Source organism: Abramis brama (genome assembly GCF_963993115.1).
Source record: "Abramis brama genome assembly, chromosome: 13".
Classification (NCBI taxonomy): Eukaryota; Metazoa; Chordata; class Actinopteri; order Cypriniformes; family Leuciscidae; genus Abramis; species Abramis brama.
Window position 1 is genome coordinate 35,290,745 of NC_139975.1, and position 144,179 is coordinate 35,434,923.

The 144,179-nt window shown below is 38.1% G+C and overlaps 10 protein-coding genes and 2 long non-coding RNA genes across 12 annotated transcripts in view; 7 read left to right on the forward strand and 5 right to left on the reverse strand.

Moving 5' to 3' along the window:
• LOC311094432 (nuclear factor 7, brain-like) overlaps positions 1–3,234 on the forward strand; it is a 4,382-nt gene extending 1,148 nt beyond the window's left edge. Inside the window, exons 2-6 of the mRNA XM_084132394.1 lie at positions 632–727; positions 840–1,070; positions 1,188–1,210; positions 1,292–1,410; positions 1,780–3,234. Of these exons, the coding sequence (XP_083988520.1) occupies positions 632–727; positions 840–1,070; positions 1,188–1,210; positions 1,292–1,410; positions 1,780–2,324 (1,014 nt within the window). The 3' untranslated portion in view covers positions 2,325–3,234. The remainder of the gene's footprint in view (positions 1–631; positions 728–839; positions 1,071–1,187; positions 1,211–1,291; positions 1,411–1,779) is intronic.
• A 22,138-nt stretch (positions 3,235–25,372) lies between these two features.
• LOC311094434 (nuclear factor 7, brain-like) lies at positions 25,373–30,582 on the forward strand. Its single transcript, XM_084132396.1, has 6 exons — positions 25,373–26,001; positions 27,867–27,962; positions 28,075–28,305; positions 28,423–28,445; positions 28,527–28,645; positions 29,015–30,582. The coding sequence occupies exons 1-6, from the start codon at positions 25,606–25,608 to the stop codon at positions 29,554–29,556; spliced, it is 1,407 nt and encodes a 468-aa protein (XP_083988522.1). The 5' UTR covers positions 25,373–25,605; the 3' UTR covers positions 29,557–30,582.
• Positions 30,583–39,119: 8,537 nt separating this feature from the next.
• LOC311094447 lies at positions 39,120–41,737 on the reverse strand. The gene is made up of 3 exons (XR_014608662.1): positions 40,811–41,737; positions 40,174–40,320; positions 39,120–39,359 (listed from the first exon to the last, which is right to left on the reverse strand). It is a non-coding gene; the product is annotated as an uncharacterized lncRNA (long non-coding RNA).
• Positions 41,738–41,946: 209 nt separating this feature from the next.
• Positions 41,947–46,422, forward strand: LOC311095392 (uncharacterized protein; the record flags this gene model as incomplete). Its single annotated transcript, XM_084133876.1, has 4 exons — positions 41,947–41,951; positions 42,814–42,976; positions 43,161–43,742; positions 43,898–46,422. The coding sequence occupies 3 exons, from the start codon at positions 41,947–41,949 to the stop codon at positions 43,641–43,643; spliced, it is 651 nt and encodes a 216-aa protein (XP_083990002.1). The 3' UTR covers positions 43,644–43,742; positions 43,898–46,422.
• A 4,320-nt stretch (positions 46,423–50,742) lies between these two features.
• On the reverse strand, positions 50,743–52,749 carry LOC311094440 (uncharacterized protein). Its single transcript, XM_084132402.1, has 3 exons — positions 52,252–52,749; positions 51,389–51,493; positions 50,743–50,993 (listed from the first exon to the last, which is right to left on the reverse strand). The coding sequence occupies exons 1-3, from the start codon at positions 52,330–52,332 to the stop codon at positions 50,856–50,858; spliced, it is 324 nt and encodes a 107-aa protein (XP_083988528.1). The 5' UTR covers positions 52,333–52,749; the 3' UTR covers positions 50,743–50,855.
• Positions 52,750–65,861: 13,112 nt separating this feature from the next.
• On the forward strand, positions 65,862–68,644 carry LOC311095393 (uncharacterized protein; the record flags this gene model as incomplete). Its single annotated transcript, XM_084133877.1, has 8 exons — positions 65,862–66,111; positions 67,439–67,498; positions 67,600–67,667; positions 67,765–67,929; positions 68,164–68,225; positions 68,305–68,352; positions 68,430–68,498; positions 68,584–68,644. Exons 3-8 carry the CDS (start codon positions 67,665–67,667, stop codon positions 68,642–68,644), a joined length of 408 nt encoding a protein of 135 aa, XP_083990003.1. The 5' UTR covers positions 65,862–66,111; positions 67,439–67,498; positions 67,600–67,664.
• A 2,584-nt stretch (positions 68,645–71,228) lies between these two features.
• Positions 71,229–87,735, forward strand: LOC311094435 (nuclear factor 7, brain-like). Its single transcript, XM_084132397.1, has 6 exons — positions 71,229–71,852; positions 85,390–85,485; positions 85,598–85,828; positions 85,946–85,968; positions 86,050–86,168; positions 86,546–87,735. Exons 1-6 carry the CDS (start codon positions 71,457–71,459, stop codon positions 87,085–87,087), a joined length of 1,407 nt encoding a protein of 468 aa, XP_083988523.1. The 5' UTR covers positions 71,229–71,456; the 3' UTR covers positions 87,088–87,735.
• Positions 77,304–80,070, forward strand: LOC311094436 (uncharacterized protein). Its single transcript, XM_084132398.1, has 8 exons — positions 77,304–77,917; positions 78,206–78,399; positions 78,568–78,690; positions 78,774–78,821; positions 79,001–79,108; positions 79,203–79,244; positions 79,440–79,511; positions 79,636–80,070. Exons 3-8 carry the CDS (start codon positions 78,612–78,614, stop codon positions 79,842–79,844), a joined length of 558 nt encoding a protein of 185 aa, XP_083988524.1. The 5' UTR covers positions 77,304–77,917; positions 78,206–78,399; positions 78,568–78,611; the 3' UTR covers positions 79,845–80,070.
• Positions 87,736–95,627: 7,892 nt separating the features above from the next.
• LOC311094441 (uncharacterized protein) lies at positions 95,628–96,967 on the reverse strand. The gene is made up of 3 exons (XM_084132403.1): positions 96,711–96,967; positions 96,326–96,430; positions 95,628–95,878 (listed from the first exon to the last, which is right to left on the reverse strand). The coding sequence occupies exons 1-3, from the start codon at positions 96,789–96,791 to the stop codon at positions 95,741–95,743; spliced, it is 324 nt and encodes a 107-aa protein (XP_083988529.1). The 5' UTR covers positions 96,792–96,967; the 3' UTR covers positions 95,628–95,740.
• A 17,110-nt stretch (positions 96,968–114,077) lies between these two features.
• On the reverse strand, positions 114,078–115,091 carry LOC311094444. Its single transcript, XR_014608659.1, has 4 exons — positions 114,955–115,091; positions 114,513–114,538; positions 114,320–114,426; positions 114,078–114,210 (listed from the first exon to the last, which is right to left on the reverse strand). It is a non-coding gene; the product is annotated as an uncharacterized lncRNA (long non-coding RNA).
• Positions 115,092–125,350: 10,259 nt separating this feature from the next.
• Positions 125,351–131,180, forward strand: LOC311094433 (E3 ubiquitin-protein ligase TRIM35-like). The gene is made up of 6 exons (XM_084132395.1): positions 125,351–125,964; positions 127,115–127,210; positions 127,323–127,553; positions 127,671–127,693; positions 127,775–127,893; positions 128,263–131,180. Exons 1-6 carry the CDS (start codon positions 125,569–125,571, stop codon positions 128,805–128,807), a joined length of 1,410 nt encoding a protein of 469 aa, XP_083988521.1. The 5' UTR covers positions 125,351–125,568; the 3' UTR covers positions 128,808–131,180.
• Positions 131,181–133,559: 2,379 nt separating this feature from the next.
• On the reverse strand, positions 133,560–134,745 carry LOC311094439 (uncharacterized protein). The gene is made up of 3 exons (XM_084132401.1): positions 134,617–134,745; positions 134,232–134,336; positions 133,560–133,816 (listed from the first exon to the last, which is right to left on the reverse strand). Exons 1-3 carry the CDS (start codon positions 134,695–134,697, stop codon positions 133,679–133,681), a joined length of 324 nt encoding a protein of 107 aa, XP_083988527.1. The 5' UTR covers positions 134,698–134,745; the 3' UTR covers positions 133,560–133,678.
• Between the last annotated feature and the right edge of the window lie 9,434 nt (positions 134,746–144,179).

The window sequence follows — 144,179 nt, forward strand, 5'->3', positions numbered from 1 at the left end:
TTTCACAAAAAAATAGCATGTTAGGATATAACACTATAAGAATATATAATGTATGCACTGGAGAAACAAGGAAAGAGTTAAACAGAGTGTAACATGGAATGTATAAAAACTACTGTCAATGTTAGGGAGTAGGAGAGTGTTTTGTTTCTTGCTGTTGTCAAGATTCATTAATTTGTCAATTAAAGTTTATAAGTTCTAACAACTTTGTGCCATGAATAAAATCTACATACCTGAGATGGGAAAATGTGTTTTATTAATTTTACCATTTTGTAAAAAAAATTACCCTAAATGCCTGTTGTCGCTAATTTGCAACATACCTAAATTTATATCTATTCTATATGGTATAGACAAATTAACAATCTCAACTTAATCTAGCATCAGTTTGGAGCCAGAAACACACATAATACATTTTTTTATTTAATTGTAAATAAATTCAGGCGTTTATTTGTGTATACAATAGACCAGTATTTATTTTTACTCAAACTAAATCTCATAATATTCAGACACAAATGCTTCCATGAGAATGACCCATTCAACATATAAATAATATAACAATAAAAACATTCAAACATACAATGTTTAAACCTCTTAGAGCTGCACAAGTTTCATAGAGTTTCATCTTAACCTGTAGGAGGAATTTAATACAGCACTGACGTCCTTACAAGACAAGCTCAAACATGGAGAAGAAATGAAGAAAAAGTGTGATGAAACAATTGAACACATCAAGGTGAGGATATAAAGAGTTAAATACTCAACATTCACACACAGAGTTTATCACTGACATTAGTGGAGTGTGTGTTCATACAGAGCTGACTGAAGTGAATGTGATTTGATTTCAGTCTCAAGCTGAGCACACAGAGCGTCAGATTAAAGAAGAGTTTGAGAAGCTTCATCAGTTTCTCAGAGACGAAGAAGAAGCTACAATCACTGCACTGAGAGAGGAAGAGGAGCAGAAGAACCAGAGGATGAAGGAGAAGCTGGAGGAGATGAACACACACATCTCAGCTCTTTCACACACAATCAGAGACATGGAGGAGATGATGAAAGACAATGACGTCTCGTTTCTAAAGGTGACAAATCAATCTGGCTTCATTCTCTGTGCAGAAAACAACTTGTATAGAGAGACTCATTGACACTGAGAGTGTTTGATAAGATATTAAAATGTTTTCAAACTCTATATTTTCCAGAACTTTAAGGCCTCAATGGAAAGGTGAGTGAGCTGCTCGTATCTCTTCTCTCAGTGGATCTGAACTCAAATTCACTGCAGTTCTGACTCCTGAATGTTCCTCAGAGTCCAGATCTCACAGCCGGATCCACGGATGAGTTCTGGAGCTTTGATTCATGTGTCGCGTTATCTGGGTAACCTGCCGTTCAGAGTCTGGAAGAAGATGCTGGAAACTGTCCAACACAGTGAGTCTCAGCAGATTTGACACCAGTGCAGAAGATAGTTCACATATAAACACACACAACATCAACATTTGATAGAAATAGATTTAATAATCACTACAAAGTGAATGTAAACTGTATTTCAGAAAATCATCAGATCATTGAGCGAACTTATAATGAAAAGCCTATTCCTCATGGTTTATGTTTATGTATTAGGAGACAATAGTGTTTATTGAATACTGATATTAAACCTGAAGCCTCAATCCATTCTGACGGTAACTGAGAGACCATTGTTATGATTTATGATCTCTTTCAACAAAAGAAAAATGTTTAACCTTTACATTTCTAATACATCATATCTCATCCTGTAATCTGATGTTATTCTCTTTGCAGCTCCGTTGACTCTGGATCCAAACACAGCACATTCTCATCTCACACTCTCTGCTGATCTGACCAGTGTGTCGTTCAGTGATGGAGATAAAACACTTCCTGATAATCCAGAGAGGTTTGGCAGGTATGCATGTGTCCTGGGATCTGAGGGCTTTAACTCAGGAACACACTGCTGGGATGTGGAGGTTGGAGACAATACACGCTGGGTTCTTGGAATAACAACAGCATCAAACCAAAGGAAGGGAGAGGATTTCTCTAAGTCTAATGTCTGGTGTGTGTGGTACATGTACAGCGAATACATCTCAAGATCCCCAGAGCAACCCGACACTGTCTTAACTGTTAAACAGAAGCTTCAGCGTGTGAGAGTTCAGCTGGACTATGACAGAGGAACAGTGTCATTCTCTGATCCTGTAACTAAAGACTGTCTGCGCAGATTCAGGACATCCTTCACAGAGACTGTCTTTCCATTCTTATATAATCACTGCACAACTCCTCCTCTGAGGATCTTACCAGTTAAACTGTTTATTACAGCAGAAAATCACAGTTAAATCTGATTCTGCTTCTAGATTAATACAGTTTTGCAAATTATGTTTCAATAATAACTCTGTAATCAAAGGGTCTCATTGATCAATCACAATTAAATGCTAAATTTAAAGTCAACCTTTAACCCTTGTGTTTCCTTAAGGACATGTTTGTCTCTTTCAGGTTTCAATTTTTTTTTTTTATCATTCATTGTTAATGCCAACTGCATCAAATTTGGTACAAGTGTGTATTTTTATTGGATTTTTCTTATTTCACCTTCATTTCCTTTCATAAATCACTGGGTACACAAAATATTTACTCTCAGGACCTTAAGGACAAAAATGTCCCCATTGAAACCCATTAAAACTGGCCATTTCTTTTTATCTCAGGGCCATTTAACTATAAAATGATGCAGTCTTTGTTAATAGACTTTTGTTCTGTTGGCAAGGCTTACATGTAATTTTTTTTACTATTTTTTTTTTTTCTTTTTTTTTTTACAAGATAGCGTTTTTTTTTTTTTTACAGGTTTGGTCTATGAAGCAAATACTCGCTTGATTTCTGTAGTTGTTTGGCCGTTCCTCTGTCGGTTTTATTTGTGTAACTTACACTTTTATTTTATGTCACTAAGTCAACGCGTCTGATAATAGGCAATAAACATGTTGCACATATCATGATCGAGCTAGAAAAAACGTTCTGATGTTTTCTTAGACAAGCAAAGGTAAACCGTCATTCTACAGTACCAGATTAACTTATAGACCTTACTAATATAACTTTAGACAAATATTAGCCTCCGAGATATATATATATATTTATGCTCATGCCCATTCTCCCAAATACAAACAAACACCAAAGCAGTAGTTCGCCTCGTTCATATCGTTCGTTCCCGGTAAAAATAATAGTATGCATGACAACACAATAAAAAAATAAAAATAAAAATCGCCATCAGTTGGAAAGAAAATATTGCTTTACTTGCGTCGGTAGACATAACTGGTTTTGAAATAGCCGGTTCCTCTGCTCAGCTGGGTTGCTCGTGGCGAGGGACAACAGTTCGTTTTTACGACAGAGTGTTTGAAAGCATTTACTACCAGACACTAGGGGGAGCTTCGTAGAGAAAAAACACTCAGACTTGCCTGGTGTCCCTTTAATACAGACTTTAGAGAATACATGAAAAGATCATTTCAGTAATCACACTGGTAACTTCTATAACAAAGTACAATCTCATAAGCTTAGAGAAGTCATTCAACTCATGTGATATTTAGAAGGAAAAATATTGATTAATACCTTGATTATAATCACTCATTACATAAGAAGCAGTTTATTTCAAAATCCACACATTCATTCCTGTAGTTTACAAGTAACCCTGAACATCTCGGTTAGGTGTGTTTGATTAGCATGAGGAGCAAAACTCTTCACTACAACACAAAAAAGGATAACAAAATAAACAAATCTGCTGTATAATCTTACAGATGGGCCACAAATCAACTTAATTAAATAATTAATTTAAGTTAAAAATGTATTTATCTGTAATATTATTGTAATGGCGATCTAAGACGTTTTTCGTTCTTCACCATTTCCACAAGGGTGTAGCACAAAGGATTTGACGCGTGAATCCATCATTTGTCTTGTAAACTTTACTTTTTCTTTGTCAGGTTACATTTTAAGAGAAATAAAACACACACACAAAAAAAAACGATTATAAACTTTTTCACGTCCAATAACATGAATTCGATCCTTTTCACGGTCAAAAGACTGTCTAGCACCAACCCTTCCTTCTTCCTTATTCGGTAACACTTTATAATAACGCTCAGTTGTAAGTCATTTATAAGTGGTAATGATGAACTAATCATTTACAAAACATTCATAAATGATTAGCAAGTGATATACTAACATTTTATGTGTTTTGTAAATTCTGTTACAAGTCATTTACAATTGATTAGTAAATGATTAACTAATTATTTACAAAACATGAATATGCGTTTCATAAATGTTTTTTTATTTTTTTATGTATGTAGCAATTAGAGGGTGCAAAAAGTGTTGTAAATGCATTAAATACATGTACAGATCATTTACAGGTAAGTGTAACACATTTACAAGTGATGAATAGTTTACACTTTAGATTAGGGGATGCAGAAAGTGTTGTAAATGATTTATTCATGCGTTTACTCATCTATAACAGGTGTTGAACACCGTAGTGTGTACTGCAGTGTAAGTGCTGACTGGTGAGGGTATAGACAGCTGTCTTCTCTGAAACACATGGAGTCTTTAACCACTGTGCACCTGATGTGAGCAAAACATGAGCGTCTTCACAGAAAGGTAAATGTTTGGAATAACAAGTAGGACTGTGTGCGGCACAGCTTGCCCTTTATATTGTACAACAGACCAATTAAATTAGGCAGAATAACTTTTTATATGTTTGGTTGACTGTGTTTCATTTTGATAATGAGCAGTCTGCGATATGAAGCAACGCCAGAACTGATACTATGTTGTGTGAGAGTGCGATGCGCGAGCGCCATCTCTTGGATTTGTTCCACTGCTGTTATTTATAGTCATACAGATAATATGACATCATTCGAAACAGTAAAATGTATTTTTTTATTTGTGTACATTCAAAATGACTACAAAATATCATGTCATTGAAAAATAAATAAAACAACATGATGAGCTGCTTTAGCGCGTCTCGGTCTCTTTAGATCTTTCTGGCGCTCACCAAAAATGAACCAAAATACAGAGAATAGCCTTCTTGGCGCGCCTACTTTTGAAAGTCAACATTTAGATTATTTAACGTTATAACGTTGCATTATATATGCCTGAGTCACTTTGGAATAAATCACAGCGTGTTTCATGATAAAACGTGACTTAGCCTATATACAGTTCGGAAAATAGGCTTTAGGTTATAGCAAATTCAGACCAACTGCTGGTCTACACAGAGAAAAAGCCCTTTCTAAGCTTTTCTGTTGTACCGAGCCATTCGTTAGTCTAGATGTTTGATGAGAAAATTAAATGTAGCCTATAGTTGCAATACACGCGGTAAGCTCCGTGCAACTGCTGCAGCGGACTATTATTACTAGAATATTAGAAATCTAATACTCAAGCTGTTTTCTCATTTTTCTACTCTTAATATTAAATAAAAAACGACTGAACGAAAGATACACGGATTCTCTTGAACCACCACCGCGTTTGCGGCAGAAAACTATTGCAGTGCAGCCAAAATGCTCTGTTCGACTTATCTGAGATCCTTTACTCTTCCCTGTGGATGACCTGTGACCTACTTTCTGTAAGATCTGAATTTTTGAACTTGAATTTTAGAAAACTGAATTTGAAGTTCCGAATTTCTTTATCTTGAAAACTTGAATCTGTATTTTTTTTAACTGAATATTTGCAGTATACGAATTCAGAACAAAAAAACTAGCTGTTTGAAAATACATGTCTATAAAATTCAGCCATAAAAACATTTCAATTTGTTAAATTTCAAATGTTCAATATTCGTTTAAAAAAAATCAAATTCAGAACTATTTAAACTACCACCTAAAATTCAATTTTGTTAGATTACACTTGCAAATAATTCAAATTTACACAATTCAAATTCAAATCGTTTTGTCATATTATGAGCTCCATATAACTGAACACTGTCTGTGTGTATTAAAACTTCTGAATTATATTCGTATAGACCTGCAACAGTGATAAGGTAAAGCTAAGAGTGGTCCAGACCAACCTTACGAACGTATGACTTACAGAAGGTGTACTTAACTAAGAACGTTTCGGGAAACACGTATTAACGAAAAGGTACAGCTTAAGGTGTAACTTAAGAACGACGTAGAGTTAAGAAGGTTTCGGGAAACCCAGCCCAGCTCAATCTTTTGTAAAACAGAGACTTTAGGCAGGCAAGCTTCTTAATTTCAATTATATATATATTTTTATTAAATACAGGTTAACTAGTTTACATAAACGGTACTAATATATAAAATAAAAATAAAAGTAAATCAAAACCAAATAATTTGCAAGCTTTCATCTTCATGAGGCGCAATGGCAAGGCATCTAACACCGGAGAGGCCGTCCTGGGTGAATCAGCGTCTGACTTTGACATTCCTTACAATACTTTTTATAGTCCACACGCCCTCCGCACAGATTCTTGTCTGTCTTTTACAGACAATCTGTCCAATCCAGAGTCTTGAACTGTCCACAGTTCTGGAAACCCCCTTCTAAACTCCATATATAAAGCTCTTTCCTTTGTTCTCCTTTGCTTGCTGCGCTGGACCCTCTGCCTTTCTCCTGCGCCTCATGCTCCTCATCAAACTGGTAATGCTTGCCAGGGGCGGCGCTAGGGCTGGGCTAAGGGGGCTTAAGCCCCGAATGTTTTTAGTAAAACCCGAATATTTTGTTAAATTGTCTTTCTCATAGAGCAAAACAATTAATCAGAAAAACAAATGTGAATAATATTACAGCGGCCGCGATTACGTAATCATGAAAAGTGCATATTACAGTTTTATTTATATTTCTTCCCTTTGCATTAAATGTACTTACGACGTGCTTTTGCAGCGTTGAGCATTGTAGCCAATCACAGACATGTCTGTTGAACACATCGGCCAATCAGAGGGGTTTAAATGAGTCGCTGTGCTGAAGATTTTTTGCGCGAGCTCACGTCATAGACGAAGTTCATGTCATAGACTGTAAAAAATATGGACAAAGCGTCTGTGACGTCACCCATGGACTTTCTGAAGAACGGTTTTGAAGCCGTTTATGGGGGTATGGGCGGCGCCATCTTGGAAAATCTTGGGAAATCTTAACCCCGCCCACCTTCTGGCCAATCCATATATGGGTAAAGGATGCAGTGCACGTCACTCAGCTCGCTCTGCTACTCCGGTTATCTCTGTGTATATTTTAGGCAACGAAATATGTTATAAAACACCACACTATCTCTTTTCGTTTTCATTTAAAGAAATCTTAAACATTATAGCCACACAAATGTGGTTCAGGCAACGCATATTGATTATATTCATTGCACATAACGTTTGCCTATTTATAACAAAACGAAATATAAAACACAAACCTGCCTCTTTTCGTTTTAAATATAATATAAAAATATTAAACATTTTAATATGGTCCAGGCAATATGTGCATTTGTACTAAACAACAGATGTTGCAGTAAACAACATTACAGATCATCTTCGTATTAAAATTTAAAATTACAAAACTCAACCCAGTCTCTTTTTGTTAAAAGTACAAGTAAAAGGTACAAGAAGCTATACAAATAAAGCAAACAATTCAGTCAAACATACAAAGTCAGCGCTCTAGTCTAACCATACAACGGTAAAGTTAAATAGCTTATAAAGTTATGAAACTTCCCCTCAGCCAAAACGATTGGCCAGGGAACAAATTATAGATTCACAAGACCAAAAATCGCCCATTAGATATAGACAAGACGAATTATATCTCATGTTTAACCACTACAGAGACGCCAGAGTCCGCGGCAAACGCCAGAACGACTAGCCGAGGAAAGGTTGCTCCAGGCGGGGTACATGAGCGCCGAGCGCCCGGTCATCGCTGGATCTCACAACTGGATAAAATTTTCATAAATCTTTATAAATAAACCACAGATTTGAGCTTTAAACAACTACATTCTCACCTGAAAAACTCTTAAAACTATATTTCATGATTCAAAAACAGTAGTATTATATTTCAACTGTGTTAAAAAATGGCGCTTCTTATGTTGTCATTCTCCTTGGCGCAGCCTAAGCTCGTTATCAGCTGTCAATCAAGCTGTCAATCAAAGTTAACCACGCCCTTATTTGTCATACATTTTATATGATAGGCTGAACTGTACCATGATAATATGTCCGTAACATGTAGCCTACCACTCTCGTCTTTTATATAGGCTATAAATAATTTTGAAAATTGAATAGAAATAAAATTTATATTTATAAATGTAAGCATGTGTTCACAGTTCACATGAAAAGAAAGAGACAGAAAAGAGAGAAGCTAGAATCAGTGAACGTACATTAATACTGTTTGGGATTAATTAAAATCATGTAAGTTGAAGAGCACGGCATAGGCTACCTTTAAAATGTTATTAGTTTTATTATAAAACTAATACAATTTTATTACATACTGAGTTTTCTTTATTATGTTGGCTTAAGAAAGCCAGCATATTTGAACATTATTATTATTATTTATTATTATTATGAGAAATTGACTCCGCCTAGAACTTTAATGCTTCACCAAATTCAGCTCAGACCTTCAGACTGGTCTGACTCGCTTATATATTTTCTAACTGGTCAGACTTTCTTTCCCATTGACTTGCGTTATCTGAGCAATGAAGGCCGTAATACTCAATGCTGTCCACTAGAGGGGGCGACAGGATAATAAGTGTTTTCTACTCTCTTTCCCTGTTTGCATCAGTTTAAATGACAAATAAATGCATGAATTTCATTCACAAATAGGCCATATCTGTGTATCCACTCTCTAGTTTATTTTAACATATTGTTATTCACACTGGTTTTTGCATTTAATGTTTGTCCATCTGGAACTTTTATTTGTCATGAGCTCTATATTTTAAGATGTAGCCTACTAAAAACAACAACAAAAAATGATTCAACAACACAAACTCTGTTGTTTTCCTTTCAAGTAGTCTATAGCTACAAGTTATCCTGCTTTTTGCCATGGCTTTGCCACACTGCCCAGAACAAACAATATTTTCTCCACACGAGATGTTTAAAAACCCTGCATGTAGTCTAGTTTTTGTGAAGACGAGCGCATATCTTACAAAGGTGCATCTATCTATCTATCTATCTATCTATCTATCTATCTATCTATCTATCTATCTATCTATCTATCTGACTGACTGACTGACTGAGCTTCCTTTGTGAAAAATAGCAGACCACCTTTTTTAAACTGTTATTTAAAGGCACACTGTGAAACTTTTCAACCTTCATAATATATTTCCAAGACCCTTGTGATGGTACATCGACTTACAATAGGTTGAATGACACGTCTGCCATAGCCTGACGGGGTCTGTATCGCTTTTACTGGCACTATGTAACTTCGGGGTTCGGGTAGTAACCCAAGTACAAAAAGAACTACAAAATTCGACTGCTTTACGGCATACGTCACTTCCCCCACCACTTCCTCAAATTTGGACGTGAGAGGCCAACCAGCGTTTGTTTTAGGCTTTCGTGCGTATGTTTTTGTCATGGGGCTGTTTACACCTGGCCACTTCATGCGTTTTCTCAGATGGGATAGCTATCTGATCGTGAAAAGACCAGGTGTAAATGCCCTCCGAAACGCATTCAAGACGGATTTGAATCCGATCGCTCAAACCACTTCAGGAGGAGGTCTGAGACGCACTCCAGACGAAACTGGACAAGTGTAAATGCATCTGGTTGTTGAAACCACATATGTAAATTGTACTCCTCTCAAAAATGCTAAAAATAAAAACGTGTGAGAGCGTGTTATAGGCTATATGTTATAGACAGATATGATGACGCTACTGGAACACGCATCACCGCAGATGAGCAACTGAGCATAGGCTATTCATCAAGAGAACGTGCAAACTATCGCAAATCAAAGTGAAAGTAAGTCGCAGATGCTTAACACACAATCATCATCATTAAAAGTAAAGAAATGAAATGATCTTACCAGGGCTGTTGCTGCTCTCTCTTATTGCGGTCTTTGATTTAGAAATTTTAGCTGATGATCAATAAAATGCAGCTCATATCTGTTGCTTTCGGTGACGTGCACTCCATTAAATCTGCATATAGCGCGGGGACTGAAGATCGGATTTAAATCCGTTTCGCAAAAACACATTTATGTGACCAGGTGTAAATAGAATCGTTTTGATAAATCTGATAGCTATCCGATCTGAGAAAACGCACGAAGTGGCCAGTAAATAAATCTCTTATTTGTAAACTTGTTTGCATTCTATGTTGTATGTTGTTGCGCTTGCTTGTAGTATGTTTTTTTTATATGCTGTTCATTCATTTATTGCTGATAATTAGACCAGTCCAATAATTTCCACATATGTCTAGCTAGCTTTCGATTATCAGAGCTGTTAACAGACTTGCTAACAAACACTCGTTCTCTTACGTGTTTTTTGCGTTATGTTTTATAGCTTGCCTCACGAACTAGTTTGCCAGCTGAACTCAGGTGTTGTGAGGTGTATTTATCACGTAGTCCTGAGGGATATCAGACGACGCTGTTGACGTTGATTCTTGCGATTATCATGAGAACAGTTTTTAATATCTCACATAATTATCAGGACATAAATAAGCCTAACGTAGAGGTTGTAAATAGTGTAAACAAGTACAATTTGCAAACTATTAAATTGCAATAATCATGTCTTCGGAGTCTATCTGTGCCTATTCCATGCCCGATGCAGGTACCGGTGTACAGGGTGGGAGGTAGGGGGGTGGAGGGGTATTTACGACAGTGCAAGTATTCCATAGCGACTCTAGGGGTCGCTGTTTGACAAAAACACAATTCCTTCACAGTGTGCCTTTAAAACGGTGGTCTGCTATATTTCACAAAGGAAGCCCATTTGTGCGGTCGTTGGCGTTAAACGAGAAAGACATTCTGAATATGAGCCTACTGTATAATTAGCTGGCTTAAAATTGCGGATTGATCAGTGCAGAGTTATTCCAGACGCCTCCCGGTGCTGTTCGTATTGGAAATTGTGTAATCACAGAATATGAACAGATGTTTTCAGAGGTGGACAAAGACAAAGTACACAACTTCCTTACTTGAGTGAAAGTACAGATATACTGGTCAAATATTACTCGGTTACAAGTAAAAGTTGTAAAGACCGATTTTTACTTAAAGGGTTACTTCAGGATTTAGCATTAAGCTTTGTATTAGTAGAAAACCTGTAGTATTTTCGAATTACCATGCTTTCCACCCTCATATCCCTCTGAGACAAGAGATTTATGTATTTTTTGTCTGGAAAAAATCCTCCGATGACGCAAAAATCGTCATTTTGCGTCATCGGAGGATTTTCTGGCCAGAGCCTAAAGACTACAGCCAGTAGGAGGCGTTGTTCCGCATGTTTTCAGCCCGCCCATAGAGGAGGGATCTCACTCACAGAATGTACACACAGTCAGCCGTCTTTCTTTGGAAGCTAAGCTAGCAGGCTCTTGTTCTGTGGAGAAAGCTGAATAGTTGGAGAAAGCTGAGTAAGTAGGGGTTATATCCTCCTTTTCCCGGACTTGTCCGGCGGGCGAGATCGTTCAAAATGTCCGGGATTCGGCTTTTGCTTTCTGCGGTTGCCATTCATTGTTTACATGCACACCTCTTGTTTCAATCTAACTGAATTCATTCCGACCGGTGAGTCTGAATGTAGTGTTTACATGAACGCTAATCAAGTGATCGGTTGATGTGCGTTTTAAACATTGCTAAGAAAATTCCTGCACCTCCGTTGCGAGACCGGCGCGTCTCAGTAATGACGCCACCGGCCTCGCGCCGTTCTCCCGCGGCCGTCAGCCTCGTCCTGCTCGCCACAGTAAACATGATGAATGAATGGCGACTGTAGAACGCAAAAGCCGAATCCCGGACATTTTGGGCGATCCCGAAATCCCAGGCAGACTCGTCACGGAGACTCACTGGTAGCCTCATAGGGTAGCCTAACCTTGTTTTCAACTGCGCTGTCTTACCGGTAGGCGTGGCCTCCTAGGGCAGTGAAGCAAGTGCATTCTGGGAGTTGTTGTCTTTCATCCACATAAGCCAAAAATACATTTTCTGGCTTTTCTCAGTCTAGAAAGCTCCAAATTAAAAAATTACTTCACATTTCTTCTACATAAATGACCTATTTTAAATACACATTCATCTTCCCAGAGGTGAAGTATCCCTTTAAGTAAAAGTAGCCTACAGAAGTAATCGTTTTTAAAAGTAGGCTACTTAAGTATCAAAAGTAAATGTCAATGCATTTTTTTTATTTTATTATTGTTGCATTGTTGTGTGTAATACTTACAGTAGGCTACCTTATGCCTCTGAATCTATGCCTGCCTTTCTACCCTCATATCAATATCAAATTTATTTCTAGAACACAGTTCCAGTAGTGGGATTTAATGTTTTTTGGCTTTTAGTATGAATATGTTTGCCTTACTGTTATCTATAGGCTAGTGTGCACCAAAACAAGGGCAAAATTCTTATTTAGAAGACCAAAGCCAACGTTGAAAATGAAAATCAGTTTCAAGTACAGTAAAATCAAGTAAAGTACAGATACTCAGAAAGTGTACTCAAGTACAGTACTCAAGTAAATGTACTTTGTTACAGTCCACTTCTGGATGTTTTACACAATAAGGATATATTCCCATTGGGCTGTTGGGTTTTCATGTTTAATGGGAACTTTAGACATAATGATTTCTATACTGTACAAACTGTGTGATCCCCTAACTCTAATGTAACAGTTATGGGTATGTCATCTACAGACATCTAATGTTACGTACATATTATCATTGGTACAGTTCAGCCTATTATTGATTTTTATTTCCACTTCCCTTTTATCCAAAGAGATATCTGAACTATTTGCACTGTATTTATCAATGGGAAATAGCCTACATTATGCTAAAATAATCTGTCATAGGCTATACTGTGGCTCACATTATCGGGGTTGCTTGCAGCAGCACGAATTACGTGACCAGCAACATATTTCTGCTTCAAATATTGTGCGTAGTTAACAGTGAGGGTTGGTTTCAGACATTATTTTATTAAAGTGCATTTGTCAGTGCCGCACTCATACTGACTGTTATTCTGCCTGACAGAAAGAAAAGCTCGTCGCTTACTGAAGGCGGAGCGTTTTGACCAATCAGATGAAAGGGGCGTTTCAGCACCGCCCACATGTGCAAATGAAATATTGAACCCATAAACCGATTTGTAAACCACAAACGAAAAATCGAGCCAAAATCTCATTTTTCGTTTTTTGAACTAAACTAAAAAACGAATAAACGAGCTGGTTTTCATTTCTCGTTATTCCATTCCAAACAGGAAATGAAATAAAAAGTACACGGACCGCAAACCTGTCATTATTATTGGCAGATTCACTTGATATTCTTGATGCTGCTCTGATGCACTACATTACGCAACGCTCTGTTTGTTGTTAGGAAGACTAAAAGTTCAGCGGTCTAGCTCATCAATGTCAAAATGATTAAAGAAGTGAACGAATGCCTGGTAAAATGTAAGTAGATAAAAATGTAATATTTGACTGTTTTAGAAATGTTCAACTACAGACAGTATCCGGTGACGCAAATTACTCAACTTTTTTTTTTTTTTTTTTTTCAATTTTGCCTTTTTGAATTGAAAATATGCTATAATTTCCTTGATTCATTTAGAGAGAATGCATGTATAATTAAAAATAAAATATTATATGCAATGTTACAATTATTTCACTAATACAACAAGCCTTTCTTTTTCTTTTTTCCCTTAAATCACTTTTATAATTAATTCCTTTAAATATGAATATACAATTTTAGTTTGGGCTGAAGCTCCGAATATCCACTGACCTGAGAACCGCCCCTGATGCTTGCCATTTCTACTTTGCTAAGATACATGCTTTCTACTACTTAGTGTTATTAACCTACTGTAGTTTATTCTTTCATTTGATTAAATGCTTAAACATCGAATATAGTATCATTTCTTTCATGCATTATAATAAAAAACTTTTACAATACAAGTTGCAGTGTTTTTCTTAATAAACCAGATTCCTAATAAAGACTTTTACAAAACAAGTTGCATTTTTTTCTTAATACAACTCTCTTTTACAAAGTTACAATTGGGGTTATATCACATATAAGCCTATACATATGAGGCATCAGTTATCACAGAATAAATCGCATATATTTCACTTACAAGGTTACAATTGTGGTTAATATCATATCAGCCTATACTGTATATATGAGGCCTTATCCACAACTTTCCTGGGAGTCTTAATGGGCGTCGCCATGACACTCGATACTTCCTGTTGCCGGTATCTCAATTCCGGTTTAGCCTAACGCTTAATGAAGCTAGCACACAGGGGATACTCGCGTCGCGGTACAAATGGGTGAAACTGATTACTGACTCTTAACTAAAAGGCTCAGCTACTGTTCGGACGCTCTCGCTTACTGCTCCGCGCTTTGCTCTATCGCTTTTACATTTTATCTCCTATTTTCTTATATTTTATTTCCTTTATTTTATTTCCTTTTATCACCTAATTTTAACTTCAGCAAATCAGCACAGTGCTCAGACGACAAAGTTTGGATTACTACAAAAACTGAGAATTCTTTTACCCGACCAGCTTACATTCCGGGAAAGGAAAACACAACTGCCTACAAGGATAAGAGAAAATGCCTCTTCTGAAATCTACTTGCTGCACCAACTGCCACAGACTTTTACAAAGGATTGCAGTTCTTGAAACAAAGTTACTTACGGGACCACCAAACCAGACGGAGCACACAACAGAGCTTCATCATGGACACCCTCAGCATACCGGTGAGTCCCATGAAACTAGTGCTCCTCGACAGGTAGAGAAACAAGCCGATCGACTTACTAATCGATGGCACAAACAGGGAGGGAGACCCAAAGACACTCGAGACATCAGATTGTCACGAGCATCACATATTGCCGCAGTAGCATCCTCTACCCCAGATACAGCTCTGACAAGGATTGCAAACACTGGTCTCAAACCACCACCTATACATCTTGAGAACAGATTTGAAGTGCTAATGAATGTAAATGAGGAATCCCCAAATGTGATGAATGTGATCGAACACAGACTGAATGGGCCAGTAGCTAACACTGATGCTAACTGGTGCTCAAGGTCGAGCAGACAGCGGCACTCAGCTCAGAGCGCAGCCGAGCCCAGGACTCTGATAGTGGGGGACTCCATAATCAGAAACATTAGCGGCAGGGATACAACTACATGCTGCCTTCCACAAGCAACAACTTCTGATATAAACAGGGAACTTCAGAACATTCTGATGAAACATAAGACTGCAAATCGACTCATCATTCATGTGGGGAAGAATGATATTCATAAAGAGCAGTCAGAACTCCTTAAAAAGGATTTCAATGAACTTTTTGAAACACTTAAAAGACTGAAAGTGCAAACATTCATCAGTGGACCACTCCCAGCAAGAGGAACAAACCGGTTTTCACGGTTGCTTGGGCTTAATACGTGGCTGCAAAAAACCTGCAATATAAAAGGAGTAAACTTCATTGACAATTTCAATCTTTTCTGGAGTCAGAGACAACTTTTTCATCGGGATGGCCATCACCCAAACAAACTTGGTTCAAGAGTGTTAAAGGACAATATCTACTTCTCCCTCAATCATCCTTCTGCAGTGTGTGCCAATCCACTCAATCTGAACGGCACACACACATCTGGATACAGTATGAATGACCACGGGACTTCACTTCAACAGCAAAATGGACATGATAACACCACTCCGCCACAACAACCTCTGCTCACGGACACAATATCAGCTGAGCCCTGTCCACACAGCTCACCACAGACAGACATATCAGAACTGCTCCAAGATTCACCACCCAAGGACGACTTCCTGGAAAACAGCCAGGGAATCCAGGACAGCATATCACAACCTCCGATAACACCAGAGCAACAGCCCCTTTCACCAGACACTTTCTCCCTCTCCCCAGCAACTCCACTCCTGTGCTTCTCACAGAAAATGGAAGAACTGGTGTATGCTGGAACCAGACTATCCCACTCTTTTGCTGCAAGCCCCCAAATACCAACCAAAAAAAGACAGGCACCATTACCACCCGCACCAAAGCCTGCGGGCCCAGCTCGCCCTCCCCCTCCTGTGAGAGCTCTTCGGCCTCTGCCACAACGCCAGGGCCCACACCCTCCTCCATCTGCTCGAGGTGAACCGAAAACAACTGATACCAGCTCTCAGTGATATGTGTTGGGTCCCCGTTTTGATAACAGTAACTTTCTCAAATGTTTACAGAACAAACGGGAACCCAGTGTGCCTGTATCTTCCTCTATTGCTGTTCTATTACAAGATAGAAAGTCTAAGGCCTTCAATAGCCGTACAGCAAACCTAACTAATCTGGTGCCTCTTACACGTCAAACTAATATTGCTGTGGGGAAAAGTAAGTCTGTTAAGTTAGCAATCCTTAACATTCGCTCACTTAAAAATAAATCACTTCTAGTCAACGACTTAATAACCACAAACAATCTGGATTTTATGCTTCTAAATGAAACCTGGCTAGAAGACAGCTGCAGTGCAACAATCCTCAATGAAGCAGCCCCCCCGAACTTTACTTTTATGAGTGTCTGCAGAGCTGTTAAGAGAGGTGGGGGTCTAGCTGCTCTTTTTAAAGATATCTATCAATGTAAGCAAAAATCATTTGGGAATTACTTGTCTTTCGAATATCTGGGTATTGTGTTAAAAGGTGCTCCACGCATTTTACTTATCATTATTTACAGGCCTCCAAAATACTCTCCAGCCTTTGCTGAGGACTTTACAGAAATGTTATCAACAATTACATCAGAGTTTGACTGTTTTGCCATTGCTGGAGATTTAAACATCCACATAGATAATGCAGAAACCAATATGGCAAAAGAAATCAATACTGTTTTAAAAACTTTTGATCTGACTCAGCATGTTCATGGACCCACACACAATCGTGGACACACTCTAGATTTACTTATCAGTAAGGGTCTAAACATTTCATCGATTGTTATTAAGGATGTAGCACTGTCTGATCATTTCTGTATTTTCTTTGATATATTGATCTCTCCTGCCACTGAAGCTAGATCTGTGTCTGTCAAGAAGAGATGCTTAAATGAGAACACTAGTGTACTATTTATGAAGGCTATATCCTTAACACCAAGCATATCTGCAGACTCTGTTGATTTTCTCCTTGATTCTTTTAACTCAAAAGTTAAAAGTGTAATTGATGATATTGCTCCTGTTAAAGTCAGGAAGAAGAGTGGCAGACAAAAAGCACCTTGGAGAAACTCAACAGCAGTGCAAAATATGAAAAGACAATGCAGAAAAGCAGAGCGCATGTGGCGGAAGACAAAACTTGTAGTCCATTATAACATCTACAAAGACAGCATCCATGCTTTTAATATGGAACTAGGCAAAGCTAGACAGACTTTCTTCTCAAATATTATAAACAGTAATTTAAACAACACACGCACTCTTTTTGCTACTGTAGAGAGACTGACAAACCCCCCAAGCCAGATTCCCAGTGAAATGCTCTCAGACAACAAGTGCAGTGAGTTTGCTTCTTTCTTCTCTGAGAAAATCAATATTATCAGAAAGGCGATCAGCACATCTTTGAGTTGCCCTGGGGTTAGACAGACCATCAAACCACCTGAGAAAGTAGTTACTATGTCTGACTTCAAAGAAATTGATGGCAAAATTTTGGAAGAAACCGTACAGCACCTTAAAACATCAACCTGTGCTCTTGACACACTTCCCACATCATTTTTCAAAAGTGTGTTAAACAGTTTAGAAGCAGATCTTCTAGAAGTGGTAAATGCCTCACTTCTCTCTGGGAGTTTTCCAAACTCCCTGAAAACTGCAGTTGTCAAGCCCCTCCTGAAAAAGAGCAATCTGGATAAGACCATATTAAGCAACTATAGGCCGATCTCAAATCTTCCTTTCATAGGCAAGATCATTGAAAAAGTTGTCTTCAATCAGCTGAACAAATTCCTATGCTCGAATGGATACTTTGACAATTTTCAATCTGGTTTCCGACCGCACCACAGCACAGAGACAGCGCTCATAAAGATAATAAACGATATTCGCTTAAATACTGATTCAGGCAAATTATCAGTGCTGGTACTACTCGACCTCAGTGCTGCATTTGACACTGTCGATCATAACATACTTCTTGACAGGCTGGAAAACTGGGTGGGGCTTTCTGGGAAAGTCCTAAAATGGTTCAGGTCATACTTAGATGGGAGAGGTTATTATGTGAGTATAGGAGATCATAAGTCTGAGTGGACATCCATGACATGCGGAGTCCCTCAAGGCTCAATTCTTGCGCCACTCCTGTTCAACCTGTATATGCTCCCAATGAGCCAAATAATGAGAAAGAACCAAATTGCTTACCACAGCTATGCAGACGACACACAGATCTACTTAGCCCTATCGCCTAACGATTACAGCCCCATTGACTCCCTGTGCCAATGCATTGATGAAGTCAACAGTTGGATGTGTCAAAACTTTCTTCAGTTAAACAAAGACAAAACTGAAGTCATTGCATTTGGAAACAAAGATGAAGTTCTCAAGGTGAACGCATACCTTCACTCTAGGGGTCAAACAACTAAACATCAAGTCAGGAATCTTGGTGTGACACTAGAGTCAGACCTTAGTTTCAGTAATCATGTCAAAGCAATAACTAAATCAGCATACTATCATCTGAAAAATATTGCAAGAATTAGATACTTTGTTTCCAGACAAGACTTAGAGAAACTTGTTCATGCTTTCATCACCAGCAGGGTGGATTATTGTAATGGACTCCTCACTGGCCTTCCCAAAAAGACCATAAGACAGTTGCAGCTCATACAGAACGCTGCCGCCAGGATTCTGAGCAGAACCAGAAAATATGAACATATCACACCAGTCCTCAGGTCTTTACACTGGCTCCCAGTTAAATTTAGGATTGATTTTAAAGTATTATTACTGGTATATAAATCATTTAATGGCCTAGGACCTCAATACATTGCAGATATGCTCACTGAATATAAACCCAACAGATCACTCAGATCACTAGGATCATATCAGCTAGAAATACCAAGGGTTCACTCTAAGCATGGCGAGTCCGCTTTTAGCTATTATGCCAGCCGCAGCTGGAACCAGCTTCCAGAGGAGATCAGATGTGCTCCTACTGTAGTCACTTTCAAATCCAGACTCAAAACACATCTGTTTAGCTATGCATTTAATGAATGAGCACTGTGCCAATGTTCGTCCGACTGTTTGTACTGTACTGTATTTTATTTTTTATTTTTCTAAACTGTTTTAATTATTCTTATTTCTTTTTATTATTTTAATTTCTTCTATGTAAAGCACTTTGAATTGCCACTGTGTATGAAAAGTGCTATATAAATAAACTTGCCTTGCCTTGCCTTGCCTACTGACAAGTAGTAATGCTGACAGATAAGCAATCTTATCTTTCTTTCTTCAGATAAGAAAACTGAAGGATTTTATGAATGGGAGCTGTTTCCAACATAAACGGACCCTCTACGCAGAAACAGTGTTTCTTGTAACGCTACTTAGAAAAAAACTGCAGTACTGTATATATATTTTTAAGTGGTATGTTTATTGTTTTCAATAATTTGAAAATGAATTCGAGAATTAACTTGAATGTGCAGCAATTTGTACAAATAGAGAGTATGTAGGCCTACTATATTTGTTGTAGCCATTAAATAAGAGCATTTAATTTCATATTTGTTCAAATATTATAATGTATTTTTTTCCATCTACAGTACCAGTCAAAAGTTTGGAAACATTACTATTTTTAATGTTTTTGAAGAAGTCTCTTATGCTCATCAAGCCTGCAGTAAAAAAAAAAGAAAAGAAAAAAAGTAATATTATGAAATATTATTACAATTTAAAATAATGGTTCTCTTTTTTAATATATTTTAAAATGTAATTTATTTTTGTGATGCAAAGCTGAATTTTCATCAGCAAGTACTCCAGTCTTTGGTGTCTTATGATCCTTCAGAAATCATTCTAATATGATGATTTGATACTCAGTTATAATCAATGATGGAAACAGTTGTGCTGTTTAATATATTTTTTTGGAATACTTTTTTCAGGATTCATTGATGAGCAAAACGTTAACAGCATTTATTCAAAATAAAAACATTTCTAACAATATAAATCGTTACCATCACCTTTCATCAATTTAACGCATCCTTGTTGAATTAAAGTACTAATTTCTTTCAAAAAAATAGCTATTGTTCCCAAACTTTTGAACGGTAGTGTATATTGTTACAAAAGATTTCTATTCTAAATAAATACAGTTCTTTTTAACTTTTTATTCATCAAATAATCCTGAAAAAAGTATCTCAGGTTATAAAAAAATATTAAGCAGCACAACTGTTTCCAACATTGATCATAAATCAGCATATTAGAATGATTTCTGAAGGATCATAAGACACCAAAGACTGGAGTACTTGCTGATGAAAATTCAGCTTTGCATCACAAAAATAAATTACATTTTAAAGTATATTAAAAAAGAGAACCATTATTTTAAATTGTAATAATATTTCATAATATTACTGTTTTTTGTTTTTTTAACTGCAGGCTTGATGAGCATAAGAGACTTATTTCAAAAACATTAAAAATAGTAACGTTTCCAAACTTTTGACTGGTACTGTATGTTGATTATGAAAAGTGAACACCATGATAGGATGCATCATGAGACAGAGTGGGGTCAGACATGATTTTGTTAATGGGTCAGACATGATTAAACTTAATTTTCTTCATTAAGTTTTTTGTAGAAAGCCTTTCTTTAAAGTGAATTTCGTTTTGAATAAATTGTAGTTTAATTTTAATACATTTTTCATCAACCAATTGCCTGGATTTAATAAATAAGAAGCATAGCAGACAATATAAATCATGACATAGGCACCGGTGCGCCGTGGACACACTTTGGCATTGCACGTGAGCGCATCTCATCATAAATTAACCGAAGCTCAGACATAAGAAATATAGCCTATCTAAAGAAAGCTTTAAATGTCTTTAAATGAAACAATTAAAAATGAAAAGAAATAGGCTACTCTCTGATTATGTAATCCAAGATGTGCATTTCTCTCCAGGCTATAGGCGTGTTCACTACGGAGATGGCGATCGTCAACTTCATCTTTGCAGCAGACACTGCAGAAAACACTATAGTTTATTAATAAAAATCAATGCACGGCACGCGTGTCACTGGATTTACAAATGCACATCTTGCTTATTGCACGCACACTCGGCACACATATGATGTCGAAATAACGAGATATTGTGTTGAAATAACATTATTAATAATAATAAATCTTTAATAATATTTGATTGAATGCCGAATGTTGTGCTTGTTCAATTTAATAAAATTAATACTTTAATTGTGATCATTAAAATGATTGAATATTAAATATTAAGTGGCCAATTTTTGCTCATTTATTAAAAGTATTTATATATAATATATATAGCACCCCCTCAGCACGTTAAAAAATTCTCTGGCGCCGCCCCTGGTTATAACGGCCCACGTATTAAAAATGATTGGGTCTAAATTGGGCCGGGCTCGGACACAATTAACGGGCTCAGGTAGGGTCAGGCTTGATTTTTTGGGCCCGATCTAAGCTCTACTCCTCATTATCCAAGCAAATTGTTTGGGCTTGTTGAGGCTCTCTGATGGGTCAATATCACTATAAAGTGCCTTTGGTGTCCTCATCAGAATCGCTCAGTCATCATGAACATAATGCAAAATAATGAAATTCTGAGGTTTTATTATAAATGGCCAAGCACTTACACACATACAAGAACAATGATACGTCTCTTGAAATGTGTTTTTCTGATTTTATACCATTTTCTTTGATTGGATGTATGTGATTTTGGCATGTCCCACACGCTGCTCAGCTAAATTCAGTGAGTGTAAAAAGTGGTTAAATTACATAAAATTAAAATACTTTTTGAATGTATTTATTGTCCTCAGCAAGCTGTTTAATAAAACAAGTCATTCTGGTTATTTATATTTTATCTTCATAATAATATTAAGCAGTTTGCATGTGTCCCTGAAATTGCTGTCCACCCTGTCATTATGGGGTAAACGCCACTTTAAGAAACCAACTGATGTACTCAGTGACATCATCTCCCCCATTTGTTCTTTCTTCAGTGGAGGTTAAAATATCTGCAACACACACAGTAAGTATCTACACTTATATTTCCTAATTTTCATCATATTGTGTTTGTAGTTGCCTGTTGTCAAGCTTAACATGTCCACCCTGTCATTGTGAAATATTAATTAATATAAAAACTTTTCAGAAATTCTAAATATGTATTTTAAACAGTGCACAGTCAGCTTCAACAGTGAATCACTTTGCTAACTGCTGTACACCATGTGCTCATTAAATACTAACTTTAGCCAAAAAATGTCCACCCTGTTCCTTGACAGGGTGGACATGGTTCATGACAGGGTGGACATTTGCAACTCCTGAAAATCAGCCTGAGCCAGGCCCCTCCTTCTTCTATATTGGTTAAGGGTTTCTTGAAGTTCCTGTTGTTTTTCTAATGTTCCCCCGTTCTAGTTCACCCATTAAAGCATCTGTCCACCCTGTCATGCCAAGTTCCACCCTGTCATTTAAAACTTTTATGATGAAAATAAACTAATTATTTTAACAAGTTAACAAAACCTTGTGTGTGATTTCTTAATAAACAAATGAGGGCAGGTTAGTATTGTTTTAAAGTTTGACTAAATATCTTTGTTGTTAGATTTTATTTAGAATAGAATGTGCAACTATCGCATATTTTATTGGGCAATACATATTTAAGCAGTAACTTCATTATTATCAAAATACTTTTAACATTAACTAAAATGTTTTGTTGGGAAAGGGACACATTATCTTTCCACAGATCTACATTTTATAATCACTATGCAATGAAAATGTATTTAATCTACTATGAATTTGGACATATTTTATGGTTTGCTCGTATATTGTCAGCTTGCAGTTAATTTATAAAAAGTGCTGGAGCTTGACCAATATGCATTTCTAACAGCCTAATGTCTCCTTAATACAACACATATGAAGTTAAATGGAAAATCTCAGATTTTTTGGGGGAAATTGTGAAGTCTCAAAGGCACTTTATGGTGATTTTGACCCTGATAGCGGTATGTTCAGGCAAACGTAAACCGAAAGTTCGTTACCGGCTTGTTCTACGTTGCCATAGCGATCACGGGAAAGGTCAGAGTTCGGGAAAGTCGTGGATAAGAGAATAAATTGCATGTTTACTTAACAATATACACAGTTCAAATATCAAAAGTGCAATTCAAATGAAACACAGTTCAGTCCAATGACCAATTATACAAACACATTCAATTCCCCAAAATTAAAGCTAAGCCGGCAAATTACTAAATGGCCACTCAATGAAATAAAATAAATACACGTTGCAGGCCTGTAGCATGGCTTAAGTTGGGAGCGGAGAGACCTTAAACACAATGGACGCTTCGCGCCGTGGCTCATCAAACAAAACAAAAAACTCACTGCTGTAGTAGTGCTGGTCGTTTTCGCGACGTGCTGGCAATGCTGGTGGTTAAAGACGTCGTCCGACAGCTAAGCAGGGAATGGCTCTGGAGATAAGTGCTTCTTCAGACGATGCACAAAAGGGCAACCGAGCAGGCTACTCGCTGGCAAAGTACTTGTAGCTAAATCGTGCTGACTAGCCGTCAGCCGTCTGACTAGTGATGTACGTCATGTGCCAGAGAACTTCACTACTTTACTTTACTACACTACACTACAGTTCACTACACTACACTATACTACACTATACTACTGAATCCCTTTCCTTGCGATGCGGATTCTTAATAGCCTCATCTGTATGGGGGCTGTTTACACCTGGCCACTCGCATGGTTTTCTCAGATGGGATATCTAGCCGATCGTGAAGAGACCAGGTGTAAATGCCCTCCGAAACGCATTCGAGACGGATTTGAATCCGATCGCTCAAACCACTTCAGGAGGAGGTCTGAGACGCACTCCAGACGAAACTGGACAAGTGTAAATGCATCTGGTTGTTGAAACCACATATGTAAATTGTACTTCTCCCAAAAATGGTAAAAAAAATAAACGTGTGAGAGCGTGTAATAGGCTATATGTAATATTATAGCCAGATATGACGACGCTACTGCAACACGCATCACCGTGACCGCAGATGAGAAGCTGAGCATCTATTCATTAAGCCAACGTGCAAACTATAATCAAAGTGAAAGTGAGAAGCTTAACACACAATCATCATCATTAAAAGTAAAGAAATGAAATGATCTTACCAGGGCTGTTGCCGCTCTCTCTTATTGCGGTCTTTGATTTTGAAATTTTAGCTGATGATCAATAAAATGCAGCTCATATCTGTTGCTTTCGGTGACGTGCACTCCATTAAATCTGCATATAGCGCGGGGATTGAAGATCGGATTTAAATCCGTTTCGCAAAAACACATTTATGTGATGTGTAAATGGAATCGTTTTGATAAATCAGATAGCTATCCGATCTGAGAAAACGCATGAAGTGGCCAGGTGTAAACAACCCCTATAAGATGTATAAGATGTGAAAGTGTGTGTCTTTGTGTGCATGCACCTGCATTTATTTACTCCCTCTATTCATGAGTTTTGTTGGTTTACAAACAGGAAAAATGTCCACATCCAGGATACAAAATGTTATCTTTATTGTTTTGAGTTACTATGAGTATGCAATGGAACAGATTGTTGTCATGTAGGCTATTTAATATATTGATTAATTAATTTATTCATCTATCCATTCATTCATGTTTGCTTTCAAGATTAATGCGTTTGGATGTGAAACATTTTGCCTCACTTTCACCAGCAGAGGTCCTCGTCAAGCTCTGGTTTGAAAAGCTTTGTGTAATGAACTTTTTTCTGATACAATTGTGTTGAAAGCTTCGATGGTTCATAATGCTTCACTTCACCTTCACTACAGAAAACACAGGCAAAAAGGGAAAACCAGGATAACACTTAGAAATGCAGAGTAACAACATCCAAAACTTTTGCAAGGAATGACAGCACATACAGGGGTTATATAGGCAATATTAACAAGGTATTGTGAGACAGCAGAATGTAAGCAAGCATAATGGGTCCAGGCAGTGGGTTATGGGAAATGTAGTCCATGATAAGATGGCGAGAGTCGGGAGGTGTTTCCCCCTAGTGGAGATCATGGGCACTCCAGCTGGTGGATGTGACAGTCTTATATGACCCACTAGAAGGGACAATCAGTCTTATTTTTTTTGGAATCAAATTTTTATATAACTGACTTAAAAAAGTTATGAATCGTTTTAAAGAAAAGAAAAAAAGACTAACTTACTAGTTTCAGTGGTTTATGCAACCAGTCCCAGAAGCTCCAAAAGGTCGTCAGAAACTCCACCCTCTTACAAAACCTTCCAGGAAGTGACTAGTCATTATTATTTCTGCCTTTCACTTTTACTGAAAGCTAAAACGAGTCGTGAAGAACAGAGGAGGACACATTATATTAGGGCTTTTGTGTATTTCTGAATGAACCTAGATTAGATTTTGATTGTAATAGTTGTTTACTCTTTAAACCAAAGTTCAGAAAGTGAAAGTAAATTGTAGATTATTGGATCTTTTACAAGACGAGGAAATGGATTCAAAATCTGTGGAAGAGCTTTCTTGTCCTGTTTGCTTCGAAATCTTCAAGACTCCTGTTCTTCTGTCCTGTAGTCACAGTATTTGTAAAGAGTGTCTACAACAGTTCTGGAAAACTAAGGAAACTCAGGAGTGTCCTGTCTGCAGGAGAAGATCATCTAGAAGTGAACCTCCATGTAATCTAGCGTTAAAAAACTTGTGCGATTCATTGATAAAGGAGGGAAATGAGAAGCGTTCATCAGGATCTGAGGAGATCTGCAGTTTACACAGTGAGAAACTCAAACTCTTCTGTCTGGAGGACAAACAGCCTGTGTGTTTAGTGTGCAGAGACTCAGAGAAACACACCAATCACACATTCAGACCCATCAGTGAAGTGCTTTCATCTTACAAGGTAAGACAAATGTCTCTCATTTCAAATGTTAAATACAGTGATATACATAGAAACAGTATTATCCCCTTAACGCCCACTGTCGCGAATTTGCAACAAACCCCTTCCATTCAGACTGCAGGCGAGATAGCGTGTGTTTTCCCCCAATGCCTGTTTGTGCACATTTGATACATACCTAGGAACCTTTTGCACGCACTGGTTTCTCGTAGGAGCGGTCGGAGTGGGAACTACATCCGGTTCACGGAAGCTAATATTTTGGTTTGCAAAATCCGCATATCAAGGGCGCAAATGTGGAGAAATTGCCCAAAATGAGTTAAGTTGTGCTAAGATAAAAATATGTACCAGCTTATTGATTGCTTCTATAGCTATGTTATTCATATAGACTTCATGTGACGAATATTTTTTACGTACTTTGTAGATTTCTGTTTGTTGCAAATTCGCGACATTGGTCCATAACGGCTGGATTGGGCTATAATCAGGGGCGGCTGGCCAATAGAGGGCGCTAGGGCGCCGCCCGCACTCATTAATGAGCCACACTCATTAAATAAATAAGTAAATACATACATAAATCATACATACAAATTGTCAGTATTTGTGTGTTTAAGATATTAAATGCACCCAGTATATGTGAAAAATATGACAGAAATTAAAAATGTCTGCTTTTTCAACACGTCTCCTCCACCTGCGTGCACGTCTCATCAGCTCTGGGGCGCTGGAGAGAGGCGCCCCAGAGAGGCGGGTCTGTGGAGCAGCTTAGCCAATTGCTGATTTAAGATATACATGTTTGACATAAACTCTAGCCAATCAGCGAGCTCAAATCTAGTCAGCTATGGGCGATTCTGTTAGCGCCCCAAGCTGCGCGCGCCCATCTCCATCACACAGCGGTCTATCGGCCTGGCTAGCTGGATGCGTCATGCTAATGTCTTGTTTTGCTTTCCGTGATTACTTTTTAAAACAACAGGTTACCTTTAGGTCACGTTACCTTTGTAAAAGTAGGGATTTAACACTTACTAGCATGAAGAACAAATATAGACACAGGCTGTGCGTGGAGATCGATATAAGAATCAAACTCTCTTCGATACAAACACATACCCTGTGTGAGTTCCTGTGTTTAATGTTGATCACATTATATGAAGATCCACACGATTACAAATGTGACATTGATTTTATACAACAGTTCAACAAACGAAATATTAATATTAAGTGATGTTCATTTTCAACACAGTTGTCAGTATTTTTACAGTAAATTAATAGCTCCAATAAAAGCCACAGCAGAACTGCAGCACACAGCAATGATTGTGAACGAATCTTTAGAGTAAATGATTCAATGATCAATTCATAAATACAGCCACTTGCTTTATTACTGAATGAATGACTCGATGACTCTCCACCTACTGGCGGTTTTAATTTAATATTTAAACATCACTTCGTTTTTACCATCATTGCATATTTATCTATTTAACATTTTTTTTAATTCAAAGAATTATTTATTTTATAAAGGTATTTGTAAAGGTAAAAATGCACTTGAAAAAATCGATTTAAGGGGGCAAATATTGTCCCTTACTGAAAAAGGTGTGACTGAAGAGTGGGGGTGCGCAGAAGGATATTAAGCCCCTTGGGGTACAGAAACACACATAATACATTTTTTTATTTAATTGTAAATAAATTCAGGCGTTTATTTGTGTATACAATAGACCAGTATTTATTTTTACTCAAACTAAATCTCATAATATTCAGACACAAATGCTTCCATGAGAATGACCCATTCAACAACATATAAATAATATAACAATAAAAACATTCAAACATACAATGTTTAAACCTCTTAGAGCTGCACAAGTTTCACAGATTTTCATCTTAACCTGTAGGAGGAATTTAATACAGCACTGACGTCCTTACAAGACAAGCTCAAACATGGAGAAGAAATTAAGAAAAAGTGTGATGAAACAATTGAGCACATCAAGGTGAGGATATAAAGAGTTAAATACTAAACATTCACACACACAGTTTATTATTGACATTAGTGGAGTGTGTGTTCATACAGCGCTGACTGAAGTGAATGTGATTTGATTTCAGTCTCAAGCTGAGCACACAGAGCGTCAGATTAAAGAAGAGTTTGAGAAGCTTCATCAGTTTCTCAGAGACGAAGAAGAAGCTACAATCACTGCACTGAGAGAGGAAGAGGAGCAGAAGAAGCAGAGGATGAAGGAGAAGCTGGAGGAGATGAACACACACATCTCAGCTCTTTCACACACAATCAGAGACATGGAGGAGATGATGAAAGACAATGACGTCTCGTTTCTAAAGGTGACAAATCAATCTGGCTTCATTCTCTGTGCAGAAAACAACTTGTATAGAGAGACTCATTGACACTGAGAGTGTTTGATAAGATATTAAAATGTTTTCAAACTCTATATTTTCCAGAACTTTAAGGCCTCAATGGAAAGGTGAGTGAGCTGCTCGTATCTCTTCTCTCAGTGGATCTGAACTCAAATTCACTGCAGTTCTGACTCCTGAATGTTCCTCAGAGTCCAGATCTCACAGCCGGATCCACGGATGAGTTCTGGAGCTTTGATTCATGTGTCGCGTTATCTGGGTAACCTGCCGTTCAGAGTCTGGAAGAAGATGCTGGAAACTGTCCAACACAGTGAGTCTCAGCAGATTTGACACCAGTGCAGAAGATAGTTCACATATAAACACACACAACATCAACATTTGATAGAAATATATTTAATAATCACTACAAAGTGAATCTAAACTGTATTTCAGAAAATCATCAGATCATACAGCAAACTTATAATGAAAAGTCTGTTCCTCATGGTTTATGTTTATGTATTAGGAGACAATAGTGTTTATTGAATACTGATATTAAACCTGAAGCCTCAATCCATTCTGACAGTAACTGAGAGACCATTGTTATGATTTATGATCTCTTTCAACAAAAGAAAAATGTTTTACATTTACATTTCTAATACATCATATCTCATCCTGTAATCTGATGTTATTCTCTTTGCAGCTCCGTTGACTCTGGATCCAAACACAGCAGATCCTCGTCTCACACTCTCTGCTGATCTGACCAGTGTGTCGCTCAGTGTTGGAGATAAAACACTTCCTGATAATCCAGAGAGGTTTGACAGGTGTGCATGTGTCCTGGGATCTGAGGGCTTTAACTCAGGAACACACTGCTGGGATGTGGAGGTTGGAGACAATACATGCTGGATTCTTGGAATAACAACAGCATCAAACCAAAGGAAGGGAGAGGATTTCTCTAAGTCTAATGTCTGGGGTGTGTGGTACATGAACAGCGAATACATCTCACAATCCCCAGAGCAACCCGACACTGTCTTTACTGTTGAACAGAAGCTTCAGCGTGTGAGAGTTCAGCTGGACTATGACAGAGGAACAGTGTCATTCTCTGATCCTGTAACTAAAGACTGTCTGTGCACATTCAGCACATCCTTCACAGAGACTGTCTTTCCATTCTTATATAATTACTGCACAACTCCTCTGAGGATCTTACCAGTTAAACTGTTTATTACAGCAGAAAATCACAGTTAAATCTGATTCTGCTTCTAGATTAATACAGTTTTGCAAATTATGTTTCAATAATAACTCTGTAATCAAAGGGTCTCATTGATCAATCACAATTAAATGCTAAATTTAAAGTCAACCTTTAACCCTTGTGTTTCCTTAAGGACATGTTTGTCTCTTTCAGGTTTCAATTTTTTTTTTAATCATTCATTGTTAATGCCAACTGCATCAAATTTGGTACAAGTGTGTATTTTTATTGGATTTTTCTTATTTCACCCTCATTTCCTTTCATAAATCACTGGGTACACAAAATATTTACACTAATATACAATACACAATATACTTTAAACATTACATCGTCACAATGCAGTATTTTAAAAATGTTACCAGAATACTGAAGACTGAATTTCTTGGGGGACTTTTTTTTTTTTACACAATACTGAATGCACTTGTTTTCAAGGCCCTTAGTACAATAAATAACATAACTTTAATAACAGAGACACATGGTATTGACAACACAAACAGTGTTTATTTAAATCTCACACGGTTTTATTATTTTAAAACATAATAAAATGTACCAACCATGTTTTAAATTAAAAGAACACTGAAGAAAAAAAAAGAGAAAAAAAAACATTTTGGAACAGCAGCCACACACAAACTACACATTGTTATTTACTTTTTCTTGCTGAAATGCTCGTTGTTACACTTGCGCCTGATGGCCGCTCGCACATCAGACACACTTGTGTGTGGAAACTCTGCAAGAACAGCATCTGTTAAAGTGAACGAGGTAAGGTCAGAGGGCATGTTCATACAACTTTTTTTCCCCACTACTTCAGTCTGTTAAAATCCTGTATTAAACAAGTATTACTAAATAAAAAGTACACGAGGATTAGCAGTGAGGAATTTTATCAGTATGTCATGTCAATAATGCTTTCAGTATATACGGTAGTCACACATACTGTATGCAACAAAAGCGAGTACACACATGTAAGATCATTTTGATGAACCAATGTCGTTTTAAAATCCCAATAATACATTTTTCAGTCTAGCTTTTTTTATTTGATGAATGAACAAAAAATTGCAGTGTACCTCTTATTAAAAAAAATGGCAATAACAGTTGTGTTTTTTATTATTGTTAAGGAAAAGTCAATTTCATTATGAATTTGACAGATTGCTGTAGTGCCTCAGTTCATGTGGCATGTGAACCAAATCATCTCTTCCTCTTTACTACTAGGTTCATTCTGAAACGCAACAGAAAATGAACTGTAACTTGTCTTAAAGCTTTAAGTCTCTATTTTTAAAATACGTAAATCATATCAAAACCAAATATTCTCTGTTTAAGTAATCCGTATGAAAGCAACGAGAGGTACAGTTTCTCAAACGCATGCTCATTATCTCTAATGTCACCAGACCCACATGCGCACAAGCGATTCACATGCTAATCGTCCACGTGAAGGAACACAAAACCTGTAAACTCCCTCATCAGTTTAAAACAAAGCATGAAGAGAGAAGAGAAACTTCATCATTCCTCTGCTTTTCATCGAGTTTGGAAGACACGCTATGAGTTTACCTTGGATTTACCTCAGACGAAGAAGAATGCGGTTTGAAAATACGATTTTGAAGGTAAGAAATGTATTCTCACATATATTAGCTAGAGTGTTATTGGTGCATAAACTGTACATTGTACTAGTTGAACTGGTGCCAGACTGAACTTTATGAAATCGATGGAAACATTTTAAAATATGAACAATAGACAGGCAGGCAACCTTTCAATGATAAATAAATATACATGTATGATACAAGGATGTTTTTATGTTCGATAATAATTAAACAGCATGATATAAAATTAGGTTGATATGAGTGTTTACTCTAACATGATGAATTTTATAATGTTTAGACCAGTGTTTACTGTTAAATACTGTGTTTGTGGATATCTGCTCAAACGTAGATATGTATAATGTGGTAACAATAATGTTTCATAGTTTGGAGCGGTCGGTCGGTCGCTTCAGTAAATGTTCTCTGCACGCGCTGTGCGTTTCAAAAGCAAAACGCATCACACATTAGGCTTCATGTTTTTACTCCAATCTCATTTTGTAACATCATAACGAATGAAAACATTTGAAGTAACATGATAATCCATATATGTTTCTCTAGTGTAGTGTACTGAAGTGTTCCTTTTTATTGATTTATCACTATAGGCTGCCTGTATTTATGTAAAATTTATATTATTATTATTATTTTATGCAGCCGTATAAGTATATGCCTACAAGGCACAACAAACCGTTTTTTTTTTTTTTTTTTTAAATAGCAATTTTAATCAGAAAAATTAAATTAGATCTAAAATAATTTTCTTCCCCAAATCTGGCAGGTTTCTCTTGATATCAGCATGTTCACATTTGTCTTTTGTTACTTTTGTTTTTTTTTACAGGGACCAGATGGCACTGATGAGCCCTGCTGACTAAAACATTCACACAAATTTTTGTGTTTTTAATCTGAAGCAAATACCTTGGAAATGATAACTAAGATCTGTGACTGTTCACGTCTCTCTGTTTTTTTGTATCTTAGGACTATGTTGTGTTGTAAATAAATCCATTCTGTTAGGGTGCTTTCACACTGGCAGTTTAGTTCGGAACGGGGCACGGTTCGCATGAAAAATCGCTAATGTGAACGCTGTCATGCGGCCCTGGGTGCGCACTGGGGTACCGACCCCGAGACTAACTGGAGGAGGTGGTCTGAGTTTGGTTGCTCCCGAACCGTGCCGCGGCTCGCGTGAATGTGAAAGCAACACGGACTCGGGTGCACACTTGTTCAGGAAGTAAAGTGACCTGCGCATGCGTTTTAGCTGATTATTAAGTATTTAGTTAAATAAAACACATGTAAGGGATGATAATGTTGATGATTTACCTTGGATACGAGCGAGAGTGAGCCTACAGTGTATTCGCGCATATCGCGTAGAACCAGGGCACCAAAATAATGGAAATCCACTGTCTCCTCAAAAGAGTCAGTTTGCAAGCAGCAGAAGGCCACCTTATGTGCATACCTGCAAACTCAGAAGGTCTGAAAAAGGTGACACATTTAGACATAATGTTGTGTGTATTTGTCCATTCAGACACGAAACAGAGCTCAATTCAGTACTCGCGCGCTGTATAGGTATGGCTGCACGCTTCGGGTCGGGTCGGTTGCGCACAAAAAGATGAGAAATGAGACATGCAGCGCATGCCAACTCGTGTCCCGCTGGGTAAGTTACATCAGCACGTTACAGTATCTACCACAAACGCAGGACATCAGTTCTGAATGGATCGCTTCCCAAATGACTCGCGTGATGTACTGAGTGGGCAGGAAGATTTTCACATAGTTTTGAAGCAAAATGTGTAGACTACATGATAATAACGTGACCAATAAGTCAGTATGGGTTTTATGGCCTTATTTTAGTGACTACAATTTTTTGTTTTTTTCAAAAACTATGCATAAACGTAATTTTCTCAAAACTACAAACTTTTACATACATGCTGCTGAGATATTATTGTAGCAGAGTTTGTGGTGAATACAGTGTAATCAGACTTTATCCATGGAAATATTAAAAGTAACAAAAATAAGCACAAATGTCAGAGCATGTCAGAACACCTCCAGGGCCCAGAAAACACCTCAGACCCCAGAGGGTTAACTCAAGAAAATTACAAACCTGTTATAGCCTGCACTTTGGCAACATCAAGCTGACTTTTTTGGGAGTCCACTTTCCCAGATTTCCCTGTCAGGGTGGACTCTGCAAGGATTTCCTTAGTGAAAACCATAACAGCCAGCTCCTGGGCAAAAATGGTCATACGAGATCTGTTCAGCCGCTGAAAGGCCCTCTTTGGGACTATCACTGCAGTTCCAGCCAAGGGGTGCTGTATAGAGAGATGTGTAGGGAGAGAGAAAGAGAGTCCACTGACAAATTAATACATAGTTGGGACATCCATCTCTGAGGAATAAATATTATTCCAATGTGAAAATATGCTTAAATCAAACTTTGTTTTGAAATGTTTTTGTCATGTTTTTTTAACCTTGCCAGTTTAAACTTTCAGTCAACTATAAGCCATTCAAATTCAATTAAATGGGAAAGGGACTCGGTAGGGAATTCGGTACTTGTTTGCTGTTCCGACAGATAAATCACTTTAAGATTGATCCATTTTACCATAAAGTTACATGGTGGAAATTCAACATTCTAAACACCCATGAATTCATGATGGCTGTTAAGTGATAGACACATTAGCCCTTAATTGTAACATACCATATCAATTTCATTGACCACTGTATTAGATGACATTGCCGATGAGGGGGTTCTGTCAGGTGAGCAAATCAATGACCGGACACACTGCACACACTCCTTCATTAATTTAACCATTTCCGGGAGCTCTACGTGAAAGTAAGGGGGAAAGTTAAGTTAGTGTTGTTTGACTAGAAAGGACTCTGCATCTGTAGTACATTACAGATGGATGAAATGTAAAAGCTAGCCAGAATTACAGGGATAATGTTACTAAAGTTAAGCAAAGGTAAATCATGCCCATTGTGGGACTTTGCAATGTAATTGTCAACCCCTCCAATGCCAACCTGAATACCTACCACGAAGGGATGCCATGATTTCTTCATCCATTTGGGGCAGCGTTTTCTGTCCAGTGTTAGCATCCTTTATCTGCTTACAAACAAGCACAATGAAACTTTTGATTACAGTAACATTATACCACATTTACATGTTTGTTACAATACAAATAATACTAATAATAATCATCATGGGAAAGTAACAGAAAAGTAACAATTAATGATGTTCTAATTTTAATTCTGCATTGAAACAGCAGCAGGCCTTAACGCTAAGGACTTTAGCTACTGCATTTAACTTAAAAAACTCTGTCATTTTTTATCATACAGATCAGAGTAATGTAAAGGGTCTACTTTTATTTTCTGTAAACTCACAATAACAACAAATTGTTGAGCTTTTGTAAAAAAAAAAAGAAAGAAAAGAAAACAATCAGGATGCGTTTTCTGCCGTCCCATTCTCAGTGAGCTGAAACTCAGCGTACACTTGCCTTACAGACATGAGAAATAGATATATAGAAAGCTTGAAATGTCTACTTTTAAATGAAGCAATTCAAATGGAAAATAAATATTCTCAGATTATGTAATTCGTAGGGCTGGACCCGTATATTCGGATATTCAAATATTTGTTCGGTGGGTTGGTATTCGATTTTAAAATTGAACATTCAAATATTTGTTTTTTATTTTTTTGCACACCTGGCATCCCCCTCGAAACGGTTCTCATTCGTACTTGAATGTTTTACACTATAAAATCTGGCAAAATACAATACAATTTTTTTTAATTATCTTATATAGCCTAGCCATTTTTAATAGGCTGGACAGTTGAAGGAACCCAACCTCGTTATACTTAATAAATATATTTGCTTCTTAGCCTACTAAAGTGTTCCTCAAACTGGAGTATTCTCTGGCTAGAGCAGAACAGCAGAGTTTGTATGGACAGAAGTGCATGCCTGAGCTTGTATTTTGGGTTAAGCTATTAGAGGGTTAGAATAATAGAAACAAAATGTATTAGCATTTTTACCCGTTATTATCAATCTAAATGAACCTACTGCGAAATATAGGAGCTTTTGAGATTTTACGTCATGTCATTTAATCTGTTTGTGATGCTGATTATGCTACCATGTTCTTTATTTATTACAGTTCGTTCATTTATTTTTCGTTTTTCCTCAATTTTTCCTCAACTACTGGCGGTGGCGCGGTGGTTGTTTTGAAAAATTATTTTTTATAATAATAATAGGCTAAACAAGGCTCAAACATCCATTTTGTAACAGACATACTGTTTATTTGAGCAATTTTGTCAAAGAAACAACACACTAAAGCCTGTAAAGCATTGAAATACATATTAGGGATGGGAATTTCAAGCGATTTTCGAATAATAATCAAATAATACCCAGCGATCTTCGAATATTATTTTTGCTTGAAATTCACACAGTGCAACTACCTAATTGAGGTTTTCTTGAAACTTAATGTTTAAATTGGCAAATCTAAAAAATACACATAAATGATTAAATGTGTGCTATTATTAGGTCCATATTCAAATGTTTGTTTGGAAAGTGCGCTTACTGAATTTGGACCTAATAATAGCACACATTTAATCATTTATGTGTATTTTTTACTGCAGCCAAAAACAGAAAACATTAACAATAAATTATTAAAATGTTTAGACAGTCTCCTTCTGTTTTTTCATGACACATTCATAATCATTACATTTGCTGGTACACTGTAGCAAGCTTTATGCGTGCGTTTGAGCTCTGATTATGCTATGTAATAGGCTATATAGACAATTAAAGGCTTGTTATTAAAATTTATGGATTATTAATAGGGCTGTACTGTCCTAGTCGATTAATTGGTCGATACGTTCTGGTTCGACCAAAATTCTGATTGGTCGATTTTCTGCCGCGTTTATTTCATCAGTTTTGCCGCGCTGAGGCGCGCTCATTTCATCAGGTGGAAAGCACTAACTGCTAATGGGGGTGTTTTCAGAGTACCCTTGTTTTACTGTAACAGTCTGTCTTCAGAACACCCCCCTTGTTTTCACCTTTTTTGGATTAGCCCAACCCAAGAGAGAACGTCGAGCATAGAAGGTTTGATGCTGAATATTATTTATTTAATTGTGAGAGCGTTTAATAGTCAGTCCTCTTCTAACATGTCAACAACAAAGAAATCGACAGTGTGGCAGCATTTTGTTAAAATTGATAACAGGAAAAAGGTCGAATGCAAAGTTTGCAAGCAACAGTTTCCCACAGCTCGACGACAAACATGACATATCAATCATCTAAAAGTGGTAAGCTCACTTGTCTGCGTTAGCTTGCCCTGTCTGATTTGAGTAGGCTATATGAACATATCAGAATTTGCATATTTCAATGTTTTAGTGTGATAACCTAACTTTTTTATTTTTTATTTGGAGCCTAACGTTAATGCGCAATTGCGCTGTGCTGTTGGTTGTGTTTTGAGCCTAGGATGCTTTATTTTTCAGTTATGCACTTTATTTCGTTTCTGCTCTTGATCTGGTTTGTTTAATAAATATTTTTTTTTTATTAAAGTGGACGTGCCTTTTGTGTTTATTAAGAGTAAAAGCTTTAAGTTAATAGTCTATTCGTGTCTCAGCTGCGAAGCTGAGCTCATGTTCAGCCTCGCTCGGTGCGAGGACATGCACGGTGAAACGATAGTGTCTGACAGTTATAACTTATTATTATAACATATGACAAAAATAATTGTCTAAATTATGTTGCATATTCCTCAACAGTTCTTGTGATGATATCACTAGTTGACAACATAGTACTGTCTATTTTCGGAAATCATAAGCTGCTATGATATTGCGCAGGTGCACGTGATGCAGCGCTGTCAGAGCTGACAGACTCGTGTGTCAGACTCATTTCAGTGCAAAATAATTAGGTCAAAAACTATTTAATATACTGCAAATAGCCTACTAGTTGTTTATGTTTATTTATAATTCATTTAGGCGGACAACAAGGCTACCAAGTCCTGCGCACAGTGCGCATCTAATTAATTTAACGTTTTTTTTTATAACGTCATTTTTAGTCGATTTTAGTCGATTTTTAGTCGAAAATTTCAGGACTTCAGTCGACCAAGATTTTCTTTGGTTGAGTACAGCCCTAATTATTAATATTAACGCACAATATTAGTCAACTAATTGCTTAAATGAACGACTACTAATTGACTGCAAAAGTCTTTAGTCGAGGGCATCCCTACAAGGAAACCAAACCCCATCAGGTGACAGAAATGGAGAAATAACCTTTGGAGAAAGTCAACTTGCCTTTGTTTGAGTTGAGGGTAAACCACACTCTTCATCCGAGTCATTGGCCTGAAACTTTGAAAAAACGAAAAGAGATCAGTGAAAATCTGGGGTAAATTCTTTGCGTGACCGGGGGAGCTGCCGCTCAACCTGTCACTCAACCCGTCACCGCTAGAGGCAGCTGTCACTCGACCAGCCACTGTTTTATGCGCCTGCCACTCGACCAGCTACCGTTATATGCGCCTGCCACTCGACCAGTCACGGATATGTGCGCCTGCCACTCGACCAGTCACCGTTATATAAGCCTGCCACTCGACCATTCACCGTTATATGCGCCTGCCACTCGACCAGTCACCGTTATATAAGCCTGCCACTCGACCATTCACCGTTATATGCGCCTGCCACTCGACCAGTCACCGTTATATGCGCCTGCCACTCGACCAGTCACCGTAATATGCGCCTGCCACTCGACCAGTCACCGTTATATAAGCCTGCCACTTGACCAGTCACCGTTATATGCGCCTGCCACTCGACCAGTCACCGTTATATAAGCCTGCCACTCGACCATTCACCGTTATATGCGCCTGCCACTTGACCAGTCACCGTTATATGCGCCTGCCACTCGACCATTCACCGTTATATGCGCCTGCCACTCGACCAGTCACCGTTATATGCGCCTGCCACTCGACCAGTCACCGTAATATGCACCTGCCACTCGACCAGTCACCGTTATATAAGCCTGCCACTTGACCAGTCACCGTTATATGCGCCTGCCAGTCGACCAGTCACCGTTATACGCGCCTGCCACTTGACCAGTCACGGATATCTCTCTCTGTTTAAAGTTACCAGACACTTAACTTGATGCACGTAAAATGCACAGTAAAATACTGCTCTTGTTTGCCATCTTATCTTACGTTTTATTCGCTCTTTTTGTTTATAATGGAGCGAAGCGTTCTCCACCGAAGCGTCGCGCCTGCCACAAGATCTCTCACTGTTTACATGATGTACCAGACACTTGATGGACATGTGCAAACAGACAGTGCAATTCTGTTATTGTTTATCTATTTGTCATCTCATCTTATATTTTATTCCCTCTCTTTGTACATAATGGAGCGCGCGTGTTGGCTCCTATAAGCGCCTGCCTCAAGATCTCTCACGAGTGTAGTAAATGCGGGATGCATGTCTAAATGTCTATTTGATCATATGCATCAGTCGGAGTGTCTGGTAGATGAAAACAGTGAGAGATCTCGTGGCAGGTGCGACGCTTAGGTGCTGAGACACGCTCCATTATGGTCAAACGAGCGAATAAAAAATAAGATAAAATAGCACATAGGAAAATAAGTAAATAGTTGCTCTTTTTGTTTGGAGTGTCTAGATGTAAACAGAGAGATCTTGAGGCAGGCGCAAGGCTTATGTCACGAGACTCGCGCTCCGGAATAAAACAGCAGGGGGCAAATAAGTTGGATAAATAAGAGAAGCGGGATGCATGTCTACTTGATCATATGCAGCAGTCGAAATGTCTGGTAGCGAAGCGCGTTTATTAAATGGTGAATATTGACATATTGTGCGTTCTGTTCTGGCTCCTACTGACTGGGGATACGATTTTGTTCAAAAACACCTTACATATTGTGTAAGAACGCAAGGCAGGCGCCTAAAACGGTGACTGGTCTAGTGGCAGGCGCACATATCCGTGACTGGTCGAGTGGCAGGCGCATAAAACGGTGGCTGGTCGAGTGACAGTTGCCTCTAGCGGTGACGGGTTGAGTGACAGGTCCCCCTGTCACGCAAAGATTTTACCCCCTCTCGAAAATCAATAGAGAAAGAATTTTAAAGAAAAAAACAAAGGACTTACCATTTCAGGACTCCCTATGTTTGTAGCATCATCAGAACTGGTGTGATGATCTGGACAGAGATGGCTCGCTATGTTTGTGGGCTCATCAGATCTAGTATGATGATCAGAAGTGAATGCCAGGGGTCTGGCAGCCTTCTTAATCGTTGCTTGCTTTACATGGACAAAAATGTTAATAAGTGGTGGGTGAGGAGAGACTCCTGATATGATTGTAAAGCTTTGGGTGTAGAATAGTATATTAAAGTGATATGCTATAGAGCTGGTAAGTCCCGCCCCTTCCGCTAACCCCACTGGACCTCCAGGTTGAAAAATCGTCAATGCAAGTGAATGAGAGAAAATAATCATTTTCTGGTCCCGTTTGAATTTTGCCATGAATGTGAACATATGTTGTCTGTGAATTTTTTATATAATTTCTCGTGTAAAGAATGCTACAATTTAGCGGGTAGAATTTTGATACGGTTAGACTTTGTGTGAGAGCACTTTGTGGTCTACAACTCTGCTCTGCTTTCGACGCGTTTCTACGCGTTTGATCTGAAGAAAGAACAGCCTATTTTGTTTGAATGGTGACATTTGGGAACAAAACACACAGGCTTCTCGATCTGTCTCCATAGATTATCGCACCGTGATTTGTGGAGGTAAAATGTGTTATGGGGTGACGTCGTCACATATGCAACATGTAGTCTTTCTCGTTATGTCTTTTCCACAACTGCTAGCCAAAGAATCATACAGTATACTGTCAAACTCGTTACAGTAAAAATTCACAGACAACATATGTTCACATTAATGGCACAATTCAAACGGGACCAGAAAATAATTATTTTCTCTCATTCACTTGCATTGACGATTTTTCAACCTAGAGAGAAATGCTCATAGAAATGCTTCATTGTTTCTAAGTAAATGTCCCCTAGTTCTGTTTATAAAGCATATAAAAATGTAGCCAAATCCTCAAGAAAACAGCATGCATTACTCTATTAAGACATTGTGGAAAATCATCATCAGAGCTAGTGTGTTGATCTTGTGTGGCTAGGGCCAGGGCCCTGTTCTGAGAAAGGGAATTCTTCAGGTTTTGTAATATCTGGTCTCTGACTGCCTCTTTGATATTGGTTTGCTTTCCCTGAAAAAAGTAAGTGAGAAATAAATCAAACAGTTGTTAACATCTTCACAATGTCACATTCATGATAACATACTGAAATTTGATGCAGTATGTCTGATTTAAAAAATAGTTTTGGCAGCCTTCACAAAAAATATTTTTGCTTACATTACAATACTCCAATTTGAGTAAAAAATAGAAAGAAACAAAGTACTAACTTGACTACTTTTTATAAATAAATTTTATATGAAAAAATCTTTCATTTTACTTCAAATTAGCACATTTGTGGACTAAAACACCTGAGGTAGAGAGTTAAGGGACCCTGATGACAAGTGTACAGATTGCATAGAGAGGCTAATATTTAATGTATGGACTCAACTTAGAATAGCATGTGGCAAATTAGGAAATTACTGTCATTATAAAATATTTATTATAATATCCAACTGAATCTTTGACCTTTCTAAAGATGTATAGTTTGTTAATATACAATTAATAATTATGCACATCCACTCACCAGCCTGGCTTTTTTAGCCTTCACCACGTTGTTGGTGTCCAACCTTTTCTTTTTAATGCGAACACCCCTGTTTTCGTCCTTGTTCCATATATCGCTTCCCAAAAGGAATACATTTTTCTTTGAGACGAGATCTTTGAAAGAATCTAATATAAGAGTAAAGAAGTTTAGCCTACAACAGCTACACATAAAGTGACTCAATAACGCAATTAAATAGTTGAAAGTGTTTAAATAAAAACAGGCTTAACGTAAACTTACCTCCAAATAGCAGGACTTTAGCAGGCACCGTTTTCTCTGGTTCTTTACGTGTAGGACATTTTATTTCAAGCCAATCGTCGTCTCCATCAAGGTCAGGTTTTGATGTAATTTGACTTAGCTGGTCTACATTGGATAGAAGAATAGATGTGCTCTCCACTTTTAACGATTTGTCAAACAAGTAATAAATTGCTAATTGAAACGCCATCGTGTCTTCGTAACGTCTCCTGCTATGAAAAACCTCACGTTAGCGCGGGAGCTTCACGAGAAATGAGTAGGCTACACTCTGCAGCTCTGATTGGCTGAATTCAACACTACGAGACATGATTGGTCAAATACCGTGGCGCCAATTTTTCTCAAATTCAAACCCATATACCGGTATTACAGATATAACATTTTCATTTTGGTGTACCCTGAAATAATCATGGCATCAAAACGCAAGTATAAGACACATTTGAATTCCGTTGGGACTCCACCAGATATGTCAAGAACTTCAAAACACAGAAAACTTCAACAGAATCAGGTAAACAAAAAACATTATATTTTTATTACAGTATTACCAATCGTAATGATTAAGGGTATCCTTGTGAGACCCAGACATTTTTTTTTAACATAGTATTTTTGTCATCATTGTTAGCATAAGAAACAAATGTAAAGATGTTGATGTTTTATAGATTTTTTTATTCATATGTATAGCTATGTTTACTTTAGTGTACTTAAGACATGACTTTTTTTTATCACCAATCAATTTTTATGCTTCAGGATATATTATTTTTTAACAAAGTCTGTATAGGCTACTTTTAATTGTCATGTTATAAAATATATAAAGGAATGAATTGATATACCATTTGACTTTATGCAATATGTGGGTAAAATGGCCATAAATGGGGTTTCCCATCTAAAACAATGGATCTATATGCTATATCTAATTTGCATAAATGTGTACATGTACTGTATATTAACGTGATAAAAAATTAAGTTGAATAATGTGAGTAATATTTGGCAAAATTTTCATAATAATATCTAATATTTCATATGAATATTGCTATATAATTTCTTTCCCTATTCACTTGCTGTGTCCTCCCTAAGTGCCTGATAAAAATTATTTAAGTCCTGGTGTCGTTTACAGTCACGACCCTGTTTTGTAACAGAAAGTCATATTTTGATTAGAAACAGCATATGATTGTCCTGAGATGTTGATGAATGACAAACATGTTTAAAATAATTCAGATTTAAATGATAATTACAAAATATTATTGAGTGGTACATTTAATCACCAAATTATTGTCAGCCATTTTTTAAAGACAAATGAGAAGTTGTTGTATTAGTATTATTTAGTATCTCTGAAAAGCCCTGAATGTTATCTTTACTGGACATCCACTTGTCCTGTAAAACTGTGACATGTATGGTCTCAGAAAAATTAACTAAAATATAATGTCCACTACAGTGGACAAAAGTATATTCCTGGGTCCCAGGAGGATATTATTATTTATTACTTTTTTATAACTATTTTACTATTTATAACTTTTATGTAAAAAAATAAATAAAATAAACTTTTGCCCAGACAAAATATGCATGGAGATAAAATGTTTATTCAAACTCATTTGAGCAGTTTTAACTGAAATAAACTTGCACTGACATATCTTAAAATGTGTCATAGCCATTGTTTTGTCTCAAGATGCACACTATTAATGTTTTTTTTTTCTAGGGCATGTTTAAAATTGTTACTTAAATGCTTTAATTTAACTAAGGACTAGTCCTAGCTTAGTCTATAAGCTCTGTTTAACAGAGTCTCTAAGTTACTTAATTTTGTTGGCACTGTATCCACAGAAACAGACGAAATTGTACAAGAGATTTCTTCATGGATCTCCAATTACCCGAACAACTCTGTTTAGAAGAAAAGGTTATAAAAAGGTATGTAAATGAAAAAAACAAATGAATGAGCCTTGCACACCTCTGTGCCCCAGACTGTGTTGGTGGGCTGTTTATACAATGATATTTTGATTGAATTACATTTGGCCTATATCTAAATACTGCTGTTTGGTTTTTGCACTTGTTTTGTGAAGCTGCACTTACCTTTTGTGTACATTTGTTTCAGATTCTTTTTACAAATCCTAATGAAGAGAAGAGCAATCTTGAACGCAAAAAAGATAATGAACAAGAGGACAGACAGGAAGATGATGGAAATGTTCAAGAGTACAGAGAAGAAGATAATGGAAATGGAAATGAGGAAAGTAAGGAGGACGGTGGAAGTGTAAATGAAGAAGAAGAGGAAGATGATGGAAATGGACAAGAGGACAGAGAGGGAAATAATGGAAGTGTAAATGAGGAAGAAGAGGAAGAAAATGGAAGTGTAAATGAGGAAGAAGAGGAAAATAATGGAAGTGTAAATGAGGAAGGTGAGGAGGACGATGGAAGTGTGAATGCGGAAGAAGATGAAGATGATGGAAATGAGCAAGAGGACAGAGAGGAAATTAATGGAAGTGTAAATGAGGAAAGTGAGGAGGATGATGGAATTGAGCAAGAGGACAGAGAGGTAGATGATGAAAGTGAACCAGAACACCTTGAACAAGATGGTTGAAGTGAACAAGAGTCCAGAGAGGAAGAAGATGTAAGTGGACAAGAACAGAGAGCAGGAAAAGAGAGGAACCAAGGAAATGAAGATTCAAACCAAAGGAAGGTACATAATTATAGATTATCTATATGCATGGTGTTAATTTATGTTGACTGTGTAATCCATCTTTCTTCAAAGAACAACACTTTTAGTTATATTTCTTCTTATGTTTTATACAGTTTTGTAGCTGTTAATGTGATCCGCCTTATCTTTTATTACAGAATCAACATGGTGATGATCCTGTATACCCTGGTGCTCCCCTCACAAAGGGACAGAGTCTGCTTTTACTCATGTCATATGTACTGAGGCACAATTTGACAGGAGTAGCTCTTCAGGATCTTCTTACTATGTTCAATGAACATTTCCCTGGCTTGGTGCCAGCAACCTCATATCTTTTTCATAAAGCATATGGACAATTTGGCCAGTATGTGCCACATTTTTATTGTATCAACTGTGAAAACTACATGGGAGCTACTGAGACAGCACCACAAAACTGTTCTTCTTGTAAAGCTGAATTTGACATAGAGAACAACCTAAGGTCTGGATCTTACTTTCTTGTACTTAGTCTATCAGCCCAAATAGTTGATGTTTTGGAAAAGCCGGAGATACATTTGAATAAAAGGGAATCAATTCCAGGCATTGTTTCTGATATTCAGTGTGGGGCAGAATATCAAAAGATCAAACAGAGAGGAGTATTGGGAGCTGATGACATATCCATCTTGTGGAATTGTGATGGAATTCCTGTTTTTAAAAGTAATAATGTTCACTTCGGATATGGCCAATCCAGTGTCAAATTATTGAGCTGTCACCAAAAGATCGTCAAAGGAACATATGCATACCATGCTTATGGGTTGGTAACAGCAAGCCAAATATGGTCACATTTTTAACTGCTTTTGTGTCACAGCTCAAGGAACTAGAACAGGTTGGAATCAAATGGAGGGACTCTGAAAACGTAGAGCATACAGCCAAAGTTCATTGCCTTCTCTGCTCCTCAGATTCAGTTGCCCGCCCCCTCCTGAGAAACACGAAGCAGTTCAATGGAAAATATGGGTGTGACTTCTGCCTCCACCACGGTGGTGGCCCATATATCTGGGAAACACCAGAACCACCTTTAAGGACGGAGACAGATCATTTCCGGCATGCTATGCTGGCAACACCTGCTAAACCAGTAATGGGTGTAAAAGGACCATCCCCTTTGATGGAACTTGAGAGCTTCCACATGATCAATGGATTCGTTCCAGAATACCAGCACAGTGTCTGCCTTGGTGTCACTAAACAAATTACATCCCTGTGGCTAGACAGTAAGCACCATAAGGAAGACTGGTACCTGGGCTCAAAGGTCAATGACATAGACCAGGGACTGATGGCCATTAACCCACCCTTGGAAGTCACAAGGGCTCCAAGATCATTGAAAGATAGAAAATTCTGGAAAGCATCTGAATGGAGGTCTTTTTTGTTGTTTTATGCTTTGCCTGTTTTAAGTGGTGTTTTGAAAAAGAAGTACTGGAGTCATCTTTTTTTATTAGTTTTTTCAATGCACACTCTTCTTCAGGATGCCATCAAATTAAGCCATGTGAATATGGCAGAACAAGCTCTTCGAAAGTTTGTGTGTAACTTTGAGAAACTTTATGGTGCTACTAATGCGCAACTGGGGACCACTCTGGGCAACATCCACATTTCCATTTGAAACATTTAAGCACTTTGCTTAAGTTTTTCAATGGAACAACACATGTGCAAGATCAAATAGTGAAGACATTCCTTAGGTGGAGGGCTCTCTCAACAAAAGCAGGGACTACCATGGCAAACGCCAATGACAACATACGGAAATTATTTGACAAACTCCAAAGTACGTCTGGCTTAACAAAGAAGTCAAAGAAGTTTCAAGATAATGTCAGAGGTTTTGGTTGCCCAAAGAAAGGTACCACATCTGTGCTGCAGAGGATGGCTATTGAAGATTTTACAGGTAACAAAGTTAATTCAGGTTTATTTTATGACCGTTTCATTTGTAGCGGTGTTGTTTATCATTCTTGTAATAACACAGCTCTTAAAAAGAGATATAATTCTGTTGTACAGTTAAGTGATGGAACATTCTGTGAAATTATGACCCTGGTGGCTTTCACGTGCGAGAATGGGGCATCTTCTGCATCCACCACAAACAGATTCTGTGTTTTAGTTAAAGAGCTTGCCAAGAGTGGAGGAAAGTTGTATAGAGATGTTCAGCTCAATATATCCTCAACATTTATAAATGAAGTGTCTCATACCAATTATGCATTTGCTGTCCATCCTCAATCACTCAAACGTAAATGTGTTATGGTTAGGTCTAAGGACAAACTGTATGTCATTCCACTTCCAAACAATATTGAAAGAGACTAAAAACTGATTCCTGGGGAACTACTTCTGCAGCTTTACAGATGTCAATGGCAATTATTTTTCAGCTTTTCTCTCTAAAGTCAATAATGATTTGTTAAATTTTTTTGAACACTGATTATGCTTCTAATGTGTTAATGCAGTGCGAGTGAACTTCCATTTTTGGCCATGCAATATAGCCAGTGTTTACTTGGCTGTAGTGGTTAAACTGCCACTTGTGACATCACAATCCAGTAGCTGCCACTTTCTGTACAGTAGAAAACACATTTTCTTGTGTGTTCCAATGGTGTGATGTTGATGTAAAATTTGTAATGGATTTGTGTTTATTGTACATTGTGCCTATCTTTAACATTGTATAAACTTAAATTAAAAATACTTAAATCACAATTACAAAAGTAGCCATTTGTACACTGCATACTCAAATCTATTTTAAGTAGAGCAACATAAGTATGTTTTCTTTAAATACACAAAAACTTCAAAGTACTTGTAGTGTACTTTTTAGAAATATGTTAAAAGTGTGCTTGTGTTTAGCATATTTCTTAAAAGTGTAATTAAGCATATATTTATTACCAATGTACTTATAGTGCACTTGTTAGAAATATGTTACAAGTATGCTTGCTTTTAAATATATTTTTAGAAAATATACTAAAGTACTATTATTTTAAAGTGTGTTAAAAGTTGTATTATAAAAATAGATAAAAAGCATGATGCTAATATACTTTTAATATATTTAAAGATAGTATATATTTTTTAAATATATTTGCAATGTACTATTGAAAAAGGGAATATATTTCAAATACAATAAAGTATACTTTTTTTTCACTAGGGTGAAGCAGACATTGTGTGTAATGTTGTGCAAATCTGTGGAGGTGTTTTGCTCCTTGGAGTAGAATTTTGCAAATTTTGTGGAAATTTTTATTTTAGTGTGTAAACAATCGTAAAAAAAACTGTAAGAACCAGTTGAACACTGATGTGCTCAGTGTAAAACACTATGATGAATGGAAAAACACTTCTTCTCCATTCATTATAATGACTTAGGCCTTTTTTTTGTTCAGTGTTACACTTTCTACAGACAGTACATACATAAGTGTGTTGTAAAATATTTGAGAATATTGTTTTTGTACTCAGAACACACAAAAACATGGTAACAAATATATTTTATTTTTCCCACAAAAACAATGTACACAGTGTACATCCCAACCAACACAAAGTTGTTCATACAGTGGTCTACATACAAAACAACAGAAGAATTTACTGTATACAGTTACAGTAAAAAAAAAAAAAAATCCAATGTTGGCATCCATTGCTCCATTGAAGAGCTCACCTGTTGCCCTTTTATGCTAAAGCTCTGATTGCTAATTGTAAAACTGTGTGACGGGTGTTTGGCCATGTGATGAGTCAGTGTGCATATCTGAATGGCAGTGTGTTCCTTGTGAAAACAAGAGATTTTCTGCATGAAAATTGTGCTAAAAGCAGAGAATTGTGTGTAGTGTTTTGAAAAAAGTGTGTTTTAGAAGTACAATTTGAGTGTAAAGCAGGAATTGTGCTTGTAGTTTAGCAGAATTGGTTCAGGGGGTTGGTGAATGAGTTACATGTTGTGGTCATTGTGTCTCAAGTACCAGTATATGTGTGTAAACAATTGAGAAAAACTGTAATGATGGAGTTCAATCCTTTATTCAACCGATTCGTTTAAAAATCCTAATTTGTTTAACCTAGCAAACGTCTGTATTTATGAATGGGTAGCCTAATTGAATAATTTTTTCGTTTGATTCTGTCAAAAATGCAGATATTTTGAGGAACAAAACACGTGTTGCTCGGAGGCGCAGCGGTCCTGCTGTTTCTTCAGAATATATCTATAAAAGTTACTCAGAAACTTTATTGAACTGTTGTCACATTTGTGATTGTGCAGATGTTTGGAAAAACAGCACTCTTGCTGGTGTGATAACTTACATTTCATAGGCTTGTGTTATAAATACTAGTGCAAAATGCCCATGCAAAATCAGTTTTTGTGTGTGTTTTAGTAATTGTTGGTTTGGTGCCTGTTGAAGAGACTGTGAACGCATTGAATTCAGGGAGCAGGCTAGGTTACAACAAATGATGGCCGTGAATAAAATATAATATTCAGAAGTAAACAGTGTAGCTGACTGAGTGTTTATGTCAGAATGTTTATTTTTAAACCACAACCTTCTAAGTGCTTCTTTTACCGATATATTTAAGAAAACGCTATGCTTGAGCAAACAGTTTGTGAAAAGGCTACTACAAATGATGCCCGTGAAAAAGACTGTGAACGCATTGAATAGGATATGTTTAGTTGGTGAATAGCATAGGCTACTATTACACAGTACCGATAACATTAAGCACACCAGAATGAAATATAGTATTCAGAAGTAAACAGCATAGCTGACTTACAGATTCAGTTAACATCCACAAATGAATATGAATTACATCCACATCCGTCGAGCCAGGGAGCAGTGCAAAGTGCCCGTGCAAAATCAGTTTTTGTGTGTGTTTTTAGTAATTGTTGGTTTCTTGGTAAAGAAAACTATAATATTCAGAAGGAACCAAACTATAATATTCAGAAGTAAACAGTGTAGCTGACTGAGTGTTTATGTCAGAATGTTTATTTTTAAACCACAACCTTCTAAAAATGATATATTTAACGATATCTTTAGCATTTCTCATCCAAACAACGTCAATCTTGGCACTGCACTTACTCATCCCCGTAGCAAGACACCGGTCGAAGAACTGCTGAAGAAGTCTCTTATTGAATACATTGCGATATTTGGCATCAGTTCACGTGTGCCAGATGTTGGCAAATAGTCGTAAATGTACTGTCCCAATTATGTTTGTTATAATGTACTTTGTTTGTCGGTATTAATCAGATTCATACCGTTTCATTGCTTTCTAATTCAAAACACTTTACTAAACAAAGTTTTATGTAACAAAGTTCGGGAGGAGCATGTTCAGGTAATCAACCAATCAGCACAAGAGGAAGGCGGTATAAATAAAGCCTTTCCTCACCTCTGTCTCATGACAAGTTTCACAGCATCCCTCCACCACCCCATCACCTCATTCTCGGCTGGTTCCTGTCCCAGTAAAAAGGGGGAGTACTCTGGGTTCGGGCCATATTCTGAGCTCGGAGCCGTCCCCCGGACAGCATGCCAAATACACTTAAAATACTACATCTGATTTCATGTACGTGTGAACTCGTGAAACTAGGGTGATTAAACACGTCTGTCACGTGACGTGCTATTGACCTTCAATCAGTTAATCAGATTTATATCAGGTTCAAAGTAGTACAATTAGTTCCAAAGTGGTACTTGTAATAAAAGCACAGTAAAAACAACACTTGTTGTTTAAAAACACATTTTAGAAATGAGACACCACTGCAGGGCCCTCATATACAGCAGGCCAAAAGGTATCACATTGGATGCTGCTGCAAGAAGATGTTTTTATACCAGGGGCTGAGCCAAGGGCGTGGTGAGCTGGTGCCTGCTTACGTCACTCGGCACCACAACTTCCAATAGGAAACTTCAACTGCAGTAGCCACCGTTCAACTTGAAGAGGGCAGCACTCAGACGTTTTTACACCATATATTGTAGAATTAAAACACTTTAAACACAAATGTCAAAAAATGTACTTGAATCAATGAACAGCACTAATAAAGCCCCAGTCTTATAGATCATTAAAGGTGCTGTATGTAGTTTTCAGCGACCTCTAGCGGTGATGTTTCAGATTGCAACCAATAATTTTACAAGCGCGTGCTCTTACGCGTGCTCGAATTTATGAGCGAGCACTGTGCATAGACAGTATATAAACGGCACTGTGGGTACCTTCAGACTGAGACGCAACACACAGGAGAAAGCATCCCACAACATGCTGGAAACTCAGGTAAACTCCCACTGCAACGTTACAATAATAGGCTACTTTTATCAGCTTGACGTTGAACTAATGCTCCATGCTCGTACCATGATAGGTATGGAACCCTATCAACCGTGCCGAATTTTGCCACTGCAAGCACTACTTCACATTTTCTTCATGAAATGTACATTCTAGGTTTGTAGATAAGGTTTCTCCATGATTCAAATGCCCTGCTGATGTTGAGCCGTGTTTTTTTACCCGAAGTTCATCCGATTCACGTCTGGCCTTACGAGCTTCAGCAGAAAAAACTTTTTGGTGGTTTTTTATCAATATGTGGAGTTTGTGTTGGAGTCGGTGTTTTGCTAGGCGCAGGTCGTTTCTTAGTGTTATCAGACATGTCATAAGTTGCATAAGTCATAAGTCCATGTCATAAGTTGCAGTGTCGTCGCTGTTGAGTGCAAAGTCAGTAGGCTAGTCAGGTGACGTCACTGGCGGTAAATCCGACCCGGGACCTTCACATAAAAATAAGAATACTTGCTTTCAGAGGTAATAGCAAAACCCGCAAAGTGGATAATTTTAATGTGAGATTACAACCCCTTCACACACAGGCAATAAAAAAGGATTCATTTTAGTAGAAAAGTTACATACAGCACCTTTAACTAAAAAAAGTTGTTTTAGGGTTTAGTTACCCTTTAAAAATCAGTTTTTTTCTTTTACTATTTTTGACAATTTGGGACAGAGACACATTTATGTTCAGTTCAGTTATTTCAGCAATATTTTTTAGTAAAGTGAAGTGAATTGGTGTTGTTCATAAACTGACACAGACACCGGAGGGTTTGGATATTGAGTTTAATATTGATGAATGAAACAGTTTTCAATAGTTCCTCTGTACAGTATGGCAGCTCATTGTGTGTCTGTTGTTAGATCAGACAGACTATATTCTGCATGCTGTTAGTGTTTAAATTCAAAAGGGATCAGAGGTTCACTGGCGGTTTTAGGGTACTGGACTCCAGACACACTCTTTGGCATTTCAGGGATGATAATTACAGATAAAATCGCATGAACGCACTTATCTGCTCCAACGTACACCTGAGAGAGAGAGAGAGAGAGAGAGAGAGAGAGAGATGAATTTATATGATCTCTTCCATGTAATCTATGTTCACATTAATAGCAACCTGAACACATTTATTTTCCATGACAGCAAGCACATCTCTGCTACAGTGACAGAGATTTGACTGTCCAGCAATGTTACAACGTTGAGACAAGTTTTCTCTTATAGGCTCCAAATGCAGTGAAACTTTATACAGTGACTTGATGCATTTTGACTTTCAGAGAGGACGGAAAAATGATTGGACACTTCGCACCCGTTTAGGACACACTGCCACAGTTGGCGTGATGATAATAGAAACATACAAATTGTGCCTTGGAGTTTCAGTGATGAAATCATAAGCTCAAAATCCATAAAAAATAAAACATCGACTTACCTTGACCAGAGTGTGTGTTCCTCCCATCAGACTCAGACGCCTACAGGTTAAAGGAGTGAAAAAATCTAAGTTGGCTCCAACCTCCTTCTCTATTTCTGGCTTCATCTGAATAAAATAAAAAATCACATTTTATATTCATCTATATTATTTCAAAAAGATTGATTTAATTAGTCTCTATGGAGTTATGTGACGCCTATCCTTCGGATACCAGAAAAATCATGTAAAAAATATTGTGACTTTGAGTGAAAAGTAAAACAGTTCTTTTAAAAATGACAACAAATAAGTTTCCCCACACATTTTACAGCACCAAAATAGATAATTTTACTAGACTGTGTTTTAAAGCAGGGCTCAGTAGTTTCGTGATTTCTTCGCTGTTTTCTCACTTTTTGCTCGCAGGTTTCTCTCTAGAGCTCCCCCCACAGCTTCGGAATAGATATTTGACAACACTGTTGTAAAAACTCTGTGGCGATCAGACACCAGAGGCTAGTAGATCAACGACATCAAAGCAGATGGGACATTCTTTAATACGTCTTCTTCATTCGTGTTCGAACATCGTGAGGGAGCGCAATAATGACAGAATTTTAGCAGATTTCTTTTGGACGTAAAGCAATTGTTTACATCGCGAGACCTGATATCACGCGATACTTCCTGATGCGGCAGCCGCTGGCCCGCTGGCCCGCTGGCTCCAAGTTGCAAGTGCGGATTATCCGCTCACGGGCACCAGGGGGGTAGGAAACTACCACCATTCAACCCGAAATAAGTAATATAACCATCCCAATGACTCCGAAGCTGTTTAGTTAAGGTAAAAAAGTTACTTAGTTCACCTTTAACAAAAACTGCATGAGTGATTTTCTGTCTCCAACCTCAAAGCAGAACTTCTTCACGTCTTCAGTGACGAGCTCCTCTGTGCTCCATTCTCCATGTTCTGGCATTGCTGTAGTCATTGTGCTGGGGATCAAAGCCCGGATGAAATAAACTGTATTATCAGGCAGTTTGTCTCACAGATTGATTCTGGTCCACTATTTATGCTGCCAAAATCACGTGACATCAGTCGTCATTGTAATTCCATGTAATCACATCAAAGGGAGTTTTACTTTGGGATGTTGTAATATTTAGTTCCTGTGAAAAAACTGATTTATTACAGATAAATAAGGACACAACAGAGCAGACAATGAGTGAATAACATATGCCAGTGTAAGAATTGATTTTCCTGCTAAGACAAAAGCTGAGATAAAACTCACCCTGCAATAAAGCAATAAAACGCACCCTGGACAGAAGATCGCAGAGAAAGAGCACAGGACATTGTCTTGTCCAAACTTTTCTCCTTCCTTATCTCTGCATCTCCCTCTCCCTCCTCCCTTCCTTTCCTCCTGATTCAAGTCACTAAAAGTTCACTGAGAATGTCTATATATCACATATGATGTATCTGTTGTTTTTCCTTTTCATGTTTGGTATCATTTTAAATGTCTCAGTGCGATTGGTAAAATGGTCTTAATTTCATTGCAGTCATTGGTATTATGAGAAAGATTGAAAACTTCTGTTCTCCTCTTTGAGTGATGTCTCTTCAAGATATCTGTTGATTCTCTCCTCTCCCCTGAAACCAGGTGTCACCCCCTGGGGTGCATGAATTGACCCAAAACAACTCTAAAAAATATTTGTACAAGCTTTTGTTCTGGTCTGGGTATTTAAGGGTAGGTGACAGCAGTCTGTGGGAACCTGTAACCAGGAAAACCCCCACACAGTGCTGTGTCATGTTCTCCCGAGTCTTACACTTGGAACACACTCACACACCACTGCGTGTCTCTGTCAGGAATGCATTGCTTACGCTTAGAGTCATCTTTGAGTATTTGATGTTGTGTATTTATTATTTCTGAATTGGCTTTTATAATTTACTTGTGTAATTGGCATGATACATTTTTACCTGACAAATAAAATGTGATATTTGTATTATTCTGCATTATTCTGAAATTATTATTCCTAGAAGATCGATGTGTAGTCTGGTGTTCCCGCAAATCTCTTCCAGGATAGATCAAACCGAAGGCACTAATGAATGGAGCATGGGGCACATCATTAAGGAGACCTTCCGATTTCTGACTATCACTGACTTAGCACGCTGCATTTTGCGACTATTAAAAAAGTACACCTTTTGTTATGAGTCAGCAGAAAGCGGCCGCATAGGGTAAAATAGTTTGCACTGCATCCTCTGACTATTTCAGAACTGTCTAAGTTTGTGATTGTGAGTGCACATTCGCGACATGACGTCTCAAAGCAATACCGGGGGCCGGTTTCACAAAGCTATTTTAGACCGGTCTATAGTGTTAGACAAGTCTAAAATTTGCTCATAGACTAGTCTAATGCAAGTTAGACTGTTTCACAAAAATAAAGACTGACTTAATTTAGACCAAAAAAATTAGACACCTAACCCCCAGGCTAACTTAGGTCTAAGACTCTGTTACCTTGGCAACCAGCAGTAACAATCAGTTACATTACAAACTGCCAAAAGAAAAGGGAAAATGGCTCATAATTTAAACATTTCTTCTTGTTACTACATTCCCAAGTAAAATGTCCTTGTAACTGTTAGGGCCGTTACGTCAACGCGAGCAACGATCGACGCGCTCCCTTTCATACGCAAGCGTCACGGGCGATGCGTGAAATGCAATACACCGTGACTGCTCAAACAGGGGGTAGTAGAGTCATAGTGGAGTCATAGCTCTGAATGCCCGTCTATTTTGCTTCAAACGCTCGCTTTATACGCGCGTCTTATTCGCTTTGGACGCGCGAATGGATTCAAAATGTTGAAGCGTCGAACTAGACTCGATAGACGCGAATTTGACACTCTATTCGCGTTTGGTGTGAACGCTGCATAATAACAGGCTGTGATGTCAAGATTGCAATGCTGGAATGTGTGTGTGTGTGTGTGTCAGAGAGAGAGAGGCACGGGCGCGATCGAACAGTGGAAACAAAAACATACTCCGTCATTTATACTCCTCCAACAAACACATATTTTCCACTTGGGTAAACTGCACTGAGCGCTTGAATGCGTTTACTTGATCCGCCATGTTTTTTGTTTTGAAAAGTGTCTTATTTTACCCAGAATGCATTGCAGTGTAGTCCTACTTAAGATAGTCAGAGTCTTAAGTGCTTTGTGCAACGGTCTGATTTAGATCTGTCTATCTGAAGTCTGACTATCTGTGGGGAAATCTAGAATATACATTGATAGAATAGTATAATTGTTATAAGATAATTGTGAGTTAAAAGCTAGACCCCCGCCCCCCATGTAATAGTTTTTTGTCATTTCAGTTATTTTATTAATAATGGTTATTTAAGTATTCAGTACATGCATGTCAATTTGTAGTATACAGCTATGTGAGGGGTGTCCAGTTGGTGGCAGTAAGCCAAAGAAAAACCCCCGGAGAAAAGCCTAGAAAAGAAAAGTTAGTTCACGCGAGGTTTTAACGAGACTATCAGTATTGAGTTATGTTGTACTGTGTGGTACGGAGCTGTTGCGAATGACGCTGGCTGAATAAAAGAACCCAACCAAAACACACGCTTGTTAATTCCTTCAAGTGTGCTACATATCTACTATATCTAAGCCATAGTCAAAGTCTATCTTTGTGAAACCGGCCCCAGGGCCTAATGAATAAATAATTGAAAATATGGGATATTCAGAATAATTAAAGATCTAAATGAAGTCATAATCAAAATTGATGATTATTTTCTAATAAGAAACACAATCTAAATTTGATTATCATTTGAGATTGGAGTCAGATTAAGCGTAGAGCTAAAGTAATATTGAAACTAAATTCTAATAAATAAAGTGAACTTCACTGGAGCACTGAACAGACATACACGCATTATACCTTCGCCCAATGGCTGGTCTTTACACCAGTTTAGGCTAATACAGTTTTTTACTCTTTGATGACTATCACTTTAAAATGGACCCACAAAACCATAACGTTTTTCCTTATTGTATTTAGTTGGCAAAATACAGAGCGATGTTTAACAGTTTAGAGAATCTGAGATAAAGAACTACTGCTTACTTAAATGAACTACGTGTGCGTGTGTGTTCCAAAACAAAATTTATTTTAACTGTTTATGTGAATATGGTAAAAAGTTAGCCTGGGAAAACCCAGACAACTTCCGGCAAATTTAGATTTGCTCTGCAAGTAAGTCTGGCAAAGAGCTCATTCAAGGCCATTTCCCCATGCCGAGAAATCGCGGCACCAATCAGAAACGTTGAGGCGGGCTTTACACATGACGATCGCTCTGATTGGTTTTAGGTCTAGCCTATACAATTGCACCCCATTGCGACGTCCATTGATGAAGTGCATCAACTTTTAAATGCATTATTATATTCAAATTGCAAACACATGAGGACAGTCTCCATGAAAGACCCACTGGCAGATGAACGTGCTACTAGGCTACATTTCTCTCCGAAACGGTAGGAAATTAAATGAGATTTAATAGAGGATTTTAACTGTGACAAGATGATTGACAGGGCAGTTTACATGACGGGATGCACGCGACAGATAAAGTCCGATAAAGATGACGAAGTAGCATGTCCCAAAGTTGCCTACTTTTTTGCTACACATTCAAAAACAAATACATTTTCTTCACAAAAAGAGTAAATACTTTTATGGCGTAGTGTAACAGGCGAATTGGGACGTAGCATATGGCTTTACACATGACGATCGCTCTGATTGATTTTAGGAGTTTTAGGTCTATCCAATTGCGCCCAGAGGCATTTGAGCGACGTCCGTTGGTGACGCCTCTTTGGAAATGAGTTATTAAAGGAGCTTTGCCAGACCCTAACTCAGTTACTACTGAGAATGGTCTGGTTTTAACCAGGCTAGTAAAAAGTAATTTATTTCTGTGATTCAAAGCTGAATTTTCAGCATCATTACTCCAGTCTTCAGTGTCACATGATCCTTCAGAAATCACTCTAATATGATGATCTGATGCTCAAGAAACATTATCAATGTTGAAAACAGTTAAACAGGGAAAAGTAAGTTCCCTCATATGAAGCAATCCGAGCGGCGTGACTGCGGCTGCGGATGCCATATGCCCCAGGAGCCTCTGAAATAGTTTCAGTGGAACCGCACTCTTGCCCTCGAATTGGCGAAGGCAAGTCAGCAGAGACTGCGCGTGCTCGCTCGTAAGCTGCGCGCACATGGCGACCAAGTCGATTTCCATACCGAGAAAAGAGATCCTCTGCACGGGGCAGAGTTAGCTCTTCTCCCAGTTGACCCGAAGGCCCAAATGAGCTAGGTGCCGGAGCACTAGGTCCCTGTGTTCGGAGTTACGCTATGCAAATTCCGCAGCCCCATGGCATTTCATTGCCATTGGCTCGTTTTATATACTCGAAGATGACAGGCTTTCTAAGCGAAACCCCATTCGTCGTCATCCGACGTAACTCGGAGTGACTACGTAAGAGACCGCTTCAGCTTTGGCTTCGCGACCGAGTCCCGTGGTGGGCATGGCAACACAGCACGCTCCGAGTCCCAGTGACTCCGACCTGTCGTCAGACCTTCACCCCGTGGTTGAACCTCAGTTTTATACGGGCCGGAGTGCCCTTAGAACGAGCTTCCAGGCATGTTGTTGTATCAACAGATGCCTCCACCATGGGCTGGGGTGCCATGTGCAATGGACATGCTGCCGCGGGCTCCTGGACAGGACCCCAGCGCCTTTGGCATGTCAATTGCCTCGAGTTGCTGGCTGTACGTCTCGCCCTGCACCGCTTCCGTGCGTTGCTCAGGGGCCAGCACGTACTAGTCCGATCAGACAATACCGCCACAGTAGCGTACATCAACCGTCAAGGTGGTCTACGCTCCCGCTGTATGTCGCAACTCGCTCGCCACCTCCTCATATGGAGTCAGAAGCATCTGAGGTCGCTTCGAGCCATTTATATCCCGGGAGACCTGAACCAGGTGGCCGACGAGCTGTCGCGGCTTCAGCCTCTCGCTGGAGAATGGAGACTCCATCCCCAGTCGGTCCAGCTGATTTGGGATCAGTTCGGGGACGCACAGATAGATCTGTTCGCCTCCCACGACTCGTCCCACTGCGACCTGTTTTATTCCCTGACAGAGGGCACGCTCGGCACGGATGCACTGGTGCACAGCTGGCCGCGGGGCCACAAGTATGCGTTTCCCCCAGTGAGCCTTCTTGCGCAGACTTTGCGCAAGATCAGGGAGGACGAGGAGCAGGTCATATTGGTTGCCCCATATTGGCACAACCGCACCTGATTCCCAGAACTAGTACTCCTCGCGACAGCACCTCCCTGGCCTATCCCCCTGAGGAAGGACCTGCTTTCTCAGGGACGGGGCACCCTTTGGCACCCTCGTCCCGATCTTTGGAACCTCCACGTGTGGCTCCTGGACGGGACGAGGCAGGTTTGAGTATCCTACCACCAGCAGTGGTGGCTACCATCACTTCCGCTAGTGCATTGTCCTCGAGACATGCCTATGCGTTGAAGTGGAACCTCTTCATCACCTGGTGTTCTTCTAAACAACAAGAACCCACGAAATGCCCGATCAGTGTCGTGCTTTCCTTCCTTCAAGAAGGGTTGGAGCGAAGGCTGTCTCCCTCCACCCTGAAAGTGTATGTTGCCGCCATTGCCGCACATCACGACGCAGTTGATGGTAAGTCTCTGGGAAAGCACGACCTGATCATCAGGTTCCTGAGAGGAGCGAGGAGACTAAATCCTTCTCGCCCTCCTCTCGTTCCCTCTTGGGACCTCTCAGTGGTTTTAACTGCCCTGCAGAGTGCTCCCTTTGAGCCTCTGCAATCAGTGGAGCTTAAGTTCCTGTCAATGAAGACAGCGCTCCTGGTTGCATTGGCCTCCATCAAGAGGGTAGGGGACCTGCAGGCATTCTCGGTTGACGAAGTGTGCCTGGAATTCGGGCCGGCTAACTCTCACGTGATCCTGAGACCCCGGCCTGGATATGTGCCCAAGGTTCCCACCACTCCCTTCCAGGACCAGGTGGTGAACCTGCAAGCGCTGCCTTTGGAGGAGGCAGACCCAGCCTTGGCACTGCTCTGTCCAGTACGCGCCCTCCGTCCTTACGTAGACAGAATGCAGTGTTTCAGGACCTCAGACCAGCTCTTGTCTGTCATGGTGGGAAGCTGAAGGGAAAGGCTCTCTGCAAGCAAAGGTTGTCTCACTGGATAGTGGACGCCATTGCTTTGGCTTACCAGCAGGAAGGTCGACCATGCCCCCTTGGTGTGACGGCCCACTCCACCCGGAGTGTGGCATCCTCTTGGGCTCTAGTGCATGGCGCCTCGCTAACAGACATCTGTAGAGCTGCAGGCTGGGCGACACCTAACACATTCGCGAGATTCTACAATCTCCGAGTGGAGCCAGTTTCTTCTCATGTACTCGCTTCAACCAGCCGGTACTAGATTCTGCTCAGGTGTTTTCGCTTGCTCGCCATTCCTCTCCTAGGATGGGATATGTGTGATATTCCTCAGGTGAGCCTCATAAGCCCTGAGTCTCCTCCAGCACTGTTGACGTCAACGCCAGAGTTATGCCCCCGGCAGCTTTCGCGCTTGGCTAGGTGCCTCCATGTGCATGGTTCCCCCTCTGGGCGACCCCCACATGTGTATTCCACTGTAAGCCTCCTTGAGCATGTGTCTTTCCCTCGGCAAGCCACCTTGCCACCCCTGGGGTTGAAATATTCCACCTGCGGCTGGACACCCCAGTGACTCTCCATATGCAGCCCCCCGGGGTCATATGTGTATTCCAAGTCCCCTCCTTCGGGCTGGGCATGATTGCATATTTCCACTGAGATATACAGTGTACCTTGGTATTCCTGTGTTAAGTAGGAGTCCTTCGTCCATGCCAGTCTCACGACAGGGAGCTCAGACTTACGCAGGGCACTGGAAGACAGTCGAGAGGTGGCGTGATTACACTGGGAACCCCATTCGTCGTCATCCGACGTAACTCGGAGTGACTACGAAAGGGAACGTCTCGGTTACGTATGTAACCCTCGTTCCCTGAGTAGGGATTACGTCTCCCTGCCACTTCCGCTGTACCGCTGGGAAACGCCTGAGTTCAGTCTCGGCTCCTCAGCGAAGACATATCTGTATGTTGCCAGCGTACTTCCTTATATACCCCCTGGGTGGGGCGGAGTTCCGCTATGCAAATTCCGCAGACCCATGGCATTTCATTGCCATTGGCTCATTTTATATACTCGAAGATGACAGGCTTTCTAAGCGAAACCCCATCCGTCGTCATCCGAAGTAACGTCTCCGTTCCCTACTCAGGGAACGAGGGTTACATACGTAACCGAGACGTTTTTACTGTAAAACAGTGTTTTAAAAGCAGAGCTCTTCTCAAAGCTGTAAGTGTTTGAGTCTCACCATCATAATGATGTGCGGGAAAGACACACTGGACCTTATAGCTCCGTTTAACTTCAATGTCAGCACTTCATTTTATGGAAATTGTTTACACACTGATGACTTGGTTGTTACCATAGAATAAATAATGTAAAAATTAAACAAACTGCCACAGTATTATCAGTGTGAATCATGGATGGTAACACACACAGCATTCATAGAAATAAAATAAAAACATTATGCTATATGTATTTTTAACAATAAGCATTACAAATTATATATAAACAACATGATTGTCAGGTTTAGTGAAGACTCAGGGAGGGGAGTAAGATCAACGATTTATTGAGAACAGAAGCACGGAACCAGCAGATGTTAAGGTAAGTAGGTAATGCAGTACTGAGATGATAAATGAACTGAGTTGAATGAGTAATATGAATGTCTTTGCAGGTAGAGATACTGATGTTACATATGACACTGAAGCTTTGATGTGCGTATCGCACATGCAACACAATTTCTAGTGAAGCCCCGTATCAGGGTGTGTATTGGTTTACTAGAGTCATGTGATCGACGACAAATAAAGCCTGACTTTCTGTCCAGTCACGTGCGCGTTTCACTTTGGGTGTCAGAAGTCTTATTTAGCCAGTCATTGTTGGCTCAGTCTGGTTGATGGGTTTGTGAGGAGAGAAAATGAATTAAATTAATGAACAAATCAAACACAAACATGTAAGGCTTTTATTTGTAAACATACAATTTTAAACTATGGAGTGTGTTGTGGTTGCTTCATCTGCCAGAGCTTCTAACACAGGCTTCTGGCTGCTTTATTTTAAATAAGCACCAGATGGCGCTGTTCTCGACACTCTCAAAGCTTAAATCTTTTCCCGGAACAGTCAGGGGAAAGCCTCAGTGATTCACAAGGCTTCATTTCCCCATCCCTACGTAGAGATGAAACCACAGCGGAGAACGGACGATGATGGTAGACAGGAATAGGAGACTGAAGAGGATGATCGCAGGTTCTTTTGCAGTTTCGTTTTATTTCCAGCCTATTAGTACTATTTTATGGCCCTTACGTGGCCTCACACACTGCAGTGCTGTAACCTGTAATGAAAGTTTTGGGTAAGTTACTACTGTGCGTTTTGCAGACACGCAATAGAGTTCTGATGTTCCAGCAAACAGTTGAGACAATCAAACTTACAGTTCAGAGAATAAGAAGAAAAATGTGCCAAAGCAACTGAGAAAAACGTCTCGGGTTACGACTGTGTAAAATAATGTGACTGACACAGAGCTTCAGTACCGAGTAGGGCTGGGTATTGACACAAATTTCACAATTCGATTCGATTCGATTTCGATTCTGATTTCGATTCGATTCAATATTGATTATTTTGGATATCAGGTACAATACATGGCAAATTTTCTCAAGGAAAACAAATCTTTTAACTAATGCTGTAAACTATGGGAGTCAGTTGTAGCCTACTAGGCTTCATTAGCCAACTATAATATTGAAGGTAAAAATTAACTGATTTGTATACAAACACTTTTATTTATTTTTATAATAATAAAGTTATATGAAATATAAACATTTAAATGATGGCTGTCATAAAAACCTGCCAGATTTATTCAAAGTAACATGCATTCAAAATTGAAGAACATTAAAAATTATAATGAACATGTAGCCTAATATGGTGCATATATTTAGCAAAATGCTCCACTCTCGGGTTAATTTTTCTAGCTGACTAACAAGTTTGGTCACTGAATATGTTTTTTCTGAGGTAAATGTGACGTTACATGACATTGTTTACAAGCTGATTTACTGACGTCTTTCCACGGTTGAAACACTGATTGAGCGATTCCATGTCACATGATACGGACTTCAATAAGTTGTACTCTACCTTTTAACATACTTTCAGATGCTCATTCATGTTTATTTCGCGCAGTAACTGGTATTATTAAGGTGGAAGAGAAGATTGTGTGCGCTCCGCGCTGCTGCTTCTCTTGAGCTGAGCCAGAGCGATCTCACGCAACAGCGCCAAAACGGTTTATGTTTTTGAATTTCGTAAGAAAATGGACATAATTTGAAATCTGAGACTTTGTTTCATATCAGTAGTAACAAAGCACAACGATTATTGCGATTTACTGGATGGGATGCGCCCGCGCTACATGCGTGTTACATTCATTCATCAACTGAAAACAGGATGACTAATCGATTTTTGGGATTTAAGAATCGATATCGGTTCGTAAAAATGAGAATCGATTAAAATCGAGAAATCAATATTTTTTACCCAGCCCTAGTACCGATGCTCACTGTTCTTTTTACTGAGAACTGACGTGCACATACAAAGTAGGAGTCATAACAACAAATACGGAGGCTGAGGCACCCCTTAAAGAAACATTACCATAATGACAATACATTACAGACTGTAACAGGGAACGAGACGCTGCGTCGAGAATCGACACATTGGGGAACGCCTTCAGCGTGGCGCGTCTGAAGCCTTTATGGAACTAGTCCAATCTCGATTGGTGTTGCGTCATTACGTCACTCGTGACATTGCATGTGAAGGTGATGCAGAAGCTACAAAGGGACGCCGGATCACAACAGCATCAGCTTCTGATTGGTCGAAGCAAGTCATTCTCAGGAGCGCAGGAAGTGTGGCCGAGGGATGCAGCGTCTCGTTCCCTTCTCAGGGAAGAGGCGAAGGCAAGTTGCACGCCTCGTAAGCTGAGGAAATAGCCTCTACTATCCACCTGCTGATAGTTTGCTTGGAAGCAGGGGAACCCTTCTTAGGTGACCCAAAACACACGAGCAGCTGGTCCGACTTCCTCCAGCCCAAAGACCTGTGCACGTAGGCCTCCAGAGCTCTGACCGGGCATAACAGATGTAATCTAGCTTGATCATCCGACACACGTGGTGGAGGATGAAATACCTGTAGAATTATAGACCATGCCACATGTATTGGCACTTTAGGCACAAAGCGGGGTCAAGGACGGAGAATAGCTCTCACTCTGCCAGGAGCGAACTCGAGGCAAGAGGGTGCAACGGATAGCGCCTGCAGGTCCCTGACTCTTTTTAGGGACGTAATAGCCAGCAGAAAAGCTACTTTTTAAACATTAAAATTTCTCAGACACCTCATCCAAAGGTTTGAAGGATGCCAAGGATAACCCTTCAAGAACCACTGCCAGGTCCCACGTGGGGATCCTGGACTGGACGACAGACCTCATCCTTCTAGCTCCACGAAGGAAACGTAATATAAGTGAGTGTCTCCCCAAGGTGCCCACCCTTAGAGGCGTGTGGAAGGCAGCTACAGCCGCCACATAGACCTTAAGTCTGGATGGGGAGAGCCCATCAGAGAAGCGACTCTGGAGGAACTCCAGCACTGAAGCCACTGGGCAGTTAACTGGGTCCAACTGATGTTCTCTGCACCATAAGTTGAATACATTCCCTTTTAATGCATAGAGTTTCCTCGTGGAGGGGGCTCTAGAGTTTAGGATGGTCTCAACAACCTCACTTGAGAGACCAGCATTTACGAGTTGGTCCCCCTCAGGGGCCAGACCCACAGCTTTGACATATATTTCACAATGTTTGCAATTTGTGTGTGCTGGGCTTCAGTAAAGTTTCACCAGAAACAGTTAGAAATCCACCAGGCGTGACACTATACAACCAGTCTATAGCCGTTTTTTTCTGCTTTTTATTATTTACCTTGTTGAGCACCAAATTTGTGCAAAAAATTGTTTTGCTGTAGATGTGCATGCTTTGGATCTGGTTTTACTATAGACAACCAGCAAATGCAACTCCCTAGAAAAATATACTGATACTGAGATTTTGAGATACTGATAAAAAGATACTGAGATACTTAAAACAGCCACCATGAAGTCTCATGAGCAGTTTTGAGTCCATATAATCACAGGTTTTACAGGTTTTTTTTATACAATTTGGGACTTTTTGTTCTAGGAACATTATGTCCCAATCTTCAAGCAAATTCTTAAAAGTTTAAAGAATAAAACTTGATTAATTTACTAACAATATAGAAATACCTTATAGAGTAAATAAAATTCACAATGCAATGCTCAAAATATTTCTTTTTTTAAATAATATGTTTCAACACATAAAGTTCAAAACATTACAACACAGCAAACATTGCCTGAGACAAAGGGGAACATTTTTATAATAACAAAATCAAGTATGACAACACAATACAAGTAGATATGATGATGATAATAATAATAATAATAATAATAATGCATTTTATTTATGATGCGCTTTTCTAAAACCCAAAGCGCTACAGACAGTGAAAGCAAATAAAATACAGAAGTACAAGAGTAATACAAAAATAATCATTACAGTACAACACAGTAAAATACTAATCATGACTATCAAGTCTATATAAGCAATTTTATAAAGATGAGTTTTTAACAACTTCTTGAAACTGGCTAATGTGGGAGGATCTCTAACAATAAGAGGAAGTGCATTTCATAACCTGTGTTCAGCAACAGAGAAAGAGTTGTATTGTGAAAAAGCTCTCTCCCCCATAGAGTTTAATCTGCAGGGAGGCTGCTGAAGAGCAAGTGAATCAGTAGACTGAAGGGAACGGGAAGGCGCGTGACTAAGTCACAGATACAGTGCTATGCATAAGTTTAGACACCCATGCTAAAGTTGACTAAAAAGAGGACTAAAAAATCATCTTTTGGAAATTGAACTTAATGCCTTAATTAAAAAAAATGGAAAAATCCAACCTTTAAGGACACCAATTTTCTTTGTGAATGAATAATGTATTGTAAATAAATATTTTATACTTTATCAGGATGCATAGTATCCTGGATCCATGAAGTAACTGGCCTTTAAAAATAAAAATCTGCCTGCCTCTATGGGAATTTAACATAGGGGTGTCCAGACTTATGCACCCTGTATTTTAAGGAAGAACATTTATTTATTTACGATACATTATTCATTCACAAATAAAATTGGTGTCCTTAAAGGTTGGATTTTTCCTATTTTTTTTTTATTTTTTAATTAAGGCATTAAGTTCAATTTCCAAAAGATGATTTTTTTATTCTTCTTTTTAGTCAACTTTAGCATGGGTGTCTAAACTTATGCATAGCACTGTATAAGAAGGGGCTTAGCTTTGTATGTTAGTGTGAGAGTTTTAAAAGCAATACACGACTGAACAGAAAGCCAATGCAAGCTATAAAGCATGCCTGTAATGTGCTGACGTGGTGAAGTGTGTGTAAGCACACGTGCTGCTGAATTCTGGATGTACTTCAGCCGTTTTATAGATTTAGCAGGTAAACCAAAGAGTGCATTACAGTAATCAATCCTGAAAGTAACCAATGCATGAATAAGCCTTTCAGCTTCAGGCAGAGTAAGATAGGGCCTAATTCTTGCAATGTTTCTGAGATGATGGAATGCAGATTTTGTAATACTCTTAATATGTGAGTCTAGTGTTAGGTGAGCGTCAAAGATCACACCAAGGTTACGAGCATAAGAAGATGGAAACAAAACACTATCATCCATAATCAAATGAGTAGAATATCTGTCTTGGAAGAATTCAATTTTAAAAAATGATGGTGCATCCACGTTTTTATTTCCTGCACACACTCCGAGGGAGTTTTAGAGGTGACAGTAGGATCAGATTTGAACTGATGTAAATTTGAGTATCATCAGCATAAAAGTGATACCCCAAACCATATTTCCTATACTTTTTCCCCAAAGAAAGCATATAAACACTAAACAATATGGGACCCAGGACAGATCCCCGAGGAACACCATGGCGGACTTATCCAATTTCAGATTTGTTGTTTCCCAAGACAACAAACTGGAAACGATCAGTGAGGTAAGATTTGAACCAGTTAAGCACAGCACCAGTGATACCAAGCCAGCTCTCCAGTCTATTTAGCAGGACAGAATGGCACACTGTGTCAAAAGCTGCACTGAGATCTAACAAGACTAAGATGGTAGAGCCTCCAGAGTCAGCTGAGACAAGCAGGTCATTCATAACACGAACCAAGGCCGTCTCTGCACTGTCCCTTTCTAAACCCAGACTGAAAAGGTTTGAAAAGCTTGTTGGATGACAAGTGTGAGTGGAGTTGTGCCACAAAAACACACTCCAAAACCTTAGCAAGAAAGTGTCATGAATGCGAGAGGAAGCAAGATGCAGGTAAAAGATGTTTATTATAAATAAACAGTGACAGTCAGGTCCACACAAACACGACACACAGGGCAGGAGAGTGACACAGGGACCTCGATGGGCAACCGGGCTGATGGTGGACGGCAGATGAATGAGGAGTCCATGAATCCAGAAGTGCGATGATGACGTCAGGAACCGAAGACACAAAGAGACAAATCCAACTGGAACGAAGACCACAAGAGAGAGCGCCAAACAGGACAGGAACCAACACCGGTAAACACCACAACGATCTGACAACACAAGATACCAGTCACTGAGAATATATAGGAGAGTAGAGTGGAATCAGCTGGTGCTGATGATCAGCGGTAATCTGAGGACACACCCACACTATCCACACACACTACACACAATCACACGAGACGAGGAAGAGACAGCGAATTCATGAACCGTGACAGAAAGGGCATATTTGATGCTGCAACCTTTAGGGCTTTTAGAACAATACCAGTTGTAAGAGAGGTGTTCACAATGCTACAAATGAGGGGACTAATTGAAGAGAGACACCTCTTAAGAACAGATGTTGGGATTGGGTCGAGGGATTTTGAAATACAATCAGTAGTGACTATGTTAAAACTGGAGAATGCAGTTTCAGGAAAACTAACTGGATAGGTCTCAAGAATTGCAGAGCAAGGTACCAAACTGATAGACTTATGGATGCTTAAAATTTTATCCATAAAAAAACTAAGAAATTTGTTACACCCCTGCACATTACAAGTAACATGCATTACCTAATCAGATTTTTTTAATGTTACGAGTAAAGTAATGTATTACAAGTAACATGCATTACATAATCAGATTACTTTTTGATCTCACAAGTAAAGAAACGCATTACAAGTCACATTATGTAATCACATAACTTTTTTGATGTCAATGAAAGTAACATTCTAATAATACAAATACATTTATTTACAGTAAAAAATCACTGCAGATTACATATTTTCAAAAACAATATTCACAGTATAAGTATGAACTGTAGCTGAAATATAGCCATTGATGCATGAGGTCCACTATAGTGGACAGATGATTAATCAGATTTTTCTCCCAATCTAAAATCAAAACTTGGAAAATTTAACTGTGATAGGACTCATTAGATATTGCTTGATGCTGTAATATTTTTTTTTACCTACAAGAGGATAGTAGGAATGGGTGGATATTCCGGAGCAACTTGGCATTTCTGACTGACCATTGGCCATCTTGGTTTGAAAAAAAATAATAAAAAAAAATATCGAAACACAACGGCTTGCCACTTGGTTGCAATGTATAGGATGATGCACCAGGGTCCACTGTAGAGGTTGATGTGCAACTATGCCATCAAAACCCGTGCAAATTCAAGAAAATGCTTTTTTAAGAGCTGTCCACTGTAGTGACCTCTATGCATGAAAGGGTTAAGTTAATTCATGGGAAAGACCCCATTATTTAGATATGTCTAAGTCAAAGTATCATGTAAAATTTAAGACCTCTCATTAGTAAACATAAGACTTTGTAAGACTTTTTATTACCTTAAATTAAAAACAAAATAAAAACTAATTGAATCCTTTTTAAGGATCCGCAGTAATCCTGTGATACCCGTACAATCATTACTGAGGGATTTCTTCATAACAATGTGAGTTTAAGTGCTGTCCATGGTAGATGTTTCTATCACTTTCTACAGTATGTATTTTTGCATTTTAATAATTTCATATTTACTTTGTTCTTTTATGTCAGAGCCACCACGGGAACCACTAGAACATGGGGACAAGTAAAAGTGAAGTACAAGAATATTCTACAAAATGGTAGCCTTTAATTCTTATACTGTCTTTATTTTAAAAGCCACTTTTTTCCTCTTTTTAAAAGCCACTGTTAAATAATGTGTTTGTCTGTTTATAACAGCCACCAAGAAAAACAGGTGGTGGACCTGCACCCCCACAATATACCCCAGCAGAGGAGCTGGCCCTTGGGTTGAATGAAAACCGAACCATTGTGGAGGCATCCCTGGGGGCAGCTCTTCCTCAGACCCAAAGCCAGGGACCAGTAGCAGCAACACCTTCATTACTGGTAGGCTAAATGAGCTTTCAATTCTCTTAGTAGCCTACACTGTAAAATTATTTGTTGCTGCATTAAATGAAGTATAATTCAAATAGCTGGTACAGTCATTTCAACCGTTTGTGAAAGTGAGAACTTCTAAACTTTTAGTTAATATAAAATGTTGCCATGAGTTATTGATCACATTATATTTTTTTACAGTGTAGTTAATTGTAATGACAAGTTTTTTTCCCCTCTTTTGTGCAGTTTTACATAATACACCAACACTTTTACCTGTTCCCAAGCAAGTGGTGGCTGAAGCATATGCAGTAAGTTGTGTACTTTCTCTAACTCGCATAAAGGGAAGAAAGTGCAACACTTTGTAATACCCATTTATTTCCATTGCAGGACAGTGAAGAAACCCTCTCAGATGACTGTCCTTTGGAGGAAGAACCTGTAAGTGCATAAATAACTTTACACTAATTTGTATACACTTGTGTACCTATTCTTTCTGTCTGCAATATGAGTTGCAGGAGTCCACACCTAGAGAAAGGCCTACAGAAAGGCTTGCAGAAGAGTCTGCACAAAGAGCTGATACAGAGGTGGACAGTGTTGTACTTTTACTTTTTACTTTTGTTGCATGAGGAATGTTTTGACCCTTTTTTTTTCTTTCACAAAATGACACAGGGTGACATCCGTTCCCTATATAAACGGCATCTTCAACAAAAAAATGAGTATTTTGACCTGAAAAAACACAAATTAAGAGGAGAACTCGACAACCTGAAAAAGAGAAAAATTGCACTAGAGATAGTTACTTCAACTTTTTTTTATCAGCGTGAAGAGGTCAATAACATAGCTGGAGAACAATTATGTCACATTTACCTCAGGAAAGTCATTTAATGAACATAATATAGGCTATAGCACGTAGTTGGCAAGAAAAAAAAGAGCTAGCCTATAGAGAGTATTTTGCTAAATATGTGTTCTATATTTATTATATTTTTACTTATATCATTAAATAAAGTTGTTGTTATTATAATAAAAAAAACACATATTATTTTTAATTTGAGTTACTTTTAACCTGAAATAATACTACCAGCTGATAGGGCTGTCTGTTTACAGCATTAGGTGAGTTGTTTTTTTATTGAGAAAAAAATCTTGAGTACCTAATATTTATCCAAATGAGTCAATATTAAATGAAATTAGGCTACAATAACTGAATTGAATTGAAATAATAAAAAAGCGTAGCTTACCAGAAATTGTACCATGCACCATAACATTTACATATAATTTTACACTTATGCTATAAAGCCTGAAATGGGCACTTTTTGTGACAGCAACCCTATAATTTTTAATCAAAGATGTGGCTTAACTTCAGAATTTGAACTAAAATCAGTATTCTTATGATTGCTCTGAACAGTTCTGACTAAGTTCAACAAACATTAAATTACTTATTCATAAACTTAAAAAAATAATTAATAAAAATGTAAGTGTGACAGGGTTGAGACTAGGGTAACAGGGTTGAAGATGGTAACGGGGTTGAAGAGACAAATACAGCTTAACATATATATAGTTGTTTTTTACTCAAATTCACTGTAAGATTTTCTATAAACGCAAATTACTAATACCCTGGGGGCTAAGCCCCCCCGTCTTCCAATCCTAGTGACGTCCCTGGCCTACACTATACTACACTATACTACTGAATCCCTTTCCTTGCGATGCGGATTCTTAATGGCCTCATCTGTATGGGGGCTGTTTACAACTGGCCACTTCATGCGTTTTCTCAGATGGGATAGCTATCCGATCGTGAAGAGACCAGGTGTAAATGCCCTCCGAAACGCATTCAAGACGGATTTGAATCCGATCGCTCAAACCACTTCAGGAGGAGGTCTGAGACGCACTCCAGACGAAACTGGACAAGTGTAAATGCATGTGGTTGTTGAAACCACATGTAAATTGTACTCCTCCCAAAAATGGCACAAAAAAAAATAAACGTGTGAGAGCGTGTTATAGGCCGCTATATGTAATGTTATAGCCAGATATGACGACGCTACTGCAACACGCATCACCGTGACCGCAGATGAGAAGCTGAGCATCTATTCATTAAGCCAACGTGCAAACTATAATCAAAGTGAAAGTGAGAAGCTTAACACACAATCATCATCATTAAAAGTAAAGAAACGAAATGATCTTACCAGGGCTGTTGCTGCTGCTCTCTCTTATTGCGATCTTTGATTAAAATGCAGCTCATATCTGTTGCTTTCGGTGACGTGCACTCCATTAAATCTGCATATAGCGCGGGGATTGAAGATCGGATTTAAATCCGTTTCGCAAAAACACATTTATGTGATGTGTAAATGGAATCGTTTTGATAAATCAGATAGCTATCCGATCTGAGAAAACGCATGAAGTGGCCAGGTGTAAACAACCCCTATAAGATGTATAAGATGTGAAAGTGTGTGTCTTTGTGTGCATGCACCTGCATTTATTTACTCCCTCTATTCATGAGTTTTGTTGGTTTACAAACAGGAAAAATGTCCACATCCAGGATACAAAATGTTATCTTTATTGTTTTGAGTTACTATGAGTATGCAATGGAACAGATTGTTGTCATGTAGGCTATTTAATATATTGATTAATTAATTTATTCATCTATCCATCCATTCATTCATGTTTGCTTCGAAGATTAATGCGTTTGGATGTGAAACATTTTGCCTCACTTTCACCAGCAGAGGTCCTCGTCAAGCTCTGGTTTGAAAAGCTTTGTGTAATGAACTTTTTTCTGATACAATTGTGTTGAAAGCTTCGCTGGTTCATAATGCTTCACTTCACCTTCACTACAGAAAACACAGGCAAAAAGGGAATCCAGAAAACAGGCAGAGAATAAAAAAAACAAAAAAACAAGACACATGAAACCAGGATAACACTTAGAAATGCAGAGTAACAACATCCAAAACTTTTGCAAGGAATGACAGCACATACAGGGGTTATATAGGCAATATTAACAAGGTATTGTGAGACAGCAGAATGTAAGCAAGCATAATGGGTCCAGGCAGTGGGTTATGGGAAATGTAGTCCATGATAAGATGGCGAGAGTCGGGAGGTGTTTCCCCCTAGTGGAGATCATGGGCACTCCAGCTGGTGGATGTGACAGTCTTATATGACCCACTAGAAGGGACAATCAGTCTTATTTTTTTTGGAATCAAATTTTTATATAACTGACTTAAAAAAGTTATGAATCGTTTTAAAGAAAAAAAAAAAGACTAACTTACTAGTTTCAGTGGTTTATGCAACCAGTCCCAGAAGCTCCAAAAGTTCATCAGAAACTCCACCCTCTTACAAATCCTTCCAGGAAGTGACTAGTCATTATTTCTGCCTTTCACTTTTACTGAAAGCTAAAACGAGTCGTGAAGAACAGAGGAGGACACATTATATTAGGGCTTTTGTGTATTTCTGAATGAATCTAGATTAGATTTTGATTGTAATAGTTGTTTACTCTTTAAACCAAAGTTCAGAAAGTGAAAGTAAATTGTAGATTATTGGATCTTTTACAAGACGAGGAAATGGATCCAAAATCTGTGGAAGAGCTTTCTTGTCCTGTTTGCTTCGAAATCTTCAAGACTCCTGTTTTTCTTTCCTGTAGTCACAGTTTTTGTAAAGAGTGTCTACAACAGTTCTGGAAAACTAAGGAAACTCAGGAGTGTCCTGTCTGCAGGAGAAGATCATCTAAAGGTGAACCTCCATGTAATCTAGCGTTAAAAAACTTGTGTGATTCATTGATAAAGGAGGGGAATGAGAAACGTTCATCAGGATCTGAGGAGATCTGCAGTTTACACAGTGAGAAACTCAAACTCTTCTGTCTGGAGGACAAACAGCCTGTGTGTATAGTGTGCAGAGACTCAGAGAAACACACCAATCACACATTCAGACCCATCAGTGAAGTGCTTTCATCTTACAAGGTAAGACTAATGTCTCTCATTTCAAATGTTAAATACAGTGATATACATAGAAACAGTATTATCCCCTTACTGTCGCGAATTTGCAACAAACCGCTTCCATTCAGACTGCAGGCGAGATAGTGTGTGTTTCCCCCCAATGCCTGTTTGTGATGTTAGTGATGTTACGTTCGTGAACGAATCGTTCTTTTTGAACGAATCTTTTAGGTGAACGAATCGTTCTCGTTCACGTAATCATTGACTCATATTCTCGTTCACTGAAATTCCTCCCTCCACTATGGAACGCCGTTGGGGACAATACTTATTATATGCAACGCGTGAAATTTGGACGCATTAACACGCACAGTTTGTACGCGTAAATACGAAGTATATGTTCGGGTGTCGCGTCAGACCGCACAACAGCCAATAGCGTTGCTCTATTTAGGATTTCATTTGCATTTGTGATGCGATGGCACGTTGCTGTATACATATATAAACATCAGACGACATTTCTTTCCGTGAGGGATGATGTGCTGTTAGGTAAGCAAATACCTATGCAAACGTCACACGTAACATTTGTTCGTGAATGAGATCGTAATTTTACGTTGGCATGTACATAGGCAAGCGTAAAACTTTAGAGTCAATGATGCATTTATACGTTGGCTGTGATGTCAGTGCTGTGTCATGCTGTGGCATCTCATCCCGTTTGTACTCATGCAGGTTTTTTGTCTCCGGTAACGTGGAAAAGTGGATTGCTCTCTACGAAGGCTCTTAGAAATTTTTTATTAAACTGTCAAAGAACTTTTACAGACTGCATTCAGTTTGCATCCTCTTATAACAGGCTATATACACATGTACAGTGCTTAATTTGTAAAGTGGGAGGTCCCGGAGCGCAGATCCGGCGACTCAAAACGGGGGTTGGAGGTAACGGAACAAAAAAAAAAAAAAAAAAAAAAAAAATTACACTGCCTACGTAGCTTCTCTGCAGGGACAGCGCCAGAGAATTTTTAACGCATGTGCTGAGTGGGTGCTAGATTTGACGGAGAGCCGCGCAAAACTTGGCCACTAAATATTTAATATTCAGTTATGTTAATGATCACAATTAAAGTTTTAATTTTATTAAATTGAACAAGGGCAACTTTCAGCATTCAATCAAATAGGCCTATTCTAAAAGATGTAGGCTATTATTAATAATAATGTTATTTCAACACAATATCTCGTTATTTCGAAATAATATGTGTGCGTGCATCTGTAAATCCGGTGATGCGTGTATTGATTTTTATTAATAAACAAGTGTTTTCTCTAAAAGTGTCGACTCGGCTGCAAAGATGAAGTTGACGATCGCCATCTCCGTGTGAACGCGCTTATAGAGAGAAATGCACATAAATAAGACTAATGGATTACATAATCAGAGAGTAGCCTTTTTCTTTTTTCGTTTTGAATTATTTCGTTTAAAGACATTTCAAGCTTTGTGTATTTGATGTATTTGTAATGTCTGTGTGAGGCATACACTGAGTTTCGTTAAGTTAGGGTGTGCTCTAGTTCACGTGCAATGGAAGTGAGCGCGCGGGCGCCTCCGTTATATTTGTTTCGTAGGCCTATTTATTAAATACAGGCAATTGGTTGATGAAAAATTTATTAAAATTAAGATACAATTTATACAAAACGAAATTCACTTTAAAGAAAGGCTTTCTACAAAACAACTTCAACTTCAACGGTCAAAATCATGTCTGACCCGCTCCATGTCTCATATTGCGCGGTCGTGCTGTTCACTTTTCATAAATCAACATAAATGAAAAAAAAATAACATTATAATATTTTAACAAATATGAAACCAAATGCGCTTTTTTTAATGGCTAAAACAGTATAGTAGGCCTACATACTTTCTATTTGTACAAATTTCTGCACATTAATTTAATTCTGAATTTTGCACACACAAGTTGAAAGGCATTTGTTCAAATCAAGTTCACGGATAATTGTGCGTGCATTTATTAATCATTATGATACTAAAATCCTTACAAATAGGCTATGCTATGTACAAAAATCAGAAAAGCCCAAATCAGAAAAACAAATCAAATGAGCCCAGAATATGAACGCAATTACACGTTAAGCATTTTCCTCCCATAGAAACCCATTATAAAAACGCTTAATGTGGCTTAATGCAGATTAGAATGTCCCCTTATTATGTCGAAATAACGAGATATTATGTCGATACTAGGCTACTGTGTCCACCGTGGTCTCCTTTTTGATCAGCGGAAACAATTTTTGCTTGTTTGGGATCTGACTGTCCAGCGTATTTGAAAAAGTTAAGCAAACTTTCCTGTCTTTTTGACATTTTTTCCCTGCGTGAAACGATCGAGGCTAACAGCAATCTCAACTCGTACAACAAGCGCGCAAGTCATGTGTCACAAACATTGAACACTACACAAACAGTATTTATTTATTTATTTATTTTTCATTTAGGCAATTAATTTTAGTGACACAGTAGGTGCCGGATCCAATAAAAAAGGTGCCGGATCCAATGTCGGAGGTGACGGAACATGTTCCGGCGTGTTCAGGCTCAAATTAAGCCCTGTGTATAACATATGTTAACATATGTATACAACATACAACACTGGATACGGCCATAGCCAGAGTTTAATCATTAGTGAGGTCCAGGGTGGGGTGTCAATAATTATACATAATAGTGCCAATAAATGCCATAAATCATTCAACTTTAATAAATACAATGAATAATAAAGTTAGCAAAGGCTAAATACTAAATACTATTGTTTTTTCAAAATGACTGGAGTAATCTCCGAGTGGGCCAGCATCAATCTGGTATGAGAGACTCTGGAATGCTCCTTGAAGTCGGGATGTCAGTTTGACACGAAATAATTAATACACATATACTGTATACTGTATATGTCAGATAAAAATAATCTAATAACAACAATATATTGTAACAATCACAAATTTAACAATTATATTATAACAATAAGGCAAATACAAAAGCAGAAAACAAAGCACCAGTAGCCTATGACAATTTACAAATCTTTATTCAACATTTAAACACAGACACAATCATACGACACATAAACATTACAGAATCACTACAGCAGGCGGACCACGTAAACTGTGGGGCAGCCAGTCCAAGTCCAAGTGTAAATAGCAACAGTTGTGGATTCAGTAGACATTTAGATGCTATTTACTTATAAATAGTGACAGATAACGTTACTATTTGCTCATCAGTATTGTTGTGCATTAAACATCCTGCAATATAACTGACAGTAGATTATTAGATTTATAAAACAATATTAAAATCATGGCAACTTATTGAGATATTAAAGACTAGAGCTACCCCTAACCTTACCCTAAATGTAACTTTTATGAATTAAAATGAATTTTAAGTCAAATAATTTTTATTGAAAACAATTTTGCGTTTAATAACTGTAAAGTTATTAAAAAAAAGCGCTGTCAGTGGGAATAGAACCCCGGTCTCCCTTTACACGTTACGCCACAGAAACCGCTGACTAACTTTTTCCACATATAGGGTAGACTGGCCTAGTGTAATTAGTTCTGCCAACAAGTAGGCTATTTGCAGTGGTCCAAATAGACACCTCGAATGCATTAACCAGAGGGGAAATAGGCTATGGTCGTTGGATCACAGAGACCACTCACTTTTCCTACAGGACAAATTCCTTTAACGTTACAAAATAATATAATGTTAATTCATGCAGTCATTGAATGTATTTAATCATTGACTCTAAATTATCACCAGTTTAACTAAAACAGAAAAATTTGTATGTCGCACATCAAATAACACTCAGAAATATTACACATTCAAAAATGTCATGTTTACACGACGAAAACGTTCGTATAGAAACACGTAACAAAAAATACACGGCCAAAAATGTTGCGTTAAGGCGATACAAACGATTGTGTCTTTAAATAACATGACACAAAACTTCGCGTTTAGACGTACAAAACGTTCGCGTTTACACGGACCAAAAAGACGCGTACAAACTGTGCGTGTTAATGCGTCCAAATTTCACGCGTTGCATATAATAGGTATTGTCCCCAACGGCGTTCCATACTCCACAGCCGCGCAGCGCATGCGCAGCTCAGTGAACCGGGTAGCTCTGTGTTTTCAACCTGTCAAGAATGACTAAACCTCAAGCCAATAGCCTTCGAGTATGAGATGTGACGAAGCATGTGATTTGTTGGATGTAGTGAACGAATACGCCTTCACTGACTGTGACCGAGTTGCTTTTGAGTCTGAACGAGAGAGAGAGATCTTCTCGTGAACGAACTGGTAGGCTACATGTAAACACGTGACGTAACGGCGACCAAAAGTGACGTCAGTATTGGTCGTGGGTTCGTCACGTCACCAAGAACGCAGAGAACGGACTTGTGTTCTTGTGGAGACCGGTCTTGCCAAGCTTCCTTGGAAGAACGAACTCGGAACCGGCCGCAATGACTTCTGGGACACCAGGCGAGTACTAGCTCAAGTCTGCATTCGATGCATCCTCGGTATCAAGAACACATCCGGGTTCTTTCATGCGTCCTCTGTACTTGCGTTCTTGAGAATTGGGTCTGAACTTCGACGGTTAATGATGACGTAAAACGAGAACACAAGGACGCAAGATCGCTGAAGAACGCATATTGAGAAACACCCTATGCCACGACGTTGTGGCAACGTCATCACAAGGTAGTCTCGTGACCACAGCTCTTGGTCGCTTCCTTACCTTCCCACAACGTTGTCTAAAGACCAGCTGATGACCAATTATTTTGGTCATTTTCTAACCTCCTCACCACGTCTTAGCCACGTCATTTCTTGACTTTAAGCAGATGTACATTTTAATAGAAGAATTTGTTTTCAGATGTTTTATATGTACAGGTGCTGGTCATATAATTAGAATATCATCAAAAAGTTGATTTATATCAGTAATTTCATTCAAAAAGTGAAACTATAATTTAATTATATATATATATATATATATATATATATATATATATACATTTATAATTATTATTATTTAAAAATGTTACCCTATTCACCTGTAGTGTCTCACTTAAGACTCATTCAAGTCATACAGATTTCAACAATTTCACTTCGGTACAGTAGGGGGCAGTATATGCAACTCTCAAACGCTTGCAGCCTCCCCATATCCACAAAAGAAGAGCTTCCGCTGCTGGTTGTGTTGAATCGAAGAAAGAAGAAATACACCATTCCTTCACGACAAAACACAGGTAAGTGTAAATACAACCCGCCATAAGGGTCCCACACATTCTCTAAAGTATTTTCCGAATTTTACATTTTAACCAAGATCTCTGTTTCAAATGTAGGTTAAAATGGTCGGCAAACGCGCCCGCGCGTTTTGCTGGATTTTCTTCACATTGTAGCACAATAAACTTGAAAATACAGAAAAAAGAAATATAAAAAAAGAATCTGTGATATTTCTACTTTTGTATGTGTCCACTTACAATCAAATCAAAACATTGTGCTTTTGTAAAATAAAGAAAATAAACAGGGTGTGCGTTCTGCCTCTCCGTCGCGGTGAACTTTTTTTTTCTTGAGCACGTCTATAAACTGAAACAAAACTCAGCGAATACTTGTCACACATTTATGAGCCATACACCTTTATAATCATTTAAGTGTGTACTTTTAAATGATCGGATTCAAACTGAAAACAAATATTCTCTGTTTAAGTAATTTGTATAAAACCAACAAGATGTCCAGCTTCTCAAACGCTTGCTCATTTTTAATTTGACCACGCCCACGCGCGCAAATGAGATTCACATGCAAATCGTAAATTTTTTCGCAAATTTACTGCTGTAGTCTCTTACTGTGGTAATTTATTTCATTATCCTGGTAAATAGAATAGCTTATTTCAGCTTTATTATTTAATTGTTGTTTTGTATTATTATATATTGTTTTTCTGCCTTCCCAATTCCTAGAAACCCTGTTTTTGTCAGGAAATGTTGTATTCACACAATAGTGGTGTGGGAAACTATTAAACTCACATCTATTTTCTTCCATTGCCGCTTTCGGTAATTGCAGATTTCCGTGATTTCCGATTTCAGTGAAGATTGACAGTGTTTTTCAGGTAAGCATGTTTTAAAAGTGATAGTATTAAATGCACTATACAAATATTGTTATTGGGGGACTGTAAACTATTCTGTTTTTAGAACTTGACAATCCCCTAACTTACACCTTTTCAGAAACATATCAATTGGCTATCATATCCTTACACAACACATGGTCTCAAGTGGATAATTGCTTTTGCTTATTTTATTCACAAACCATACTTTTTCACAATGTTAGGGTGTTGTAGTTACATGGAGTTTTAGGTTCTCTAGCTAAACTGGCATCATAAAATTTGATTGTATTTTAGGATGAAGCCAAGTCGGAGAATCTATTTACAGTCCTGGAGAGCTACCAGACGCACTCTCCAAAAACTCCATGCAAGCCAGGCAGAAAATGCCCGTGCGACCCAGACAGGGAATATCTGAATGTCATGAAGAGGGGAACAACCTGATCCTGATACTTGGATTTCCAGGAAAGTCAAGGTGTTTAGTGGTGTTACAGGTACAGTTGTATTAATTTCTTGTCCTGTTTTTGTTGTGCATGCTTAAGTAAATTTTTTTGAAAGCTGCTAAGAAAGCAAAATACATTGCATCATGTAGAATACTTGTGAAATGTTTCAACTAATCCTATATTGTTTGTACTTTCCCTAATGTTCACATTTCTTTGTAGCTGACTTTAACCAGGCACTTCGGTGGTTGAGAAAGGCCGAAACAATGTCAAACGTGGAAAGTGCCGAGGATGGGGCTGTGCTCTCAAAAAGGACATCAAAATGTGCTTACAGCAGCGATGAGGGTATTTACATTTTCATGTAGTTATTTATTACATGCTGTATCCCTGACTGGTTTGTTGACTGGAGTTTATTGTATGCTTTTTAGATGAAGGCTCTGCGGAACAGGTCCTCCATACTAATAAGAAATCCAGAGGTATGATATTAAATAATTGTTCAATATTTCTCAAGCATGCCATGCTTCACAAGAAAATATAAGAAATTTTATAAGAAAATTTATAAGAAAATCGCTAGCATTACATTTTTGGAAATCATTAGACAGGGTCCTGTAAATGAATGATTAACCAAAGTATCTTGGTAATATGTATCATCTAGATTTGTCCCATGGACCACCAGAGGTGCCACTTACACGGAAATCTTCTGCAGGACCAACACACCCTCCACCTCCCATCTGCATCTTTCCGCAGACAAACACTATGAACAGTAAGTTAACAATTGTTGCATAAGCTTTGTCAAGTTGCGCGGATCTATATTAAAATATACCTTATGTTGACATTTTTTTTATTTATTTACACAGACCTTGATCCAGTTAGTCCTATTCAGCCTGAGATGTCTGATGGTATGATTATATTTTTAGTGTTGGTTTAATGACTTTGAAAATCTTGTTTATTTGTAAGTGTTACAGTTATCAACATGGTGACACACAAGAAATGTAGCCTGGTGATTTGAACTTTGGTAGTTCTTGTTTTATAACATGCTGAACCTAAGTGTTGAGTTTAATCGCTTGCATTTTGTATTGCATATGTGCACACAGAAACTGCCAGCTGCTCCTCAAGTGTGTCAGACTCTATCTCCGCCTTAACCCAAACGGTTACAGTAATGCAAGGTATGTTCATTTTTATTGTGGGTAAATTTCAGTCATGTAATAACTGCAATGTGTTATCTTTGCACTTTGTACATTTCTGACCTTCATTTTAATGTCTTTGAAACATTTTGCATTTCTGAAACAGAGACACTTAAGGCAATGTTGACCCGCCAGGATTTGACAGCAAAAAACATCCAGGAGATCCTCCTCCGGTTAAACCAGACTGGAGGAGCCAGCCAGGGTCCGGAGACTCCAACAGAAATCGATGTGGCCCAGTCTTTGGAAGAACTTGCTGTCTTGGAGGCAAAACTGAAAGAGCTTCTGGACTACAAGATTTATTTAAGATTTATTTAAATTGTTTGTCTAGGTGCAGTCAGTCTCAGAAGTGGCGGTCCCACAAGAGATCAATAACCAGCAATTCAGTGACACAGATTAAGATTCAGATGAAGACCTTTTTAAAGTGTTGTACATAGTGACGTTTATTTTTTTCATTTTTTGCTTTAATGTATAGTTGTTCATTTTTTCCCCATTTGTTATTATAGTGTCTGTTAAATTCTGTTAAATAAAATCTGCAAAAACACTTCAGTTCTTTCAATTATTCTACAATGTTTTTTAACATGTGTTTACATTAGTGAATGTTTAAACATGTTTTTACCAATTGTTTGAGTAAAATGTCAAGATTTGAACAGTAATGCTAGTTGAAACAACAAACTTAAGTTCTGAACAAGAACCACAATTATCGATGTTGCTGTGACAGTAGTGGCAGGTAAATGCTAGTATAAATGGATGTCAATAAATCCACTGCAGAATGAATATGAATATATGAAAAAGTGTCAAAAGTCATCAAATGACCAATCGGCGACCTTAATTAAATAACGTTGTCGCAACGTACTGGAGATGTTGTCACGACGTCGGTTGGCGACGTCGTAGCGACCTCTTTTGGTGTTTCACTTTGACGGTTGTGGCGACGTCATATGCTAACGTAACTAAAAATGCGTGACTAAAAATGACCAGCACGTGACGTCATCACAACGTCATATTGTTTGCTGGGTATGTCGTTCGTGAACGAAAAGAACCAGTTGTTTGAACGATAATGATGGCGAACCGATAGAGCTAGGTTTGTGTAGTCAGCATATTTGCATCAAAGAAGGAAATTTACACTTTACCATTGTAATGAAAACAGTTTAATAACGCAAGCTGATGGTTAAATATAACAAAGACAAATTAACATCGTCATTTTGTACTTGTTTTGAGCTAAGGGGGGTGCACTTGACTGTTTACTTGATTTAAATTTACTCTTCTCTTTACCTGCTTTTCTTTTATTTTGTTTGTGTTTTTTTAGACTTAGTTTTGTGGTATTTTGCACTTTGAAAAATTTACTTTACTAATTGTGTTCATTTTGTATTATCAAAAATTAATTAATTACGTTTTATTCATGTCATATGCACTTCTCTAAAAACTAAAACAAACCAAAAAATATGACAGTATTGGTTAGGTCTCATTTGCGTAACGTCAGCAAATAACATTTCAGTTCGGGCTGTGAAGGGGCATGTAATTGGTTGGATCTACTGAACGAATACGCCCATCACTGACCGAGATCGCTCTGTTTCGAGTCTGAACGAGAGAGAGATCTCGTTTGTGAACGAATTGATCAAACTGGTACATTTCGTTCGTGAATGAGAGTACTGGGTAGATCGGTCATTTAGCATGTGATTCAATCTCATTCAAAGCGCAGTTATAGGTGTGCATATAATTGTTTATCATATTTAACATACAGAACATAACTCAACGTTTAATATAATCCCAGATTTATGAATGTGTATGTCTGACCAAACAATTAAAATGTTAATTATGCAAGAAAACCTTGGTTTGGTCATTTGAACCTCTTATTTAGACTTATTTTATTAATTTAGTAAATAAGGCACAAATTTTAACAAAGCCAAATCAGGTTTTTTTTGTAACAAGTAAATACGTTCGTTAAAACATAGCATAAAATACACTCTTTTTCGCCACCTGCTGCAGTATTTATGTAATAGGAAGAAATTGTCACTGAACGAATCAGTGAACGAATCATTCTGGTGAACGAACTGAAAATGAACGAGTCTCTGGAAAGAATCAAAATTTCAACCACTAGCACATTTGATACATACCTAGGAACCTTTTGCACGCACTGGTTTCTCGTAGGAGCGGTCGGAGTGGGAACTACATCCGGTTCACGGAAGCTAATATTTTGGTTTGCAAAATCCGCATATCAAGGGCGCAAATGTGGAGAAATTGCCCAAAATGAGTTAAGTTGTGCTAAGATAAAAATATGCACCAGCTTATTGATTGCTTCTATAGCTATGTTATTCATATAGACTTCATGTGACGAATATTTTTTACGTACTTTGTAGATTTCTGTTTGTAGCAAATTCGCGACATTGGTCCATAACGGCTGGATTGTGCTATAATCAGGGGCGGCTGGCCAATAGTGATGGGTCGTTCGCGAATGAGCCGGATCTAAGAGCCGGCTCTTGTAGGTGAACGACGGGAGCCGGCTCGCATATCTGAAGAGCCGACTCTATTTTTAAAAATATAGCCTATAGAAATTAAATCATTATGTAGGCTAATAATGAAATAATGAATGATTTTAATTGCATTTAAAATAATTGACTAATTCAAAAACCAACAAAAACATAATTATATAGGCCTAAAGGCGCACACACATTTGTTTCGACTGTCTGATCAGCCTCACATTCTGTTCCTGTCAATCATACACGCGATGTCAACCAATTAAACTGCATGAGGGAGTGCCGAGCAAACTCACACACACACTAGAGATGCGGATAAACCGCGGATCAGGCGGATGACGTGACGAAAAATAATATTTTAATTAAATTCGGGCGGGTGGCGGTTGAACCAAACAAATGAAAAAAGTTTGCTACTAAGCAAACCTGCAAGCTATGCCCAGCTGTCAGTACTATTGGAGGAGGCCTAAACGTCTCTTAGATGAGACCGCCTGGGTTATTTTGTTTCGATATTAATTATATTTTAAAACAGCCAATCGTAGCCTACTACCACTGTGGAATATGCATTTAAAAGAGAGACAGATAATGGTCTGATATGACTCAGAAATGACATCGGGCAATTGCAGCGCAAGATGTTCAGAAGAACGCAAGAGCTAAACTTCTACAAGCTCAATAATATCCACATTAAAAAGTTAAAAAAAGAAGGTAAGAAAAATAGTCAGTCATAACTTTGCCCATTAATTAGATGTGCAAGGCAAGCAGGCTAGTTTTTGGGTTGTTATGGACAATTAAATATGTGAATAGTCACGTTGCACAGTTGTGTGGTGGACTTTCAGCGAGTTAAAACATATTTTTTAAAGAGCCGTTTGTGAGTCAAAAAGAGCCGGCTCTTTTCAGTGAGCCGAGTCAAACGAGCCGGCTCACGGAAAAGAGCCGGAATGCCCATCACTACTGGCCAATAGAGGGCGCTAGGGCTCCGCCCGCACTCATTAATGAGCCACACTCATTAAATAAATAAGTAAATACATACATAAATCATACATACAAATTGTCAGTATTTGTGTGTTTAAGATATTAAATGCACCCAGTATATGTGAAAAAATGACAGAAATTAAAAATGTCTGCTTTTTCAACACGTCTCCTCCACCTGCGTGCACGTCTCATCAGCTCTGGGGCGCTGGAGAGAGGCGCCCCAGAGAGGCGGGTCTGTGGAGCAGCTTAGCCAATTGCTGATTTAAGATATACATGTTTGACATAAACTGTAGCCAATCAGCGAGCTCAAATCTAGTCAGCTATGGGCGATTCTGTTAGCGCCCCAAGCTGCGCGCGCCCGAGCCGAGGCGCGCCCATCTCTATCAGACAGCGGTCTATCGGCCTGGCTAGCTGGATGCGGTCATGCTAATGCCTTGTTTTGCTTTCCGTGATTACTTTTTAAAACAACAGGGACAGATCCAGCATGGACAGTTACCGGAGTGAGGGACCTGTCTGAGAAAGTAACTAAACTTTTTGAGATAAATTTCAAATGCAAATGGAAAGTTTGTGCAATTTGTTTGTTTTTGTGTAAGAATGCTTCAGTCTTGTAATATGGCATTAAATAATTACTGACTTTTTTACAGAGCACTGGTATCATGCAGTTTGTGTTAAATTGTGTTTGGGTGGTTAATACTAATAATTATTTGTAATATTATTTTTCGCTTTACAAAGATATGTAAAGGCAGTGGTTCTCAAACTGGGTTTGTGGTGGTTCTCAAACCGTGAGGTGACAGAAGGGGGTGCGGGAACAAAATGCTGAATTTTGCCGTTCCTTTAACGTTAATACTTCCTCATCTTAAAATAAGATTAAAACTGAGCATGCATTTCTCTCAGGTTAAATGCTGTAAATACACGAAATCCGATCAAATTACCTCATCTTTTGCGGTAAAAACTGTCTGCATTTAAGCAGCGTGTATGATATGACAGCTGCCGTTACCTTTGTAAAAGTAGGGATTTAGCACTTACTAGCATGAAGAACAAATATAGACACAGGCTGAGCGTGGAGATCGATATAAGAATCAAACTCTCTTCGATACAAACACATACCCTGTGTGAGTTCCTGTGTTTAATGTTGATCACATTATATGAAGATCCACACGATTGCAAATGTGACATTGATTTTATACAACAGTTCAACAAACGAAATATTAATATTAAGTGATGTTCATTTTCAACACAGTTGTCAGTATTTTTACAGTAAATTAATAGCTCCAATAAAAGCCACAGCAGAACTGCAGCACACAGCAATGATTGTGAACGAATCTTTAGTCAATGATTCAATGATCAATTCATAAATACAGCCACTTGCTTTATTACTGAATGAATGACTCGATGACTCTCCACCTACTGGCGGTTTTAATTTAATATTTAAACATCACTTCGTTTTTACCATCATTGCATATTTATCTATTTAAAAAAAAATTTAATTCAAAGAATTATTTATTTTATAAAGGTATTTGTAAAGGTAAAAATGCACTTGAAAAAATCGATTTAAGGGGGCAAATATTGTCCCTTACTGAAAAAGGTGTGACTGAAGAGTGGGGGTGCGCAGAAGGATATTAAGCCCCTTGGGGTACAACTCTAAAAAGTTTGAGAACCACTGGGACTGGGTTAAGAAATAGAACAAAATAAACATCAAAGCACAATACACATACCAAGGGCAGAAAGTAGGCCTAATACTCCCATAATGCTGTATTTAGATGGTTTCAGGCAAAAAAAAAAAAAAAAAACAATTCACAAAAAATAGCATGTTATGATATAACACTATAAGAATATATAATGTATGCACTGGAGAAACAAGGAAAGAGTTAAACGGAGTGTAACATGGAATGTATAAAAACTACTGTCAATGTTAGGGAGTAGGAGAGTGTTTTGTTTCTTGCTGTTGTCAAGATTCATTAATTTGTCAATTAAAGTTTATAAGTTCTAACAACTTTGTGCCATGAATAAAATCTACATACCTGAGATGGGAAAATGTGTTTTATTAATTTTACCATTTTGTAAAAAAAATTACCCTAAATGCCTGTTGTCGCTAATTTGCAACATACCTAAATTTATATCTATTCTATATGGTATAGACAAATTAACAATCTCAACTTAATTTAGCATCAGTTTGGAGCCAGAAACACATAATACATTTTTTTTTTTAATTGTAAATAAATTCAGGCGTTTATTTGTGTATACAATAGACCAGTATTTATTTTTACTCAAACTAAATCTCATAATATTCAGACACAAATGCTTCCATGAGAATGACCCATTCAACATATAAATAATATAACAATAAAAACATTCAAACATACAATGTTTAAACCTCTTAGAGCTGCACAAGTTTCACAGATTTTCATCTTAACCTGTAGGAGGAATTTAATACAGCACTGACGTCCTTACAAGACAAGCTCAAACATGGAGAAGAAATGAAGAAAAAGTGTGATGAAACAATTGAGCACATCAAGGTGAGGATATAAAGAGTTAAATACTCAACATTCACACACAGAGTTTATTATTGACATTAGTGGAGTGTGTGTTCATACAGCGCTGACTGAAGTGAATGTGATTTGATTTCAGTCTCAAGCTGAGCACACAGAGCGTCAGATTAAAGAAGAGTTTGAGAAGCTTCATCAGTTTCTCAGAGACGAAGAAGAAGCTACAATCACTGCACTGAGAGAGGAAGAGGAGCAGAAGAAGCAGAGGATGAAGGAGAAGCTGGAGGAGATGAACACACACATCTCAGCTCTTTCACACACAATCAGAGACATGGAGGAGATGATGAAAGACAATGACGTCTCGTTTCTAAAGGTGACAAATCAATCTGGCTTCATTCTTTGTGTATGAAACAACTTGTATAGAGAGACTCATTGACAATGAGAGTGTTTGATAAGATATTAAAATGTTTTCAAACTCTATATTTTCCAGAACTTTAAGGCCTCAATGGAAAGGTGAGTGAGCTGCTCGTATCTCTTCTCTCAGTGGATCTGAACTCAAATTCACTGCAGTTCTGACTCCTGAATGTTCCTCAGAGTCCAGATCTCACAGCCGGATCCACGGATGAGTTCTGGAGCTTTGATTCATGTGTCGCGTTATCTGGGTAACCTGCCGTTCAGAGTCTGGGAGAAGATGCTGGAAACTGTCCAACACAGTGAGTCTCAGCAGATTTGACACCAGTGCAGAAGATAGTTCACATATAAACACACACAACATCAACATTTGATAGAAATATATTTAATAATCACTACAAAGTGAATCTGAACTGTATTTCAGAAAATCATCAGATCATACAGCAAACTTATAATGAAAAGTCTATTCCTCATGGTTTATGTTTATGTATTAGGAGACAATAGTGTTTATTGAATACTGATATTAAACCTGAAGCCTCAATCCATTCTGACAGTAACTGAGAGACCATTGTTATGATAGCATGATTTATGATCTCTTTCAACAAAAGAAAAATGTTTAACCTTTACATTTCTAATACATCATATCTCATCCTGTAATCTGATGTTATTCTCTTTGCAGCTCCGTTGACTCTGGATCCAAACACAGCATATCCTCATCTCACACTCTCTGCTGATCTGACCAGTGTGTCGCTCAGTGTTGGAGATAAAACACTTCCTGATAATCCAGAGAGGTTTGACAGGTGTGCATGTGTCCTGGGATCTGAGGGCTTTAACTCAGGAACACACTGCTGGGATGTGGAGGTTGGAGACAATACAGACTGGGTTCTTGGAATAACCACAGCATCACACCAAAGGAAGGGAGAGGATTTCTTTGAGTCTAATGTCTGGTGTGTAGGGTGCATGTACAGCGAATACGGCTCAAGATCCCCAGAGCAACCCTACACTGTCTTCACTGTTAAACAGAAGCTTCAGCGTGTGAGAGTTCAGCTGGACTATGACAGAGGAACAGTGTCATTCTCTGATCCTGTAACTAAAGACTGTCTGTGCAGATTCAGGACATCCTTCACAGAGACTGTCTTTCCATTCTTATTTAATCTCTGCACAACTCCTCTGAGGATCTTACCAGTTAAACTGTTTATTACAGCAGAAAATCACAGTTAAATCTGATTCTGCTTCTAGATTAATACAGTTTTGCAAATTATGTTTCAATAATAACTCTGTAATCAAAGGGTCTCATTGATCAATCACAATTAAATGCTAAATTTAAAGTCAACCTTTAACCCGTGTGTTTCCTTAAGGACATGTTTGTCTCTTTCAGGTTTCAATTTTTTTTTAATCATTCATTGTTAATGCCAACTGCATCAAATTTGGTACAAGTGTGTATTTTTATTGGATTTTTCTTATTTCACCTTCATTTCCTTTCATAAATCACTGGGTACACAAAATATTTACACTCAGGACCTTAAGGACAAAAATGTCCCCATTGAAACCCATTAAAACTGTCCATTTCTTTTTATCTCAGGGCCATTTAACTATAAAATGATGCAGTCTTTGTTAATAGACTTTTGTTCTGCTGGCAAGGCTTACATGTACTTTTTTTTACTAATTTTTTATTTATTTTTTACAAGATAGCGTTTTTTTTTTTTTTTTTACAGGTTTGGTCTATAAAGCTAATACTCGCTTTTTTCGTGTTTTCTGCTTGTGCATATTAGAGACGATATTAAAAAAAAAACTAAAAATAATAGTAAAAAAACTAGTAATGCAGATGTGCAGTTGCTCACTGGTTATGATGATACGCTTCTCATATCAAGAGTCAACTGTAAATCAACAGCCCTGAGTCAAAGGAAAACTGATAAGGAACTTGATATGAGGACATTTAAGTGTTAAAAGTGATTTTTGTCAAACCCATGATTCAACACACAGTCTAATAATAATCAGGGTTGTTCAACTCCTGAAGAACTAACTTTCTGCAGAGTTCAGCTCAAACACACTGTAAGGGGTTTTACAGTCAAAGAACAGAACCAGATATGATGAATAAAGACCCCGAGTCAGAATTATAATAAATTAAAGAAAAGTTTTACTGAAGATGGTTTGTAGTTTCATCAGGCAGAAGTCAGCTTCAAGACTCAAGTTCGTAGGCCAATCCGCTTACAGTTACAAAGATCATACCACACACACACACACACAAAACACACACACACTGCAGTTTTACCCTTCACCAAGGTCTAAGTTATGTCCTTGCTTCAGGTTGAATGATTCTCATTGGCTAAGAAAAAGATAAACATAGTAATTTTAGGCACGTCATGACCATCCAGGGGGCTGTTCCATAAACCAAGATTAGAGTATAAGCCAGGCTTATTTCGGTTAGTCAGGCTTATTTTTGGTAGATTCGGTTTCATAAATCAAACTTAAAAAAGTTCAAACTCAGTTACCCTGGCAACTTATGCTGGGAAACTAGCCTGGTCCAGGGCAGGCTAACTGTCAGGCTAAGCCTCAGTTGTTACACAGATCCTCTAACTCTGACTGACAAGAACACAATGATATTACCACTGACACTCTCTCATACCATTATTGGACTTTATTAACCATTATTAGTCCAAACATAAATACACAGTATACAGAAACTTAAATAACTTAAATATCAACTTAAATAAGGCTACAATGATACATTAGACAATATAGACTTATGAATACATTTCTCTCTGGTTTGTTTGACAGCTGTAGTATATGTTTATGATTATTAGAAGAACATTAGAACACAATCTAAAAAAAAAGAATCACAAAAATCACAAAATTAAAAATAAATAATTACAAAAGCACAGTATGAATTTGAACTGGTAAGATGAATCTGAGCTTAGTAATTGACAGTATATTAGCCTACATTTGAATATATCATAAAAATACACTTGTAGGTTTAAAACTCTAAATAAGGCACATCTAATGTCCAAATAACAAATATTTTAGCACACACACACACACACATACATATATATATATATATATATATATATATATTATGTACTTTATTATGTCTTTCAATTCAAACACATTTAACACAATTATACAAATTGACAGTTCCTTTAAAGACATATTTCCCCCAATAAATATTCCTTATTTTTCCTTCTACTTTTTTCTTTTGTGATAATACCCACCAACACACATGATTAGAACAATAACCAAGAAGAACATAGTTAGACTTTTACATATGATTTAAGAGGGAAAAGACAAAAAACAATAAATAAATATTAATAAAAATGTAACATTCACATATTTATATCAAACTCTTATAATGACACATAATTCCTAATAGTTATTCAAGTAATATTATTTGAATATCAAATATTCAATATAAAATAAGCAAATAAATAAAATAACAAATAACTAGCCTAGAAATAAAAGGGAGGGTTATATAAAAATGTAGTTAATGTAGACTAATAATATATATTCCTTTCTTTTATGGAATATTCTTTGATTTTAGAGTTGCACATATCTTTTCAAAATGTATACATTTGCTCTTAATTTCATGTTATCCTCTCCATAATGTAAAGTACATTAAGAATATATTATATTATATGTATAATATATAAAAAATAATTCTAGAAACTAAATCTAACCACTCATTTAAAACTGGGGATTCTTGCTTTATCCAAAAAATTATTGCATTAAAAGCTGTAATTCTCAGCATTCTAAATAAGTATATGTCATCTTTATAAAGTAGCATAGGTCCTATACCCAAAACTATATTTTGTATCTTTATATATTTAGTTTCTTAAAAAAAAAATCTTCCCTGAATTAGGCTACTTCTGTTCACTGAAGTACTTCTGTTCGCTAGAAGTTCACTGCAACTTATCCAACATCCTAAAGATAAATTATTATAATTAGAAGATATTTCTAGTGTTATAAAGTATCGCATATTAATTTTCCAAGCAAAATGTATATTTTAGTCAGAATTATTGCGCTGCTATTTGGCGCGCATGCGCGCAGCAGTGCTCGTTCAATATGAAGATTAGCAGTAAAATGGATACATTTGCTCAACTTTCTAACATTTACAGATGGAGAATATAACTGTTAAATGTAAGTTTTGCACTGGGGGGGGGGGGGGGGAGACATGTCACAAACGCATAAAACAGCACAAAATATACGCTGTTTGATGGTGGATCGATTTGATCCACGATCGACCTCTAGAGCTGCTTCAGAAACGCGTGCACACGCAATTATCTAGACTAGATAAACCTGGATCAAATTAGTGAGATTGCGTGAACTTCAATTACCTTTTATGGAACCACTTTAGCCCCAACTTATTTGTTAGGCTCATTCAAGTCCGGTTTTGTAGTTTAATCCCCGCTTTTCTAAGCGGCTTTTATGGAACAGCCCCCAGATCGCAGATTTGGGTTTCTGTGCGTCAACATGTCCCGAACAACAACTCAGTCAATCTCCAATAATGCCAGTGGTTTCTTAACCTGTAACCAAGAAGACTAACACACACACCGACACACAGCTTTTCCAAGGTTGGATTTGGCCAGGCTCTAACTATAAACAGGAGAGTCGTCTCAAGACATCAAGATAATGCGTTCTTTCTCTCAAGGAGAGCTACACTTTAATATAACGCAGTTTAGTAAAGCTTTAACAAAGAAATGGTCCCTTAAACCCTAGACTTCAATGATCCTGTGACTTATAGTCGTCAGGGTACCCTAGAAAAGCAGATGGATGTATTGACACATGTTAAAGAAGTCCATACTTCTTTTTGGGAAGCTGGGCTAAATGAGCAAGCACTGTTCCTGCATTCCTGACATCAGCTTCAGTCACCGCTCAGATATTTAAAGGTGCTCTAGGTAACTTTTTAACCTTAACTGAGCAGCTTCGGAGTCAGTGGAATGGTTATATTACTTATTTCGAGTTGAATGGTGGTGGTTTCGCACCCCCCTGGTGCCCGAGAGCGGAAAAAACTCACTTGCAACTTTGGGCCGGCGGGTCGGCGTCAGGAAGTATCGCGTGATATCAGATCTCGCGATGTAACGAATTGCTTGACGGCACTGCACACGTACACGCCCCCATTCAAGCACCGGCTAGCTATAAGCAAAGGGCAACGATAGATTGAGTTATGGCTGAGGCTGTAAAAAAGATGCAGAAAGCTAGGAAATCTTTGTCGGAGGACCAATGAAAGAGGAAACGGGAGACTGACCGAGCAAGTCAGACTCGAGTAAATATCGGACCGGCTTTTTCAGAATGGGGAGAACTGAGAGAAACAGAAGCCTGCAAAACAGATGCTGATCCTGCTGTTGCACTTGTAAGTATCTTTGGAATAAACTGTGTTTAATATTTAAATTTCAAGTAATTGCGACCTCAGGATGTTTGCTATTGTCTGTAAAGGTTTTTATTATGATCGCTGTCTGTAACGGGCTTACTAGTACGCTAGATACTATAACTTTGATGTTAGCATTGTCATTAGCAAACACGTTTGATTTCTGTAGTTGTTTGGCCGTTCCTCTGTCGGTTTTATTTGTGTAACTTACACTTTTATTTTATGTCACTAAGTCAACGCGTCTGATAATAGGCAATAAACATGTTGCACATATCATGATCGAGCTAGAAAAAACGTTCTGATGTTTTCTTAGACAAGCAAAGGTAAACCGTCATTCTACAGTACCAGATTAACTTATAGACCTTACTAATATAACTTTAGACAAATATTAGCCTCCGAGATATATATATATATTTATGCTCATGCCCATTCTCCCAAAAACAAACAAACACCAAAGCAGTAGTTCGCCTCGTTCATATCGTTCGTTCCCGGTAAAAATAATAGTATGCATGACAACACAATAAAAAAATACAAATAAAAATCGCCATCAGTTGGAAAGAAAATATTGCTTTACTTGCGTCGGTAGACATAACTGGTTTTGAAATAGCCGGTTCCTCTGCTCAGCTGGGTTGCTCGTGGCGAGGGACAACAGTTCGTTTTTATGACTGAGTGTTTGAAAGCATTTACTACCAGACACTAGGGGGAGCTTCGTAGAGAAACAACACTCAGACTTGCCTGGTGTCCCTTTAATACAGACTTTAGAGAATACATGAAAAGATCATTTCAGTAATCACACTGGTAACTTCTATAACAAAGTACAATCTCATAAGCTTAGAGAAGTCATTCAACTCATGTGATATTTAGAAGGAAAAATATTGATTAATACCTTGATTATAATCACTCATTACATAAGAAGCAGTTTATTTCAAAATCCACACATTCATTCCTGTAGTTTACAAGTAACCCTGAACATCTCGGTTAGGTGTGTTTGATTAGCATGAGGAGCAAAACTCTTCACTACAACACAAAAAAGGATAACAAAATAAACAAATCTGCTGTATAATCTTACAGATGGGCCACAAATCAACTTAATTAAATAATTAATTTAAGTTAAAAATGTATTCATCTGTAATATTATTGTAATGGCGATCTAAGACGTTTTTCGTTCTTCACCATTTCCACAAGGGTGTAGCACAAAGGATTTGACGCGTGAATCCATCATTTGTCTTGTAAACTTTACTTTTTCTTTGTCAGGTTACATTTTAAGAGAAATAAAACACACACACACAAAAAAAAAAAACGATTATAAACTTTTTCACGTCCAATAACATGAATTCGATCCTTTTCACGGTCAAAAGACTGTCTAGCACCAACCCTTCCTTCTTCCTTATTCGGTAACACTTTATAATAACGTTCAGTTGTAAGTCATTTATAAGTGGTAATGATGAACTAATCATTTACAAAACATTCATAAATGATTAGCAAGTGATATACTAACATTTTATGTGTTTTGTAAATTCTGTTACAAGTCATTTACAATTGATTAGTAAATGATTAACTAATCATTTACAAAACATGAATATGCGTTTCATAAATGTTTAATAAATGTTTTTTTTTGTTGTTGTATGTATGTAGCAATTAGAGGGTGCAAAAAGTGTTGTAAATGCCTTAAATACATGTACAGATCATTTACAGGTAAGTGTAACACATTTACAAGTGATGAATAGTTTACACTTTAGATTAGGGGATGCAGAAAGTGTTGTAAATGATTTATTCATGCGTTTACTCATCTATAACAGGTGTTGAACACCGTAGTGTATACTGCAGTGTAAGTGCTGACTGGTGAGGGTATAGACAGCTGTCTTCTCTGAAACACATGGAGTCTTTAACCACTGTGCACCTGATGTGAGCAAAACAATTTATTAAAGGGGTCATATAATGGTACATGCACTTTTACAAGTTGATTATACTGAAATGTGTGTTGGCAGTGCCTGTACACAACCATCATAAAATGATAAAAATCCTTCCCGTGTTTTTTTATAATCTTCTTATATGTTTTCCCATCTCCTAAATCAAGCCGTTGGTTGGACGCCCCTCCCACGATTGTTGATTGACAGCAGCATTTCAACACAGACCCGCCCTCGCTCCTGAGCGAGCTGTCAATCAAAGTCAGCACGGACCGGCGCGGTCATTGTTGATATGCTGGAGCACTGTCTGATGGCGTCTAAGCGATTGTGGTGTTCTGTTCTTGGGTGTAATAAGGAACACAGCATCATTTTGATGTTCCTAAATCCGAACCGCTGAAGACGCAGTGGCTGAGTTTGTTTTCGAAGGGAATATTCCCCACGATCAACAGCAATGCTTTCATGTTTGCGCGAATCATTTCACCAGACTGCTTTACAAACGAGGGTCAGTAACGTTATAAAGCTGGTTTTGCTAAGAAGCTGCTCCTGAAAAAAGGATCGGTACCAACTATTCGTGTTCCTGCTGCACCTCCAGAAGAAGAAGTGAGTGTAACGTTTTATTAACCTTTATATTAATCTTTGCAAATCACTAGCACGCTTCACGATGAATGCGGCTGTTTACACTCAGGGTACATTACGGCATGTTTTCTATGTACAACGTTCTCAATATAATTCATAATCCCACGTTAATAATGAACACCGCGTTATGGTTATTGTGTTATGGTTATAACAAACGGTGTACGCACAGAACAGAGGGGCGGGGTGAGCAAAGCTCATTATCATTTAAAGACACATGCATTTAAACGGCATGCTGAAAACAGAGCTGTTTTTGACCAGGTAAAATAAGTGTTTTGGACAGCGTATTTACGACTACTTACCAACATATGGCACACGTGAACTGATGCCAAATATCGTGATGTGTTCAATATGAGACTTCTTCAGCGCAATTTCCTACTGATAAAATTTGTGTCTGTTGTTAACGCCACAGGTTTCCCATTGAATGGGAAATGGAGTTCCCAATGGAGTTCCCAAATCGTCCATAGAGTGATGCAGAGGGGCAAACAGACGCAGAGGGTCTTCACTGTGACTCTGGGGGCGCTTGACCATGCTTCAGTTTTTGACGCCTTGGGAGTGAGAATTGGTTGCAACGTGATAAGAAGCTTTGACGTTAGTTGGGCTGATTTTTTTATTTTGACGCAGATAGAGTCCCATATGATAAGACTTTAATTGGCGTTTTTGTTAAACAAACTTTTCCCATTATAAGTAATGAAATGCTCTTATCAATCTAAACAATAATATTATTAATATTTACAATAAAAAAATTTTACAAGAAAATCCAAAGCATTGGTTCTCAAACTTTCGAGACAATAAATGTCCCACATCTGATCATCACCATCTTAAGAGGACCAATAGGTTTGACTTGGAAAATGGATTTCAAATTTTTCACTTTATTTTAAAGGGTAACTCAACCCCTGGTCAGAGCCTGACTCCACCCACTGGCAATATTTGAAAAATGCTGGAAAAGTGGGCAGAGCCCAGTGGAGATAAGAGGGGACGAACCGAGGGGGGCGAGCACCTGACACCCGCGTTTCAATAGCGCATGCTCTCTGTAGGCGTATTCACATTAGCAGATAATGAGTTGCCATGAGAACGACTGACATCTCTATCTTTTCATACAGATTACATAAACAGAGAATATTTGTTTTCGTTTTGAATGAGATCATTTAATAGCAGAGACTTAAATGTTTATACAGATATATTGCTTATGCCTGTGTGACTAGTATTCGCTGAGTTTTGTTTAAGTTTAGAGACGTGCTTCAGAAAAAAAGTTCACTGAGACGGAGAGGCAGAAAGCACACCCTGTTTATTTTCTTTATTATACAAAAGCACAATGTTTTGTTTCGATTGTAAGTGGACACATACAAAAGTAGACATTTTACAGTTTCTTTTTTCATATTTCTTAAAGGAACACGCCGACTTTTTGGGACTTTAGCTTATTCACCGTATCCCCCAGAGTTAGATAAGTCCATACATACCCTTTTCATCTCCGTGCGTGCCGTAACTCTGTCTGACGCACCCAGAAATTGAAAATGCACCCATGTACAAAATTCAACTGCAGTAGCCACCGTTCAACCTGAAGAGGGCAGCACTCAGATGTTTTTACACCATATATTCTAGAATTAAAACACTTTATACCCAAATGTCAAAAAATTTACTTAAATCAATGAACAGCACTAAAGAAGCCCCAGTCTTACAGATCATTAACTAAAAAAGTTGTTTTAGGGTTTAGTTACCCTTTAAAGCAGCTTTTTTCTTTTACTATTTTTGACAATTTGGGATAGAGAAATATTTATGTTCAGTTATTTCAGCAATATTTTTAGTAAAGTGAAGTGAATTGGTGTTGTTCATAAACTGACACAGACACCGGAGGGTTTGAATATTGAGTTTAATATTGATGAATGAAACAGTTTTCAATAGTTCCTCTGTACAGTATGGCAGCTCATTGTGTGTCTGTTGTTAGATCAGACAGACTATATTCTGCATGCTGTTAGTGTTTAAATTCAAAAGGGATCAGAGGATCACTGGCGGTTTTAGGGCACTGGACTCCAGACACACTCTTTGGCATATCTATGTAGATAATTACAGATAAAATTGCATGAACGCACTTATTTACTCCGACGTACACCTGAGAGAGAGAGAGAGAGAGAGAGAGAGAGAGAGAGAGAGAGAGAGAGAGAGAGAGAGAGAGAGATGAATTTATATGATCTCTTCCATGTAAACTCTGTTCACATTGATAGCGACCTGAACACATTTATTTTCCATGACAGCAAGCACATCTCTGCGGGTTCTGCGACAGTGACAGAGATCTCTTGCAGAGGTTTGAGTGTCCATCAACGCTACAACGGTGAGAGAAGTTTTCTCTTATAGGCTCCAAATGCAGTGAAACTTTATACAGTGACTTGATGCATTTTGACTTTCAGAGAGGACGGAAAAATTACTGGACACTTCGCACCCGTTTAGGACACACTGCCACAGTTGGCGTGATGATAATAGAAACATACAAATTGTGCCTTGGAGTTTCAGTGATGAAATCATAAGCTCAAAATCCATAAAAAATAAAACACAGACTTACCTTGACCAGAGTGTGTGTTCCTCCCATCAGACTCAGACGCCTACAGGTTAAAGGAGTGAAAAAATCTAAGTTGGCTCCAACCTCCTTCTCTATTTCTGGCTTCATCTGAATAAAAATTTTAAAAATCACATTTTATATTCATCTATATTATTATCATTTTTTCAAAAAGATTAATTTAATTAGTCTCTATGGAGTTATGTGACGCCTATCCTTCGGATACCAGAAAAATCATGTAAAAAATCATGTGACTTTGAGTGAAAAGTAAAACAGTTCTTTTAAATATGACAACAAATAAGTTTCCCCACACATTTTACAGCACCAAAATAGATCATTTTACTAGACTGTGTTTTAACAAAAACTGCATGAGTGATTTTCTGTGTCCAACCTCAAAGCAGAACTTCTTCACGTCTTCAGTGACGAGCTCCTCTGTGCTCCATTCTCCATGTTCTGGCATTGCTGTAGTCATTGTGCTGGGGATCAAAGCCTGGATGAAATAAACTGTATTATCAGGCAGTTTGTCTCACAGATTGATTCTGTTCCACTATTTATGCTGCCAAAATCACGTGACATCAGTCGTCATTGTAATTCCATGTAATCACATCAAAGGGAGTTTTACTAGGGAGATGTTGTAATATTTAGTTCCTGTGAAAAAACTGATTTATTACAGATAAATAAGGACACAACAGAGCAGACAATGAGTGAATAACATATGCCAGTGTAAGAATTCATTTTCCTGCTAAGACAAAAGCTGAGATAAAACTCACCCTGCAATAAAGCAATAAAACACACCCTGGACAGAAGATCGCAGAGAAAGAGCACAGGACATTTTCTTGTCCAAACTTTTCTCCTTCCTTATCTCTGCATCGCCCTCTCCCTCCTCCCTTCCTCTCCCCCTGGTTCAAGTCACTAAAAGTTCACTGAGTATGTCTATATATCACATATGATGTATCTTGTGAATCTATTTGTTTTTCCTTTTCATGTTTGGTATCATTTTAAATGTCTCAGTGCGATTGGTAAAATGGTCTTAATTTCATTGCAGTCATTGGTATTATGAGAAAGATTGAAAACTTCTGTTCTCCTCTTTGAGTGATGTCTCTTCAAGATATCTGTTGATTCTCTCCTCTCCCCTGAAACCAGGTGTCACCCCCTGGGGTGCATGAATTGACCCAAAACAACTCTAAAAAATATTGTACAAGCCTTTTGTTCTGGTCTGGGTATATAATGGCAAGTGGCAGAGCAGTCTGTGTGAACCTGTACTGTGTCAGTGTTTTCCCGAGTCTTACACACTCACACACCACTGTAAGAAGATTAATGTGTAGTCTGGTGTTCCCGCAAATCTCTTCCAGGATAGATCAAACCGAAGGCACTAATGAATGGAGCATGGAGCACATCATTAAGGAGACCTTCCGATTTCTGACTATCACTGACTTAGCACGCTGCATTTTGCGACTATTAAAAAAATGACACCTTTTGTTATGAGTCAGCAGAGAGCGGCCGCTTAAGGGTAAAATAGTTCGCACTGCATCCTCTGACTATTTCAGAACTGTCTAAGTTTGTGATCGTGAGTGCACATTCACGACGTGACGTCTCAAAGCAATACCGGGTCCTAATGAATAAATATTTGAAAATAGGGATATTCAGAATAATCAAAGATCTAAATGACAATCAAAATGTATGATTATTTTCTAATAAGAAACACGATCTAAATTTGATTATCATTTGAGATTGGAGTCAGATTAAGCGTAGAGCTAAAGTAATATTGAAACTAAATTCTAATAAATAAAGTGAACTTCACCGGAGCACTGAACAGACATACACGCATTATACCTTCGCCCAATGGCTGGTCTTTACACCAGTTTAGGCTAATACAGTTTTTTACTCTTTGATGACTATCACTTTAAAATGGACCCACAAAACCATAACGTTTTTCCTTATTGTATTTAGTTGGCAAAATACAGAGCAATGTTTAACAGTTTAGAGAATCTGAGATAAAGAACTACTGCTTACTTAAATGAATACGTGTGTGTGTGTGTGTGTGCGTGTGTGTCCAAAATACAATTTATATTATCTGTTTTCTATGTGAATAAAGTAAAAAGTAATTTATTCCTGTGATTCAAAGCTGAATTTTCAGCATCATTACTCCAGTCTTCAGTGTCACATGATCCTTCAGAAATCACTCTAATATGATGATTTGATGCTCAAGAAACATTATCAATGTTGAAAACAGTTAAACAGGGAAAAGTAAGTTTTTACTGTAAAACCGGAGTTTTAAAAGCAGAGCTCTTCTCAAATCTGTAAGTGTTTGAGTCTCACCGTCATAATGATGTGCGGGAAAGACAAACTGGACCTTATAGCTCCATTTCAATGTCAGCACTTCATTTTATAGAAATTGTTTACAGTCTGATGACTTGGTTGTTACCATAAATAATCAATGTAAAAATTAAACAAACTGCCACAGTATTATCAGTGTGAATCATGGATGGTAACACACACAGCATTCATAGAAATAAAATAAAAACATTATGCTCTATGTATTTTTAACAATAAGCATTACACATTATATATACACAACATGATTGTCAGGTTTAGTGAAGACTCAGGGAGGGGAGTAAGATCAACAACGATTTATTGAGAACAGAAGCACAGAACCAGCTGATGTTAAGGTAGGTAATGCAGTACTGAGATGATAAATGAACTGAGCTGAATGAGTAATATGAATGTCTTTGCAGGTAGAGATTAAAACCAGAGCGGAGAACGGACGATGATGTTGATCAGCAGAGATGGCAGATGGTAGACGGGAATAGGAGACTGAAGAGGATGATCACAGGTAGGTAGCTCGGGTAAGTCTTTAGAGTGAGTCTTGTGCATCTATTGGCGCTTTTCCATTACCAGTACCAGCTCGACTCGACTCGACTCAACTCACTTTTCGCTCCGTTTTCCATTGCAGATAGCAGAGATGGGGGACTCGAGTCACATGACTTGACTCGAGTCAGACTCGAGTCGCAAATTTAAGGACTTGAGACTTGCTTGACTAAATTAATAAAATGACTCGACTTGACTTTGACTTGAGATCCAATGACTCGAGACTTGACTTGAAATGTATGACTCGAGAATGTCTTAATATACATTTTTATATAAATCATCGCAACATCAATTGCTGAACAAAATGAAAGCAACGGAACCATTGACGCCAGTCATCAGATTCTGCGCGATTGCGTGACGCTGCACAAGCCCAGAAAAAACATAGGCTGAGTCCCAATTCGCCTACTTATACTACGACCTAAAAGTATGTACTTTTTTTGTGAGGAAAAAGTACATACTTTTGAGTGTGTAGCAAAAGAGTATGCATGTTCTGGGACATACTTCGATGACGTCATGCAACGTGAACGAGAACGTGGTTGCCTAGTTACACACACCGCGACTGTTAACAAAACATTTTACGTTTCATTCATTATTATATGTCCAATATAATTGTATTTACTATTCCCATCTTTTTTTTCCACAATACATTTACAATGTGTTCTACCAAATTGAGGAGTGAAGCAGGACGTCGTCGTAGATCAACCAAACGCAGGTCGTTTGTGAGGCGGCTGGTTCTGACGTTCATGTGCAATGTGTGTAACTTAACGAAAGCTACTTATTTTCTGAGTTAAAATATTAAAAATTTATAGTATAACTATTGTTTAACGTATTTTATACTTCTGTATAATACTCAAAAATACCCAGATGAAAATGAACCATGCTTTTACTATAGTAAAAGTGTAGTAACCATGTTTCTTTGGTTGGACTGATAAAGTTAACATTTGTACAGCCACAGTATTACTACAAATAAGTCAGTGTGGTTAAACTATGGTTAGTGTAGTAAAAGGTGTTTATTTTCATAAGAGTTTATAGTAGGCTAAGGTATACATCTAAGACAGAAACAATAAAATAAATACATAAAAAAAGACACTTGCATGACACTGTACTAGAGCCTTTTTATTTACCCTACAAGATAAACACGGTACTTTTTTGGCACAACATAAACCCATTAATATTACGAGACAATAAAATATAACTTTATTTAGGGTTAAACATTTGAATTCTTACACTTAAAAACTGTGGCGCATCTCCGCTCATGCATCCGGTGTGTAAAAAATAGTCATATTTTAAAATTTCGCGGTCTTTCTCCTCTGCTATTGACGCAGCTCGGATTCATCTCTTCAATCGGACACGATTGTTCACCACACCGGCTGCCATGTTTACATCACCACCATCACCACAAAGCTCCTCTCTCCCGCACGCAATGGGTTGTGGGCAATATTAGCCGTTAGAGTGTGCATTGATCTGCACTTCGAATTCTAACCGGAAATAGTAGACCATCCGGGTATCTTTGGAATACTCATTTCAACATTCTACGATTTGGGACGTACTAATTCTAGTTTCGCATACTATTTAGGACGGATAGTATGCGAATTGGGACTCAGCCATACATCGCGGTGAGCGCGCTAAATACAAAAACATCTCCCAACATCGTTTCTTTTTGGATATAAACACTAGAAATTGACCATATTCATACAAGAAGATTTGCTGTACGCATAATAACTGGCAAGGGATATCGGACGACCATCACAACCTCGAACAGTCGAACTTCATTCACCACGTCTAAAAGTGAGATATGGCTTGTTTAACCTGTTTGTTATAGTTAATTTGACTGGTCATCATGCCTCTTTATACACAATTATGTTTTCAAATGTAGCTTAATGTTGTCAATATCCAAATGATAATTAATGATGGCATATGTTTTGTATAACATTTGCCACATTTCTTTCAAATCATGCTTTAAAGCCAAATATGTCGTTCTTTCCAATGACGAAAAACAACATAGAAAACTGTTAATGTTTTGTCGTGTTTTATGTTTCTCTTAATGCAGGGTCAGATGTTATCAGGGGGTTGGGGACAAAATGCCTGCAGAATTAATATTAAAAATGCCTTAGTATGAGTTATTTTTATAATTATAGCATGTGATATTAACAAAATATTTCCAGAATATTGGCGCGATTGCAAATGTGATAAGGATTTTATAAAACAGTTCAGTAAACAAAGAGTGAATATTTTGATGTGACATTTTAGACATAATATTCCAAATATTCTCTGTTTTTGCTCTATTTCTCCAATGACAATAGTTCCAAACAAGCCACAGAAAGAGTTATGAGCATCTGAACAAATTCGTTTGCTTAGTTCCAGAACGAATCTGCCATTTTAAACAAATCAGTTGTTATGACATTTACTATGAAACCATTAATGCATCACACTTGTGAATTTACCTTCAAATGTTTTATCTTCAAAACATTTTGTATCATTGTTATTATAATAATAATAATTATTCCAAATTTTGATAATCATAAATGCATGCTAATAAATTCTATGAATATTACGATATAAATGTATAAGAAAGGTAATCATTTTTGAGGGAAAAATGAATAAGTTTGAGGCCAATATAAACTACTTTTTTTGTTTGGTATAGTAACTTGACTTCGACTTGACTTGACCCTTAGCAAGACTCGACTTGACTTGCTTGAAGTGAACCACTGACTTGACTTGACTTGGTTTGTGTGTACTGCGACTTAGACTTGCTTGAGACTTGATGTATAGGGACTTGAGACTTGCTTGTGACTTGAACATGTGTGACTTACTCCCACCTCTGGCAGATAGTACCTCCACAATAGTACCTGGTCATCATAGCGACGCCGCAGGAAACTGCCGTGACTTAATCTTTTACGCGAGACGCGCGAGACACACCCGCTACCCACACACACAGGACAATGGAGGAAATCGAGTGTATGCTGTTTTTGGATGTTTTTGTTTTTGCTGTTTTTTATTCAGGATACTCCGTCTGGCGCGTGCAATGATGACGCAGTGAATAGTGACGATTCTCTCTGACCAATCAGCAGTCTGCCGTGTTTTCACGTCACATTTTAGTATCGCCTCAGCTCACTTAGAACCTCGCCGGAGGTGGTACGAAAAAAAGTACCTGGAAGCAGGTACAGGTACAACTTTTACACAGTGGAAAACCAAACAGAGCCGAGCCGAGGCGAGTCGAGGCGAGCCGAGGCGAGCTGGTACTGTGTAGTGGAAAAGCGCCATATATATGTTGAGACAAGACCAGATAGTGAACTTCTTCTTCTTCTTCTTTTTTATTGGCGGTTAGCAACTATTTCTTGTGCATTACCGCCACCACTGGACTGGAATAAGGAACGGGAGTTACTGGCTATTCTGTACTGTTTTAAACAAACAAAACAAACAAACAAACAAAAACAAACAGATAGACAGTGAACCGACGGTGCAGTGGGTTTATAAAGGGAGTGGGTGATGAGGTGATGATGAGGTGCAGGTGTGGTGAATCGGTATTCCGGGAGAGAGAACGAGTGGGTGGAGTGTGCAGAGCTGGTGGAACACTGACAATGATATGATTCTATTCGTTTTATTTCCAGTCTATTAGTAGTATATTCTGGCCCTTACATGGCCTCACACACTGCAGTACTGTAACCTGTAATGACAACTTTTGGGTAAGTTACTACGTTGTGCAGAAGCGCAATAGAGTTCTGATGTTCCAGCAAACAGTTGTGACAATCGAACTTACAGTTCAGAGAATAAGAAGAAAAATGTGCCAAAGCAACTGAGAAAAACGTCTCGGGTCACGACTGTGTAGAATAATGTGACTGACACAGAGCTTCAGTACCGAGCCACACTCGCTGTTCTTTTTACTGAGAACTGACGTGCACATACAAAGTAGGAGTCATAACAACAAATACGGAGGCTGAGGCACCCCTTAAAGAAACATTTCCATAATGACAATACATTACAGACTGTAACAGGGAACGAGACGCTGCGTCGAGAGTCGACACATTGGGGAACGCCTTCAGCGTGACGCGTCTGAAGCCTTTATGGAACTAGTCCAATCTCGACTGGTGTTGCGTCATTATGTCACTCGTGACATTGCATGTGAAGGTGATGCAGAAGCTACAAAGGGACGCTGGAACACAACAGCGTCAGCTTCTGATTGGTCGAAGCAAGTCATTCTCAGGAGCGCAGGAAGTGTGGCCGAGGGACGCAGCGTCTCGTTCCCTTCTCAGGGAAGAGGCGAAGGCAAGTTGCACGCCTCGTAACCTGAGGAAATAGCCTCTACTATCCACCTGCTGATAGTTTGCTTGGAAGCAGGGGAACCCTTCTTAGGTGACCCAAAACACACGAGCAGCTGGTCCGACTTCCTCCAGCCCAAAGACCTGTGCACGTAGGCCTCCAGAGCTCTGACCGGGCATAACAGATGTAATCTAGCTTGATCATCCGACACATGCGGTGGAGGATGAAATGCCTGTAGAATTATAGACCGTGCCACATTTATCGACACCTTAGGCACAAAGCCGGGTCTGGGATGGAGAATAGCTCTCACTCTGCCAGGAGTGAACTCGAGGCAAGAGGGCCCAGCGGATAGCGCCTGCAGGTCCCCGACTCTTTTTAGGGACGTAATAGCCAGCAGAAAAGCTACTTTTTTTTACTAAAAGCTACCACCAAGTGTGGATGGGGAGAGCCCATCAGAGAAGCGACTCTGGAGGAACTCCAGCACCGAAGCCACTGGGCAGTAAACTGGGTCCAACTGATGTTCTCTGCACCATAAGTTGAATACATTCCCTTTTAATGCATACAGTTTCCTCGTGGAGGGGGCTCTAGAGTTTAGGATGGTCTCAACAACCTCACTTGAGAGACCAGCATTTATGAGTTGGTCCCCCTCAGGGGCCAGACCCACAGCTTCCACAGCTCTGGCCGAGGTTGATGTATTGTGCCCCTGGCCTGAGAAAGAAGGTCCCTCCTGATCGGGATTTGCCACGGAGGGCCCGCTAGAAGAGCTATAATGTCCGAAAACCATACTCGGGCCTCACTCAAAAAGCGCGGGCAAGGGGACACACACTGCCTGAATAGTTTCTCCTTACTCGCCATTATTTGTCTTTTAAATATGTGCTTGAGTGAGTATGTTAGAAAACAGTCACACAGAACGCTTGCTTAAGACCAGAAAGCTGATGCTGTTGTGATCCGGCGTCCCTTTATAGCTTCCGCATCACCGTCACATGCAACATCACGAGTGACGTAATGACGGAACACCAATCGAGATTGGACTAGTTCCATACAGGCTTCAGACGCGTTATGCTGAAGGTGTTCCCCAATTTTTTGATTCTCGACAGCGCGAGTTCCCTCGAAAGGGAATTGTAATAGTCTGGAAAAAAAAAAGATCCCTTGAGATTAGGACCAAGGATTTTGATAATTTACCATTTAGTAATACCATAATATTACTAAATAATTCACCATTTAGTAATAGATATACAAATATACATTAAATTATATAAATACTAGGTCATGAAGTTCATCCACAGGTTTTCTCATTTTTCCAGGAAAACAAAACAAAGACGCGTTGACACATATATTTCACGTTTGCAATTTGTGTGTGCTGGGCTTCAGTAAAGTTTCACCAGAAACAGTTAGAAATCCACCAGGCGTGAGCCGTGGTGTGCCGACTTTTTTCTGCTTTTTATTATTTCCCTTGTTGAGCACCAAATTTGTGCAAAAATTTTTTTGAAACCAGCAAATGCAACTCCCTAGAAAAATATACTGATAAAAAGATACTGAGATACTTAAAACAGCCACCATGAAGTCTCATGAGCAGTTTTGAGTCCATATAATCACAGGTTTTACAGGGTTTTTTATACAATTTGGGACTTTTTGTTCTAGGAACATTATGTCCCAATCTTCAAGCAAATTCTTAAAGAATAAAACGATTAATTTACTAACAATATAGAAATACCTTATAGAGTAAATAACATTCACAATGCAATGCTCAAAATATTTATTTTTTTAAATAATGTTTCAACACAAAGTTCAAAACATTACAACACAGCAAACATTGCCTGAGACAAAGGGGAAAAATTTAATAATAACAAAATCAAGTATGACAACACAATACAAGTAGATATGATGGATGATGATGATAATAATAATAATAATAATAATAATAATACATTTGATTTATGATGCGCTTTTCTAAAACCCAAAGCGCTACAGACCATGAAAGCAAATAAAATACAGAAGTACAAGAGTAATACAAAAAAAAGTATTACAGTACAACACAGTAAAATACTAATCATGACCATGTCTATATACCGTATTTTCCGGACTATAAGTCGCACTTTTTTTCATAGTTTGGCTGGTCCTGCGACTTATAGTCAGGTGCGACTTATATATCAAAATTAATTCAGACTGAGATGAAAACATTACCGTCTACAGCCACGAGAGGGCGCTCTATGGCGGAGTTGTTCAGAAGCGACACCAAGGATGAAGAAAATTCAATGGATTCAGTGATGTGGAATGAGATTGCGGGTGCTTGGTGAACTTGTTTACTGGTAACTTGCTTGTTGGACTCACTGGCTTATGTTAATTTAGCCTATTCAGCCTCCCAGGTATACGTTCTTTATGCTATTGTGTAGCTGAATAACTGTTAATGTGTTGTGTTAACACACCGGATACCTACTCAGCCTGTTGTTCTGTGTGCTACTGTGTAGTTGAATAACTTGCCTTTCCAGATTAAATGTCTGTTCTTGGTCTTGGATTTTGTGAAATAAATTTCTAAATAAATGCGACTTATAGTCCAGTGCGACTTATATATGTTTTTTTCCCCTTCATGACGCATTTTTTGACTGATGCGACTTATACTCCGGAGCGACTTATAGTCCGGAAAATACGGTAAGCAATTTTATAAAGATGAGTTTTTAACAACTTCCTGAAACTGGCTAATGTGGGAGCCTCTCTAACAATAAGAGGAAGTGCATTCATAACCTGTGTTCAGCAACAGATAAAGAGTTGTATTGTGTATACAGATAAACTCCCCCATAGAGTTTAATCTGCAGGGAGGCTGAAGAGCAAGTGAATCAGTAGACCGAAGGGAACGGGAAGGCGCGTGACTAAGTCACAGATATAAGAAAGGGCTTAGCTTTGTATGTTAGTGTGAGAGTTTTAAAAGCAATACACGACTGAACAGAAAGCCAATGCAAGCTATAAAGCATGCCTGTAATGTGCTGACGTGGTGAAGTGTGTGTAAGCACACGTGCTGCTGAATTCTGGATGTACTGCAGCCGTTTTATAGATTTAGCAGGTAAACCAAAGAGTGCATTACAGTAATCAATCCTGAAAGTAACCAATGCATGAATAAGCCTTTCAGCTTCAGGTAGAGTAAGATAGGGCCTAATTCTTGCAATGTTTCTGAGATGATGGAATGCAGATTTTGTAATACTCTTAATATGTGAGTCTAGTGTTAGGTGAGCGTCAAAGATCACACCAAGGTTACGAGCATAAGAAGATGGAAACAAAACACTATCATCCATAATCAAATTAAAATGTCTCACTTTGTGAGTAGCCGCAGGTGTGCCAATGAGTAGAATATCTGTCTTGGAAGAATTCAATTTTAAAAAATGATGGTGCATCCACGTTTTTATTTCCTGCACACACTCCGAGGGAGTTTTAGAGGTGACAGTAGGATCAGATTTGAACTGATGTAAATTTGAGTATCATCAGCATAAAAGTGATGCCCCAAACCATATTTCCTATACTTTTTCCCCAAAGAAAGCATATAAACACTAAACAATATGGGACCCAGGACAGATCCCCGAGGAACACCATGGCGGACTTATCCAATTTCAGATTTGTTGTTTCCCAAGACAACAAACTGGAAACGATCAGTGAGGTAAGATTTGAACCAGTTAAGCACAGCACCAGTGATACCAGTCCAGCTCTCCAGTCTATTTAGCAGGACAGAATGGCACACTCTGTCAAAAGCTGCACTGAGATCTAACAAGACTAAGATGGTAGAGCCTCCAGAGTCAGCTGAGACAAGCAGGTCATTCATAACACAAACCAAGGCCGTCTCTGCACGGTGTCCCTTTCTAAACCCAGACTGAAAAGGTTTGAAAAGCTTGTTGGATGACAAGTGTGAGTGGAGTTGTGCCACAACAACACACTCCAAAACCTTAGCAAGAAAGTGTCATGAATGCGAGAGGAAGCAAGATGCAGGTAAAAGATGTTTATTAGAAATAAACAGTGATGGTCAGATCCACACAAACACGACACACAGGGCAGGAGAGTGACGCAGGGACCTCGATGGGCAACCGGGCTGATGGTGGACGGCAGATGAATGAGGAGTCCATGAATCCAGAAGTGCGATGATGACGTCAGGAACCGAAGACACAAAGAGACAAATCCAACTGGAATGAAGACCACAAGAGAGAGCGCCAAACAGGACAGGACCCAACACCGGTAAACACCACAACAATCTGACAACACAAGACACCAGTCACTGAGAATATATAGGAGAGTAGAGTGGAATCAGCTGGTGCTGATGATCAGCGGTAATCTGAGGACACACCCACACTATCCACACACACTACACACAATCACACACAAGCGAATTCATGAACCGTGACAGAAAGGGCATATTTGATGCTGCAACCTTTAGGGCTTTTAGAACAATACCAGTTGTAAGAGAGGTGTTCACAATGCTACAAATGAGGGGACTAATTGAAGAGAGACACCTCTTAAGAACAGATGTTGGGATTGGGTCGAGGGATTTTGAAATACAATCAGTAGTGACTATGTTAAAACTGGAGAATGCAGTTTCAGGAAAACTAACTGGATAGGTCTCAAGAATTGCAGAGCAAGATACCAAACTGATAGACTTATGGATGCTTAAAATTTGATCCATAAAAAAACTAAGAAATTTGTTACACCCCTGCACATTACAAGTAACATGCATTACCTAATCAGATTTTTTTGATGTTACGAGTAAAGTAATGTATTACAAGTAACATGCATTACATAATCAGATTACTTTTTGATCTCACAAGTAAAGTAATGTATTACAAGTCACATTATGTAATCACATAACTTTTTTGATGTCAATGAAAGTAACATTCTAATAATACAAATACATTTATTTACAGTAAAATATCACTGCAGATTAAGTATTTTCAAAAACAATATTCACAGTAGAAGTATGAACTGTAGCTGAAATATAGCCATTGATGCATGAGGTCCACTATAGTGGACAGATGATTAATCAGATTTTTCTCCCAATCTAAAATCAAAACTTGGAAAATGTAACTGTGATAGGAGGACTCATTAGATATTGCTTGATGCTGTAATATTTTTTTTACCTACAAGAGGATAGTAGGAATGGGTGGATATTCCGGAGCAACTTGGCATTTCTGACTGACCATTGGCCATCTTGGTTTGGAGAAAAAATAAATAAATAAATATCGAAACACAACGGCTTGCCACTTGGTTGCAATGTATAGGATGATGCACCAGGGTCCACTGTAGAGGTTGATGTGCAACTATGCCATCAAAACCCGTGCAAATTCAAGAAAATGCTTTTTTAAGAGCTGTCCACTGTAGTGACCTCTATGCATGAAAGGGTTAAGTTAATTCATGGGAAAGACCCCATTATTTAGATATGTCTAAGTCAAAGTATCATGTAAAATTTAAGACCTCTCATTAGTAAAAATAAGACTTTGTAAGACTTTTTATTACCTTAAATTAAAAACAAAATAAAAACTAATTGAATCCTTTTTAAGGATCCGCAGTAATCCTGTGATACCCGTACAATCATTACTGAGGGATTTCTTCATAACAATGTGAAAATAAACTTTAGCCTTGGACAGTAGTTTTGCATCTTGCAACTTGATCAATTAGTATTTATATTAGAAGACTTTACATACCCATTGTTACATGATATTTAGGCAACCGCAGTTTTAAATTAAAAGATATTTTGCATAAGAAGAAATGCAGTTGAATGAAACAGTGCAGCAAGACCTCAAGTTCAACTCACTGACTCACTATTTCATTTCATTAAATCAACAGCAGTATTTGATGTTCTTTAGTGATTATGAGTCATGAATGATCACTTCGAATTGATAGAGGTATACAATTCTCTTCTATAATGTAATAAAAGACACTTTACCCAGTTTGAGAATCATGTCTGCATGACTCCAGGGGCTCGTTCTTCGTACGTTGCTTAAAACATGTTTTTGAAAATATATATTCTATACATAAAATTTTGAATAGTATTTTTGCACATTTTTCATGACAATAAACTTAAATTTCTGTAACTTTTTTTAAGTTCACTTTTTAAAAACTTTGTTTCACTTCAGCAATAATTTTTCAAGTGTTGTCTTTGAAAAGAGATCAAACTTCAGTCTGTGCTCTACAGTGTTCAAGATTTACCACAGTTTAAGTTGGAAATTTAATGTTCAGGTGAATAAATGGATTATAAATACAGTGTAAATATAATTTAGTACCATAAAATCCACAAAAAATTACAAAAGATTAAATAAAAAAAGCATTAGCAAACTAAAATATAGTATAGTTAATTTCATTGATATAAAAAAAATAATTTCTGCCATTTTTGACTGACACGCGAAGAGTGTATAAATCCTTTAAAAATTATGACTATTTATTTTATTTACTTTATAGTTTTTTATTGTTGTTGTTTTAACCAATTGTTTTGCACTGAATTACTGAGTGGAGGATGTTTAAGACACAATTTAGTTTTTCTGTGGAGCATAAAAATGACCAATAAAGGAACCTAGAAATATTCCTCCTTCTTCATCTTCTGATTCATGATCATGACAAACAAACCTTTAAGAGTCAACCAGAACTCGACTGCGACTAAATTACTCTTTAAAATCATATTCATCTTGAAAATAGCCTCAAAGAACCTTCCAGAGATTCTCATGGAAACATTGATGCAAACAAAGAAGCTTTATTTTTACGAGGTGGGAGCATAGACTGTAAAAAATATGGACAAAGCGTCTGTGACGTCACCCATAGACTTTCTGAAGAACGGGTTTGAAGCCGTTTATGGGGGTATGGGTGGCGCCATCTTGGAAAATCTTGGGAAATCCTAACCCCGCCCACCTTCTGGCCAATCCATATATGGGTAAAGGATGCAGTGCACGTCACTCAGCTCGCTCTGCTATTCCGGTTATCTCTGTGTATATTTTAGGCAATGAAATATGTTATAAAACACCATACTAACTCTTTTCGTTTTCATTTAAATAAATCTTAAACATTATAGCCACACAAATGTGTTTCAGGCAACGCGTATTGATTATATTCACTGCACATAACGTTTGCCTATTTATAACAAAACGAAATATAAAACACAAACCTGCCTCTTTTCATTTTAAATATAATATAAAAATATTAAACATTTTATGGTCCAGGCAATATGTGCATTTGTACTAAACAACAGATTTTGCAGTAAACAACATTAGGCTACAGATCATCTTCGTTGTATTAAAATTTAAAATGACAAAACTTGCCGTATGTTATTCCATTGGATCCACACACGGGTGAATACTCCTTTGTGCATATGTTAGATGAGTGCCTGCAATTAGGCTGGTCACATAAAAAGAAAAAAAAAGTTAATTTATTGAGTTATTTTCATGTGGAAAGAAGCAATTCTACAGCCTTTATTTGCTCACCTCTCTTGCTCCATCAGATATGGCCACTGTTTGAGTCAAGAAGGAAAAACAAGGATTAAAGTTAATCATGATATGACAAGAGGAAATAACATACATGCTAACTTCTAGTTTTGCCCATTGAACAAAAACAGAACTTTAGACTTTTTGTTTTGTGAACTATCCCTTAAATAACACTTAAAAATGTCTGAATGTGACTTATCTTAAGCATTTTTCATTTGTCCTACTTGGCATAGATGAATTAAGACTCTAAAGAACGTGCATACTTTATTTAAACAATCAAACTCTTCATTATTAACTAAATTAACTAATTATTTTTAAATGAACTCTTTAATATTAACTAAGACTGTTGCTGAGTGTCAGTGTGTATCGCAGGTCCTCATGTGGCAAATTACCAACATCCTAACATCAGTTGTTTTGTAAATGAAATCATTATATTACTCACCTAGGACGCAGAGAAGGACGATGATTCCTCGTGCAAACATTATTCACAATCACATCCCACGCTTTACACCACTGCATCCCAAGCTTTACACCACTGCATCCCACGCTTTACACCACTGCATCCCACGCCTTACACCACTGCATCCCACGCCTTACACCACTGCATCCCACGCTTTACACCACTGCATCCCACGCTTTACACCACTGCATCCCAAGCTTTACACCACTGCATCCCACGCTTTACACCACTGCATCCCACGCTTTACACCACTGCATCCCAAGCTTTACACCACTGCATCCCACGCTTTACACCACTGCATCCCACGCTTTACACCACTGCATCCCACGCTTTACACCACTGCATCCCAAGCTTTACACTACTCACGCTTTACACCACTGCATCCCACGCTTTACACCACTGCATCCCACGCCTTACACCACTGCATCCCACGCCTTACACCACTGCATCCCAAGCTTTACACCACTGCATCCCAAGCTTTACACTACTCACGCTTTACACCACTGCATCCCACGCTTTACACCACTGCATCCCACGCCTTACACCACTGCATCTGACACTTTACACCTCTGCAATCCCACGCTTTACACCACTGCATCCCGTGCTTTACAACACTGCATCCCACGCTTTACACCACTGCATCCCACGCTTTACACCGCTGCATCTGACACTTTACACCACTGCATCCCACGTTTTACGCCACTGCATCCCACGCTTTATGCCACTGCATCCCACGCTTTACACAACTGCATCTGACACTTTACACCACTGCATCCCATGCTTTACACCACTGCATCCCACGCTTTACACCACTGCATCTGACACTTTACACCACTGCATCCCATGCTTTACACCACTGCATCCCACACTTTACACCACTGCATCCCATGCTTTACACCACTGCATCCCACGCTTTACACCACTGCATCTGACACTTTACACCACTGCATCCCATGCTTTACACCACTGCATCCCACGCTTTACACCACTGCATCCCATGCTTTACACTACTGCATCCCACGCTTTACACCACTGCATCCCACGCTTTACACCACTGCATCCCACGCTTTACACCACTGCATCCTATGCTTTACACCACTGCATCTGACACTTTACACCTCTGCAATCCCACGCTTTACACCACTGCATCCCACACTTTACACCACTGCATCCCACGCTTTACACCGCTGCATCCCACGCTTTACACCACTGCATCCCACGCTTTACACCACTGCATCCTACGCTTTACACCACTGCATCTGACACTTTACACCTCTGCAATCCCACGCTTTACAACACTGCATCCCACACTTTACACCACTGCATCCCACGCTTTATACCGCTGCATCCGACACTTTACACCACTGCATCCCACGCTTTACACCGCTGCATCCGACACTTTACACCACTGCATCCCACGCTTTACACCACTCGCTTTGCATTGCACTTGGAGATGTAAGGCTTGGATGCAGATGCTCAACCATGGAAACCCATTACATGAAGCTCTCGCACTGTTCTTGAGCTAATCTGAAGGCCACACAAAGTTTGGATGTCTGTAGCTATTGACTCTGCAGAAAGTTGGCGACTTCTGCGCACTGTGAGCCTCAGCATGCATTGAACCGCTCAGGGATTTTACGTGGCCTAACACTTCGTGGCTGAGTTGCTGTTGTTCCCAATTGCTTGCATTTTGTTATAATACTACTAACAGGTGACCGTGGAATATGTAGTCATGAGAAAATTTCACGAATGGACTTATTGCACAGGTGTCAACCTATCATGGTACCACGCTTGAATTCACTGAGCTCCTGACCCATTCTTTCACAAATGTTTGTAGAAGCGTCTACATGCCTAGTGCTTGATTTTATATAACTGTGGCCATGGAAGTGATTGGAACACCAGGATTCAATGATTTGGAGGGGTGTCCCAATACTTTTGGCAATATAATGTATCTCATATACTCTAGTCTAGTGCTCTAAACATGAACCAGCACCGTGTATGCGCACAAAATGAATCACGTCTTCTTCAAATGAAAATGTGCAAATAAGAACACTGATACAGCTGTACTGATCATGAACGCAATGACACAATGGATTATTCTGATACACAGAAGACGATGTAGACAGAGCTTAGTTTAGTGCTCTTAAATTTAATAAATGTTCTTCTGCGTTTCTGCCTCGTTTTGGGAGTTTGTTGTTATGAAGGGTTAGATTTTTTAAATGGTTCATTGTTTTATTTTATTTTTCTCTGCGGTCATATTTCAATATCCATGTGTCTGTATAATGAGTGTGTTGCAGGTCTGTGTTTTATTGGTTGTTGTCTCCCCTTTTCCCACCTTCCACACTCCCAATTTTCCATAGCTTTACACTCCCATTTCTTGAGACTTTTTGCAACTCTGAGGTGTAAACGACCTGACTAATGTGTTTCATGACACTTTAAAAACACCACATAGACATATAAACAACATTAAAAACTTGATTTTTTACCACATGGGGACTTTAAAAACAACACATTACAGCGTATTTAAGACAAATTATGGTATTTGTGATACCTTTATAATATTCTGCTCTCTAGATATGGTTTGGGTGCCTCTTTCAAAGTAAACCTTCACCTATTTCCCCCTATTTTATCATCTTGTCTTTCAAATTTGACTTGAGGAAGAAAACAGAGCCAAACAGAACAGCTTCAATATGCAACATTTATTTATGGATTAAACCATTACACATTCAGGTCATAATGAATGAGACATGAGTAGCTGACTAAAGGTCTGTCAAGCTGAATCATGGTGCCATCCTCTGTCACTCCTCCAGATGTTCATTTAACATGGGCCTTGCTTCTGGATCAAGATTTTAGTGTTTGATGCCCTAAAAAGAGAGAGATTAAATTGAAGATTATAGTTTGAAAGATACAGACTCTAAACTATTTTTAAACCTACAGTACTTTATTTTAAAATACATGTATTTTTAAACTCACTTGATGGCACCACACAGCATGCATTCATTGCCGTATGTTATTCCATTGGATCCACACACGGGTGAATACTCCTTTGTGCATATGTTAGACGAGTGCCTGCAATTAGGCTGGTCACATAAAAAGAAAAAAAAAGTTAATTTATTGAGTTATTTTCATGTGGAAAGAAGCAATTCTACAGCCTTTATTTGCTCACCTCTCTTGCTCCATCAGATATGGCCACTGTTTGAGTCAAGAAGGAAAAACAAGGATTAAAGTTAATCATGATATGACAAGAGGAAATAACATACATGCTAACTTCTAGTTTTGCCCATTGAACAAAAACAGAACTTTAGACTTTTTGTTTTGTGAACTATCCCTTAAATAACACTTAAAAATGTCTGAATGTGACTTATCTTAAGCATTTTTCATTTGTCCTACTTGGCATAGATGAATTAAGACTCTAAAGAACGTGCATACTTTATTTAAACAATCAAACTCTTCATTATTAACTAAATTAACTAATTATTTTTAAATGAACTCTTTAATATTAACTAAGACTGTTGCTGAGTGTCAGTGTGTATCGCAGGTCCTCATGTGGCAAATTACCAACATCCTAACATCAGTTGTTTTGTAAATGAAATCATTATATTACTCACCTAGGACGCAGAGAAGGACGATGATTCCTCGTGCAAACATTATTCACAATCTGAGAGTCAACTCACTGACGATATGATCAGAGATATAATGATCCGCCTATTTATATCAATACTGTATCCGCCTCTTAACGTGGGAGCGGACGTCCATCCCACCGATTCACCACATCACACACACTAAGCACCTTTAGTTTAATAGTTTATTTACTTTGGCTGGTGGATGTGTGTAATGTCAAATGAATAATCACTTGATACAAAGTCAATCATGGATAACAAATACAGTTTAATCTCTCTGATTCCACCAAATCATTCAGTTCCAGTTAAACTACTCAACTGGGGAACTATTTTCTGAGTTTGGAGATTCTTCAAAAAAGGTGTTCTGTACAAAGTACAAAAATGTTACACATATTATCAAACTTTTGTTTTGTCTTGCACAGAATGCACAAAGGCCGAATGTCCTTTTTAGTACAATTAATGTATTTTTAAATCCCCATTAGAGATCTCCACTGATTTGTGTCTCATTTGACACAGTAGATCATGACATCCTTTTGCAAAGACTTGATCATGTAGCTGGGTTTCAGGGATCTGTGCTGAATTTGGTTTGCATCTTACTTTAAGGACAGAACTTTTTCTGTTAATTTTGGGGAAATGTTTCTCACCTCATTCTCAAATCTCCAATGGTGTCCCACAAGTCTCTATTCTGGGTCCTCTTCTTTTTGCCTTATACAGTGAGGAAAATAAGTATTTGAACACCCTGCTATTTTGCAAGTTCTCCCACTTGGAAATCATGGAGGGGTCTGAAATTGTCATCGTAGGTGCATGTCCACTGTGAGAGACATAATCTAAAAAAAAAAAATCCAGAAATCACAATGTATGATTTTTTAACTATTTATTTGTATGATACAGCTGCAAATAAGTATTTGAACACCTGAGAAAATCAATGTTAGTATTTGGTACAGTAGCCTTTGTTTGCAATTACAGAGGTCAAACGTTTCCTGTAGTTTTTCACCAGGTTTGCACACACTGCAGGAGGGATTTTGGCCCACTCCTCCACACAGATCTTCTCTAGATCAGTCAGGTTTCTGGGCTGTCGCTGAGAAACACGGAGTTTGAGCTCCCTCCAAAGATTCTCTATTGGGTTTAGGTCTGGAGACTGGCTAGGCCACGCCAGAACCTTGATATGCTTCTTACAGAGCCACTCCTTGGGTATCCTGGCTGTGTGCTTTGGGTCATTGTCATGTTGTTAGACCCAGCCTCGACCCATCTTCAATGCTCTAACTGAGGGAAGGAGGTTGTTCCCCAAAATCTCGCAATACATGGCCCCGGTCATCCTCTCCTTAATACAGTGCAGTCGCCCTGTCCCATGTGCAGAAAAACACCCCCAAAGCATGATGCTACCACCCCCATGCTTCACAGTAGGGATGGTGTTCTTGGGATGGTACTCATCATTCTTCTTCCTCCAAACACGTTTAGTGGAATTATGACCAAAAAGTTCTATTTTGGTCTCATCTGACCACATGACTTTCTCCCATGACTCCTCTGGATCATCCAAATGGTCATTGGCAAACTTAAGATGGGCCTTGACATGTGCTGGTTTAAGCAGGGGAACCTTCCGTGCCATGCATGATTTCAAACCATGACGTCTTAGTGTATTGCCAACAGTAACCTTGGAAATGGTGGTCCCAGCTCTTTTCAGGTCATTGACCAGCTCCTCCCGTGTAGTTCTGGGCTGATTTCTCACCTTTCTTAGGATCATTGAGACCCCACGAGGTGAGATCTTGCATGGAGCCCCAGTCCGAGGGAGATTGACAGTCATGTTTAGCTTCTTCCATTTTCTAATGATTGCTCCAACAGTGGACCTTTTTTCACCAAGCTGCTTGGCAATTTCCCCGTAGCCCTTTCCAGCCTTGTGGAGGTGTACAATTTTGTCTCTAGTGTCTTTGGACAGCTCTTTGGTCTTGGCCATGTTAGTAGTTGGATTCTTACTGATTGTATGGGGTGGACAGGTGTCTTTATGCAGCTAACGACCTCAAACAGGTGCATCTAATTTAGGATAATAAATGGAGTGGAGGTGGACATTTTAAAGGCAGACTAACAGGTCTTTGAGGGTCAGAATTCTAGCTGATAGACAGGTGTTCAAATACTTATTTGCAGCTGTATCATACAAATAAATAGTTAAAAAATCATACATTGTGATTTCTGGATTTTGTTTTTTAGATTATGTCTCTCACAGTGGACATGCACCTACGATGACAGTTTCAGACCCCTCCATGATTTCCAAGTGGGAGAACTTGCAAAATAGCAGGGTGTTCAAATACTTATTTTCCTCACTGTATATGCTTGTATTATTCAGAAACCCACGATTTCTATGCAGACGACACTCAGCTTTATCTTCCTGTTAAAAACAACAACTGTTCTGTGTCTAATCTGATTGCATGTCTCCAAAACTTTAAATGCTGGATGGACTTGAATTTCTTAAATAGTAATAAAACTGAAATCCTTGCTTGGTAACACTTTATAATAACGTTCAGTTGTAAGTCATTTATAAGTGGTTTGTTAATGATGAACTAATCATTTACAAAACATTCATAAATGATTAGCAAGTGATATACTAACATTTTATGTATGTTTTGTAAATTCCGTTACAAGTCATTTACAAGTGATTAGTAAATGATTAACTAATCATTTACGAAACATGACTATGCATTCATAAATGATTAATAAGTGATATGTTCATTATTTTATGTATGTTTTGTAGATTCAGTTATAAGTCATTTACATTTGATTAGTTAATGATTAACTAATAATTTACAAAACATGACTATGCGTTTCATAACTGTTTAATACATTTTTTTTGTATGTTTTGCTCACATCAGGTGCACAGTGGTTAAAGACTCCATGTGTTTCAGAGAAGACAGCTGTCTATACCCTCACCAGTCAGCACTTACACTGCAGTACACACTACACTACACTACACTACACACTACGGTGTTCAACTTCTGTTATAGATGATGTGTAAACGCATGAATAAATCATTTACAACACTTTCTGCATCCCCTAATCTAAAGTGTAAACTATTCTTCACTTGTAAGTGTGTTACACATAATTCGTAGATACGATTTGTTGATCTTATGCCTTACTGATTCTTGAAGTGGTAATCTATGAATGAAGTGTAAGACATTTACAAGTGATGAATAGTTTACACTTTAGATTAGGGGATGCAGAAAGTGTTGTAAATGATTTATTCATGCGTTTACAAATCATTGTGTTAAACACTGTTACTTACCTGTTACAAATGATCTGTACGTGTATACAAGGCATTTACAACACTTTCAGCACCCTCTAATTGCTACATACATACAAAAAAAACCCCATAATGTATTAAACATTTATGAACGTATAGTCATGTTTTGTAAATAATTAGTTAATCATTTACTAATCACTTGTAAATGACTTGTAACGGAATTTACAAAACATACATAAAATGTTAATACATCACTTGCTAATCATTTATGAATGTTTTGTAAATGATAAGTTCATCATTAACTAACCACTTATAAATGACTTACAACTGAACGTTATTATAAAGTGTTACCCATTTGGGAAAAAATAAATAAATAAATAAATAAATAAATAAAGTAATAAACAAATATTCTAGCAGCGTTCTCGTGGCACTTTCATAACATGCACCGATCAGTCTGTACAGCGCTCCAATCGTGCATCTCTTCGTGAGACACGCAAATACGTGCTCTAGCAATAAGTGCTGGAGGGAAGCGCTGTATCAGCCGACAGATAGCAACTCAAGAACGGGTAAACAGGTTTTGCTTTTGACAATTTTTGGTCTTATTTTGTATTAGTATTAGTTGAGCAGACGTGCATTAGTGAGTGACCTGACGTGAGAGATTATTTCTGTACAACTTAGTTCTAGCTTTATAGTTATTATTGTAAATCTGTAACAATATTTAGTGCTTATGTGTGAATATAAAGTTTTAATTGTTTTGACAATTGACATAGGCACATGGTTGTTCTTGCTGTAATATGTGTGTTGGTATTAAACAGAATCTGAGGTAAAACACAAAATGACCTGATTATATTGAGTCTGTGTGTTTTCCTATGGAGGATAAGCACCCACTGGCAAAAACATAAACCGACGCCTGTGCCCACACTGGAATGTTGTCATGCATTTGGTGACAAAATAAATTTGTATTAGTTTTCTGTTTGAATTTGTATCTTATGTAGGCCTATTTGTATTTATGTGTAATTTTTGTTTGTATAAAATGTCATTCAAGTTTGCTTACCTTTTACAGGTTGGACAGTAAAGGCAAGAACACAATGGACACTAGAAAATAACCAGAGCCAGGCCTTTTGGAGTTTGTCACTGAAGGCAAGTCTGTAAATGAAGCTATATTATAAAGTAAATGCACAAAGTACTTTGATGTCTTTATGATTTTTGGGTAGTAGTAAAGTTATTGTTTTACAGCAAAAAAAAAAAAAGCATTTGAAACTTGAAAGTAAACTTGAAGTAAACTTGAAACATAATTAATGAACATATTTGATTTGGTTTTGTTTTCTTCTGACACTTTATGTGCTCAAATGTTACCAGTGCTAATTTCTGATGTCATTATTTAGTACTGTAAACACAGTGTTTTTTTCTTCAGATCCAAAAATACTGTGCTTTGATGTTTGGCCTGGAAACAGCATCCCGATATTTTAGAGAAGTGGAATACCTCCTTCAAGGATAATGTGATTAAGGAGACAACAGTAATTAAGGTAAAAGATCTTGACAGTTCTCTAGAAAAATTCCTCTGGAAGGAAGAGAGCAAGATCAGTGTGAGAGATGCTGCTGATCGCCTCCTGAAAAGCTTAGCTTATGTTCTGGAGTTTTTCTTGAGCATAGTAAATATCCTAACTGTAAACCAAACCATAAGAACAGTGAACTGTTATAACTCTAAAGCACGTAGGGGTTTTCTTTGTTTCAAAGATGTAATTTGCTCTTAAGAGTCTTAATTTGTGGTAAATTTATGTTCCGATGTTAAATGTATGCTAGAATTTATGGCATTTAAGTAATTGTTATATTGTTATTAATCAGTCCAAGTGCCTACAGAAGACAGGCAGTCCAATCTTCTGGCCACTGGACAAACCAAAGCAAAAGTGCTTCAGTTCTACATTGTGGTCGACAGGAATCTCATACCCTGTCAAGCAACTACTTCACTTGGAGCTTTTGATGAGCTTTTTAAGCTAATTTTGTCTTTGGTGGCTAAATATAATTTTATGTTAATTAAGGTTGTTAAAATGGGACGGGATATTTGCACTTATAAGTTCACCAAAAAAAGTTATTGTCACACTGTTTTATGTTCATAGTAGTGTTGACCAGACTAAATGTTAAATAATCCTATTAACTTAACACAATATTAGCACTACAGTAATGTTCAAACGCCCATGACAAGCATGTAAAACCCATTAATAACTGAATCATTAATATTTTATTTCTATTTGACCTGTACATAAACATGTAGCGCCCCCTAGCGTGTCTAGCTATTAGTGTGGAGTGCGTGCCCCGAATTCCTATGTAGCGAGAGATATCTCCCTCTAATATTAATTAATGCTCTAATGTAATTCCCTAATTATTACTTATTTGTTAGCATTTACCTTAATGGTAGCTTTTAACTTAATGCAAAATGGCAATACAGTGTCTTTATAACTAAATGACAGTAAAACACTAATTGTATGCAGCTATCTCAAGTGCTTGGTTAAATAAGCATGAACTTTTAAAGTTACATTAATATTCTACCCTTTTTAAATGGCTATCAATACTATAAGTGCATCAATTGAAAGGTCATTTATCTTAATCAGCGTTAATAAACACTTTCACTTTAAACCAGGCTACTGTAAACTCAATAATATTATCTTGCCTTAAGTATCAAAATTATCAATATTATAAACCCAATGTAATGCAAATCTTCAACAGAAATACGTTGAATCTATTTACTGAAAAATATAGTATTTACATATTGTTGAACTGATTTCTGAAGGATCATAAGACACCAAAGACTGGAGTACTTGCTGATGAAAATTCAGCTTTGCATCACAAAAATAAATTACATTTTAAAATATATTAAAAAAGAGAACCATTATTTTAAATTGTAATAATATTTCATAATATTACAGTTTTTTGTTTTTTTAACTGCAGGCTTGATGAGCATAAGAGACTTATTTCAAAAACATTAAAAATAGTAACGTTTCCAAACTTTTGACTGGTACTGTATGTTGATTATGAAAAGTGAACACCATGATAGGATGCATCGGGAGACATAGAGTGGGGTCAGACATGATTTTGTTAATGGGTCAGACATGATTAAACTTAATTTTCTTCATTAAGTTTTTTGTAGAAAGCCTTTCTTTAAAGTGAATTTCGTTTTGAATAAATTGTAATTTAATTTTAATACATTTTTCATCAACCAATTGCCTGGATTTAATAAATAAGAAGCATAGCAGACAATATAAATCATGACATAGGCACCGGTGCGCCGTGGACACACTTTGGCATTGCACGTGAGCGCATCTCATCATAAATTAACCGAAGCTCAGACATAAGAAATATAGCCTATCTAAAGAAAGCTTTAAATGTCTTTAAACGAAACAATTAAAAATGAAAAGAAATAGGCTACTCTCTGATTATGTAATCCAAGATGTGCATTTCTCTCCAGGCTATAGGCGTGTTCACTACGGAGATGGCGATCGTCAACTTCATCTTTGCAGCAGACACTGCAGAAAACACTATAGTTTATTAATAAAAATCAATGCACGGCACGCGTGTCACTGGATTTACAAATGCACATCTTGCTTATTGCACGCACACTCGGCACACATATGATGTCGAAATAACGAGATATTGTGTTGAAATAACATTATTAATAATAATAAATCTTTAATAATATTTGATTGAATGCCGAATGTTGTGCTTGTTCAATTTAATAAAATTAATACTTTAATTGTGATCATTAAAATGATTGAATATTAAATATTAAGTGGCCAATTTTTGCTCATTTATTAAAAGTATTTATATATTATATATATAGCACCCCCTCAGCACGTTAAAAAATTCTCTGGCGCCGCCCCTGGTTATAACGGCCCACGTATTAAAAATGATTGGGTCTAAATTGGGCCGGGCTCGGACACAATTAACGGGCTCAGGTAGGGTCAGGCTTGATTTTTTGGGCCCGATCTAAGCTCTACTCCTCATTATCCAAGCAAATTGTTTGGGCTTGTTGAGGCTCTCTGATGGGTCAATATCACTATAAAGTGCCTTTGGTGTCCTCATCAGAATCGCTCAGTCATCATGAACATAATGCAAAATAATGAAATTCTGAGGTTTTATTATAAATGGCCAAGCACTTACACACATACAAGAACAATGATACGTCTCTTGAAATGTGTTTTTCTGATTTTATACCATTTTCTTTGATTGGATGCATGTGATTTTGGCATGTCCCACACGCTGCTCAGCTAAATTCAGTGAGTGTAAAAAGTGGTTAAATTACATAAAATTAAAATACTTTTTGAATGTATTTATTGTCCTCAGCAAGCTGTTTAATAAAACAAGTCATTCTGGTTATTTATATTTTATCTTCATAATAATATTAAGCAGTTTGCATGTGTCCCTGAAATTGCTGTCCACCCTGTCATTATGGGGTAAACGCCCCTTTAAGAAACCAACTGATGTACTCAGTGACATCATCTCCCCCATTTGTTCTTTCTTCAGTGGAGGTTAAAATATCTGCAACACACACAGTAAGTATCTACACTTATATTTCCTAATTTTCATCATATTGTGTTTGTAGTTGCCTGTTGTCAAGCTTAACATGTCCACCCTGTCATTGTGAAATATTAATTAATATAAAAACTTTTCAGAAATTCTAAATATGTATTTTAAACAGTGCACAGTCAGCTTCAACAGTGAATCACTTTGCTAACTGCTGTACACCATGTGCTCATTAAATACTAACTTTAGCCAAAAAATGTCCACCCTGTTCCTTGACAGGGTGGACATGGTTCATGACAGGGTGGACATTTGCAACTCCTGAAAATCAGCCTGAGCCAGGCCCCTCCTTCTTCTATATTGGTTAAGGGTTTCTTGAAGTTCCTGTTGTTTTTCTAATGTTCCCCCGTTCTAGTTCACCCATTAAAGCATCTGTCCACCCTGTCATGCCAAGTTCCACCCTGTCACTTTGTTGTCCACCCTGTCATTTAAAACTTTTATGATGAAAATAAATTATTTTAACAAGTTAACAAAACCTTGTGTGTGATTTCTTAATAAACAAATGAGGGCAGGTTAGTATTGTTTTAAAGTTTGACTAAATATCTTTGTTGTTAGATTTTATTTAGAATAGAATGTGCAACTATCGCATATTTTATTGGGCAATACATATTTAAGCAGTAACTTCATTATTATCAAAATACTTTTAACATTAACTAAAATGTTTTGTTGGGAAAGGGACACATTATCTTTCCACAGATCTACATTTTATAATCACTATGCAATGAAAATGTATTTAATCTACTATGAATTTGTCCATGACAGGGTGGACATATTTTATGGTTTGCTCGTATATTGTCAGCTTGCAGTTAATTTATAAAAAGTGCTGGAGCTTGACCAATATGCATTTCTAACAGCCTAATGTCTCCTTAATACAACTTCACTACTTTACTTTACTACACTACACTACAGTTCACTACACTACACTATACTACACTATACTACTGAATCCCTTTCCTTGCGATGCGGATTCTTAATGGCCTCATCTGTATGGGGGCTGTTTACACCTGGCCACTCGCATGGTTTTCTCAGATGGGATATCTAGCCGATCGTGAAGAGACCAGGTGTAAATGCCCTCCGAAACGCATTCAAGACGGATTTGAATCCGATCGCTCAAACCACTTCAGGAGGAGGTCTGAGACGCACTCCAGACGAAACTGGACAAGTGTAAATGCATCTGGTTGTTGAAACCACATATGTAAATTGTACTCCTCCCAAAAATGGTAAAAAAAAATAAACGTGTGAGAGCGTGTAATAGGCTATATGTAATATTATAGCCAGATATGACACCGTGACCGCAGATGAGAAGCTGAGCATCTATTCATTAAGCCAACGTGCAAACTATAATCAAAGTGAAAGTGAGAAGCTTAACACACAATCATCATCATTAAAAGTAAAGAAACGAAATGATCTTACCAGGGCTGTTGCCGCTCTCTCTTATTGCGGTCTTTGATTTTGAAATTTTAGCTGATGATCAATAAAATGCAGCTCATATCTGTTGCTTTCGGTGACGTGCACTCCATTAAATCTGCATATAGCGCGGGGATTGAAGATCGGATTTAAATCCGTTTCGCAAAAACACATTTATGTGACCAGGTGTAAATGGAATCGTTTTGATAAATCAGATAGCTATCCGATCTGAGAAAACGCATGAAGTGGCCAGGTGTAAACAACCCCTATAAGATGTATAAGATGTGAAAGTGTGTGTCTTTGTGTGCATGCACCTGCATTTATTTACTCCCTCTATTCATGAGTTTTGTTGGTTTACAAACAGGAAAAATGTCCACATCCAGGATACAAAATGTTATCTTTATTGTTTTGAGTTACTATGAGTATGCAATGGAACAGATTGTTGTCATGTAGGCTATTTAATATATTGATTAATTAATTTATTCATCCATCCATTCATTCATGTTTGCTTTCAAGATTAATGCGTTTGGATGTGAAACATTTTGCCTCACTTTCACCAGCAGAGGTCCTCGTCAAGCTCTGGTTTGAAAAGCTTTGTGTAATGAACTTTTTTCTGATACAATTGTGTTGAAAGCTTCGCTGGTTCATAATGCTTCACTTCACCATCACTACAGAAAACACAGGCAAAAAGGGAATCCAGAAAACAGGCAGAGAATAAAAAAAAAAAAAACAAGACACATGAAACCAGGATAACACTTAGAAATGCAGAGTAACAACATCCAAAACTTTTGCAAGGAATGACAGCACATACAGGGCTTATATAGGCAATATTAACAAGGTATTGTGAGACAGCAGAATGTAAGCAAGCATAATGGGTCCAGGCAGTGGGTTATGGGAAATGTAGTCCATGATAAGATGGCGAGAGTCGGGAGGTGTTTCCCCCTAGTGGAGATCATGGGCACTCCAGCTGGTGGATGTGACAGTCTTATATGACCCACTAGAAGGGACAATCAGTCTTATTTTTTTTGGAATCAAATTTTTATATAACTGACTTAAAAAAGTTATGAATCGTTTTAAAGAAAAAAAAAAGACTAACTTACTAGTTTCAGTGGTTTATGCAACCAGTCCCAGAAGCTCCAAAAGGTCGTCAGAAACTCCACCCTCTTACAAAACCTTCCAGGAAGTGACTAGTCATTATTTCTGCCTTTCACTTTTACTGAAAGCTAAAACGAGTCGTGAAGAATAGAGGAGGACACATTATATTAGGGCTTTTGTGTATTTCTGAATGAACCTAGATTAGATTTTGATTGTAATAGTTGTTTACTCTTTAAACCAAAGTTCAGAAAGTGAAAGTAAATTGTAGATTATTGGATCTTTTACAAGACGAGGAAATGGATTCAAAATCTGTGGAAGAGCTTTCTTGTCCTGTTTGCTTCGAAATCTTCAAGACTCCTGTTCTTCTGTCCTGTAGTCACAGTATTTGTAAAGAGTGTCTACAACAGTTCTGGAAAACTAAGGAAACTCAGGAGTGTCCTGTCTGCAGGAGAAGATCATCTAGAAATGAACCTCCAGTTAGTCTAGCGTTAAAAAACTTGTGTGATTCATTGATAAAGGAGGGAAATGAGAAACGTTCATCAGGATCTGAGGAGATCTGCAGTTTACACAGTGAGAAACTCAAACTCTTCTGTCTGGAGGACAAACAGCCTGTGTGTATAGTGTGCAGAGACTCAGAGAAACACACCAATCACACATTCAGACCCATCAGTGAAGTGATTTCATCTTACAAGGTAAGACAAATGTCTCTCATTTCAAATGTTAAATACAGTGATATACATAGAAACAGTATTATCCCCTTAACGCCCACTGTCGCGAATTTGCAACAAACCCCTTCCATTCAGACTGCAGGCGAGATAGCGTGTGTTTTCCCCCAATGCCTGTTTGTGCACATTTGATACATACCTAGGAACCTTTTGCACGCACTGGTTTCTCGTAGGAGCGGTCGGAGTGGGAACTACATCCGGTTCACGGAAGCTAATATTTTGGTTTGCAAAATCTGCATATCAAGGGCGCAAATGTGGAGAAATTGCCCAAAATGAGTTAAGTTGTGCTAAGATAAAAATATGTACCAGCTTATTGATTGCCTCTATAGCTATTTTATTCATATAGACTTCATGTGACGAATATTTTTTACGTACTTTGTAGATTTCTGTTTGTAGCAAATTCGCGACATTGGTCCATAACGGCTGGATTGTGCTATAATGGCTACATATAATAATGCTGTATTTAGATGGTTTCAGGCAACAAAAAATAAAAAAAAAATAGCATGTTAGGATATAACACTATAAGAATATATAATGTATGCACTGGAGAAACAAGGAAAGAGTTAAACAGAGTGTAACATGGAATGTATAAAAACTACTGTCAATGTTAGGGAGTAGGAGAGTGTTTTGTTTCTTGCTGTTGTCAAGATTCATTACTTTGTCAATTAAAGTTTATAAGTTCTAACAACTTTGTGCCATGAATAAAATCTACATACCTGAGATGGGAAAATGTGTTTTATTAATTTTACCATTTTGTAAAAAAAAATACCCTAAATGCCTGTTGTCGCTAATTTGCAACATACCTAAATTTATATCTATTCTATATGGTATAGACAAATTAACAATCTCAACTTAATCTAGCATCAGTTTGGAGCCAGAAACACACATAATACATTTTTTTATTTAATTGTAAATAAATTCAGGCGTTTATTTGTGTATACAATAGACCAGTATTTATTTTTACTCAAACTAAATCTCATAATATTCAGACACAAATGCTTCCATGAGAATGACCCATTCAACATATAAATAATATAACAATAAAAACATTCAAACATACAATGTTTAAACCTCTTAGAGCTGCACAAGTTTCACAGATTTTCATCTTAACCTGTAGGAGGAATTTAATACAGCACTGACGTCCTTACAAGACAAGCTCAAACATGGAGAAGAAATGAAGAAAAAGTGTGATGAAAGAATTGAGCACATCAAGGTGTGGATATAAAGAGTTAAATACTCAACATTCACACACAGAGTTTATTATTGACATTAGTGGAGTGTGTGTTCATACAGCGCTGACTGACGTGAATGTGATTTGATTTCAGTCTCAAGCTGAGCACACAGAGCGTCAGATTAAAGAAGAGTTTGAGAAGCTTCATCAGTTTCTCAGAGACGAAGAAGAAGCTACAATCACTGCACTGAGAGAGGAAGAGGAGCAGAAGAAGCAGTGGATGAAGGAGAAGCTGGAGGAGATGAACACACACATCTCAGCTCTTTCACACACAATCAGAGACATGGAGGAGATGATGAAAGACAATGACGTCTCGTTTCTAAAGGTGACAAATCAATCTGGCTTCATTCTCTGTGCAGAAAACAACTTGTATAGAGAGACTCATTGACACTGAGAGTGTTTGATAAGATATTAAAATGTTTTCAAACTCTATATTTTCCAGAACTTTAAGGCCTCAATGGAAAGGTGAGTGAGCTGCTCGTATCTCTTCTCTCAGTGGATCTGAACTCAAATTCACTGCAGTTCTGACTCCTGAATGTTCCTCAGAGTCCAGATCTCACAGCCGGATCCACGGATGAGTTCTGGAGCTTTGATTCATGTGTCGCGTTATCTGGGTAACCTGCCGTTCAGAGTCTGGAAGAAGATGCTGGAAACTGTCCAACACAGTGAGTCTCAGCAGATTTGACACCAGTGCAGAAGATAGTTCACATATAAACACACACAACATCAACATTTGATAGAAATATATTTAATAATCACTACAAAGTGAATCTAAACTGTATTTCAGAAAATCATCAGATCATACAGCAAACTTATAATGAAAAGTCTGTTCCTCATGGTTTATGTTTATGTATTAGGAGACAATAGTGTTTATTGAATACTGATATTAAACCTGAAGCCTCAATCCATTCTGACAGTAACTGAGAGACCATTGTTATGATTTATGATCTCTTTCAACAAAAGAAAAATGTTTTACATTTACATTTCTAATACATCATATCTCATCCTGTAATCTGATGTTATTCTCTTTGCAGCTCCGTTGACTCTGGATCCAAACACAGCACATCCTCTTCTCACACTCTCTGCTGATCTGACCAGTGTGTCGCTCAGTCGTGTATATAAAACACTTCCTGATAATCCAGAGAGGTTTGACAGGTGTCCATGTGTCCTGGGATCTGAGGGCTTTAACTCAGGAACACACTGCTGGGATGTGGAGGTTGGAGACAATACACTCTGGATTCTTGGAATAACAACAGCATCAAACCAAAGGAAGGGAGAGGATTTCTTGAAGTCTAATGTCTGGTGTGTAGGGTGCATGTACAGCGAATACGGCTCAAGATCCCCAGAGCAACCCTACACTGTCTTCACTGTTAAACAGAAGCTTCAGCGTGTGAGAGTTCAGCTGGACTATGACAGAGGAACAGTGTCATTCTCTGATCCTGTAACTAAAGACTGTCTGTGCACATTCAGCACATCCTTCACAGAGACTGTCTTTCCATTCTTATATAATGTCTGCACAACTTCTCCTCTGAGGATCTTACCAGTTAAACTGTTTATTACAGCAGAAAATCACAGTTAAATCTGCTTCTGCTTCTAGATTAATACAGTTTTGCAAATTATGTTTCAATAATAACTCTGTAATCAAAGGGTCTCATTGATCAATCACAATTAAATGCTAAATTTAAAGTCAACCTTTAACCCTTGTGTTTCCTTAAGGACATGTTTGTCTCTTTCAGGTTTCAATTTTTTTTTTTATCATTCATTGTTAATGCCAACTGCATCAAATTTGGTACAAGTGTGTATTTTTATTGGATTTTTCTTATTTCACCCTCATTTCCTTTCATAAATCACTGGGTACACAAAATATTTACACTCAGGACCTTAAGGACAAAAATGTCCCCATTGAAACCCATTAAAACTGGCCATTTCTTTTTATCTCAGGGCCATTTAACTATAAAATGATGCAGTCTTTGTTAATAGACTTTTGTTCTGTTGGCAAGGCTTACATGTAATTTTTTTTACTATTTTTTTTTCTTCTTTTTTTTTTACAAGATAGCGGTTTTTTTTTTTTTACAGGTTTGGTCTATGAAGCAAATACTCACTTGATTTCTGTAGTTGTTTGGCCGTTCCTCTGTCGGTTTTATTTGTGTAACTTACACTTTTATTTTATGTCACTAAGTCAACGCGTCTGATAATAGGCAATAAACATGTTGCACATATCATGATCGAGCTAGAAAAAACGTTCTGATGTTTTCTTAGACAAGCAAAGGTAAACCGTCATTCTACAGTACCAGATTAACTTATAGACCTTACTAATATAACTTTAGACAAATATTAGCCTCCGATATATATATATATATTTATGCTCATGCCCATTCTCCCAAAAACAAACAAACACCAAAGCAGTAGTTCACCTCGTTCATATCGTTCGTTCCCGGTAAAAATAATAGTATGCATGACAACACAATAAAAAATAAAAATCGCCATCAGTTGGAAAGAAAATATTGCTTTACTTGCGTCGGTAGACATAACTGGTTTTGAAATAGCCGGTTCCTCTGCTCAGCTGGGTTGCTCGTGGCGAGGGACAACAGTTCGTTTTTATGACAGAGTGTTTGAAAGCATTTACTACCAGACACTAGGGGGAGCTTCGTAGAGAAAAAACACTCAGACTTGCCTGGTGTCCCTTTAATACAGACTTTAGAGAATACATGAAAAGATCATTTCAGTATTCACACTGGTAACTTCTATAACAAAGTACAATCTCATAAGCTTAGAGAAGTCATTCAACTCATGTGATATTTAGAAGGAAAAATATTGATTAATACCTTGATTATAATCACTCATTACATAAGAAGCAGTTTATTTCAAAATCCACACATTCATTCCTGTAGTTTACAAGTAACCCTGAACATCTCGGTTAGGTGTGTTTGATTAGCATGAGGAGCAAAACTCTTCACTACAACACAAAAAAGGATAACAAAAACAAATCTGCTGTATAATCTTACAGATGGGCCACAAATCAACTTAATTAAATAATTAATTTAAGTTAAAAATGTATTTATCTGTAATAATATTGTAATGGCGATCTAAGACGTTTTTCGTTCTTCACCATTTCCACAAGGGTGTAGCACAAAGGATTTGACGCGTGAATCCATCATTTGTCTTGTAAACTTTACTTTTTCTTTGTCAGGTTACATTTTAAGAGAAATAAAACACACACACACAAAAAAAAAAAACGATTATAAACTTTTTCACGTCCAATAACATGAATTCGATCCTTTTCACGGTCAAAAGACTGTCTAGCACCAACCCTTCCTTCTTCCTTATTCGGTAACACTTTATAATAACGTTCAGTTGTAAGTCATTTATAAGTGGTAATGATGAACTAATCATTTACAAAACATTCATAAATGATTAGCAAGTGATATACTAACATTTTATGTGTTTTGTAAATTCTGTTACAAGTCATTTACAATTGATTAGTAAATGATTAACTAATCATTTACAAAACATGAATATGCGTTTCATAAATGTTTAATAAATGTTTTTTTTTGTTGTTGTATGTATGTAGCAATTAGAGGGTGCAAAAAGTGTTGTAAATGCCTTAAATACATGTACAGATCATTTACAGGTAAGTGTAACACATTTACAAGTGATGAATAGTTTACACTTTAGATTAGGGGATGCAGAAAGTGTTGTAAATGATTTATTCATGCGTTTACTCATCTATAACAGGTGTTGAACACCATAGTGTGTACTGCAGTGTAAGTGCTGACTGGTGAGGGTATAGACAGCTGTCTTCTCTGAAACACATGGAGTCTTTAACCACTGTGCACCTGATGTGAGCAAAACAATTTATTAAAGGGGTCATATAATGGTACATGCACTTTTACAAGTTGATTATACTGAAATGTGTGTTGGCAGTGCCTGTACACAACCATCATAAAATGATAAAAATCCTTCCCGTGTTTTTTTATAATCTTCTTATATGTTTTCCCATCTCCTAAATCAAGCCGTTGGTTGGACGCCCCTCCCACGATTGTTGATTGACAGCAGCATTTCAACACAGACCCGCCCTCGCTCCTGAGCGAGCTGTCAATCAAAGTCAGCACGGACCGGCGCAGTCATTGTTGATATGCTGGAGCACTGTCTGATGGCGTCTAAGCGATTGTGGTGATCTGTTCTTGGGTGTAATGAGGAACACAGCATCATTTTGATGTTCCTAAATCCGAACCGCTGAAGACGCAGTGGCTGAGTTTGTTTTCGAAGGGAATATTCCCCACGATCAACAGCAATGCTTTCATGTTTGCGCGAATCATTTCACCAGACTGCTTTACAAACGAGGGTCAGTAACGTTATAAAGCTGGTTTTGCTAAGAAGCTGCTCCTGAAAAAAGGATCGGTACCAACTATTCGTGTTCCTGCTGCACCTCCAGAAGAAGAAGTGAGTGTAACGTTTTATTAACCTTTATATTAATCTTTGCAAATCACTAGCACGCTTCACGATGAATGCGGCTGTTTACGCTCAGGGTACATTACGGCATGTTTTCTATGTACAACGTTCTCAATATAATTCATAATCCCACGTTAATAATGAACACCGCGTTATGGTTATTGTGTTATGGTTATAACAAACGGTGTACGCACAGAACAGAGGGGCGGGGTGAGCAAAGCTCATTATCATTTAAAGACACATGCATTTAAACGGCATGCTGAAAACAGAGCTGTTTTTGACCAGGTAAAATAAGTGTTTTGGACAGCGTATTTACGACTACTTACCAACATATGGCACACGTGAACTGATGCCAAATATCGTGATGTGTTCAATATGAGACTTCTTCAGCGCAATTTCCTACTGATAAAATTTGTGTCTGTTGTTAACGCCACAGGTTTCCCATTGAATGGGAAATGGAGTTCCCAATGGAGTTCCCAAATCGTCCATAGAGTGATGCAGAGGGGCAAACAGACGCAGAGGGTCTTCACTGTGACTCTGGGGGCGCTTGACCATGCTTCAGTTTTTGACGCCTTGGGAGCGAGAATTGGTTGCAACGTGATAAGAAGCTTTGACGTTAGTTGGGCTGATTTTTTTATTTTGACGCAGATAGAGTCCCATATGATAAGACTTTAATTGGCGTTTTTGTTAAACAAACTTTTCCCATTATAAGTAATGAAATGCTCTTATCAATCTAAACAATAATATTATTAATATTTACAATAAAAAAATTTTACAAGAAAATCCAAAGCATTGGTTCTCAAACTTTCGAGACAATAAATGTCCCACATCTGATCATCACCATCTTAAGAGGACCAATAGGTTTGACTTGGAAAATGGATTTCAAATTTTTCACTTTATTTTAAAGGGTAACTCAACCCCTGGTCAGAGCCTGACTCCACCCACTGGCAATATTTGAAAAATGCTGGAAAAGTGGGCAGAGCCCAGTGGAGATAAGAGGGGACGAACCGAGGGGGGCGAGCACCTGACACCCGCGTTTCAATAGCGCATGCTCTCTGTAGGCGTATTCACATTAGCAGATAATGAGTTGCCATGAGAACGACTGACATCTCTATCTTTTCATACAGATTACATAAACAGAGAATATTTGTTTTCGTTTTGAATGAGATAATTTAATAGCAGAGACTTAAATGTTTAGACAGATATATTGCTTATGCCTGTGTGACTAGTATTCGCTGAGTTTTGTTTAAGTTTAGAGACGTGCTTCAGAAAAAAAGTTCACTGAGACGGAGAGGCAGAAAGCACACCCTGTTTATTTTCTTTATTATACAAAAGCACAATGTTTTGTTTCGATTGTAAGTGGACACATACAAAAGTAGACATTTTACAGTTTCTTTTTTCATATTTCTTAAAGGAACACGCCGACTTTTTGGGACTTTAGCTTATTCACCGTATCCCCCAGAGTTAGATAAGTCCATACATACCCTTTTCATCTCCGTGCGTGCCGTAACTCTGTCTGACGCACCCAGAAATTGAAAATGCACCCATGTACAAAATTCAACTGCAGTAGCCACCGTTCAACCTGAAGAGGGCAGCACTCAGACGTTTTTACACCATATATTCTAGAATTAAAACACTTTATACCCAAATGTCAAAAAATTTACTTAAATCAATGAACAGCACTAAAGAAGCCCCAGTCTTACAGATCATTAACTAAAAAAGTTGTTTTAGGGTTTAGTTACCCTTTAAAAAGCAGCTTTTTTCTTTTACTATTTTTGACAATTTGGGATAGAGAAATATTTATGTTCAGTTATTTCAGCAATATTTTTAGTAAAGTGAAGTGAATTGGTGTTGTTCATAAACTGACACAGACACTGGAGGGTTTGGATATTGAGTTTAATATTGATGAATGAAACAGTTTTCAATAGTTCCTCTGTACAGTATGGCAGCTCATTGTGTGTCTGTTGTTAGATCAGACAGACTATATTCTGCATGCTGTTACTTTTTAAATTCAAAAGGGATCAGAGGATCACTGGCGGTTTTAGGGCACTGGACTCCAGACACACTCTTTGGCATATCTATGTAGATAATTACAGATAAAATTGCATGAACGCACTTATTTACTCCGACGTACACCTGAGAGAGAGAGAGAGAGAGAGAGAGAGAGAGATGAATTTATATGATCTCTTCCATGTAAACTCTGTTCACATTGATAGCGACCTGAACACATTTATTTTCCATGACAGCAAGCACATCTCTGCGGGTTCTGCGACAGTGACAGAGATCTCTTGCAGAGGTTTGAGTGTCCATCAACGCTACAACGGTGAGAGAAGTTTTCTCTTATAGGCTCCAAATGCAGTGAAACTTTATACAGTGACTTGATGCATTTTGACTTTCAGAGAGGACGGAAAAATTACTGGACACTTCGCACCCGTTTAGGACACACTGCCACAGTTGGCGTGATGATAATAGAAACATACAAATTGTGCCTTGGAGTTTCAGTGATGAAATCATAAGCTCAAAATCCATAAAAAATAAAACACAGACTTACCTTGACCAGAGTGTGTGTTCCTCCCATCAGACTCAGACGCCTACAGGTTAAAGGAGTGAAAAAATCTAAGTTGGCTCCAACCTCCTTCTCTATTTCTGGCTTCATCTGAATAAAAATTTTAAAAATCACATTTTATATTCATCTATATTATTATCATTTTTTCAAAAAGATTAATTTAATTAGTCTCTATGGAGTTATGTGACGCCTATCCTTCGGATACCAGAAAAATCATGTAAAAAATCATGTGACTTTGAGTGAAAAGTAAAACAGTTCTTTTAAATATGACAACAAATAAGTTTCCCCACACATTTTATAGCACCAAAATAGATCATTTTACTAGACTGTGTTTTAACAAAAACTGCATGAGTGATTTTCTGTGTCCTACCTCAAAGCAGAACTTCTTCACGTCTTCAGTGACGAGCTCCTCTGTGCTCCATTCTCCATGTTCTGGCATTGCTGTAGTCATTGTGCTGGGGATCAAAGCCCGGATGAAATAAACTGTATTATCAGGCAGTTTGTCTCACAGATTGATTCTGGTCCACTATTTATGCTGCCAAAATCACGTGACATCAGTCGTCATTGTAATTCCATGTAATCACATCAAAGGGAGTTTTACTAGGGAGATGTTGTAATATTTAGTTCCTGTGAAAAAACTGATTTATTACAGATAAATAAGGACACAACAGAGCAGACAATGAGTGAATAACATATGCCAGTGTAAGAATTGATTTTCCTGCTAAGACAAAAGCTGAGATAAAACTCACCCTGGAATAAAGCAATAAAACGCACCCTGGACAGAAGATCGCAGAGAAAGAGCACAGGACATTTTCTTGTCCAAACTTTTCTCCTTCCTTATCTCTGCATCGCCCTCTCCCTCCTCCCTTCCTCTCCCCCTGATTCAAGTCACTAAAAGTTCACTGAGTATGTCTATATATCACATATGATGTATCTTGTGAATCTATTTGTTTTTCCTTTTCATGTTTGGTATCATTTTAAATGTCTCAGTGCGATTGGTAAAATGGTCTTAATTTCATTGCAGTCATTGGTATTATGAGAAAGATTGAAAACTTCTGTTCTCCTCTTTGAGTGATGTCTCTTCAAGATATCTGTTGATTCTCTCCTCTCCCCCGAAACCAGGTGTCACCCCCTGGGGTGCATGAATTGACCCAAAACAACTCTAAAAAATATTGTACAAGCCTTTTGTTCTGGTCTGGGTATATAATGGCAAGTGGCAGAGCAGTCTGTGTGAACCTGTACTGTGTCAGTGTTTTCCCGAGTCTTACACACTCACACACCATGTAAGAAGATTAATGTGTAGTCTGGTGTTCCCGCAAATCTCTTCCAGGATAGATCAAACCGAAGGCACTAATGAATGGAGCATGGAGCACATCATTAAGGAGACCTTCCGATTTCTGACTATCACTGACTTAGCACGCTGCATTTTGCGACTATTAAAAAAATGACACCTTTTGTTATGAGTCAGCAGAGAGCGGCCGCTTAAGGGTAAAATAGTTCGCACTGCATCCTCTGACTATTTCAGAACTGGCTAAGTTTGTGATCGTGAGCGCACATTCACGACGTGACGTCTCAAAGCAATACCGGGTCCTAATGAATAAATATTTGAAAATAGGGATATTCAGAATAATCAAAGATCTAAATGACAATCAAAATGTATGATTATTTTCTAATAAGAAACACGATCTAAATTTGATTATCATTTGAGATTGGAGTCAGATTAAGCGTAGAGCTAAAGTAATATTGAAACTAAATTCTAATAAATAAAGTGAACTTCACCGGAGCACTGAACAGACATACACGCATTATACCTTCGCCCAATGGCTGGTCTTTACACCAGTTTAGGCTAATACAGTTTTTTACTCTTTGATGACTATCACTTTAAAATGGACCCACAAAACCATAACGTTTTTCCTTATTGTATTTAGTTGGCAAAATACAGAGCAATGTTTAACAGTTTAGAGAATCTGAGATAAAGAACTACTGCTTACTTAAATGAATACGTGTGTGTGTGTGTGTGCGTGTGTGTCCAAAATACAATTTATATTATCTGTTTTCTATGTGAATAAAGTAAAAAGTAATTTATTCCTGTGATTCAAAGCTGAATTTTCAGCATCATTACTCCAGTCTTCAGGGTCACATGATCCTTCAGAAATCACTCTAATATGATGATTTGATGCTCAAGAAACATTATCAATGTTGAAAACAGTTAAACAGGGAAAAGTAAGTTTTTACTGTAAAACAGTGTTTTAAAAGCAGAGCTCTTCTCAAATCTGTAAGTGTTTGAGTCTCACCGTCATAATGATGTGCGGGAAAGACAAACTGGACCTTATAGCTCCATTTCAATGTCAGCACTTCATTTTATAGAAATTGTTTACACACTGATGACTTGGTTGTTACCATAAATAATCAATGTAAAAATTAAACAAACTGCCACAGTATTATCAGTGTGAATCATGGATGGTAACACACACAGCATTCATAGAAATAAAATAAAAACATTATGCTCTATGTATTTTTAACAATAAGCATTACACATTATATATACACAACATGATTGTCAGGTTTAGTGAAGACTCAGGCAGGGGAGTAAGATCAACAATGATTTATTGAGAACAGAAGCACAGAACCAGCTGATGTTAAGGTATACCTATAGGTAATGCAGTACTGAGATGATAAATGAACTGAGCTGAATGAGTAATATGAATGTCTTTGCAGGTAGAGATTAAAACCAGAGCGGAGAACGGACGATGATGTTGATCAGCAGAGATGGCAGATGGTAGACGGGAATAGGAGACTGAAGAGGATGATCACAGGTAGGTAGCTCGGGTAAGTCTTTAGAGTGAGTCTTGTGCATCTATTGGCGCTTTTCCATTACCAGTACCAGCTCGACTCGACTCGACTCAACTCACTTTTCGCTCCGTTTTCCATTGCAGATAGCAGAGATGGGGGACTCGAGTCACATGACTTGACTCGAGTCAGACTCGAGTCGCAAATTTAAGGACTTGAGACTTGCTTGACTAAATTAATAAAATGACTCGACTTGACTTTGACTTGAGATCCAATGACTCGAGACTTGACTTGAAATGTATGACTCGAGAATGACTTAATATACATTTTTATATAAATCATCGCAACATCAATTGCTGAACAAAATGAAAGCAACGGAACCATTGACGCCAGTCATCAGATTCTGCGCGATTGCGTGACGCTGCACAAGCCCAGAAAAAACATAGGCTGAGTCCCAATTCGCCTACTTATACTACGACCTAAAAGTATGTACTTTTTTTGTGAGGAAAAAGTACATACTTTTGAGTGAGTAGCAAAAGAGTATGCATGTTCTGGGACATACTTCGATGACGTCATGCAACGTGAACGAGAACGTGGTTGCCTAGTTACACACACCGCGACTGTTAACAAAACATTTTACGTTTCATTCATTATTATATGTCCAATATAATTGTATTTACTATTCCCATCTTTTTTTTCCACAATACATTTACAATGTGTTCTACCAAATTGAGGAGTGAAGCAGGGCGTCGTCGTCGTAGATCAACCAAACGCAGGTCGTTTGTGAGGCGGCTGGTTCTGACGTTCATGTGCAATGTGTGTAACTTAACGAAAGCTACTTATTTTCTGAGTTAAAATATTTAAAATTTATAGTATAACTATTGTTTAACGTATTTTATACTTCTGTATAATACTCAAAAATACCCAGATGAAAATGAACCAACTAATTCTAGTTTCGCATACTATTTAGGACGGATAGTATGCGAATTGGGACTCAGCCATACATCGCGGTGAGCGCGCTAAATACAAAAACATCTCCCAGCATCGTTTCTTTTTGGATATAAACACTAGAAATTGACCATATTCATACAAGAAGATTTGCTGTACGCATAATAACTGGCAAGGGATATCGGACGACCATCACAACCTCGAACAGTCGAACTTCATTCACCACGTCTAAAAGTGAGATATGGCTTGTTTAACCTGTTTGTTATAGTTAATTTGACTGGTCATCATGCCTCTTTATACACAATTATGTTTTCAAATGTAGCTTAATGTTGTCAATATCCAAATGATAATTAATGATGGCATATGTTTTGTATAACATTTGCCACATTTCTTTCAAATCATGCTTTAAAGCCAAATATGTCGTTCTTTCCAATGACGAAAAACAACATAGAAAACTGTTAATGTTTTGTCGTGTTTTATGTTTCTCTTAATGCAGGGTCAGATGTTATCAGGGGGTTGGGGACAAAATGCCAGCAGAATTAATATAAAAAATGCCCTAGTATGAGTTATTTTTATAATTATAGCATGTGATATTAACAAAATATTTCCAGAATATTGGCGCGATTGCAAATGTGATAAGGATTTTATAAAACAGTTCAGTAAACAAAGAGTGAATATTTTGATGTGACATTTTAGACATAATATTCCAAATATTCTCTGTTTTTGCTCTATTTCTCCAATGACAATAGTTCCAAACAAGCCACAGAAAGAGTTATGAGCATCTGAACAAATTCGTTTGCTTAGTTCCAGAACGAATCTGCCATTTTAAACAAATCAGTTGTTATGACATTTACTATGAAACCAATATAATTAATGCAGCACACTTGTGAATTTACCTTCAAATGTTTTATCTTCAAAACATTTTGTATCATTGTTATTATAATAATAATAATTATTCCAAATTTTGATAATCATAAATGCATGCTAATAAATTCTATGAATATTACGATATAAATGTATAAGAAAGGTAATCATTTTTGAGGGAAAAATGAATAAGTTTGAGGCCAATATAAACTACTTTTTTTTGTTTGGTATAGTAACTTGACTTCGACTTGACTTGACCCTTAGCAAGACTCGACTTGACTTGCTTTGAAGTGAACCACTGACTTGACTTGACTTGACTTGGTTTGTGTGTACTGCGACTTAGACTTGCTTGAGACTTGATGTATAGGGACTTGAGACTTGCTTGTGACTTGAACATGTGTGACTTACTCCCACCTCTGGCAGATAGTACCTCCACAATAGTACCTGGTCATCATAGCGACGCCGCAGGAAACTGCCGTGACTTAATCTTTTACGCGAGACGCGCGAGACACACCCGCTACCCACACACACAGGACAATGGAGGAAATCGAGTGTATGCTGTTTTTGGATGTTTTTGTTTTTGCTGTTTTTTATTCAGGATACTCCGTCTGGCGCGTGCAATGATGACGCAGTGAATAGTGACGATTCTCTCTGACCAATCAGCAGTCTGCCGTGTTTTCACGTCACATTTTAGCCTCGCCTCAGCTCACTTAGAACCTCCCCGGAGGTGGTACGAAAAAAAGTACCTGGAAGCAGGAACAGGTACAACTTTTACACAGTGGAAAACCAAACAGAGCCGAGCCGAGGCGAGTCGAGGTGAGCCGAGGCGAGCTGGTACTGTGTAGTGGAAAAGCGCCATATATATGTTGAGACAAGACCAGATAGTGAACTTCTTCTTCTTCTTCTTTTTTTATTGGCGGTTAGCAACTATTTCTTGTGCATTACCGCCACCACTGGACTGGAGTAAGGAACGGGAGTTACTGGCTATTCTGTACTGTTTTAAACAAACAAACAAATAAACAAACAAACAAATAAACAAACAAACAAAAACAAACAGATAGACAGTGAACTGACGGTGCAGTGGGTTTATAAAGGGAGTGGGTGATGAGGTGATGATGAGGTGCAGGTGTGGTGAATCGGTATTCCGGGAGAGAGAACGAGTGGGTGGAGTGTGCAGAGCTGGTGGAACACTGACAATGATATGATTCTATTGCAGTTTCGTTTTATTTCCAGTCTATTAGTAGTATATTCTGGCCCTTACGTGGCCTCACACACTGCAGTACTGTAACCTGTAATGACAACTTTTGGGTAAGTTACTACGTTGTGCAGAAGCGCAATAGAGTTCTGATGTTCCAGCAAACAGTTGTGACAATCGAACTTACAGTTCAGAGAATAAGAAGAAAAATGTGCCAAAGCAACTGAGAAAAACGTCTCGGGTCACGACTGTGTAGAATAATGTGACTGACACAGAGCTTCAGTACCGAGCCACACTCGCTGTTCTTTTTACTGAGAACTGACGTGCACATACAAAGTAGGAGTCATAACAACAAATACGGAGGCTGAGGCACCCCTTAAAGAAACATTTCCATAATGACAATACATTACAGACTGTAACAGGGAACGAGACGCTGCGTCGAGAGTCGACACATTGGGGAACGCCTTCAGCGTGACGCGTCTGAAGCCTTTATGGAACTAGTCCAATCTCGACTGGTGTTGCGTCATTATGTCACTCGTGACATTGCATGTGAAGGTGATGCAGAAGCTACAAAGGGACGCTGGAACACAACAGCATCAGCTTCTGATTGGTCGAAGCAAGTCATTCTCAGGAGCGCAGGAAGTGTGGCCGAGGGACGCAGCGTCTCGTTCCCTTCTCAGGGAAGAGGCGAAGGCAAGTTGCACGCCTCGTAACCTGAGGAAATAGCCTCTACTATCCACCTGCTGATAGTTTGCTTGGAAGCAGGGGAACCCTTCTTAGGTGACCCAAAACACACGAGCAGCTGGTCCGACTTCCTCCAGCCCAAAGACCTGTGCACGTAGGCCTCCAGAGCTCTGACCGGGCATAACAGATGTAATCTAGCTTGATCATCCGACACATGCGGTGGAGGATGAAATGCCTGTAGAATTATAGACCGTGCCACATTTATCGACACCTTTAGGCACAAAGCCGGGTCTGGGATGGAGAATAGCTCTCACTCTGCCAGGAGGGAACTCGAGGCAAGAGGGCCCAGCGGATAGCGCCTGCAGGTCCCCGACTCTTTTTAGGGACGTAATAGCCAGCAGAAAAGCTACTTTTTTTTACTAAAAGCCACCAATGGGGAGAGCCCATCAGAGAAGCGACTCTGGAGGAACTCCAGCACCGAAGCCACTGGGCAGTAAACTGGGTCCAACTGATGTTCTCTGCACCATAAGTTGAATACATTCCATTTTAATGCATAGAGTTTCCTCGTGGAGGGGGCTCTAGAGTTTAGGATGGTCTCAACAACCTCACTTGAGAGACCAGCATTTATGAGTTGGTCCCTTCAGGGGACCAGACCCACAGCTTCCACAGCTCTGGCCGAGGTTGATGTATTGTGCCCCTGGCCTGAGAAAGAAGGTCCCTCCTGATCGGGATTTGCCACGGAGGGCCCGCTAGAAGAGCTATAATGTCCGAAAACCATACTCGGGCCTCACTCAAAAAGCGCGGGCAAGGGGACACACACTGCCTGAATAGTTTCTCCTTACTCGCCATTATTTGTCTTTTAAATATGTGCTTGAGTGAGTTAGAAAACAGTCACACAGAACGCTTGCTTAAGGCCAGAAAGCTGATGCTGTTGTGATCCGGCGTCCCTTTATAGCTTCCGCATCACCGTCACATGCAACATCACGAGTGACGTAATGACGGAACACCAGTCGAGATTGGACTAGTTCCATACAGGCTTCAGACGCGTTATGCTGAAGGTGTTCCCCAATTTTTTGATTCTCGACAGCGCGAGTTCCCTCGAAAGGGAATTGTAATAGTCTGGAAAAAAAAAGATCCCTTGAGATTAGGACTAAGGATTTTGATAATTTACCATTTAGTAATACCATAATATTACTAAATAATTCACCATTTAGTAATAGATATACAAATATACATTAAATTATATAAATACTAGGTCATGAAGTTCATCCACAGGTTTTCTCATTTTTCCAGGAAAACAAAACAAAGACGCGTTGACACATATATTTCACGTTTGCAATTTGTGTGTGCTGGGCTTCAGTAAAGTTTCACCAGAAACAGTTAGAAATCCACCAGGCGTGAGCCGTGGTGTGCCGACTTTTTTCTGCTTTTTATTATTTCCCTTGTTGAGCACCAAATTTGTGCAAAAATTTTTTTGCAACCAGCAAATGCAACTCCCTAGACAAATATACTGATAAAAAGATACTGAGATACTTAAAACAGCCACCATGAAGTCTCATGAGCAGTTTTGAATCCATATAATCACATGTTTTACAGGATTTTTTATACAATTTGGGACTTTTTGTTCTAGGAACATTATGTCCCAATCTTCAAGCAAATTCTTAAAGAATAAAACGATTAATTTACTAACAATATAGAAATACCTTATAGAGTAAATAACATTCACAATGCAATGCTCAAAATATTTATTTTTTTAAATAATGTTTCAACACAAAGTTCAAAACATTACAACACAGCAAACATTGCCTGAGACAAAGGGGAAAAATTTAATAATAACAAAATCAAGTATGACAACACAATACAAGTAGATATGATGGATGATGATAATAATAATAATAATAATAATAATACTACATTTTATTTATGATGCGCTTTTCTAAAACCCAAAGCGCTACAGACAGTGAAAGCAAATAAAATACAGAAGTACAAGAGTAATACAAAAATAATTATTACAGTACAACACAGTAAAATACTAATCATGACAGTCTATATAAGCAATTTTATAAAGATGAGTTTTTAACAACTTCCTGAAACTGGCTAATGTGGGAGCCTCTCTAACAATAAGAGGAAGTGCATTCATAACCTGTGTTCAGCAACAGAGAAAGAGTTGTATTGTGTATACAGATAAACTCCCCCATAGAGTTTAATCTGCAGGGAGGCTGCTGAAGAGCAAGTGAATCAGTAGACCGAAGGGAACGGGAAGGCGTGTGACTAAGTCACAGATATAAGAAAGGGCTTAGCTTTGTATGTTAGTGTGAGAGTTTTAAAAGCAATACACGACTGAACAGAAAGCCAATGCAAGCTATAAAGCATACCTGTAATGTGCTGACGTGGTGAAGTGTGTGTAAGCACACGTGCTGCTGAATTCTGGATGTACTGCAGCCGTTTTATAGATTTAGCAGGTAAACCAAAGAGTGCATTACAATAATCAATCCTGAAAGTAACCAATGCATGAATAAGCCTTTCAGCTTCAGGTAGAGTAAGATAGGGCCTAATTCTTGCAATGTTTCTGAGATGATGGAATGCAGATTTTGTAATACTCTTAATATGTGAGTCTAGTGTTAGGTGAGCGTCAAAGATCACACCAAGGTTACGAGCATAAGAAGATGGAAACAAAACACTATCATCCATAATCAAATTAAAATGTCTTACTTTGTGAGTAGCCGCAGGTGTGCCAATGAGTAGAATATCTGTCTTTTGGAAGAATTCAATTTTAAAAAATGATGGTGCATCCACGTTATTATTTCCTGCACACACTCCGAGGGAGTTTTAGAGGTGACAGTAGGATCAGATTTGAACTGATGTAAATTTGAGTATCATCAGCATAAAAGTGATGCCCCAAACCATATTTCCTATACTTTTTCCCCAAAGAAAGCATATAAACACTAAACAATATGGGACCCAGGACAGATCCCCGAGGAACACCATGGCGGACTTATCCAATTTCAGATTTATTGTTTCCCAAGACAACAAACTGGAAACGATCAGTGAGGTAAGATTTGAACCAGTTAAGCACAGTACCAGTGATACCAAGCCAGCTCTCCAGCCTATTTAGCAGGACAGAATGGCACACTCTGTCAAAAGCTGCACTGAGATCTAACAAGACTAAGATGGTAGAGCCTCCAGAGTCAGCTGAGACAAGCAGGTCATTCATAACACGAACCAAGGCCGTCTCTGCACGGTGTCCCTTTCTAAACCCAGACTGAAAAGGTTTGAAAAGCTTGTTGGATGACAAGTGTGAGTGGAGTTGTGCCACAACAACACACTCCAAAACCTTAGCAAGAAAGTGTCATGAATGCGAGAGGAAGCAAGTTGCAGGTAAAAGATGTTGATTATAAATAAACAGTGACAGTCAGGTCCACACAAACACGACACACAGGGCAGGAGAGTGA

Bases quoted from the DNA above. Each gene is read 5' to 3' on its own strand.
- LOC311094435 (XM_084132397.1), top strand. From the start codon at position 71,457: ATGGATCCAAAATCTGTGGAAGAGCTTTCTTGTCCTGTTTGCTTCGAA. The intron at 85,969-86,049 runs GTGAGTGAGCTG...AATGTTCCTCAG, and splicing joins TTTAAGGCCTCAATGGAAAG to AGTCCAGATCTCACAGCCGG. The intron at 86,169-86,545 runs GTGAGTCTCAGC...TTCTCTTTGCAG, and splicing joins GCTGGAAACTGTCCAACACA to CTCCGTTGACTCTGGATCCA.
- LOC311094440 (XM_084132402.1), bottom strand. From the start codon at position 52,332: ATGACTACAGCAATGCCAGAACATGGAGAATGGAGCACAGAGGAGCTC. The intron at 51,494-52,251 runs GTTGGAGACAGA...TATTTTATTCAG, and splicing joins TGAAGAAGTTCTGCTTTGAG to ATGAAGCCAGAAATAGAGAA. The intron at 50,994-51,388 runs GTAAGTCGATGT...TCTCTCTCTCAG, and splicing joins GAACACACACTCTGGTCAAG to GTGTACGTTGGAGCAGATAA.
- LOC311094434 (XM_084132396.1), top strand. From the start codon at position 25,606: ATGGATTCAAAATCTGTGGAAGAGCTTTCTTGTCCTGTTTGCTTCGAA. The intron at 27,963-28,074 runs GTGAGGATATAA...ATTTGATTTCAG, and splicing joins AAACAATTGAGCACATCAAG to TCTCAAGCTGAGCACACAGA. The intron at 28,646-29,014 runs GTGAGTCTCAGC...TTCTCTTTGCAG, and splicing joins GCTGGAAACTGTCCAACACA to CTCCGTTGACTCTGGATCCA.
- LOC311094439 (XM_084132401.1), bottom strand. From the start codon at position 134,697: ATGACTACAGCAATGCCAGAACATGGAGAATGGAGCACAGAGGAGCTC. The intron at 134,337-134,616 runs GTAGGACACAGA...ATTTTTATTCAG, and splicing joins TGAAGAAGTTCTGCTTTGAG to ATGAAGCCAGAAATAGAGAA. The intron at 133,817-134,231 runs GTAAGTCTGTGT...TCTCTCTCTCAG, and splicing joins GAACACACACTCTGGTCAAG to GTGTACGTCGGAGTAAATAA.
- LOC311094441 (XM_084132403.1), bottom strand. From the start codon at position 96,791: ATGACTACAGCAATGCCAGAACATGGAGAATGGAGCACAGAGGAGCTC. The intron at 96,431-96,710 runs GTTGGACACAGA...ATTTTTATTCAG, and splicing joins TGAAGAAGTTCTGCTTTGAG to ATGAAGCCAGAAATAGAGAA. The intron at 95,879-96,325 runs GTAAGTCTGTGT...TCTCTCTCTCAG, and splicing joins GAACACACACTCTGGTCAAG to GTGTACGTCGGAGTAAATAA.
- LOC311094433 (XM_084132395.1), top strand. From the start codon at position 125,569: ATGGATTCAAAATCTGTGGAAGAGCTTTCTTGTCCTGTTTGCTTCGAA. The intron at 127,211-127,322 runs GTGTGGATATAA...ATTTGATTTCAG, and splicing joins AAAGAATTGAGCACATCAAG to TCTCAAGCTGAGCACACAGA. The intron at 127,894-128,262 runs GTGAGTCTCAGC...TTCTCTTTGCAG, and splicing joins GCTGGAAACTGTCCAACACA to CTCCGTTGACTCTGGATCCA.
- LOC311094436 (XM_084132398.1), top strand. From the start codon at position 78,612: ATGTCAAACGTGGAAAGTGCCGAGGATGGGGCTGTGCTCTCAAAAAGG. The intron at 78,822-79,000 runs GTATGATATTAA...TGTATCATCTAG, and splicing joins TACTAATAAGAAATCCAGAG to ATTTGTCCCATGGACCACCA. The intron at 79,512-79,635 runs GTATGTTCATTT...TTTCTGAAACAG, and splicing joins AACGGTTACAGTAATGCAAG to AGACACTTAAGGCAATGTTG.